Source organism: Bombyx mori, chromosome 1, assembly GCF_030269925.1.
Source record: "Bombyx mori chromosome 1, ASM3026992v2".
Taxonomy (NCBI): domain Eukaryota; kingdom Metazoa; phylum Arthropoda; class Insecta; order Lepidoptera; family Bombycidae; genus Bombyx; species Bombyx mori.
The window spans coordinates 2,773,863-2,912,997 of NC_085107.1; the positions used below are offsets into that span (position 1 = coordinate 2,773,863).

At 36.5% G+C, this 139,135-nt stretch overlaps 1 protein-coding gene and 1 long non-coding RNA gene across 7 annotated transcripts; both read right to left on the minus strand.

Annotated features, from left to right (window-relative positions):
• Positions 1 to 920: 920 nt before the first annotated feature.
• On the minus strand, positions 921 to 5,346 carry LOC134201841 (uncharacterized). Its single transcript, XR_009977102.1, has 3 exons — positions 4,952 to 5,346; positions 4,158 to 4,230; positions 921 to 1,302 (listed from the first exon to the last, which is right to left on the minus strand). It is a non-coding gene; the product is annotated as an uncharacterized LOC134201841 (long non-coding RNA).
• Positions 5,347 to 11,667: 6,321 nt separating this feature from the next.
• On the minus strand, positions 11,668 to 102,677 carry LOC100750224 (abnormal chemosensory jump 6). Of its 6 annotated transcripts, none has more exons than XM_004932760.5 (4): positions 102,427 to 102,677; positions 63,031 to 63,087; positions 37,227 to 37,409; positions 11,668 to 13,305 (listed from the first exon to the last, which is right to left on the minus strand). In XM_004932760.5, exons 1-4 carry the CDS (start codon positions 102,547 to 102,549, stop codon positions 12,598 to 12,600), a joined length of 1,071 nt encoding a protein of 356 aa, XP_004932817.3. In that variant the 5' UTR covers positions 102,550 to 102,677; the 3' UTR covers positions 11,668 to 12,597. The 6 variants fall into 6 exon arrangements, with proteins under 6 accessions (XP_004932817.3, XP_004932816.3, XP_004932815.3 ...); XM_004932759.5 differs by having other exon boundaries at positions 11,668 to 13,320; XM_004932758.5 differs by having other exon boundaries at positions 11,668 to 13,323.
• Between the last annotated feature and the right edge of the window lie 36,458 nt (positions 102,678 to 139,135).

Here is a 139,135-nt window from a genome sequence, read left to right on the forward strand (position 1 = left end):
ACAATAATAAAATAAGACTACGCTATATTTATAAATATTAACAAAAGCGAACTGTTCCCTTCACACTCATAAGTTAGAGCATAAGCGCCGCGCGCTTATTCACAAACACTACACAAGCGCAACGTGTGAATGTGTTGAGCACGATCTACATGGTAGGCGGAGCGGGGGTGTTAGGTTTTATTTTCGTTACGGAATTTCTTGATTCGATTGCCGCGCTCAAAGCCCGCGACGAAAGCTATGCAATAGCTTAAAAACTACGATCCAAGAACTATAGGGTACGTGACGATTTTCAGGCTGCAGCAAATCCAACTGAAAAACAGCTATGCCTTTAAAATCGCTTAAAAATGTATTCAGCTTAAATATTGTCGGGTCAAAGGGTAGTTGGTTTATGCGAAATTTCTCTTAATACGCGACATTTATCTTTGAAATCACAAGTCCATTTTATTTGGCATTAGTATCAACAATTGGATGTTTTTAATTGAACTTCCTATATTTTTACCCCATTCAAACAGCTGAAGATGTTTTTTGTTATGATATTTTTTCTAAAATTTTAAACTTTAAATGAATCTCCTGTAAAGTTGCAAAAATGTCACTTAAATCAATCCTTTCACCCCTCGAGTACATTTTTACCCACATACACGCGATCGGGACCACATAGCCCGAGGCCAAATTGGTTGCCATTAGCAAACTCAATCAAATCAAACAATTGGTACATCCAATTAGAACACTGAGCTAACATCCAAGATTAGTCAAATATTGTTTGTGTGGTACAATGCAAGCCTCCGCATCCGATATTAGGGAGCCGATCGACCCCAACTTGTTTAAACAGTACCGGCTTTCGTCTAAGGAAGTATTTATACACGTTGTGTTTATGAAAAAAAAAACAATTTGAGTAAAGAGGTTTTAATTGAAAATTGAAATAGGTTTTATTGGCTTCTAATTTATTTATTAACCTTACATGGACAATTTTTATGATCTCATTTATTGTCTATGGCATAATCTGGATGTCAATCATATGAAAGGCAGAAGAATGCGTTAAGTAATTATCATTGGGAATATTAGCATTATTTGTGTGATTGAATCCATTTTTGTACCTTTAATTATATTTATTTCAGTAAGTTTTATAAGTGTATTAAACTTTACCACCAATAATTACGTAAATTATATTATTTGCTGATTTTCTTTTATTAGAACTAAGTAATAAAATTGTAGCATTGGCGTTCTGTGTTGATGTGTGCGCTAATTTTTCTACTTAATCTTGATGTCTTGAAGTTCTTCGAAACTATTGAAAGCGTGTTAAAACTGAAAAAGTAATTATACGGAGATGTTAATTAATATATCAAAATAATAATTAAATCACTTCATTAACAACATGTTTTTTTTTTTTCACGTCAAACTAAATGTTACATCCTATTTAATATATACTATTACATATAACCAAAACCTTGGTGACGCTCTACTATCGATAATTTTATAAACAAACTCCGATATCTGGAACTCCATAATAAGGAATAAAATATATCTCCTGTTAAATTATCTGGAAAGATTTGTTGCCAACTCTAACGTACGCATCCAAAGTTTTTGTACTGTTACGCTGGCGTTCAGAATAAATAAAGACTCTTCACCGAAATATGTACTAATGTATTTATTAGTATAATATTAGTACAATAGAGGATGACCGAGCTTTCCTCGTTTTTTTTTTTTGATAACGCCTTCTTGTTGTGTCTTTAAAGCGGTTAGTTGCCCTCAATTAAGAAAAATAGTATTATTATTCACTAATAGATGTCGGGAAGAGTTGATTATTGAAAACACGAATAAAACAACATTTTCTGAAACAAATCGTAGCTAGATCGATTTATCGCCCCCGAAATCCCCTGTATACTAAATTTTATGAAAATCACTGGAGCCGTTTCCGAGATTCAGATTATATATATATATATATATATATATATATATATATACAAGAATTGCTCGTTTAAAGGTATAAGATTAGTATTGTATAGATTACTGTATTATATTAATAGTTAAAACTAAATTTAATTATTACGACAATTAAGGTAGACTTCACTATCACAATTAGCTATTTCGTCTTACCAAGGAGATTCGTCCGTCACTTTGGTTTGAATAGAACTGGTTTCACATCACCTATGTCAGGCACAGTATTCCAGGATAGTCGAGAATGTTCTAGTTGTGTCGCTATCCGTTTTTGCTCCCGGACAACAAATGGAGTTATTGGGCCTTACCCGTCAAATAGAAACACAGGATTTCTTCACAGGAGGTGGTATGTGTCCATACGAAATTGGCTTCATAGACGTACTTTGATAGATTTCGGGTTTATATTAAATGACAATATCAAGAAGAAAATAATATATTATTGAACATGTCAAATCATTCAGTGTAACATTAGTGTATTAACAATGAGCATTAATATATTATAAAAAGGATAAAAATAGGTTTAAAATATTAACTATAATTTTAAAAGATGCTTTTGTTAATATTAGCTTTCATTATTAGTTCCAAGTGAAAATAAAAATAACGTGTTAATAAATATAAATCTTGTTATTTTACATTCGACATTGTATTAGGTGTAAAGTGATAGTTCTTGCAGCATAAGTCGGAATAAAACACAACCCTAGCATACTCGTGCAAACAATATTCTTTAGCTAACCATCCGGTCACCGTCCTCGTCGAACCCGTCGCTTGCGACGAAGGACTCGACGAGTGAATTAACCCATAACACAGCCCACTGAGTTTCACGCCGGATCTTCGCAGTGGGTCGCGTTTTCGATCCGGTGGTAGATTCAGCGACGCACTGCTCTTGCTAGGGTCAGTTTTAGCAACACTTCCGGTTTGAGCTCCGTGAGCTCACCTACATGTTACGGTGAAGCTGAAATAGCCTCTCAAGGCTCAAGCTAACCAAAATGTACACCGTCGTACTTTGAAAATGACATGCCGCGCGTCAACTGTTCTTAAAATTGAATTACATTGCGTGGATAGCGAAATACATTAAAATTTGCTAAATGTTATATACTATATGTTAAATTTCGGTGTACTTCTGTTCGGAATGCCCAGATGTAAAACTTATCAAGCGCATTAGACTAATTGGATGAGTCAATAATCATTTTTGAATCCGTTCTTTTTTTTTTTTAATGTAATTTTAATTGAGTATAAGCTCGGTTACAATCGATATGACATTGCGGATTTGTGTACAGTGCAACATTTGCTCGTGTACGATCAATATTTGCGTTGCCCTGTAGAATTAAGAGTGTACAAACACAAAAGTTAAACGCCGACGGCACTTACCCAATCGAATTTTAATACAAACAAAAGCAAATTAATTAGTTTCACATACGAATAGACTTTGATTGCGAAACTCGATCGTGTGTATATTAGAACAATATTTATATATTTACACACTGCATTGTATAGGTACGTTATTTTTAAACTGTAACTTCATGCAATTAGAATTGACATAAGCAAAAAAAAATGTTAAAAAAGTTAAGATACTTGTCTCTGATCGTTTGTTCTAGACGACCACGACAGAGTTTTTTTTTTGGCTCTATGGCACAGGGAACGTATATACAGCCAACTCACATTGAGGTCTAAGTTTTGTATCATACGAATAGAACGCGAATTAACCAAGGATACTTGTCTCTGATCGTTTGTTAATAGACGACCACGACAGAGGTTTTTTTTGGCTCTATAGCACAGGGAACTTAAATACAGCCACCTTGATGTGGTCTAAGTTTTGTATTATACGAATAGAACGCAAATTAACCAATCCACGTGGACCCACAGTTCGCTCTACCGTCAGTTTGAAAATCAATTAAAACACCCACTTCAAGTAGGTCCAATGGAATGGCTTCCACAAGTATTCGCGTGCATCGTGTCGTGCAGTCGGTTACCGGTCTGAGTTAGTGCCGCCTTGGACTATACGTCACACGTCTCCTGGGAAAATACTGACCTGTCCTTAGAACGTAACTTGTTCGGTTTCACAATATTCTATGTTCTCGTTTTGGTCACAGTTTTGTTAATTTCAAAGTTGATCAGTAGTTTATCTCAGTTTTTTACAAAATTTCTGCTGCCGGACGTTATTATTTTGTACGCTATAGATAATACACATAAATTAGTTATAGATAAGCAACTCAAGCACTCACCAAAAATGTTTACGGGCGTCGGCCACTAGATGGCTTCACTTCGATTAGTTTCTCATTGCTCCTGTAAACGGCACTGTAATTTTAATGAAGGATTTTGTAAATTTTCAAAAAACACAAATTGATAAAATTTAATCAATTTGTCTATAACAAATAAAGACTTGTATGGTTTATTATTTTTTTATTTTCTGTATTTAGATATACAATAATTAAATGCCTTAGCTTTAACAACACATATGTTTAGGGGCATCCGCTACAAGATGTTGCTAGTTTCTATACAAAAAAGATTTGTCTTAAAGTATCGCATATATATCGCATAGCCCTGTAATACGCGGTATAAATCTGTTGAATATTGTGACGGCAGTCCCAAATCTATGTTACGTATTCACTATTTAAGCTACAGTTAAAGAAAGCATTACAATCTTGAGAGTAACGAATTTCCTTCTAAAATCAACAAGTAAACTGCAAGTATATAGCCATACATTATCTTCTCTGCGTATTTAAGCGGCTGAAAATAAATTACAAGACAAGCAAATAACGTTGTAAGTCTGTGTTCGAGCGGTTACCGACTACACATTTTATTGTCGGACAGTCCCGGCTACCCAATTAAATTATCCCACTATCTATCTATTTAGAGACTTCGTACTCGAGAGATTCTTCATCTTACTTTGCTTGTGGAAAGGTCATTTTGTATTAAACATTAACTAGGGGATCTGACAGACGTTGTCTCCTGCACACAGCTCTTTTATCCAGATATAAATTACAAACTTTTTTAAATAAACTATAACAATACGTACCGTTTTGAAGAGCATTTTATTGAAATTTTTATTTATTATAATATCGCATCGTGTATCTAAAACATTGTCAGATTCTACTGGAGCACACACAAAAACTACATCAGTTCACTAGATCAGACCAGTTCACTTCACAGAGTTCACTATTAAACACTCCGACAAAAGAATTACAGTACCTACCCGACGATAAATACTGCACATCGACCGTGGTTGGCAGAGATGGCAAATTTTAGATTTAGACAAAAAAAACTTAATTTACTGCTGTAATTGATGACATTTAATGCAATGTCATCCACATCTCGAATTCTTTGGCACACATCTGATTATGGCTACCTATATAGCCGATTGCAGATAAATAGAGATAAAAAAATTATTTTTCTTTAAACTGTCGATACTGAAGTTATTGTTTCATCGGTCCATGAGCCGTGTGCAAATTTTTAAGTTTATCGGACGTCTTGAAGTGGGCGAAAATGACGTTCAATAATTCCGTGACACACAAACAAACGTATTGATCTGATAAAAGCGTCCCATTCGACTGCTTTGTAGGTCACCGGTGACCTACGTGGCGCAGTGAAGTAATTATGTATGTAGATTTCTCTTACTAACGCGTCTGGATTGTCTAACTTTGTCTTCTTAAACGGTTTTTTTTAATGTATGTAGAATAGGAATCGCAGTGCATAAAATAAAAAAAACATCCACTGTTCCAAATTCTTCTAATAAAATAATAATTAATAATTAACACTTTTATTACGTTTTTCTCAATTTTCAACCGTCTTCGCCATTTTCCTTTCCTCTGTCATTCTCTTCTCTCTTTCTTTCGGTTTTCTCTCACGCTCCGTTTCACACTCTTTTCATACGTTCCATTCTTACCAATCCACAAATGTTTTAGTCTTTTAGGTCTCTTAGAAATAGATTCATTCTCAGTATCTTCGAATTCGTTTTTTCCAGAGCCTACTAGATAGTCTAAAGTAATCGTAGCGCCTTAATAACAGAGATCGACATAATTACTTCAGTGCGCCACCGGGAGGCATCGGTGACCTACACAGCAGTCAAAGAGTTAAAAAAGAGATGAAACAGCTATAAAACATATTCACAATATAGAGTTTATCGAGTTGTTAAACACAATCTATAGTTTACCGATTTATTATTTACCCCGGCTTCGCTTAGGAAGTAGCGCATGCGATGTAAAGAATTTTAGGTAATTTTTTTACACATTGGGTTACATTATTGGAGTTTCAGTGAGGATCCCTAATTTTTTTGAAAATATAATAAATATAGCCTATGTCACCCGGAGATAGCGTAGCTTTTCAACAGTGAAAGAATTTTTCAATCGGTTCAGTAGTTTCGGAGCCTGTTCAATACAAACAAACAAACAAATCTTTCCTCTTTATAATATTAGTATAGATTACAAAGCTGTGTAAGCTGTCAAAGCAGAAATATTTAGATGACAGAGAACATTACTAAGACTGAATATAATAGATATGTGGACAAACTCAATTCTGAAGATGGCAGTAAAGTTTATTTACGTACCAAGTTTATTTGCTTTTAAGTCCAAACTTTAAACATCACGTATTTTATGTTTTTGTTTCATGAGTTGAAACTTGTCCCTTTTTATTTTCTATTCCCCATAAAGCCCAAAACAACTTAGTTAGGTACAGTGAATTTTATATTTCATAGGGAATAAAAAATTTTGAAGTCGTCGTGGCCTAAAGGATAAGACGTCCGGTGCATTCGTTGTTGCGATGCACCGGTGTTCGAATCCCGCAGGCGGGTACCAATTTTTCGAATGAAATACGTACTTAACAAATGTTCACGATTGACTTCCACGGTGAAGGAATAACATCGTGTAATAAAAATGAAACCCGCAAAATTATAATTTGCGTAATCACTGGTGGTAGGACCTATTGTGAGTCCGCACGGGGAGGTACCACCGCCCTGCCTATTTCTGCCGTGAAGCAGTAATGCGTTTCGGTTTGAAGGGTGGGGTAGCCGTTGTAACTATACTAAGACCTTAGAACTTATATCTCAAGGTGGGTGGCGCATTTACGTTGTAGATGTCTATGGGCTCCAGTAACCACTTAACACCAGGTCGGCTGTGAGCTCGTCCACCCATCTAAGCAATAAAAAAAAAAAAAAAAAAAAAAGGGAATTTTATGTTCTGTTGTATTCATATATACATATGTATCGTATTTAAACGAATGACGATATAAAATGTTTTTTTTTTTATAGAAATTTTGGACAAGCTGTTTTTTTATATTTTCGACATATTATCAAAATTGGAGTATTTAAAATGTAGTTTATTGCATAGGCATCGCTTTAGATCAACTACCCTTTTGCCATCGGAAATAAGGTTTAGGTGTAATCGTATGACAAAAAAGTTGACACGAATATGTTAATAAATGGAGAGGTCTTTGCCTATTTTGATTCGACTGACTTCTTTCCTTGATATAATTCTGGATTCTAAGTTGCGGTAAGGCCGTGATATTGTTCAATTAGCGAGTTAGAATCAGCTCTGGAGTGCGTCAAGTCAAAACGCAGACACGACACCTGAAGTGTGCTAGGCTAATGGCGTGGGCGTGTGAATAGCATTAGGTTAGGTTTTTACGTTACTAATATAGATTATAAGTAATACTTATTAATAAAATGTTATGGTTTATTTACTGATTTTTACTGGTGGTAGGACCTCTTGTGAGTCCGCGCGGGTGGGTACCACCACCCTGCCTGTTTCTGCCGTGAAGCAGTAATGCGTTTCGGTTTGAAGGGTGGGGCAGCCGTTGTAACCATACTTGAGACCTTAGAACTTATACCTCAAGGTGGGTGGCGCATTTACGTTGTGGATGTCTATGGGCTCCAGTAACCACTTAACACCAGGTGTGCTGTGAGCTCGTCCACCGATCTAAGCAATAAAAAAAAAACTGAAATAACGATACATAATAATAATAATAATAATAGCCCACGCCGTTATTGTATTTTCTTTCATATTAAGGATACGAAAGCTTATCTATGATTTAGGAAGTTTGATGAAAGATGTCTGTGCACAAGTAGCACTCTGTAGCCTGAAGCTCTGCGCCGCATTCCTGAAGTAGCATCAGCGGCATTACGGCAAGAGTAATCCCTCAATTATACGGACCAGGCAAACGAAGAATGGCCTGAATACTTGGCACTAAAATTATCTCGATAATACTAATAATTTAAATCTATACTTCTATACTAACATTATAAAGAGGAAAGATTTGTTTGTTTGTTTGTATTAAATAGGCTCCGAAACTACTGAACCGATTTGAAAAATTCGTTCACGGTTTGGAAGCTACACTAGTGACATAGGCTATAATACTTTTTTTTTTAATTACGGATTCTTACTAAAGCTCCAATAATGTTACGAAAATTAGAAAATTAATAATAATATAAAAATTATAAAAAAATAGATAAAAACAAATATTATTTAAATGAAAATAAAAGTTCATTAAAATTATAGTAATTATACAAACTACCTTTATAATTTTCTATTTTTAGAAACCTGACACAAATATAAGGGTTGATGCGTGGGTATTACAATTTTTTATTTTGTAATTTTTGTTAAAGACCCGAGCGAAGCCGGAGCGGGCCGCTAGTAATAAATAGTTCGAAATGAGGATAAGTTCATCGAGCATTGTATTTAGTTGAATTATTTGGCTGGATGGGAAATACAAGTATTTATCGCTTATCTACATGCTGTTTGTCTGTTGTATGTTTTTTTTATTGCCCTTGTAGGCAGACAAGTATACGGCCCACCTGATGGTGAGTGGCTACCGTCGCCCATGGACTTCAGCAATGCCAGGGGCAGAGCCAAGCCGCCGCCTACCGCTAAAATATATGTACAATAAAATACCGCGAGATCTAACCGTAAAATTAATCCTAATTAAACTCATCGAATAATAAGGGGATGATGGAATAAAACAATTATTCATTTTTACTAATATTTCTATTTTCAATTTCTTGTTTATTCATCTTCGAAATAAGATTCTTTCGTTTTCTTTATTACGATAATACAATTAATGAATATAAGTTGCCCGTAACTAAAGGCTACTGTAGAATTATCAACGTCTTAATACATTCGTACCAACGTAATGACTAGATCAGATTTTATTCTTCAATAAACATTGTTCTCGCTAGGAAAATTGCTTGGAATTGAAAATGTGTTCATAACAAATTCTTAAACATTTAAAAATCGTAATCATTTTTTGTAATTATTTTTAATTTAATATAACAAGGTATTAATGAAATTCAAACAAATGATTCAATGATTTCGTGTTGAAGAGCAATCTCCCGCAATGCAGCATCTATTTAAATACTACATTTTGGTACAATACACAAAAGTATAAACGAGATTCCAATTGAAGATGTATCATGATCAATTTATTTATTGTTTACTTCTTTTACAATACATATAAATATCCGATTTTGCTATATTGTATGTATCTTAATGTATATTAAACATATGCGTAATTACGCAATCGGAGAAAAAAGTTATGTAATTAACCTATTTACCTGTGTAAATAAATGCAAAAAATTGGAATGCTTTAAATTCTCTGTGTGCTATCATTTCATGAGATTAGATAAATTAATCAAATTCTTATTCTATTTAAGCTGTATTTAAATAAATAAAATGTTCATTTACTAACAGAACAGAGAAAATATTCTAAATTATTCGAATATTATGAAACAGTTATCTATAGAAAATAATTAAATTTCATAACGTTCTGATGATGATTCTAAACTCTAATTATTGCTTCATTCTTATTCTCTTATTATCATCTCAGAAGTTACGAAATACGAAAAAATCATAACACATCTTTTAACGTAAAATAAAGGTAAAAAACATTTAAATAATACTAGAGATGACTAGATTTCATTAGTGTTGACCATCCTGCCTAACTTCTATATGCAGTGTCTATTAGATTGCTTTGGTTGTATATGAATACAGCGAACGTTTTCACGATCAGGCTCACAACGATAAGCTAAAAATAATGTGAAACGTTGCAGACACGCAATGATGCGCTCCCGATATCATCTACATACTTATCACGGCTTAGTTGAAATATAGATAAATGACCTTTAGTGTGTATGGTGCTGAAAATGTCAGTCCAATTAATGGATGTCCAGAGTGGAACTTTGGAGGGTGAGGAGCACAATCTTACATACAGGGCCGGATTTAAACTTAATGCCGCTCCTGGGCACCGGAAAAAAATCCGCCACAATACTGGAATTTTACCTAAACTTATATTTTATAAATTTTATTTTTCAAAATTATATTAACTAATATATTGCGGAAACTTTATCATATGTGATATATTCCAAAAACATAAATAAATACATATGTGTTTTTTTTTTCCAACAATTATGAATTTAATTAAAAAAATATTTTTATTTATTTATTACAATTAATTAATTTTATTGAGCAATCTTGATAAGACTAACAAAAATTGTAAGCGGGGTGAGGTGTTACTTACTTGAGACCTTAGAACTTATATCTCAAGGTGGGTGGCGCATTTACGTTGTGGATGTCTATGGGCTCCAGTAACCACTTAACACCAGGTGGGCTGTGAGCTCGTCCACCCAACTAAGCAATAAATATATATATATATATATATATATATATATATATATATATATAATGACTTTTGGCTTTTTTTTTTGACGCCATTTGCTACGGTGGTGTCACCTAATAGGTCATTTTTCTCTTTCTCTAACCTCTCTAAGCTGGAATTCTTTACAATGTTAATTGTAGACAAAGTGCTTAAAACGGAACATATAACTACACGGACTTTATGTTTCTAAACCACCTAAATTCAGATAGGAATCATTATTACAAGAACACCGTTTAGAAATCATTTTTAATATTAACAAAAACTAAGCAACAAGTTCTAAGTACATACAGGCTTAACGCTTACGATAGCCTTTTTTTTTTCATACAAGAACATGTACAGTCATATTTTTATCTATTAGCATTCTTAGGTTTGTTTGGTAACGCTATTGAGTGTCTGCTGATAGTTTTAAATTGTCAAATCAATATTGTAATCGATTTTACAGTTAGACAAAATGGCCGCCGTTTCAATTTCGTTTGACAGTTACTTAACGTTAGTAAAATATTTAATACTAAAATTATCGATGTCTAGATTGCACTTGTTTTTAAACTAATTTTTTTTCCGTTAAATTTATATTTACAAAATATCTTTTAAAAATATTATTTATAAAATTCGCAAAGTTCTTGCTTTTCGTTTTTTTTTTTTAATTTTCGTTATCTCTTAAGCTGTGGCGTGCACCACATTCATGGATTCATGCAATAAACAGCCAAGTTAATAAAATACTTATTTATTTCATTTAAATTTCAAAACAATTTTAAACTTGGCAATGATCTTCTAGAAACTTTTTGGCATCAATGAATCTACGAAATTAAAAGCTACAAGCATTTTATGTCTTAATAAAGAATACGTGCTTGTTATCAATACGGTAAAAAGAGCATGAATCCTTCGGCGTTGTACTAATTCCTTTCGATTTAGTAACTATACGTATTTTTAAACCTAGATCCTAAATTTAAAACGAAATGTGTTATATTTACAAATGAGTTTTAAAATACTATTTTAGCTAAATGTCACTAATGACCTTATTAGACTAAAGTTGTGCCATTTTGTAGGTTATGTTAAAATTTTCAAATAAACAGTGTGTAGATTCAACGGTCTTAAAAAAAAAAACATTTAATTTTATATACATCATAACAAACATAAAAGATACACTTACGATTATTTTGTACAGTTTCAATTGAATAATATCAGAACATAACGTCTAACAATAATGTCATCGAACACAATGTAAACATTGCGCAATCGGGACGAGTGTCATGCGTACAGAAACGTTTTTATTTTTATTAGAATTTAACGAAACACGAAGAGAAATAAGAGCGTGGCTCTGTTCCGCATGACACTATTGCGGGCACGCACAGTGCAACCAGTGTGCTAAGTGCGAGTTTTTTAACGTTCTCGATAGCGTAAAAGTTATCTCAATGGAATGGGATCGTTTGCGTACGTTTGCCGCTAGGGGCGCTGTTCCAACTGCATACAAAATTGGGTTAACTATTACACTATCGAGAACGTTAAGAAACTCGCACTAAGCACACTGTAGTCGGAAATATGTGAGGTGTCGAACAGAACCGGGGGCACACCTAATCCGTCCGGTCCGGCTCTTGCGACTCGCAGCGACCGAGTTTCTAACATTAAACACAGAATATTGATTATTTGCAAGGCACATTCTCTTAAAAATCCTGAATTTCAATTTTCATGTACACATATAATTTAAATGCTCCGAAACGTGAAACACGGCGAGTACGAACTAAACGATGTATGAGAAAGCGACGTCTATCAATCTGTAATGATATGTATATAATCGATATTACGTACCCTGTGTCTCGAAAAACATATGAGAAGTTACAGAACGAGTACAAACAAACGTATGCGTCGTCGTATGGGTCGCGGTGAACAGTTTCTACACTAAGGACTAGTTGCGCTTCGACTCGCAGTCGGGAGGATCGAGCGTCGAGGAGAGCAGTCGCAGCCGGCGTCTCAGTACCCGTACCCGGCGCCGGGGTACAGCAGCGCCGCGCTGCCGCCCGCCGGTCAGTGTTGCGCCGCGAACTTCATCCGCTTCTGTTTCTGTCGTTGGTTACAGAACCAAACCCTCACGACGTTCTTTTTGAGGTCCAGCTTCTCTGCGATTGCGGTTATCTTCTCGCCGGAAGGCCTCGGCTGGACTGCAAAGTACGCTTCTAGACTTCGTTTCTCCGGTGCCGCTATGGATGTCCTCTTGCGTTTCTTTTCGCCAGCCGGCAGGACGCTTGGCGCGTCCGGGTCCCGTCTCTTGTTCTTGGCCTGCGCTTCCGCTTCCTCGAGCCACGCCTGCAGTATGGGTTTGAGAGCAATCATATTATTGTGACTGAGCGTTAGACTTTCGAAGCGACAGATCGTGCTCTGCGAGAGCGCCCCCACTCCTGGCAGTTTCAAATTCGCAAGCGCTTTGCCGACGTCCGCTTGTGTGACGCCGAGTTTGATCCGTCTCTGTTTGAATCGTTCAGCGAAGGCTTCGAGTTCTCGAGGATCTGTGTCAGTATCGGGATGTAGTGCAGCAGCGGGGTGTCCTAGGTGCGCGGGAGGTGCGTGTCCGAGCCCGCCGGGGTGGTGGTGATGGTTCATAACGTGGTTCATTGCGCCATAGCCGTGGAGCTGGTGATGTGGTGGTGCGCCTTCGCCCATCGGCGCCAGTGTGGTCATAGAGGACGAAGTCAGCGGATCGAGCATGTCGATCCCTTCCATTCCGTGGTGACCCATCTGAGGAAAGAAAGGCTTCTTGTAATTCGTTTTAATCTTACTGTCAATACTTCAATCATTGAGGATTACGATAGGGTGTCGCCCCGCTCATTATAACCGTGCGCCGAATTAACTCGTGCATTGATGTTAAATCGCTCGTTTCGCGAATAGGGGCGCGACAATAGCGCTGACGATACGAAAACATAAACAATGATCTTTTTACAGATTTGCAGGCATTCTTTATGAGAGCAAACACTTGTGTGCTTCAATAGCGGGGGGAGAGTTTTTGTTGCGCCGTTGATTGGGAGCGAGTGTTCTACCAATATGCTTAACATGTTGACCGGCTTTGTAACGAAAATGAATATTTGAAGTGGCCGACCCGCGCCCATATGGGTGCATTACAAATATTTTGATATATTCCGTCGAGAATTACTTTTGTTACGATTTAACAATGAAAAAATGACGCTCACGCAAATTTATTTCTGTAATAATATTGATAATTTATATTAATAAGCGCCTTACATTGTTTAGCGCCTTTTATTTCTTTCGAATTTATTCTGTATGTTAATGGACTTTGGATGTAATATCAGGTGTCCGTCAGCTGACCTGCTTACATAGCAGCAATAAATATATAATGTAAGTGTAAAATTAAATTGAATAGTCGATATTCATATTTTATGAATATTGTTTTGAATTCGTCGTGACCCAAAGGATAAGACGTCCGGTGCATTCGTATCTAGCGATACAACAGTGTTCGAATCCCGCACGTGGGTACCAATTTTTCTAATGAAATACGTGCTTAGCAAATGTTCACGATTGACTTTCACGGTGAAGGAATAACATCGTGTAATGAAATTCAAACCCGCAAAATTATAATTTGCGTAATTACTGATGGTAGGACCTCTTGTGAGTCCACACGGGTAGGTACCACCACCCCGCCTATTTCTACCGTGAAGCAGCCATGCGTTTCGGTTTGAAGTACGGGGCAGCCGTTGTAACTATACTGAGACCTTAGAACTTATATCTCAAGGTGTGTGGCGCATTTACGTTGTAGATGTCTATGGGCTCCAGTGGCCACTTAACACTTAACACCAGGTGGGCTGTGAGATCGTCCACACATCTAGGCAATAAAAAAAAATTTTTTTTTTTTTTTAAATAGTTAAATAGTTAGATCCGTTATTTTTTAAACTAGACTCTCGCTGATCGATGAACAGAATTATTTGCCTGAAGTTTCAACAGCGTTTGTAAATTTAAAGGCAATCGAATGAACAACGTGCGATCGCATAAAATACAAACCAACAAACAAAGCCACAAGCATTCAGTTTCGAATATTAGATACCTTTGTTTTAACTATTTATTTTGTCCGACGATAAAACGGATAAGCTCGTGTCGTGTGGCGCTCGGAACGCTGCGTGACGTCAGCTAATTGTGATATACAACTCTCAAGGGAAGTCAGGCATATGGCCACCGCGACAGTCCTGTTTTCTTGCAAAACTTAATATGTCTTATAGAATAAATGCAATTTCAAATGAACCAATGAAGAGTATCTCACTACGCTGTGGGTATTTCAAACGTCGAATAGGTACCTTTCATAAATAAAACATAAATGCTTAACCGATATCTTCTCGTCCTAAAAAACCTTTCTTGTCTTTTGTTTTCTTGATTATCTATATACTAATATATAAATCTACGGTGGGTTTTACGGATGTTCCGTTATAACTACTAAACCATGCATCCGATTGACTTGAAACTTGGTATCCATGTAGAAAATACATGTACTTAATGGATAGGCTAATATTTATATGAATGTTGGACTCCCTAATAATAATGACAATAAATAATAATGTTAATTTTAAATGCCCAGCGAAGCGGGCGAGTACGGCTAGTCTCTAATAAGCTTAATCGATCCGCGCAGATTTATTCCGAGAAGAATACCTTATAGAAGAAGCGAAAAATAAGTTAGGTACGTATTGTATAATAAATGTCGCGGCGCCTGACGCGTTTAGCATAGCAAGCTAGCCAAAACATTTACTACTACCGGCACCGCGCGCTGACAGCATGCAACAACATTCTGAAGATACCTCCCAATAATCATTGACACAAGACCTTCCTTTTCGAGAAAGGTCACATTCCAAGATTCATCGACGAACAATCACAACCAAACCATTGTATAATAATAATTAAAGCAAGTAGCAAGAGTGCCATTGGTTTTATTAATGAAACAATAAGGCCACAGTGTCTCGCGTAGACATACTTTTTTTTTTTTTTTGGCGACCGTGACAGGACACGCGTTCCGCCTCATTCGACGTGCCAAGTCATCATTAAGATAACGGCGTCGCATCAGCAATCTCCGCCAAAAGGAAGGAAAAAGGAACGCAGTACTGGACAATCGCTGGATCCGGCAGCGAAGCAGCAGCAGACACGCGTTCCGCCTCATTCGACGTGCCAAGTCATCATTAAGATAACGGCGTCGCATCAGCAATCTCCGCCAAAAGGAAGGAAAAAGGAACGCAGTACTGGACAATCGCTGGATCCGGCAGCGAAGCAGCAGCAGACACGCGTTCCGCCTCATTCGACGTGCCAAGTCATCATTAAGATAACGGCGTCGCATCAGCAATCTAAAAGGAAGGAAAAGGGAACGCCGTACTGGACAATCGCTGGATCCGGCAGCGAAGCAGCAGCAGTAAGACTTCGCCACGACCGCGTTGTCGTTCATCAAACAAGATAAGTGTCTTTCCTTCAACATTCCCAATCCCTTAATATCAAATCAATAATTATTGCCTTCACAGTGTATCAGAAGTTTCGTACATTTGTGCAAAGGATAATTAACATAATTTTACGTAAATCATCCAAGTGTTCAACCAAAGATACCAAGTGCATTGTTATGCAATCTTGCTACCATTGCTTTAAAATACAATAAAACAATCAAACCTTCATTTCAAAAACGTTTTTTCGGTTAAGAAGCTGCCTATCCACGCATTTCGTAAAAATTCTATACAATTTTACGCGTCATTCTGCGATCTACCTACACATTATAATTATTCAATCATTGTTTAATCTTAAATCATTAGAATTCATTGTTTTAAAATATATTAATATACAGTAAAAGTCATAAAATTCATTAAACAAGTTTAACATTAGCCAATTCAATTGTCACTGTTTACGAAACAGCACGTTAGTAATTATATATTATTTCTTTCCGCTCATTCGTTCGGCCGACGTTTCCAGGCTCGCCCCGCGATCGATCGCGCCGCTTCCGAACGTACAGCACTACATGTAATAAGCCGTGCTTCGAGACCTCGAAGACTGCCATCGAAGGGAGGAGAGTGAGTCGGTACCCGAATGAAACAACCGTTGCAGCTAAGTCAGAACGAGTGTTTTTTCATTATTTAAAAAATAATTTTCTAACTTTTCCATTGTTTAAAACAGTAACGATATTCTAAAAACTCAAGTAAAAGAAAATATTTAAAAATACAACAATGGCTACTGGGTCTGATAAATCCATCAGTAAATACAAAGAACTGATTCTAAGGCGTAGTTCTATTAAAGGTCAAATAACAAAGTTTAAAAATTATTTAGCTTTATTTGAATCATCACCGTTATCCAGTATTGAGGTAGCTGAGCTATCAGTAAGATTAAACAGATTTGAAAATTTATCCACAAAATTTGATAGCCTTCAATCAGATATTGAAGTGCTCAATCACGATAGTCTAGAGAGGGAAATCGATGAGAGGGATGGTATTGAGCGCGACATCATTTCATGCATTGCTACGGCAAACAGTTTGATATCAGAAACAAACATTCAACTAGAGGCGCGCCGAAAGTCTGTCGCGCCACCGGAGCCTCAATGCCATCACCACCACGATGACCCTGGGGTTAAGCTGCCACAGATTCAGATTTCTAGATTTGACGGAGCTTATTTCCGCTGGCTCGAGTTCCGTGATACCTTTGAAACATTAGTACATAATAATTCGCGTATTACCGATATTCATAAATTTCATTACTTAATTTCCTATCTCGAAGGAGACGCAGCTAGAATCATCTCCAACCTCGAAGTATCTTCTTCTAATTACAGAGACGCCTGGTCATTGCTTTGTGAGCGGTACAATAACAAAAGACTTCTTATCAATTACCACTTGTCTGCTTTAGTCAATGTACAACCGATCGCACGCGAATCAGAAAGGTCATTAAGATTTTTAGTTGACCATGTTACGAAGAACTTGCGTGCACTTTCTAGCTTGGGACTACCCACAGACAAGTGGGATATCTTGTTAATATTTTTACTTTCATCCAAATTAGATAATGTCACTCTGATTAAATGGGAAGAACTGCGTAATACTTTTGATAGTGTCCCAGAACTGAACCAGTTTCACAAGTTCTTAATTGACAGAGCTGATGTTTTGGAAGCCTTGAAACGTAGTAAGCACAATAATAATTTTAGTACGCCACAAGCTACGTCTCAAAGAAGTCAGGGTATTCACAATAACAATAGGCTTCCTCAAGTTTACAAGAAACAATATGAAACAAATTATGTACACACTACTACAACTGGTCAACTATATAAAACCAAACCCACTTGTATCCTTTGCCATGATGATCATACAATTTACAATTGCCCTACTTTTAAGGCCAAAAACGTTAACGAGAAAATAAGTTGGTTAAAAAATACAATTTGTGCTTAAACTGCTTGAGGCAAGGTCATCAAAAACACGAATGTAAATTGGGACCATGCAGAGAGTGTAAAAAACGACATAACACATTATTGCATAACCCTGAAGATTCAATATCTGATGAGAACAAAGATTCAAATTCGGTAACTGCTTTCAACCAAAGATCTTCAACCTGATACAATCAAAACTGATGCTATAAATATAGTTGTAATAGGCAATAATTCATCAAATAGAGTAGTTGAAGCCTGCAAGGCAAATATAAAATCAATCGATAATTCATACAAAATTACAATACTTTATCCTGTTTGGTGCTTAATGAACTAACAGGAGAGCTCCCAAAGGCTCCGATAAATATGCAAAATATCAAATTACCTAATCATATACAACTAGCTGATCCTAGTTTCAATTTGTCTAAATGAATAGACATCATTCTTAGAGTAAACATAAAATGGGATATTGTGGGTACTCAACAAGTCATTGGGATTAAACGCTCCAAGCTTGATCAGCTCTAAACTTGGTTGGCTGGTAGCCGGACCTATTCATGTTATTTCTTCAAAGTACGTTGAACGTATCCAGTTTGCTCTTTTTGCTTCTTGCAAGCCAGAGAGCTCACGACGAGTATAGTAACGGTTTCAGAATCGATTATAATCAATATTAATTACTACTCTAAACTATCAATGTTGCAAAGATCATTCGCCTACGTAAGGCGATTCATTTTCAATTTAAAAAATCCTTTAAACAAACGCCTAGGTTTCGTAACAGCTGAAGAGTTAAAGGATTCCTTTGAACATTTATGTGCCATGGCTCAAAGACAAACTTTTCCATTAGAATACAAATTGCTAAAGCAACACAAGAAACTAAAGACTAAATCTAAAATTTTGTCACTTTCTCCATTCATAGACTCGCGAAATATAATTAGAGTTGGAGGTAGGATTCAGGCATCAAACTGTCCCTTTGAGAAAAAGCATCCCATACTGCTTGACGCTGCCCATCATTTAACGAAATTAATTTTCGAGCGCGAGCACCTTCGACTCATGCATGCCGGTCCGCAATTACTATTGGCTTCGGTAAGAGATACAGTGTGGCCTATAAATGGGCGACGTCTCGCTCGCCAAACAGTGCATAACTGTGGAACATGCAGAAGGTTTAATGGTAAAACATTCATACCAAAAATGGGAAACTTACCGGCACAACGTATTACGCCTGACTTCCCTTTTATATCGGTTGGCCTAGATTTTGCGGGTCCGTTCCTAATCCTTAACCGAAAGGGAAGTGGATCGAGACTAATTAAATGTTATTTATGCATTTTTATTTGCATGCGATATAAATGCATTCATTTAGAAGCAGTGAGCGGCTTATCGAAAAATGATTTTATTCTGACACTGCGCCGGTTCATATCGCGGCGCGGTAAGCCGGCGGAAATATTCTCCGACAACGGTCGAAATTTCGTGGGGGCAGCTAAAGAACTAGGTACATACTTAAGAACTAACAATGCCTCTCTTTCTGACTTTGCTGCTCAAGAAGGAATCAAATTTCATTTCATTCCCGCTTACTCTCCTCACTTCGGGGGTCTTTGGGAATCGGGTATAAAATCCGCTAAACACCACATCAAGCGTGTGATAGGCAATAGCCATCTAACCTTTGAGGAACTACAAACTTTATTTGCACAAGTGGAGGCAATACTTAACAGCCGTCCCTTGGGTCCTTTATCCTCCAGTCCTGACGACCTTTTACCTTTGTCCCCAGGACACTTCCTCATTGGACGACCACTAACATCGTTTCCATCCCCTGATGTTCAAAATTTGAACTCAAACAAGCTGCAACGCTATCAACGTCTTGAACAAATGCGACAACATTTCTGGACAAGGTGGCAAAGAGAATATATCTCCGAATTACAACAACGGCAAAGATGGACCCAAGAAACTGCAAATGTCAAAATTGGTGATCTTGTTTTAATAAAAGAAGATAACACGCCACCATTATGCTGGCGCCTTGGAAGGGTTTCGCAGACATTCCCAGGACCTGATGGCATAACCAGCGTGGCGGAAATTCGTACTGCGACGGGGAGCATACGGCGGTCACTCATTCGTCTATGTCCTCTATTCAATGGCCAAGAAACCTAGGAGTGTTGAAAGAAGACTCTTTCAACGGGGGGGAGTATGTCGCGGCGCCTGACGCGTTTAGCATAGCAAGCTAGCCAAAACATTTACTACTACCGGCACCGCGCGCTGACAGCATGCAACAACAGTCTGAAGATACCTCCCAATAATCATTATTGACACAAGACCTTCCTTTTTTCGAGAAAGGTCACATTCCAAGATTCATCGACGAACAATCACAACCAAACCATTGTATAATAATAATTAAAGCAAGTAGCAAGAATGCAATTGGTTTTATTAAAGAAAGAATAAAGCCACAGTGTCTCGCGTAGACATACTTTTTTTTTTGGCGACCGTGACAGGACCCGCGTTCCGCCTCATTCGACGTGCCAAGTCATCATTAAGATAACGGCGTCGCATTGGCAATCTCCGCCAAAAGGAAGGAAAAGGGAACGCAGTACTCGACAATCGCAGGATCCGGCAGCGAAGCAGCAGCAGTAAGACTTCGCCACGACCGCGTTGTCGTTCATCAAATAAGACATACTTTTTTTTTTTTGGCGACCGTGACAGGACACGCGTTCCGCCACATTCGACGTGCCAAGTCATCATTAAGATAACGGCGTCGCATCAGCAATCTCCGCCAAAAGGAAGGAAAAAGGAACGCAGTACTGGACAATCGCTGGATCCGGCAGCGAAGCAGCAGCAGACACGCGTTCCGCCTCATTCGACGTGCCAAGTCATCATTAAGATAACGGCGTCGCATCAGCAATCTAAAAGGAAGGAAAAGGGAACGCAGTACTGGACAATCGCTGGATCCGGCAGCGAAGCAGCAGCAGTAAGACTTCGCCACGACCGCGTTGTCGTTCATCAAACAAGATAAGTGTCTTTCCTTCAACATTCCCAATCCCTTAATATCAAATCAATAATTATTGCCTTCACAGTGTATCAGAAGTTTCGTACATTTGTGCAAAGGATAATTAACATAATTTTACGTAAATCATCCAAGTGTTCAACCAAAGATACCAAGTGCATTGTTATGCAATCTTGCTACCATTGCTTTAAAATACAATAAAACAATCAAACCTTCATTTCAAAAACGTTTTTTCGGTTAAGAAGCTGCCTATCCACGCATTTCGTAAAAATTCTATACAATTTTACGCGTCATTCTGCGATCTACCTACACATTATAATTATTCAATCATTGTTTAATCTTAAATCATTAGAATTCATTGTTTTAAAATATATTAATATACAGTAAAAGTCATAAAATTCATTAAACAAGTTTAACATTAGCCAATTCAATTGTCACTGTTTACGAAACAGCACGTTAGTAATTATATATTATTTCTTTCCGCTCATTCGTTCGGCCGACGTTTCCAGGCTCGCCCCGCGATCGATCGCGCCGCTTCCGAACGTACAGCACTACATGTAATAAGCCGTGCTTCGAGACCTCGAAGACTGCCATCGAAGGGAGGAGAGTGAGTCGGTACCCGAATGAAACAACCGTTGCAGCTAAGTCAGAACGAGTGTTTTTTCATTATTTAAAAAATCATTTTCTAACTTTTCCATTCTTTAAAACAAGTAACGATATTCTAAGAACTCAAGTAAATTAAATTTAAAAATACAACAATGGCTACTGGGTCTGATAAATCCATCAGTAAATACAAAGAACTGATTCTAAGGCGTAGTTCTATTAAAGGTCAAATAACAAAGTTTAAAAATTATTTAGCTTTATTTGAATCATCACCGTTATCCAGTATTGAGGTAGCTGAGCTATCAGTAAGATTAAACAGATTTGAAAATTTATCCACAAAATTTGATAGCCTTCAATCAGATATTGAAGTGCTCAATCACGATAGTCTAGAGAGGGAAATCGATGAGAGGGATGGTATTGAGCGCGACATCATTTCATGCATTGCTACGGCAAACAGTTTGATATCAGAAACAAACATTCAACTAGAGGCGCGCCGAAATCTGTCGCGCCACCGGAGCCTCAATGCCATCACCACCACGATGACCCTGGGGTTAAGCTGCCACAGATTCAGATTTCTAGATTTGACGGAGCTTATTTCCGCTGGCTCGAGTTCCGTGATACCTTTGAAACATTAGTACATAATAATTCGCGTATTACCGATATTCATAAATTTCATTACTTAATTTCCTATCTCGAAGGAGACGCAGCTAGAATCATCTCCAACCTCGAAGTATCTTCTTCTAATTACAGAGACGCCTGGTCATTGCTTTGTGAGCGGTACAATAACAAAAGACTTCTTATCAATTACCACTTGTCTGCTTTAGTCAATGTACAACCGATCGCACGCGAATCAGAAAGGTCATTAAGATTTTTAGTTGACCATGTTACGAAGAACTTGCGTGCACTTTCTAGCTTGGGACTACCCACAGACAAGTGGGATATCTTGTTAATATTTTTACTTTCATCCAAATTAGATAATGTCACTCTGATTAAATGGGAAGAACTGCGTAATACTTTTGATAGTGTCCCAGAACTGAACCAGTTTCACAAGTTCTTAATTGACAGAGCTGATATTTTGGAAGCCTTGAAACGTAGTGAACACAATAATAATTTTAGTACGCCACAAGCTACGTCTCAAAGAAGTCAGGGTATTCACAATAACAATAGGCTTCCTCAAGTTTATAAAAAACAATATGAAACAAATTATGCACATGCTACTACAACTGGTCAACTATATAAAACCAAACCCACTTGTATCTTTTGCCATGATGATCATACAATTTACAATTGCCCTACTTTTAAGGCCAAAAACGTTAACGAGAAAATAAGTTTGGTTAAAAAATACAATTTGTGCTTAAACTGCTTGAGGCAAGGTCATCAAAAACACGAATGTAAATTGGGACCATGCAGAGAGTGTAAAAAACGACACAACACATTATTGCATAACCCTGAAGATTCAATATCTGATGAGAACAAAGATTCAAATTCGGTAACTGCTTTCAACCAAAGATCTTCAACCTGATACAATCAAAACTGATGCTATAAATATAGTTGTAATAGGCAATAATTCATCAAATAGAGTAGTTGAAGCCTGCAAGGCAAATATAAAATCAATCGATAATTCATACAAAATTATAATACTTTATCCTGTTTGGTGCTTAATGAACTAACAGGAGAGCTCCCAAAGGCTCCGATAAATATGCAAAATATCAAATTACCTAATCATATACAACTAGCTGATCCTAGTTTCAATTTGCCTAAATGAATAGACATCATTCTTGGAGTAAACATAAAATGGGATATTGTGGGTACTCAACAACAGTCATTGGGATTAAACGCTCCAAGCTTGATCAGCTCTAAACTTGGTTGGCTGGTAGCCGGACCTATTCATGTTATTTCTTCAAAGTACGTTGAACGTATCCAGTCTGCTCTTTTTGCTTCTTGCAAGCCAGAGAGCTCACGACGAGTATAGTAACGGTTTCAGAATCGATTATAATCAATATTAATTACTACTCTAAACTATCAATGTTGCAAAGATCATTCGCCTACGTAAGGAGATTCATTTTTAATTTTAAAAACCCTTTAAACAAACGCCTAGGTTTCGTAACAGCTGAAGAGTTAAAGGATTCTTTTGAACACTTATATGTCATGGCTCAAAGATAAACTTTTCTATTATAATACAAATTGCTAACACAACACAAGAAACTAAACACTAAATCTAAAATTTTGTCACTTTCACGCCGATTTATATCGCGTCGCGGCAAGCCGGCGGAAATATTCTCCGACAATGGTCGAGATTTCGTGGGGACAGCTAAAGAACTAGGTACATACTTAAGAACTAACAATGTGTCTCTTTCTGACTTTGCTGCTCAAGAAGGAATCAAATTTCATTTCATTCCCGCTTACTCTCCTCACTTCGGTGGTCTTTGGGAATCGGGTATAAAATCCGCTAAACACCACATCAAGCGTGTGATAGGCAATAGCCATCTAACCTTTGAGGAACTACAAACTTTATTTGCACAAGTGGAGGCAATACTTAACAGCCGTCCCTTGGGTCCTTTATCCTCCAGTCCTGACGATCTTTTACCTTTGTCCCCAGGACACTTCCTCATTGGACGACCACTAACATCGTTTCCATCCCCTGATGTTCAAAATTTGAACTCAAACAAGCTGCAACGCTATCAACGTCTTGAACAAATGCGACAACATTTCTAGACAAGGTGGCAAAGAGAATATATCTCCGAATTACAACAACGGCAAAGATGGACCCAAGATACTGCAAATGTCAAAATTGGTGATCTTGTTTTAATAAAAGAAGATAACACGCCACCATTATGCTGGCGCCTTGGAAGGGTTTCGCAGACATTCCCAGGACCTGATGGCATAACCAGCGTGGCGGAAATTCGTACTGCGACGGGGAGCATACGGCGGTCACTCATTCGTCTATGTCCTCTATTCAATGGCCAAGAAACCTAGGAGTGTTGAAAGAAGACTCTTTCAACGGGGGGGAGTATGTCGCGGCGCCTGACGCGTTTAGCATAGCAAGCTAGCCAAAACATTTACTACTACCGGCACCGCGCGCTGACAGCATGCAACAACATTCTGAAGATACCTCCCAATAATCATTGACACAAGACCTTCCTTTTCGAGAAAGGTCACATTCCAAGATTCATCGACGAACAATCACAACCAAACCATTGTATAATAATAATTAAAGCAAGTAGCAAGAGTGCCATTGGTTTTATTAATGAAACAATAAGGCCACAGTGTCTCGCGTAGACAATAAAAATTGCTGAAAGTATCTAATATTTATAATGTTGTAAAAATAGCGAATCAATAAAACAAACAAGGGATGGGTTAGTAAATTAACGTTTGAAGAATTTTTATATGATTATAAATAAATTTATACAATTTGGAGTATAGGTTAATTTTTTTTATGTTTAAAAATATATTTTTTACAGTATCAATATATAATTTTAATCTGTATTATTAATGGTTTCGTTCTTATATAATTAACAATTAATATTAGCGAATAAATAAACAAAGGTTCAAATTACAAATTTAACTACCTACGATTTTAATGTCCCAAATTATTTAAGCGTCGACTTTGCCGCTTAAAAAAATCTAGTCTTTTTAAAAAAATTTTATATCTTTTCTTTCAAATGATATTTATTTTTATTACAGACTTGTGATCAGAATTCATAATCGCTGAATATTTAATTCCGGTTTTCTTCGCGACTTCAAAATTTACAACGTATAAAAGAAATATTGATTTTTAATGATAAAAATAATACATGATTTCAATCTATTATAGCCTTACATGTGTTAATGAGCTCTTAATATTTATAAACAGATATCAATTAATTATGTTGTCTGGCGATTATGGATGACGATTTCCAAAATAATTCACTATAATTTTGTGGCACACGCACTAGATCTGCTCTGTTAGCAAATCGCACCCCTCCTGTCCGAGCCTTTGGTCGCCCACCTGTGCTGGTGAAACTGGAATGGCCACTAAGACACCAGCAATACCTCATTCATAAAAAAAAAAACTAGATCTACCCTGAATCGGGACTGGAAGCTCTTTTTTTTATTGTTTAGATGGGTGGACGATTTCACAGCCCACCTGGTGTTAAGTGGTTACTGGAGCCCATAGACATCTACAACGTAAATGCGCCACCCACCTTGAGATATAAGTTCTAAGGTCTCAAGTATAGCTACAACGGCTGCCCTACCCTTTAAACCGAAATGCATTACTGCTTCACGGCAGAAATAGGCAGGGTGGCGGTTCCTACCCACCAGTAATCACGCAAATTATAATTTTGCGGGTTTGGTTTTTATTACACGATGTTATTCTTTCACCATGGAGGTCAATCGTGAGCATTTGTTGAGTACGTACTTCATTAGAAAAATTGGTACCCGCCTGAGATTCGAACATCGGTGTATCTTATCCTTTAGGCCACGACAACTTAGAAGCTCGTTCAGAAATCTCCAGCTGTCCGAATTGAATATTACCTAAACTCGTCGGAACTAACAATTCTATAAATACATAATTACAGGTACGGAACTGCCGACCGCAGTGGCCCCGCAGGTGCGCCAACAATTTGTTCAGCCGCGTTGCTCCCGCCTGTGGGGTGCGTGCGACGTAGGGCCACTACTACCCTTCGCCGCGTCGTTCTAAGAATAGTTACGTAATAATATCGATGTCGATCATGCATCTTTTAATAAATGACGTATGCAGTTTGAAAAAAAAAATACTCCGTTAATTTCACCGTTTTTATTATCCCTTTGATACTGGTTAGGATATTGGCACGAATTTATAAAACTATTGGATTGTCGAAACAATTTTTCAGTTACCGCGTCGTTCTAAGAATAGTTACGTAAGAATATCGATGTAGATTATGCATCTTTTAATAAATGATGACGTATGCAGTTTAAAAAAAAGCACGCACACGTACACTCGCCCAAACAGCCAATCGAAATAACGATAATTAATTTTATCGTTTTTTTATCCCTTTGATACTGGTTAGGATATTGGTGCGAATTTATAAAACTATTGGATTGTCAAAAGTGTACAAATTTTCCAGTCAATCGGACGTCTCAAAGTCGGTGATAACGGCCTTAAAAATATCGTAAATTTGGTAACACACAAAAAAAGAATACCTACACATCAAAAGCTAATGAAGGCATGATAAAAATATTTGTGTATACATATGTACATGTAGATGCGGTGATAACTCTACCTAGTGTAATGCTATCATAACAGAAGACTATGTCTGCTGTTTTATCATTAAAACTTGAGACCTTAAATATAGAAATCGCCAGGAATTACATATCTTGTGTGTTGACAATAAATTAAGAACGGTTAGCTGGTAGATAACTCAATTGTTGAGTTAAGCTCGACATGTTATAACTTTTCGCAATTATTGTATTGTATAAACTGTGTGTACAATAAAGGATAAAGAAGAAGAATAAGTACATTTCATCACCAGTTTCATTCATTGATGCAATTCGAATTCCGTAACTCGAAGGAAGTTGAACTTGGTTCTTATGTGACTGCGAATAAATCGTGTTGTCTATATCCGGTGTGATAGGATTAAATTAGTTAACGATCTACATATAAAAGAGAATATGTGTGTGTGTATAATGTTCACGAAAAATTATTAGCTTTGTGAATCGTCTTGAGGATTTTATGTTTTAATATAGAATTGCATTTTGTTGCGGGCGAAGCTGCAGACGCAGCCAGTATAATTTCATATAGCAAGTTCACTCGTTAATTATGGAGCTAAGTACAATTTTCTTTATGTTGGACATCTGATTTTCTTTTTTTGTTTGGTACCCATTCGCTTGTCTTGATTGATTTCAGGGTATAAAATGCTCTCCGAGTAGCTGATGACAGGTTGGGATAGTCCAACATCGTGAGGAAGAAAATAATGGATGGATTTGATCCCGACCCTCAGAAATGAAGAGCTCGTGCTCTTGTTGGAAGTATCTAATAGACGAGGAGTTATCAGTTCTTTTTTTTAATATATATTTTTTTATTGCTTTTCAATACCAACATTTTTGAAAAGAAAATTTATCACACAAAGCTCTCTCCAGGCATTATTTCCGTTTTAGAAACGTCACCTAACGCCAGTAGCTACAAGAAATCGATGTTTTTCATACAATTAATTATCTTTAGTAACAGCGAAACGAATAGGTCTTACTCGTAGTTAATAAAAATCAATTTATTGATCCACCATAGTCCAGTTAAATTGCAAATGTAAAAATGTGAAGATTACATTTAATACGATTATTTAGTAAGTAATATACATTACATTTTATTTAGTAAAAACATTATAGTTCTAAATAGTTAGGTTTTTTTTTTATCGATAATTTTAATTGCATTACATCACTGCGTGCACCGACAATGCGATTGCAAGTGGATGTTAAACAAATTATATTCTTTTAATAGTGATTTGTATCACAACGTTATGATTTGGACAAGTGGCTGAATTTATTCGGGGCGCGAGTACAATGAAACGTGGGCCATAGAAAGTGCGAGATACTTGCGTAATTGCGCTCGGCGACAGCTATTAATTAGATATATTTTGTTTTGTTATTTATATATATATATTATATTATGTAACATTATATAATATTATAATTTATATATTATGTAATGTAGAAAAGTATTAATGAAACAAATTTCCGAAGTTTAGGTATTTGCTTTCTGTTTTTGACACATTTGCGACGAATCGAATTGTTAATAGATTAAAGCCAATGGAAGTTTATAGCTTAATTATTAAAAAATAAAGCGCAGATATATTGATGAATTGCCAAACATTCACAACTGAAAGATATAATACATAATTATAAATATATGAATTAATGTTAGCCGGTACAAGTAACGCCATCTGTGATTAAACAGCAGAAATATATATCAAAACAACTAGTACTATCGGGAACGTTTATTAATCTATTATTGAATAGCGAAAACGAACAATACAATAATTTTGTAACTTTACTCTAATATTCCAACCCGTATCAACAGGATAAAAAAAATTAACTTAATTGTTGTACCCATTATTTTAAAAACGTTCTCCAAGTGAGGTCTTTAATTAGATTTAGATTTAAGGTACCCACTATTTTAAAAACCTTCTCTCAGTCAGGTCTTTATTTAGATTTAGTTATTTAATAATGTAGGCATGTAGTACTAACATAAGCATCAGTATACACCAAGACAACTGCTTAATGACACACCCAGTCAATAAACAATTTGAAAGTCTATACCTCTTATCTCGTAGCCACACACCTATTTCGCCCTCGAATGTGTATATGACATATGAATATCGGGTTATACTATACGCTTGTGAGTGCAATTTGATGGGTCGGCTGCTAGCTCCATCAACAAACGATTTTGCCCTCTAAGCACAAAAGCTAAAGCGTATATTCGTATGGCATTTGGCGTGGAATGAATTACGAGTACTGTATTGCAGTATGATCGGTCCACCGTGAGCTTTCGAGCTATTTCGTGTAAGGCTTTGTTGCCGAATCTATTTTAGGTATAGTACCCATGCTTGTTTTTACGCCGGCGGCGCCAATTAACCTTAACAATTAACAATTAAGTAATCACCTCACTATATATGTTGGTACAATTGTACTGTAATAAACATCTCTTACATTACAAAATTACAGAGCGAAAAAAAAAGCAAAAGTCGTCGTGGCCTAACGGATAAGACGTCCGGTGCATTCGTGTTGAAGCGATGCACCGGTGTTCGAATCCCGCAGGCGGGTACCAATTTTTGTAATGAAATACGTACTCAACAAATGTTCACGATTGACTTCCACGGTGAAGGAATAACATCGTGTAATAAAAATTAAACCCGCAAAATTATAATTTGCGTAATTACTGGTGGTAGGACCTCTTGTGAGTCCGCACGGGTAGGTACCACCGCCCCGCCTATTTCTGCCGTGAAGCAGTAATGCGTTTCGGTTTGAAGGGTGGGGCAGCCGTTGTGACTATACTGAGACCTTAGAACTATATCTCAAGGTGTGTGGCGCATTTACGTTGTAGATGTCTATGGGCTCCAGTAACCACCTTAACATCAGGTGGGCTGTGAGCTCGTCCACACATCTAAGCAATAAAAAAAAAAAAAAAAAAAAATCTTACGGAATGCAACGTCATAGCGTGTGATAATCAAATAAATGATAAGCTTACATAGATATCAATCAATGGAGATTAACCACATATGACATCATACACGGTGATTGATGTTTGGCTTGACGTTAATAGTGTTGTAATTATTAGATTTTAATTTAGACTATTAGCTTAATGTTTCTCGTATACAGTCTATGAACGATTGCATCATTTATGATTTCTTAGAATCACTTTTTATGTTTAATTTCCTGTTAAATCCATATCACGTACATTTGAGCGCTGTGGGCGCATATAGGAAATTCAATATTACAAAATCGGTGATATATAAGCTAGCTTGAGTGTTAATTAATTACAACTATTGTATCTTACATTCTATTTCAGGATCAGACTGGTATTTACTCTCGTAAACTTATAATTAATAGAACTTTTTTGGCAATTATGAGATGTAGCTTACATTGCCAAATACTGCAATAAAACACATTGCCCAAGATGTAGCTTTATGGCAAGGCCTATTTCACAGGCCGTGCCAAATTCAGCCATGAAGCTGTAATGCGTTTCGTTTTAAAAGGTGAGGCAGTCGCTAGTGCAAAAAACGGAGACTTAGAACTCATGTCTCAAGATCGGTGACGCCATTTACGTTGTAGATGTCCATGGGCTTCTGTAACCAATTAACACCGTGTGAGCCGTGAGCTCGTCCACCCATCTTAGCGATAAAAATAAGAACGAATGTTGTAGCTTATAGAAAATTCAAAGTCGCCATGGCCTATTTGGATACCGCCGACTGTGCCGATATTCAAATCCTGCAGACCGGTACGTTTTACTAACGAAATGCGTACTTGGGTGACATTGGTGAATCATGATGAAATAATAACATCGGGTAGTAACAATATAATCCGCAAACTTGCGTAATTACAATACAGCTGAAACGTAGCTCTCAAGCAAGATCTCAAGGCTATTCAACACTAGGTGGATCATCAGTCATCGGCCCGTTCGCCAATGTCCTCCTCCTCCTTCAGTCGATCGCTCATTGCTGAGTAACGGGATGCGCCCGCCTGTGACCTTTTTTTGTAATTTGTAGCCACTTATGTCGATCAGTGGCACAGTGAAGTGCTGAATGTCTGGACATGAGACTGAGCCATGTCCAGATCGTCTTTCATCCACTTTACCCGTCACTGTGAGTTCGCCGGTGTAAGCATTAAAAATCGTAGGGTGTGCGTGTGTGTGTGTGTGTTTGTGAATCCACACACACAGATTTCACTGTTCTGCAAAACGATCAAAATCAACATCAACATCCAGGTCTTTAAGCAGCGTCATAAGTTGAACTACATTATCAATAACGGCTCATAGAGATGATGCTACAAATTGAAAAAAATATATATCCGAAAACCTCGACACTAAAAAACACTTTAAAGAGTACTTGTGTTGCGAGCTACAACAGCGATTGCCATGTTCGAATTTAGCTTTTATTTTTCCAAAAGCTTCACGTACTTATAGTTACGAATACACAAACTGTAAACTAGGAAAAGGGGCAAACAAAAACTCCTACCCCTGGGAATGGAAACGTTTCTGCCCCTGCAATTGTCGCCGTGGTCGCAGGGGATGGTCATACGATTTTATGGCACGAGCCTTTTGTATAATTCAATTTTCTTTTTTTTTTCTTTTTTTGTAACTTCGTCATTTGTTTTTACTCGAACTCTTTGTACGTAAGTTCGAAGACATCGGAACAAATGTAATTATATAAGTAAGAGCTTAATGTACCTGCGGGAGCGTTCTTTAATTGATATGTCAGAAATAACTTTAAATATCTTTATATACTAGTGGTCCCCCGGCAGTCGAAATTCGACTATAATTTATTGAAATTATAAGTTTGAACATTAATATGGTTTTATTGTTAAATACTATTGTACTTCTATAATCACAGATTTCGCCAAGACTACACTTTAGACAAATATTAATAGAGACAAATAATAAATAAATAGTATGCATGCGTGTGTGTGTGTGTGTCAAACACACGGTAGTGTGTGTAATGTTTTTATTTAGTGATTTAATAAACTTCTCAAGAATAATTAAAAAAAAAATTGCATTGTGCACTGCTTCTCTATATTCTCTATAAGTGTGGAAAATTTCATACTCCTTCGTCCGCACAATTGTCGTAAAAAGGGGTACAAAGTTTTTGTTTCACGTATTAATATATAGATATAAGTATATTTCTTTTGTGCGTGTGTGTGTCACTGAACACCTCCTAAACGGCTGGACCGATTTTAATGAAATGTTCTGTGTACCTTCAGGTAGATTCGAGAATCGTTCAGATTTACAAATCAGCCCGCAGATGGCGCTGCAGTCGGTATCTAGGTTATTTATCTTTCCTAGAAATAATTTATATGGCAAAACAACGTTTTCCGGGCCTGCTAGTATAATAGTATACTAATATAAATAAAATAAATAAATAAATTCTATAAAATAAACCAGTGTAAAAGTTGACATGAAATTTCTTCCCGCTGTGAGCTCACATTACTACTAATTTATAGCTTTATAAGTTTGAGTTGCAAAATTTAATAATATTAAAATAAGCTAAGTTATTAGGGTAGATCGAATTTCAGTTGTTTTATTTTTTCTTTGTCTACATACAAAAACGTTTAAGTTAGAACTAAGAGAGCTTCCTAGCTATTATTCTTTTTTAATTTTGAGCACAAATCTATTGAATTATTATAAGTTTAACATTGTAATGAATCTTCAAACCTATATTACACAAGAATTGAATTCAATGAAAAATTACACGATTTATATTAAAGGTTTTTAAGTGTCGCCACCCCCGATATACTGACCGTAAGGGTGCACAACTATATTTACAGATTAGAGAACAGGCAACCCCAAATGAGGTATCCCGGTTCGTGGGCCATAAAGTAGGCATTAAGGAACCTAGCCGAACCCTCTGTGTTAGGGGACTAACATTTTTTGAAGAAAAAATAAATAATCCAAGTAAATTAGATTTGACGTATCTCTCGTCTATGATAGTCTTATACTCTATAGTGATATAATGAAATACTTTTTATAGGATTTTATATTATATTGCACATACAGAGCTGTCACTTATGCGATTCTTGTTAAAACTGAACTGAGTTTGAGAAAATCCATTTTTTAATAGTTATTAGTGAGATGTTTTGCTTTTACTGATTCTCTTCCCCCTAAAGCTCTTCCCCCAACCTATACAATAAAAATAAAAATAATTTAGACGAGAAGAACTATAAGATGTTGATTTTTCAAATTCTTCACCTGAAAAATTACATAATTTGCATAAGTGACGTTATAGTTACTGCATGTGCGATATTTTGAAACGATAACGACTTCAGTTAGCATTTTGTTGATATTGTTCGTAAAGACTTGAAAAAAAAAATGGAGGCATCATCTCAAAATGACCGAATTGTTGTTTTAAATAAAAGCTGATTTATCGTGACAATTTCATAATTCAATTTCGGAATACAGACATTTCCAAACGAAAGCAACATTAAAATGTATTGACATAAATAGAAAAAAAAACAAAAAAACTATGATATTAAACATGCAAATGCGACATTTTCAAATCGATTCTAATACGAACGAAATTATAGTGTTGTCCACTTAAATAAATAAATACTTTAACATTCGATGTAAAAGACTAAGATGTGAATTGAATATGCGGACAACGTTTAACCGAACGCAAAGCCCATTTATATTTAAAAACTATTTTTGAACGAGCCGACTGTGTTATAAATTATTTATGAATTAAGATCTCCTCACTGTTACATTTTTTTTTTTTTTTCGTTTGCCCGTCCTTGTGTAAATACGACAAGGAAACTTTAAAAGGTGTGGGTTGCCAGCTACGAAGGTTCCCTTTGCTATTTTGTTTTAAAGATATATTTTTTTATCTGTTTGAAAAATATCCGCGTTCTATTTTCGATTTTTTGTGTAAAATAACTTTTCATAACTACTGTAATGCGCTAATGTAGCGTTTTTTGTGGTCAATATTGAAGGATTACGTACGTAGGCAACGTGATTTTCAATTGAATGTCTTATGTTTAAGGAGTTTTGAATTTTTTCCAAACGAGACACTAAGGGTACCTAGTGATAGTTCTATAAAATACGTATATATTTATTTTTAGTTAACTTCGTCCTTTTTCGTCTAAATTGGAGAACAATTAAAACCAGTTAACACCACTTCAGGAGTAAGAGAAAACGTACACCAGCTATTGTGAGTTTATATTGAGGATTTATTGCTTAGATTTAGTTTTTAGTTATTTTAGTTAAATACTTTACTTAGATTTAGTACTTTTATTGCTTAAATTACAAGCTCACGTTTCACATAGTGTAATGTAGTTACTGGAACCCAAAAACATCTCGATTTTCTCTTGTGGAAAAAAAAAGCCTGAATGCCGTCACTGATGCAAGAGCTTGAAATCGAATCTGCTATTTTGCACAGGCTGACCCACCCTTCAACCCGAAACGAATTACTGTTTCGCGGCAGAAATAGGCAGGGTGGTGGTACATTACCCGCGCGGGCTTACGAGACACCCAAGTATGCTAAATTAAATTTTGCGTGTTTGATTTTCATTACACGATATTATTCCGTCATCGTAGGAGTCAATGCTGCGAACGTGTGAAGTACGAATGTTCTTAAAAAAAAAAAAAAACAATTGTTTTATCTCCACGCCGTGAACACTTCAAATTGGTTCACAGTCTTGAACATATGAGGCTACTAAAATAAGCATTTATGCTTAATGTACAATTACCTCAAAAAAATGATAAGTGTTTTTGTTAGAGTTTTGGCTTCTCGAACTAATTCTTTGTACGCTGCACTCGTCTGAAGATTTTTAGTTTATTAAGTAACATAGTTAACGTACCTCGCGACTGTCTAGAATTTGGGTGTAAAGTACCATCGATTTCTGGAGAGATTTGCAGAGGAGACACGAAAATATTAGCAACCCAGGTCTAACGCCACTAGTATTGGCAAAAATAGCTCCAAAACACAATGAAAAAATGTGTCTACGCGTTTGTAATTGTGTCCAAAACGGTTCGACAGAGTACTTTGCCGTGTTAAATCGCCTACTATGCTCTGAATAATCAAGGAAAATCTGCGAAATTATTGGTTGGTCGAAGATTCTCCGTGATTTTTTAAATATTTGTTTGATGATGAAATGATTTGTTTTCAAAGCCAACTAATTTATAATTACCATATTTCGATTCGTTTTCAAATAACATATAATTTCGTAAACATGCCTAATGTTTGACTTAACTAAGTCGGTACAGAGCACTTGGACTGATTGAGTAATAATGAATATGTAATTTTAAAACCATTAACAGCACACAACTTCACACAATCTATTCACAAATGAAACAGTTTTAATACGACAAAAATAAAAAATAAATACAACAGCAAACAAAACACGAGTGATACAATCGTTCACATTACGTCGGATAGTGCATAAAATTACCCAATTTTTATAGCACAAAGAACATATTTCCTATATGTAAGAGGTCGGGCCCCTCCGGGCGTGTCCCCTGAGACTCAGCCCTCCTCGCTACCGATACTACACCTAAAGATTTCCTCTACAACGATATGGGGAATATAGATGCATTTATTATTATTATTTATGCGCGCACAGAGGCGCGGACCGGTTGAATTTCTCAACATTTTACGACTCCGCCTTATTTTTATCGATGTTAAATTCGATACAAATGATTGGTATGGATTCCGTATGATGTAAAGGGTCCGCCGGATAGAGCCTCGCGAAATCGTAACTCGAATCTCGAATCTTGTTAAGTTAATGTATGATCTGTTGATTTGCATGCTTTCATGTTTCATTTTATTATGATTATATCTTTAAGGAAATATTTTCTCGCAGGTTTTTGGGGAGTTTTGTATTTTATAGCTTACATTTTGCATAGATTAGTCACAAGCTTACATAGATAAGGTTAGTTAGCATCTTTATCTTATAGGTGATTTCAATAATTAGTTAAGGCGGTATTTTTAAACGTCACCATAAAATATATCCATAAAGTAGCTAAAGCCCAACCATATTTTATCTAGTTTTGATGAGTGGAACACATAATTAAAACTAGTTTTGCAGTTAATATCAAGATTTAGAAAATGTGATAAATAAATTGAATGCTAATCATAGCTTGTGAGTTCATTTTACAACTCTAATGATTTGTTAATGTTGCATAATAAAAATAGCTATTGTCTGTTTATTGAAAACTCAGTTCTAAGCAAATTTGCGAAGTAGCTCCCCCTTAATGACGCAGTTAAGTTTTGACTTCTAAAACGAACAAGTTTTGTCTTACCGGATCGTTTAGTAGGTACTAAACTCTCACTAATTAACTATTATCTAAACATCTATTACTAAACTCTCAACTCAACTGACTAAGCTCTGGATTTTTTTATTGCCCTTGTAGACAGACGGGCATACGGCACCCCTGATGGTGAGTGGTCACCGTCGCTCATGGACTTCAGCAATGCCAGGGGCAGAGCCAAGCCGCTGCCTACCGCTTAATACTCTCCAGAAGCCTCGTTTGAAGAAGGACATGTCACAGCGCTCGGGAAACAACGTGGAAGGGAGCTCATTCTATAGCCGGATGGTACATGACAAAAAATACCTCTGGAAACGCACTGTGGATGATCGTAGTGGCTCCACGTCAATTAAACTTTAGTCAACCTCTTCCGACAAGGCAATCGTGTTTTACTTCTATAAAACCATCATGACGCAGATCTATTGATTATCTTTCGTCACTTCCCGCATTCAAACCGAATTACGGACGCTAGAGAAATAAGTTAAAAACTAAAATAGTTACTTATTAAAAAAATTTAGAAAAATAACGCATCATTTTTCTAATTAAGCTCTTTGTTAGTACTTAACATTGAGACGAGATAACGAATGACAAATAGGTAATAAAAGAATGATTTAATTAATACAGATACATGAGAAGATTATTGATTTTTTCATGTGACATTAATAGAGCACTCTAAAATATGACGGCTAATTTCAACATTCACCTTAATTTTTGGATAATTTGGGCAGTCACGAGATTCCTGATTAACCTATTTTCAGGGAACTCTGAAATAAAAGTGGGAACGCAGGCGGGTGAGGATAGTCACAAAATGGCTTATTTATTTATTGCTTAGATGGGTGGACGAGCTCATACGAGCCTGGTGTTCAATAGTTACCGTAGCCCATAGACATGTACAACGTAAATGGCGCCACCCACCTTGAGACATGCGTTCTAAGGTCTCAGTATAGTTACAACGGCTGCCCCACCCTTCAAACCGAAACGCATTACTGATTCACGGCAGATATGGGCAGGGTTGTGGTACCTACCCGTGCGGACTCACAAGAGGTCCTACCGCCAGTAAAAAGGTTAGAGGGGCGTGCGAAAAAAAAGGTCCGTCAACTCTTCGACTTCTCATATGATGCGGACGTTCTGGCCGCAGTAATTCTTTAATTCTTGGCCTTCTATACAAATTTATAAAATCTAGGTTTGTGAAGTATCGCACGTCACGCGGATGTCTTAACCAAAAGCCACACTACCTGATGCGGCCTCGCGTTGTGAGGGGGCGGTCCTCCGACCCCATGATGATAGACCATGTCGTGCTTCAGCTGTGGTAATGGTGGGCCTGGTTGCGGTCCCGATTGGTGCTTCCCGATGTCCACTGCAGCTAAAGCCTCCGCTCTGCTAAGAAGACCGTCGTTTAGGCCACCGAAGATATCACCCTGTTTGTCAAACAAAAGAAAACTGTTAGGCTATTGAAATATGGTCTTCTCATTCATTTAAACACTCTGTGGTGCGACAAATCTAAAACTATTTGATATTAACATAGTCGTTACCTTTAGTATAACTTCTGAAAAAGTGATATATTTCCTATTTACACTTCACTTGATGAGTATTTTAATCTTATAGATTTCCATACCCGATATAAAAAAAACCAAAATCTTACTTCAACTTCAATGTATGTTGTCTGTCTGCCCGAATGTCATAGCTATTTTCCTTGTAAACAGTAGATTCTACCAAAAACACACTTTGGAATGTATGCGTATTCTATTAATTGCTAAATATAATATGCTGATGTTAAGAATAATACCTTTATTACTGGTATTATTCGAGTGTAGTATTACAGAAATGTAAATTCATCATATAAGAGCATCACCCACATAAGAGGATTAAGATATTTTTGAAAATAATGCTTCTGAAATTCTGAAAACGGAGTCAATTATAAATATAAATTAAGTGATTTAAAGATTTTAAATTCGTAAAATAGAAGTTCGATTTCAGGGTGTAACGAAATGAATTTTACAAAAGTTTATTAAGCACGCAAAAATTCTAAATGAATAAAAAAGTTGAACACTTTATTTTTTTAATTAATTGTAAATTTCGGATAAAATGCAGCTTTTAATTACCTAAATTTATTTTTTTAATCATTATGAATTTGTCAATTTTGATCGTGAGAGCTTATCCCGACTTCAGAACCCTTCAATGTAGTACCTACGTACCAATGTGTAGTATCGTACGTACCTACGTACGATACGATATGAATACGATACTATAATGTACGATATGAATATATTCAAAGACAGTGTCAGAACGCTTCTTTCAAAAAGCAGCTTGTCTCGATAACCCTCTTATCGTGGTCGTCTGACGGGACAAAACATAAACACCGTCGCCCTAAGCATGTCTTCTCGGATCCAAAGAATCCACTATCGGCTTTTAGGCTCTCCAAGCACCGGTCATCGTTCGACGTGTAACCTAGCCCATAGACTCAGTAAAAAACTTAACAGTGAGAGCGCTGAGGATCCTCTCAATAGGTCACGATTCTGATTCGTCGATAGATTCAGCGGAACACTGCTAGTGCTCTTGCTAGTGTTAGCAAAATTGCCTCAGGTCGACCCCGCGAGTTCATGTATCCGTCCGAGAGTAGCTGGAATAGCCCATTAGGCTAGCGTTGAGGAGGAAAAAAGTTGATATAATAACATCAACTGATCTGTTTTCACTAATCCGTAGACACAGCCCACTGAGTTTCTCGTCGGATCTTCTCAGTGGGTCGAGTTTCCGATCCGGTGGTAGATTCTGCGAAGCACGGCTCTTGCTAGGGCTAGTGTTAGCAACGACCACAAGTTAGAGCCCCGTGAGCTCACCTACTCGCCCGGTGAATCTAGTATGACCCCTTGAGGTCACTAGAATAGGTAGGATTAATTTTTTTTATCTAATTTCAAATATAAAAAAATGTGAAATTTTATTTTTTAAATTCGTTTATTTATTAGTGTTTTGTTTTCACTACATTTTTATTATTTTCATTAGAATTTACGTAGTTCTGTTGTGGTAGCAATTTTCATAACTAGACAAAGAGTGTCAAAGACGCGAGTCTGTTCAATAAATTAATAAGCGTTTGTTTGTACCGACTTTGAATATTGATAGACATAAAAATTAATAGCTAATGCTTACACATCTTTTATTGGTCATTTTTTTGTATATCTTCGGTGGTTTCTGAACCATTTATCTGATTTTTGTCTGATCTACGATAGAGTTTGTGTAGTTGACATCATAATCCCTTGCCGTAATTTTGGGTAACTGTTTCAATACATCCTTTAAGTGTATAAATACATACAGGGTGTATTTTTCACTATGTCTACAGATTTTATTAAACACGACATCAGTCAACTATAAATCGCATCACAATGACGACTACGAGTATTATGCATATCAAACGTGTATGCGGAATTGTTTCATTGCAGTAATCGGTGGGGGGAACTTACCCCCGCGGGGCCACAGATGCGTCTAGACTCGAACCTGTACGAACTCGTCTAAGTGGTGTTATTAAGCCGGTGCATAAAAACTAAACGTGAGCTAAGAAAATGCGGATATACTTAGAATTTATTGCAATATTGATAGTTTGCGGGATTCGAAGGAAATTGAAAGGTGAATCAATGATCATAGAGTATACTTTGAGTTCGAATACGTAATACGATCCATACTCTTTTAATGTGAACGTTGATATAGTTGGTTGTTTGTTATTTAATCGCGCGAAATCAGCTTAACGGATTTGGATGAATATCCGCACTAATATATTGTACAGTCTGTATTAATATGTACTTTTTAATCATTTTATCATGGCAAGCAAAATGATCTTGTCAACGCAAAGTACATGCTGTAATAAATACGACGGTGGATTCGTGATTTTGGCCGTCAATTGATCTAAGATTGACTAGTATTAGTTATGGATGAGAGAGTGATACAAACAATTCAGGGAAAATATAACGTGTCTAATTGTTTTTGAAATTTAAATTTGACGCGGACGAATCCGCGGGGCACTATTTGTATTAAACTAAGAATAATATTATTATAATCGTCTCGTTCATTTCGTGGTGCTTAGTTCTGTATAATTACATTTCTAGTATATATGTATATTGCAGATCTTCGGAATTAGAGATCTGGTTGTATATGTTCATGTTTGTGTCTATCTGTCACTTATCACACCTGGATAAAGCAACATGGCCGCCGTTTTGGAACATTCGGTTTTAGTTATACTATAGTTTAATTCAATTATGGGTTTATAATTTAAAACCAAGATGGCCATGTTCTCGTACGATTACGTACGCCAAAAATAAACAATTTTATGAAATAAATAAGATCAATGTGGAAATTCATAATTCCAAAGCCGGAAAATTATAATCTGATTTCCTCTTAGCGACACATTAACACGAAATGTCTAATACCATTTCTTGTAATTCATCGTAATGTTGCTAGATGTAGAAATTTCTAGATTTTTTTTAAATACATTGCGAATAAAAATTTACGTAAATTGTTTTTTTTAAATTATGTTTCTGTTCTAAGGTTCTTCTTTTAAGATGAATTTTAGTTGTATTCATTCATTCATTCATTCATTCATAAACAGCCCACAGTCGTCCACTGCTGGACATAGGCCTCTCCCAATCTACACCACTGAGCCCGGTCTGCGGCTCTCCTCATCCACTTCTTGCCGGCCACCGTGCGGAGGTCCTCGCACCACCTAGCCAAGGGCGTCCCATGTTACGTCTACTACCAGCGATCGTCAGTCCTACGGCATATATGGCCAGCCCACTGCCACTTCAGCTTGCTGACTCTTTGAGCTATGTCGATGACTTTAGTTGTATATCACAAAATAATATATTTGCCCAAAAGTTTTAAAAAAAGACTTGAACCAAAACAATTATTTTATTTAAATTTATTTATTTAGACTTTCAAGAATGGAATTTAAATAATCTTAAGGGTTGAATAATAACATGACATGTTAATTTAAAAATATTTTAATATTACATTTCATATGTTCTTTTGTACGTTTCACAAGACACAATATTTTGAGTTCTTTTCGGTAACACAAAAATATGAAGTCTACAATAAATGAACATGAGAAGTAATCGATGTCATTTGTAAATTAGCACTTGATCAGGATCGTGCCTTTAAATTTTTTCCAAGTAGGACCCGAGATTTCAGTGCGGTATAGAAGTACCATAAAACTATAGGCTAAGCTTTGAGACTTGTCAAACAACCGAGATAGCTCCCCAAGATCTCAAGCTTGTCTTTATAATATATACTAGAAGATGTCGAATATTTTTGTATATTTATTTAAATTCTAGAATATCGATAAAATCCGGTAATAATTCTGTAGTCAAATGATGCATCTAATAAAATTTCTGCGTGTCCAAAATAAAAGGTTTTTTTTTTCTTTAACACATTTAACACACGGCAACACCGTTTCAAAGACGCAATTCGTCGGCAACATCAAAAAGTCATGACTCGGAACCCACGGTCGAGGACAGTTTTTCCTGTATTAGTTTAAATTATTTATGAGCTGGTTTGACCCTGGTTACTGGGAGAAGATCTACGGATCTAAAGAATTAAAAAAAACCGTGTTAAAGTGAATATCTATTTTTGATAATTCAAATATTTTGTTGGCCTATGTTTTTTTTTTATTGCTTAGATGGGTGGACGAGCTCACAGCCCACCTGGTGTTAAGTGGTTACTGGAGCCCATAGACATCTACAACGTAAATGCGCCACCCACCTTGAGATATAAGTTCTAAGGTCTCAGTATAGTTACAACGGCTACCCCACCCTTCGAACCGAAACTCATTACTGTTCACGGCGGAAATAGGTGGGGTGGTGGTACCTACCCATGCGGACTCCCAAGAGGTCCTACCATTAGTGAAACCACCAGTATGTAAATCAATCGCTCGAAAACTAAACGATTAGGGTGATTTTTTCGTTGCATTCATAATTGTCAGGACAGGGTGAGAATGAAGATTTTTTTTGGAAAATTATCATTCTGTCAGCAATAGGTAGTCCAAATTAGAGAATTATTATTAGACAAAATTAGCTCGACGTTACTTCCCGTAACCACTTTACACCAAGTTGGCTTTAGACTAGTTCATCCACCTACGTAATAAATAAAAACACGGAATCAGAATTTTGAATTCAACTATGAAGTGGTAGGAGAGTCGCCATTGCTATTTTGCGGGTTTAATTTTATGGATTCGTGATGTTCCATTTTGGAAGCCCAAAAACGATGCTCGATATATAATTTCTTAATTTAAAAATATAAAACTTACTCGAACTTTTACAATAACATCGAAAGTCTTACCGATTGGCATTTGAAAATATTTTCTATTAAAAAAAAACAGTAACGGGCAAATTAATATATCCAATGTTTTAAAGGATTGTCCCAAGTTGAATTAGTTCGACTGTGACGCGTCACGTCGGTCAAACTTTACATTTTTAAAGTGAAATAAAAGCTTTTTGATTAATTGCCCCTGTCCGTTTTCATTCAATTGTTTTCTCTTTTCGAGATTCCTATCCGAAAGTTTTTATTGAACCGAAACTTTTAAGCTTTCGTAATAATATACCATTATGACTCAATGATTCACCTGGTATTTGGTAATAGCTCCGCATATAAATATGAAGTCAATTAACCCATTTGAATAAAGTTTTAAGAAGTAAACATGGAGACAACTGCCATGAATTAAATCAGTAGGCTTTATAAAATCGTATTGAAACGAACCGTAAATTCAGAAGAAAATTAATTTAAATTTAAATTTGTATAACTATTTAACTTTTACTAGAAACCGTTTATATGAAAAATTCTTTTGTTTTGAATACACAATATCGCTACGGTTTTTTAAGTTAACTTTAAGGCAACCGTAATCGTATCAAATGTTCAGTACAAGCCATTGGCAAGACGCCCCTAGCCTGCCGTGTGGGTAGACTAACAAGCAGGCCGTAGGGATGCTACCTTATACCGAATTTTTTGACTCATTTTCTTTAAATACGAAATACGTCAATGCGTGATTGCAAACACGTCCCCGAAATTAATCTCCTTTAAATATTTCCGAGCGAAATTACAATTCTCAGATTCAGGGGCAAATATAAGTAGCTTGATATATGTGAATTAAAAAGCAACAGCGAACGAATCTAATAGGAATATCTGTATCAAAACAAAAGCTCAGTTAATTATTAAATACTAAGTAAATACTAAGCAAAGTGAATGCTTAATTAGAATTGAGTCTGCTTACTACATATTCCATTAGTCTGCCTCGCAGTAGCTATGCGAATCATGCATGCTATTTGACAGATCTATCTTCAATTTTCTGCATAAAATCCCAAAGTGACCGATGGGAAAGGTTTTTAATGAAACGTGCGCTCGTAGCGTTGGTGTAACAGGCGAACGTTCCACGTTACCAAATAGGTACATAATATGAACAAAAAATGGTCTTACTAAAAACAGTATGTATACCAACATTGATAGTGGTGTAACAGCCCTAGTAGGCGGTTTTATGGCGGCGGTCGGTTTAAAGCGATAGTTTCTCTTTTCGATTTGCCACCGGCTCGTTTCATTCGACCGCCCCTTTCTCGGAGCCCGAGCTGAATTCAGATACAGGATTTTATATCCAGTGCCTATTGAATGATTGGTTTTTTTTTCTTCTTTTTATTAACTTGACAAAAAAAATCTTGGTATTTTTCGATTTTAGTTATGCGAGGACTTCAGTTATTCAGTTTAAGGGATATGATACGTTTTTTTTTTTATATTGCTTATATGGGTGGATGATCTCACAGTCCACCTGGTGTTAAGTTGTTACTGGAACCCATAGACATCTACAACGTAAATGCGCCACCCACCTTGAGATAGAAGTTCTAAGGTCTCAGTATAGTTATAACGGCTGCCCCGCTCTTCAAACCGACACGCATTACTGCTTCACGGCAGAAATAGGCAGGGTGGTGGTACCTACCCGTGCTGACTCACAAGAGGTCCTACCACGAGTAAATGTTTTGCTTTTATATTTATTTTACACTGAATGCAATCCAATGATGGAATGTACTTAATTTAAATGTAATTCGTCATAGAGAATGCTAAGAGACATGGTAATGTTTGCAAAACACGAATATAGTTCTTGCCCAAATTAAATTTAAAACTAAATTCGTTCAACTGTACAACTATGGGTCTTAAAGTTCTTTGGTGACATCTCCAGAAAAGAGGACTTTGGAAAGACTGGAGGTCCAAGGCCGGGTGTGGAAGACGAGAGATCACGCCACTGATCACTAACTAACTCGATGGACTGATCAAATAAAGAAGGTAACTGAGTCCACCACGGTCCGATACACTCGAAACCGTCAATTCTGATGGTAGGACTGACGGTTTAAAGCGTCTGGTGGTAGAACCTCTTGAGAGTCCGCGCGGGTAGGTACCACCACCCTGCCTATTTCTGCCGTGAAGCAGTAATGCGTTTCGGTTGAAGGGTGGGGCAGCCGTTGTTACTATACTTGAGACCTTAAAACTTATATCTCAAGGTAGGTGGCACATTTACGTTGTAGATGTCTATGGGTTCCAGTAACCACTTAACACCAGGTGGACTGTGAGCTCGTCCACTCATCCTAGCAATAAGAAAAATAAAAAAAAGTTCTGGAAGCGAATCGCCAGGAGGGCAATCCTCAAGAACGTGGGCGACTTAACAAATACTCTTGCATTTACATCGTCAGCGCAACGACGACAACTCTGATAAAAGTGTCCGACTAAGAAGAAGACATTCAGTAACTAAAGTAGGCCCGGACAGTGACTCTCATTAGTTCGTATGTCGTGGGCCAGCAATGAAACGCGAACATATATAATAGCCCATTCGTTCTTTCAACACCCAGGTATCCGAGCATCAGTTGATTTTTTATGTATCATACATTACGTGCTATTCAAAAATATTTGGTACGTATTTTTGTATTCTTGAGTGGAGACCCGAATTGGCAAACACAGTGCAGGACGCACTCAAGCTCGGTGGAGTGATGATCTGTGTAGGGTGGCTGGCAGGAACTGGATGAGAGAAACCGAGGATCGTGGTCAGTGACACGCAATTGGATAGGCCTATGTCCAGCACTGGACTGCTATATGATGATGATTGTTGTATACGAATGTATTTACTACACCCGACGCATTGACAAAACTGTTCAACATAGGCATCTATAAAATCAAAACTAATCGAAGTGTTTTTATTCAAGTAGGTCTTTATAGGTACTCCCAAACTGCAATGATAATAGCCATCGATTCCGAATACTTCACCGGAGCTTGTTCTTTTCCAATATAGACGTCCATCGCTACAAAAATTTACTATATGCATTTATCTATGTAAAATAAGTACGGCCAGAACTAGAACAGATCTACGTTACTGGCCCTTGACTAGTAGGTAGGTACATTAGTAGAAGGTACTGCGAGCATATCTTATTTGGTCACGGAGCGTCGCATTTTTCTGGCCAGCCATTAATTATACTGTTCAGCTCAGACATTGATTTTGTGTCAAGCATTCTGCGTTGACGTTGTGACATCTACGGAATCCAATAACCACTTATTACCAAGGGAACGTGACCTTAATAATTCGTCAAAAAATAATTCTGTACAAACTGTGTTTTGAGTTTGCATTCACTCTAAATTAATCAAAAAAACTGCAAAAAGACACCCTCAACTTTACGACAATTAAATTCATTACGCATAAAAGAAGACACATTCAAAAATTAGACCCTTTTTAAATATAATGTAGTCAATCCCTAGTAACTCGAAACGTAATGCGCTAAGTGTGAATTACTGTTAAACTTGTGCTACCCTAATGCGAAGTCGGTTAAGGGCGGGTGCAGCTGCGCTCTGAGGGACCCGTACTAATTAAAATTACTCGAGACACTTTGTGAATTTATTTTTCTGGACTTTGTTTCCCCTCGTGTTCAAGGTAAGTAAGCTGTTTAAATGAGGCCATCGTGTTTTTGGCAAAGATGCAAAGTTAACCATAGAAACAAATGAAGCGTGGAATTTTTTCTAAGCCATAACCCACTTAAGAATCACTTCGAAAATATCGTCACTAACTAGGAGATAAAGTGAAAGTTTTAATTATATAACAGCTATTAATAGTGTAAAAACATCATACAACATGTGGTTAATCGTTTTTATAAGTTAAGTAATTTGACCCCAAGTGACGTCACAAGTAATACTACTCACGTACAATAGAGGTAGATCATGCTTGGAAAATTAAATTACCAGATTTCATATTGCCATTTTTCGGTAGCAATATCACTTTCATCCATTGTACTGATAGATACGTTTGACTATGTTCACCTAAATCTACGCTTATTTTACAAACGTGTAAGTCTATTACTGAATCACGTAAAAACTGCTAAAAGAATTTTGATTTAAGCCGCACACAACTATAGTTCATAGCCTGGATTAATACATATATATGACCATTAGGTATCTTTTTTAAAAACAAATACCACGATTTGGGCAACGCCGTGTATTACTGCAAAAATAAAAATACAACAGTTCGTTAGCCGGACTGTAATTTTACGTATCTCTAAATCGACTGGTAGTTTATGGACCGGATAGTGACGAATAATCTTTTATTCCGCGAAAATGCAACGTGTTTCATTCTCTGTGAATAACAATTTGTATGTAATATGTATTTCAATATTGCAATAATTGTTAGGTTTTCTTTGTTATTGCCTATGTGTGTGGACGAGCTCACAGCCCGCCTGGTGTTAAGTGGTTACTGGAACCCTACAACGTAAATGCGCCACACACCTTGAGATATAAGTTCTAAGGTCTCAGTATAGTTACAACGGCTGCCCCACCCTTCAAACCGAAAAGCATTACTGCTTCACGTTATAATTCATCTTGTAAAAATTAATATTTAAAAAAAAAGACATGCCCGCTGAGTTTCTTGCCAGTTCCTCTCAGGACGGAGGCTAATTTTTGAAGTGAAACTTCTTTATCGGCGTTGGAAAAAAATTTACCGTCACATTTTTCGGTTACGCGTCACATTTTTCCGTTACGCGCCATCTTTTTCTTCACCATTCATTGTTGCCGTACACAAGTGAAGGTGCCTCTTTACTCGGTAACAATAATTATAAAATACCGATGATTTTAAGTGGAGATTTTAATGTAAATTTTGCATCGGAAAATTCTTTGAAGCTAGTTGAATTTCTGAAAGATAAATTGAATTTATCCATGAAAAACAGTCCTCAAACGTCAACAACAAGATCTGGCACTACAATTGATGGAGTTTTTACTCGGTCACTAAATTTCGTGGAATGTAAACCATATATTTCATATTTCAGTTACCATAAGCCATTAATTACAAAAATATATAATGACAATGACAATGATAGTAATAATTCTATTACAATTAATGAAATGCTGTAATAATCTTAGTAGCAAAAAGGTAAAGTGAAATAATTGTATTATTTGTATTCATGTCTATGATAATAAAATCCTTTTGTTTAAACTTTATCTAATTTAACTTTATTTAACCAATTTCTAGAAAGTTGCATGTAGATCATTTTTCGAAAAATAAGGCCATAAACAAGTTTCACTTCTTACGTGTGTACACTAGTACACGCACACATTTTTTTTTGTGCATTGGCAGTAGTTCTTTTTGACGTTCAACAAGGGTGTACTTTCATTTATGTTGAATATTTTTTTTTATTTGATTTAATTACAAACGAAATCGCGCGTCACGTCTGTTAGACATTAAACTTTGACTGACGCAGTAATAAAACATATAAATACGAGTTATACGTACACGTATAACAAGTTAAAAAGTTTCGTAGTATCGAATCTAATAGAAATAATCTTAAATGTAACTTATTACCTACGCGTTAGAATTTATTATTGAATTCTAAATGAATGCCAGTAATGTGTTAGATCTCACTATTTTAGTCAATAGTACCTTTTATAAGTAATTCTAGAGGTTCTCTTTCATAACACATATTTTTAAAAGTATTGTTTTTTAAAAAATTTTTCATATAAATGTAGACAGACATACTAAATATTACGCATAGGTATTTACAATCCAGATTTATAATTTTTATTCAATTTACGTGATATTTGTCAAGGGTTGATGCAACTCTCCACTCTCTACTGTTACTAACACGACTAGACTTTTTGTCGCACAATTAGATTTTCAACCTGGTATCTTGACACATTTCACATTTCAAAGCACATTTTCCATCTTATTGACGTCATTGCAAAATAAACAGCATGCAATGCGCTATTTATAGATAACGTTAGAATAACTTCACAATTCAGAAATACTGATATTTTTGATACCGTATCTAATGGCCTAGAGCTTAACCCGATAGTTTTACTATTGGATACGATAATTGAATCTGAATTTTACTCTTGTCTCGGGGAAAAAGTAGCTTCACTCCGCTTTCGGTCAAAGAAACTGTAGGTTTGCTTTTGGAAACATAATATATTTTTCGTCAATTGCGAAAATAACGTGAAATACTACCGACTTGTTTTATAAGAAAGGGCTAAACCTAATTTTCTATTAAAAATACTACCTAATCTTATTTGAAGAATATGATGAGACTGGTCCCTAAAAAAGGGGACAAATTGAACGTGGGAACGAACCGCTGCCCTACGACTCATTACCACCCGGCTATTAGCTATTGTAATCGTTAAACTTATACAATTGTCGAACTTGTAACGATTACTGAACTTTTGAAGGTCGGTTAATAAAATTGTCTATTATTTTACATCCAGTTGTTGTATATAGTAAGTATCTGTTAGTCTTCCGTCGAAGACAAATCGGCAGAGTTTCAAGTCGTTCAAGAGCATACTGCTACATTTTGGACACAGTCTTTCGGGGTCATCGGTAGAGGTCATTTGATTCAACTGCGGTTGAGAACTTTTTTTTATGATTGAGAGATTACTGGTGGCCCGAAGGCCTTTCCAGTTTCACCAGGACAGGTGGGCAAGCAAAGGCTCAGCCAGGAGGGGTGGGATTTGCTAACAACTGCCCGAGCGACTCCGAAGGAGACCTAACAACTCAAGAGCAATTGCTTCGCGAATGAATCTACTACCGGATCGGAACCGCGACTCGCTGAGATACGGCGAGAAACTCAGCGGGCTGGTGCATGGGTTAGGTTGCATATCGACCTCTTTTCGACGAGTACGGTTACCTGTTCAGTTATTTCTCTGGATTTATAACGACTTATGATGACAGGGCTTTTTAAATTGTATCGAACCTTTTGTATAAAATCTAATGCTTCAACTTCCTGGTAATGTATAAGCCGCTGTGGGAACATCGCAAATGCACTATTTGCTAAAGGCGAGCATTGAATACCCCTTCACGTTTCGTTAATAATACGATGAAATCCAAAAACCAGTGGAACGAATCGAATTACGGATTTGCAGCTTCCTATATGAGATACAGACAGCACATAGCTTTTATAGCTTTTATGTTTAAGTCTGTACAGTACAGTACTGAAGTACCAGAAAAAAACTTTATAGTTCCAAAATTAAATCATTAGAGATATCATCTTTTCGCATTAAAAGTGTACAATTTCCTAAAATATTCAAAATTGAGTTAATATGCGGAATCATTTGATATCACTAGTATTTTTCTCATAAAAGAGCGTAGTTTCGTTTTAGTTTACCTATGTTTTGACAACTATTAACAAAATTAATACATAATTTTATCTTACTTTAATAGACAGATAATGTAATTGTAAAAAATAAAAAAGTAAATGTTGCAAAGGTGATTAATATTAAAAATATCACGTATGTTAAGCCTTTAAAAGACTCTTCTGTAAAATTAGTAAGTTTTGAGTAGTTTTTTTAGTAAGTTATACAGTTTTAATGCGAGAAGACGATAATTATACTGTATTCATACAAAAATACTTCTAAAAAAAATCCGGTAGTATTTGTTCTTAAGTAGCTACTCATCAGTTTGTTTCATGTTATATTAAAATTCTGATTTAAAAATCTTATTAAAATAGTATTCATTTTGTTGAAATTGCCTTTGCAATGTACTACTCTTTTAATGATTATTATTGATGGTAGGGCGCCTTGTGAGCCTGCACGAGTTGGTACCACCATCCTGCTTATTCCTGTCGTGAAACCGTGGTACTGTAAAAACTGAGATTTAGAACTCATGTCGTAAGGTGTGTGGCAGCATTTAAATTATTAATGTTTATGAGCCCCGGCGAACAGTTAACATCAGGTGTACCGTGAGCCTGGGTCCAAAAAAAAAATACAAAAAAAAAGAAAGTTAAACTAGATTTTGAACATTCCGTTCTCCTCATTCTTTTGCAGAAAGTTACTTTATACCAGAGTATAAACTTATGGCTAACCTAAAATAATACATTAGTAAAAACAGTTTCCACTCCACTGATGGCTGTCTTCGAGATATTCAAAAAACCTCATCGACCTTACACTTCAAGTTGAGAAGTGCTTATGATCTCCTACTCAACACTAGATGAGTCGTTATTTCGATTATCCATCCGACGTAATACAAAAAAAAAATACTTCTAAAAACTCAACCCTTTAATTCGCTCCATCAAATACACGAAATCGCCGAGATTAAATTACAAAATTAATCGCATCAAAACCGTAAATGATTGATGACTGTCTCGGAAACTGAAAGCAGTTACGGATGATTTAATTTTTGCCGTGAAGCATCATAAATATTAATATCGTGTCGACTTCTCGAGAGATTCATGATCAAGAGTTTAACACTCGTCTTGAACTTTACTCTCGCATTGTTGATGCGTTGGTGGCTTACCTTTTTTTTAATTGCCTTTGTAGGCAGACGAGCATACGGCCCACCTGATGGTGATTAGTTACCATCGCCCATGGACTTCAGCAATGCCAGGGGCAGAGCCAAGCCGCTGCCTACCGCCAACCCAAAGATTACTAACTTTTAAGGCTGTTCTACGTTATAAACACATCACGCGGTTTGCGCCTGAAATAGGCAGATGTTGTGGTATACTTGTATAATAAGAATATTTATTGTTATTGTATTTCATATTTACTTTTAACTGTGATGGTATTGTTGTGATAGCGTTTATTTCAATTTCCTTGAGTTTTTTAAACATTGTATGGATCTTTTGTAACAAATAACTGTCTGCTTATTTATGTCCCAAATATTCTCATGAGATTCGGAATGATTTTTTAACAAAACTAAGACCGAATAAAACTTTTATTTCTTTTATTAAACTATTCACGTGTTGACTGCTACGTAAATCACCGGTGCCTTACGTGGCGCACTGAATTAATTATCTAATATAGATTTCTGTTACTAAGCGTCTGGATTGCCTAAATTTGCTTTCTTTGTGTTTGTTAATGTACTTTTAGTCCTTTAGGTCTCTTAGAAATAGATCGGCCTTCATGTAACAACTTAACACAATTCTGGCTGTGAGTTCATCTACCCTTTCAAAGCAATAAAAAAAACAAAAAACCTAGACGGTCTAATTCAAAAACACACAATCCCTTAACAACTTTAGAAGCAAAAAATCAATTCTAAATCTATTAAATCTCCCCTTTTATTGCTTCAATCTTGTAATCAAATAAACAGACTGATACAAATTATCATTGTGATTCTTATGGAGATACAATTGACTTGAGTGGAGGGCTGGCCCGACGTTACGGAGGCAGCAGACTGCGTAATCGGACCCCCTGCTTCTCTTACAAATGATTTAGGTTTTACATTAAACGTTGTTAATTATTTCATGTGTGACACTGGTTTTTTTTAATTGTTTTATTGGCTTGTTAGACAATAGCTTACAGTCCATTTGACGATTAGACGGCCCGGATATTTCTAATTCACGGTCCTTATTAATAGACTAGCTTTTGCCCGCGACTTCGTCCGCGTGTAATAGTTCACAAATAATGCTTTTAGAACAAATTTGGTTAGCATAAAAAACGTTATAGTGAACCAACCTTAACATATAGATATGTGTTGAAGCGAACTTTTTTTTAGATCTTTTAAAGGGGAACAATTCTGTCATACATTATTTTAGCGAAACTTTAACCGTTACTGCAGCGCACGCAGCGGAAGCTCTCAAAATGTAAAATAACCTCGATTTTGAAACATTCTTTATTGGTGCTCTGCTTGTATTAGTCTTAGCGTGATATTCGATAGCCTATATGTAGCCTTCCTCGATAAATGGGCTATCTAACACTGAAATAATTTTTCAAATTCGACCTTAGTTCCTGAGATTAGCGCGTTCAAACAAAAAAACTCTTCAGCTTTATAATATTAGTATAGATTAGTTTAATGTCGTTTCGCGGTAATAACGCGATAACTTGTTGGAATCAACCGCCATCTGTTTTACGATTATTGAGTCCTGGTGACTGCCACATCAAGCTTGCAATCTTTTGGGTTATATCGGTTGTTATGCTTCTCCAGCGAGTCTCTTCAAACTTTACCCGAACTCGCAGGGAAGCTTCAAGCGTAGATAACCATCTCTACTGATCTTTGGATAATGTTGAGCCTTCTCAAGAATATCTGAGCGACCACAACAAACTATCCTATGTGATCGTTGTGGTATTTATAAATTAATATTCAATAATATTTAACTGAATTGATATATCTAATACAGGATAAACGGGTGTTCTGAACTACTTCTTCTTCTCTATATATAAAAATGAATTGCTGTTCGTTAGTCTCGCTAAAACTCGAGAACGGCTAGATAAATATGAAAATGCTCGGAATTAAATAAAATAACAATTTTGTTTTCCCTTTGTTTTGTCCCCCGTCGGACGGATTCCTTATGTTTGTTTTAAGTTTATTTTATACAAAGGTTTAGGTCTTTTATTTATCTATTGAGACACTACTAAGTTTGCCGGGTCAGCGCAGTATAAGAATAAATACCTGTACAATGAAAGGCGGTGCATGCTCGAACCATTATTATAAAATACATGTAATGAAATTATTTTCATTTACAAGTGAACGTTATAAATGAAATAAAAAAAGGATAATAATTCGTGGGAAAATCGTAAATAATTCAGTTTATCCTTTACTTAGTTGATTGTATGTGCTTTATCAAAAACAATAAACTGTTTACATAGCTTTTAAATAAATAACTATCAATAAAATTTTCCAAAAAAGTGAATATTTATAATACTTCATTCAACTTCTGCCCAACGATTAATCCCGTAGGTGAATATAAAATGTACAACTTCGACCTTTGTAGAATAATTGGCTTGTAATTAAATGTTCTATTAGGAGTTCAAACGGAAATGGCCAGCACATCCCAACGGCTAGTCAGAGCGGAACCACTGCGCTCGGGAGTTATGAATCCAATTTAACATTACTTTCAAGTTTGCCTAAAATTCTCCATGAATACAGTATTGGAGCATTTGCACCGGGTTTCTCCGAATTGCGGACATAATTAAATCTATATTTAAGATTTATGTGGTCACCGACAAAAAAAACAATAATAGTAAAGTATTTTTGATACATCAGAATTAATAGAATGACAATGGAAAAAACGCGAGATCAAAACACTAATACCTATTCACAAACGCCATTTTACCAATGCTTATACCTACCCAGTTTTGTCACTTCATTTCATTTTCGAAGCGGACTCGTTGCAAGCGGCGTCGTGGCCAGTGTAACAATGCAACAAAAATAAACATTTATTTGTTTGATAAACAAGTTTCCAAAACGTCAATGGCAGCGAGACCCCACCTGACGAATGTATCTTCCTAGTCGGTATCGATTTTGAATGGGTGGTCGTGGTCATCACTTGGTGGGAAGCTTCACAACAGGTCGCCATTTGTCTCTGACGGCTGCCCTCCTCGTGCGTCGTGGTGATGAGCCATTTACTGTCACTTGTTTCTGGTTAAGCCACGTCATAGGCGATCTTCCTTATGGCCTAGTATTCATGCTCAAATGCATAGACGAGCGATATCATCCGTCCGTGTTCAATGTACTACATCTAATTACGTAAAGTGCCTTCACGTTTACAACTGATGATGCTGGAAATCTTTTAGCAATTAATTTACACTAAATGATGACCGAGCTTTGATCAGTTTTTTTTTTTGATAACGCCATCTTTTTATGTCTTTAAAGCGGTTAGTTGCCCTCAATTAAGAAAAATATTATTATTATTCGCCAATAGATGTCGGGAAGAGTTGATTATTGAAAACACAAATATAACAACATTTTCTGAAAATAAATCGAAGCTAGATCGATTTATCGCCCCCGAAATCCCCTGTATACTAAATTTTATGAAAATCGTTGCATAGTTAATACTCATTTTACGGTTTGAATCTCACGTTTTTATTTACCATTATATTATTACCGACGTTTCATTTTAAAATTGAATATTGCGCTGACTACTGCCCATTTTTATATTTTAATTCAATTATGTTTAAATTTCAGTTCCTAAATTAACTAAAGATATATAATATCTTTGAATTAAATTTAGAGAACAGTTTCAAAATTAACGCTTCGAAACTCATTTACCGGGTATTAGAATAAACACACCGCTTAATGTTAAGTAAAATGTGAATAAACATATAAAAGTTTACAACCCCTGTACTTTGACACGCGACATTACTATTTAGCACGCATACAACTAACCAAACAGATGCTTTCAACATTTTTAATATATTGTGAGTAATTTTTAGTAATAGAAATTGTTTGAAGATCTCTACATCTCCGTGAGTCTTTTCCCGGGCGAGATTTACCTATATGACAGGGTTAAATTGAAAAAATGCTTTGGCTCAAACAACGTAGATATTCTATCATAGCTTATCATTCTCGAATATGATTAGAACATGGAAATGAATAGAGTAAAACAATACTACTAATTAATATATATTTTACCTTATAGCTCGAATACAGTATTGTCTTTTTCATTGGCGCCTAAATTGAAGCGTGATTGAAAGAGACAAAAAATGGTTTGAACTAAGCTTATACAAAACGATCTCTAAATATACGATATTAGGTATCTAATGTATTTTATATTTATTAGGATATCCATGACTAGCGCTTGTCAAATTTAACATTCTAAATTTTATATGGTTCTTGTATTATAAATACGTGTGGGATCAGTTTTTTTGTATTATTTATTAGCAATAGAATAAAAATATGTAGTGTTTTTATTTATATTGTAAACTAAATCCAATCTTATGTTGTTTGTTACTCGTATTTTTTTATTGCTTAGATGGGTGGACAAGCTCACAGCCCACCTGGTGTTAGGTGGTTACTGGAGCCCATAGACATCTACAACGACAATGCGCCACCCACCTTGAGATATAAATTCTAAGGTCTCAGCATAGTTACAACGGCTGCCCCACCCTTAAAACCGAAACGCATTACTGCTTCACGGCAGAAATAAGCAGGGTGGTGGTATCTACTCGCGCGGATTCACAAGAGGACCTACCATCAGTAATTACGCAAATTATTATTTTGCGGGTTTGATTTTTATTACACGATTTTATTCCTTCTCCGTAAAGTACGAAGGATTTAAAACGGTCATTCTGACAATATCCAGTGCAGTGCTCTATCAAAAAGATTGAACACAAAGACGCTGTGCGAATTTTACGTCTCATTAATCCATTACTATTATGGGCCGTGTTTTAGGGTTAACTAGGGCTATCCCCAGCGCGTCGGGCGCATCTCTTCGGTATCAAATGTCACAGTGACTAAAAGCGAGGGCGTGAGGGAGCTTTGCGCGCGATTACACTGTAGTGCCTCTGTACAGACGAAACTAAAACGCATCTCCGAAGACTTTCGTGTTGTGATTATTATTATTTTTTAAATCTAACTGTTCAATTTTCTTTTTAATCTATACTAATATATAAAACTACAGTGGTTTTTTACGGATGTTCCGTTATAACTACCGAACCAGGCATCCGATTGACTTGGAACTTGGTATTCATGTAGAAAATACATGAACTTAATGGACAGGCTAATATTTATATGAGTGTTGGACTCCCTAATAATAATGACAATAAATAATAATGCTAATTTGCCCAGCGAAGCGGGCCAGTACGGCTAGTACATTATAAAAGTAAGAATAATTCGTGAAAATACCAGATCGATCTGAATATGAATAGCGAATTTATTTTAACACTGAACATACCACAACGAGTCAAATGACCCATCTTGAACGTTTGCATTAAAAATGCACGTATCACATCATATTGCTTTTGCAGATTTGACTCCATGACTTTTTCTTAAAAAATAATCTATCATCAGTTACATATATCAGTTATTATACTTTTCTTGTTTTTTTTTTTTTTTGAGTAATACTTGTCGTATACCGATATCTACGCGCTGTGATAGAAATAGATACCAGTAAGTTTTGGTATGATTAGTGTTAAGTCGAGATTTCTATTAATCAGTGAAACGCTATTATCGCATCAATATTTCTTTAAGCTTTGAGTTTGTAAGAATTAATTACTAGTGTAGGGATTGTTGACGACAAGTCGATCAAATTTACAATGACAGAGTAAACAAAATTTAAGTACGTATTTATAGTGAAAGTCACAGAAATCAAAATGTAATAACAATTCTTAGTTATCCAAGAGCTATTCTAGATCGTGTCAAAAATATAAAAGAGTACCAGACAGCTATTAATTAAATATATATTTTAAATAAATTTTTGATCGAATCTTTTCGTTAGAAGTTATGTTATCGTCTGTACCGCTGATGCCGGGATTATGCGTAGCGCACTTAGCAGTTACGATTATGTGCCGGCGCTGGGGGGAGGCAGAGACCTACGAATAATTAATTACTTTTGTTTTTGATCGTAGGAAATTACCAAATATAAATTTATGTAAGACTTTATTTATTTACATATACATAATATATAAAGGCAACGTGAATGCGTTCAGTAACTCTGACACTAATTGAATATGCAATTTCGAAAAGGGCACATGTCGCATATTTTGTCAAATACGTTTTTTCATATACACGTAGTTTTGAGGCTTATCTACACCCATCTTATAATAATTTAAGTAATTTTCAATTGCTAATTAACACTAAAATATATCTCAAAAGTTAATATTTCAAATTTTATACTGTTTTAGAAAATAATCAGTTCTTTTTTAATTTTCTGAACATTTTACATTTTCAGAGATGTGCCCTTTTCGAAATTGCATATTGAATTGTAACGATGATAAATGGAACGAATTCGTTAATATGAAGTATCTGGTTGTAATTATAGTCCGATTTTTTTTTTTTTAATATTCGATTACATTGTCTAAGGTGTGAAATTTCAAGCCTGACGTAACGAGAAAACAATGTCAAATAAAAGATTAAGAAAAAATATTAAGAAGCCCAACTAAATATCCCAATTATAATTAACTATTATTGTGTATTCCAAACTTTTATATATTCACGAAATTCATACACATTTAAAAATAATCTAATCACGAACCATATTAATCAAATCAAATCTGAATTAACTATTAATCGGTGTAAATTCTACGCAGTAACTGAACCATAAACAATAGCGGGTCGCGAATTATAAATACATTAGATATGTAGTTATTTCCGTAGTCATATTATTTTCAATTCGATTTCGTGTACCACAAAAAGTTCATTGGAGTTACGATTTGACATATCACGGAACGAACGGCCCACGTTCATTATATTTTCCATGCATTTTTCGTTCGTAGCTGTTCCGACTTTAGAAATGCCATCGGACGCTGTCAAATTGCCACCCCACTCAGTTACGGTTCCATTATTCCTAGTGCACATTGCAAGTCAGGGCTTGCCGAATAAGTTCGCACTCTACTTAAGAATTTTGCGTAGTATATTTATAATGTATTATTTTATTTACATCAAAACACAGTCAAAACACACACATCTTAGTAAAACTATAGCACAAATTGAGTTGCTCTTATAAAGAGAAACAACATTTAGAGCTATCGCTTCACCACTATTTTAATATTTTTTTATATTTCAATATTTCAAAATGCTTTTATATTTTTTATGTTCTTGTTAATCTTTCAATAGACAAATTTTTTTGAAGTGAAAACTTCTTTAGAATCGTTGTGATTTCAAACCGGATGCAACGGAAAAAACGACAGGTAAGAGACACAAATACAAAAATGTGTAGGATGAAGCCAGCAAAGAATGAGACAGAAATATACATACTATTTAATACAGCGCCATCTGTGAGATTTTTTAATACTAACGTGTGTATGAAAGCTCTTGTAGTGAATTTTAATTTAGGATTATACGTGAAATTAAAATATCAATTCACAGAGGGCGCTACCTTACAATTATTTACTAATGACAAAATTTTACATATACTTAAGACGTTTAGGATAATTGTATTTTAATTTTGGAAGGTTTCACTTCTACCACGTGTGAATTGCACACATTTTGTTTTTTTTATTTCGTCTTTATAACAAATTAACCTCTTTTAAGATAATTCGTATAGAGGTTACATAAATATGATTGAAATCAATTTTATGGTTCGGCACCGAACTTGACCTCACGTCGCCTAAAAAATAATGATTACATGACACACAAAAATTATCTACTGCTTATCTATATGTTTTATTTTATTATGTAAAAATGAATTGCTGTTGGTTAGTCTCGCTAAAACTCGAGAGCGGCTGGATCGATTTGGCTAATTTTGGTCTTGAATTATTTGTGAAAGTCTAGAGAAGGTTTAAAAGGAAGAGAAATATGAAAATGCTCGGAGTTAAATAAAAATAACAATTTTGTTTTTCCTTTGATGCGGCCCCCGTCGGACGGATTCCTTTTGTTTGTTTTAAGTTTATTTTATACAAAAGTTTAGGTATTTTATTTATCGAATGAGGCACTACAAAGCCTGCCGAGTCAGCTAGTATTAAATAATAATTAAAAACTGAAATTTTTGCAAATTAAAAAAGAGTGTGAAAGTTCTTGTTAGTCTTAGACCACCTGCAGAGGTCGTCATTAATGACCTTCTTTTTTCGCGCTTCACCTCCCCTTAGCCTAAACGAAGAGATAAGGGGATGACTGAAGGGTTCCATTTTTATTTATTTATTAATCCGACGTTATGAATACTCCACAGCTGTCGCAATCACGGAAGAGACAACGTTTCTTCAATTCTAAGAATTAATGCTATTCACTGATGTTTCAGTGCTTAAAACGAATGCAGTGAGCAAGTTGGTGTTGGTGAATGCTGACACCGAATTCGAGGCTAAAATAGGCAGTTTGGTAATATTACTGTTACGCGCTGGGGTACGCGCGTAACGTTACCAAACCTTATAGTCCGTACATACCACCGTCTCCATCTTATCGTGACTGTTTCATTTTTAATACGTAATTTGCAATAATTTTTTATTATTAAAATATATTTTTTATTATTTTCGTGAATTTTTTGATAAATTGTAAATTTCGATTTACGAAATTTTGATACGTTTTCATGAATTATTATTTAATGCTTATTTCATACAATACAATTAAGATTCTTAGTTGCATTAATTTGTATTAATTGTTGTCACTTGAGCACCCCACAATTTTTTATTACGAGTCATATGGTTAAAATTGCATTTTATTAATTGTAAAGTAAGCAACTATTATTATTATATAATAATTATTGTTAATACAGTAATTACGGAAACATCCACGTTGAGTATTTGCGTAAAATTAATTAATTGCGCAGGGACTCGATCCCAGTTATGTATATTCACATCGCTAATACATAACCACTAGGCTAGGGTGTTTCGAAACAGGAAGACAATGAAACATTACAAACGTCTTTAGTCGGACAGAGCGAAGCCCCTGTTAATTGGTAACAAGGTATCTATTAATACGTGAAGCAAAAACTTTGTATCCCTTTTTACGAAAATTGCGCGGACGGAGGAGTATGAAATTTTCCACACTTATAGAGAGTATAGAGAAGAAGTGCACAATGCTAATATTTTTTTTAAATAATGCATAAAAGATACATAAAATCAATAAAGAAAACATTACACACACTACATACCATGTATTTGACGCACACACGCATGCATACTACTTATTGTCAAACTTTTGTTCTTGACGTTTGTTGTCAAATTGAGAATAGATTAAATATTGTTTGTCTTTGTTAATATTTTTTATAGTGTAGTCTTGGCGAAATTTGAGATTATACAAGTATAAAATACAATCATAATAGTGTACAAACTTACAATTCCAATTAATTATAGTCGAATTTCGACTTCTGCCGGACCTCTAGTACTTATAATTAGGTATTACGTCAAATTGCTATATACGAACCGAAAATCTGTAGTAATCTGTACAATCAAAAGGCATATACAGCGCGTGCCATTATTGAGAACAGCTCGATTGAACAACACATGAATACATCCAGAGCGTATTAGTAACGTTACCCTAAACGAAGACAGATGTTATGGTACTTTTTTTATGATTGAAGTTATACTGGTGGCCCGGAGGCCTTTCCAGTTTCACCAGGACAGGTGGGCGAGCAAAGGCTCAGCCAGAAGGGGTGGGATTTGCTAACGGCTGCCCGAGCGCCTCCGAAGGAGACTTAACAACTCAAGAGAAACTGCTTCGCGAATGAATCTACTACCGCATCGGAATCGCGACCCGCTGAGAAGATCCGGCGAGAAACTGAGCGAGCTGATGCATGGTTTAGGTTGCACGTCGACCTCTTTGTCGAGTTCGACGAGTACGGTTACCGGGGTTCCTCAGCCTGCTCCTTGTGTTAGAGCTGAAGGTATCTAATGCCAGGCATGTTATGATACATGATTGTATTTAAAAATTATTGTGCGATATTTATAAGGGTTTAACCAAACAATTTAGTACAAATTAAAGAGAAACTGATGCGCGAATTCCACTATCTAGGTGAAGCGTGCGGGACGGCTTTGTACGGACTCAAACAATCTTACTGAAATTACAAGATAAACAGTGTTTTCCGTTTAGGTGCTTTAGACAATTCTAGAACACAATTCTGATTCTATTTAAACAATTAAATGCTTGATTTTAATATTATGATTGCAAAAAAAGGAGCACGTTCTGTAGTTAAACATTGAAGCGACACGAAAATTTAAAAAGATTTGAGGTTTTTTTTCCTACCTAAGCTGAGAGCCTTGAGAGGCTATTTCAGCGTAACCTTAACTAGTAGGTGAGCTCACGGGGCTGAAACCTGATGGAGTTGCTAACACGAACCCTAGCAAGAGCCGTGCTTCGCAGAATCTACCACCGGATCGGAAACGCGACCCACTGAGAAGATCCGGCGAGAAACTTAGTGGACTGTGTCTAAGGGTTTTTGAGATTAGGTATGTAAAAATTACATATATTCAGAAAACATGCTCAATACAAATGAAGTTCATATATTCAATAAAATCAATTCTGGTATTTCGTAAATCGAATCGATAAATTCAAAATGCTTTAGCTACATTAAAACGAATCTGCCAATACTCGTCGACGATTTGGCTTATGATCGACTGAATATTTGATTAGGCTCCGTGATATAGTGGTTCATTCCGTAAATACGTTTGATAAAAACTTTATTGTGTACCTGCGTCAAATTTAATTGAATAGTATATAAATCACTGGTGGTAGGACCTCTTGGGAGTCCGCACGGGTAGGTACCACCGCCCTGCCTATTTGTGCCGTGAAGCAGTAATGCGTTTCGGTTTGAAGGGTGGGGCAGCCGTTGTAACTATACTGAGACCTTAGAACTTATATCTCAAGGTGGGTGGCGCATTTACGTTCTAGATGTCTATGGGCTCCAGTAACCACTTAACACCAGGTGGGCTGTGAGCTCGTCCATCCATCTAAGCAATAAAAAAAAAAAAAAAAAAAATCGTGAGCTGTTTACAAGAAAATATATCGGAATGTACTGCTATGTCCTTACTGTGGCTGCCATAAGGGCGGGGGGGGGGGGGGGGGGGGGGTTATGCCGTAATCACCACGCTTGGCGGGTTGGCGATCGCAGTACTCGGTGCCTTGCACCGGTAATGCTGCTACCCGTTACCGACCAGGGGATTTCCGCACCAAGAGGTTTTTGAGAGACAGTGTAGTGTTAATTTGCCTTATTACTAGATCGGGTTCAGTGGCGCGCTTTGGGGGAGGCCTACGTCCTGCAGTGGACTGTCGCAGGCTAATGATGATCCTGACTGTGTGAGTTTTTTTAATAATAAAGACTGAAAATCGTTTACTCAGTACTTTGCGACTTACGATTATAAAACCCAGACGGCGTTACGAGTCACGGATCGATCCTAATTTGTCTCAATTCGAACTTCATGTAACTATTTGTTTCTAAATTTCCAATAATGTGTATAAGAGTCCTTTTTTCAACAGATAATTTCGAGATCCCGTATAACAAACAAACAGTAGGTACGTACGGACGTAGCCTGAAAAGGTATTTGAAGTTCAACGCTTAAGATACGGCTTAAGCGCCAGTTAGAACGTGAGCTATTCCATCAATGTGCAGTTTTGAAGCAGTCATAGCATTAATTTTTTAACGAGGCTCTGCCGAATCAATCTTCGCTACTTCAAATAAAAAAAAAACTATTTATTCTTCATCGATTCTTTTGAATGAAAAAAAAAGATAGGTTTATGCCTATCCCAATATACCTCTGAAAACGAAATCCTCATTATGACGGTTATCACACAAACATACAGGCAAACAGACAAAGACTTCTTAATTATATAATTGTTCAGTTATAAGAGAAACACATGAAAATAGCTTTATTAACCTCCATAGTTTTTAAAACAGTTTACTTTACCTGCGTCATTAACAACGTCGTTACATGATGAAGAGGTGGACCTACAGAAGTCCTAGAAAGCGTGTTTAGAATTAGCAAATAATAACAGAGATCGCAGAGCAAATTACAAAAAAATTGACTGATTTAAATCTTAATACCGAATTGTTGTCGTGTATCTTTGGCCAAAGATCGCAAGCAGATATTCGCTGTGCCATTTATGCCTTCATATTTCCATAAAACCAATCAATCCAGCTGAAATAGATTTGCTCTTCAAAAAAAAATCCAGAATTGTGTTTGATTAAATATAAAATAATAAAAAAATGATTTTCCTGAAAAGACGGTAGTTTACGGAAATATGTCACGCGATGTCATTGAACTTACATTGTGTCTCGGTGACCAGGAGTTGCACATCAGCGACGCATCCTCCAATATCCGACTCTGCAAACAAAAAACTCATATCGTTTATTAAATTACATTATTTTTATTGAAATGTTTGTGAATTGTGCACGTTAGTTTCGGCAATTCCGATATTAACTTAAAATCGGAATATAGTATGTCATTGTTTAATTTTTTAGCTCTTTTTGAATTCACTTTCGGAACTAGGGTTCACGTGCGTGCGTGTTCCACATTCTTGTTTATGAATTAATTATTAATTTTACAAAGGAGTCTATGTCGATAACAACGTTTTAAGTCATGGTCTTCAATTCTAAAAACTACCATTTTGTAGTTTTTTAGATTTCCGATTACCAATTGTCGTTTTTCAAGACTGAAAATATATTTTGCATTTTTTTTGTTTAGATCAAGCTGTCAGATTCTATCTAATACTAACACGCTTTCCCCAAAATCGCATTTCGCACATTATTACCGAATATATTTTTTATTTATTTAGCAGTAATATTATTGATGATGTTTCGATAATTTTAGCTTTCCACGTGGTAGGTGCGTAACTAACTACACGTCTCTACATCGAATAGAGTAACAAAACGAACAAACACCCGGACGTTTTGTAGTGTAATTATTTAAAATTTCATGAAACAAGGGGGCGTTAGCTTTGCAACGTTGTTTATAACTGTCGACCTTTAGCCGTTCAACACAATAAAGGAAAATGGTGCGAAGTGAAAAGAATTATCGAAGTTAATGTTAAAAAAAAAATGTTACTTTCCTAAGCAAAATGGTCTAGTACAAGTTATTTCACTTAAACAGTAACGAGATAAACTTGTTACCTTTATTCTTCGAAAATAAAAGTTATTAATAAACTAGGACAACAGTATCGACATTTCTTGAAACGATTCCCCCGTCACTAGCCAGACATTAAAGTGACAGTGGGGAAAAGTGGGATAGTTACTTTAAAATAAATTTTAGATATGTCCCGTGGAGCTATAACGTGGTCCTGCGCGCCGTAAGTGTTAGAGTTGTAAGCGCATCCGTAGAATGTGTCACGTGAAAATTAATAAAAAAAAATGATGTCACTTAATTGACTTTAAGTACCCACAGTTGCATAACAATTGAATCGTGAAAAAAAACATTTGTTAACTTCTTATTGACAACCCTAACTCATTGGTCTCTCGATTAAGAAGATCGATAGTCTTATTCGTTCGAAGAATTGAAAGTATGGAGTATGATTGATTTCGAAACGTTCTGTAAACATTACGGTAACAAACCTATTACAACGCGTTTGACGGCAATTCAAACGATCTAGAATGATCCTTCGGTAGGGGGCGTAACAACACACTTTGTCATACTTCTGCTGTGAAATAGTCAAAGGATTAATTAATAATCTGTAAATTGATAGTTAGTTCGTTTGTTTTTCATTTGATAATTGAACGATCTCACGACCAATATGGTTTTGAGCGGATACCGATAAGAAATACTCTTACTGTCCTGTGTGATATTTTAAATTCGAACCGCTTAGGCTGTCCGTTTAAGCCTCAGAGTAGTCGAATCAAAATGTTTTATTTAGTTTCATTTAGTAAACTTAGCCTGTACAGTCAAGTATGTATTTTAAAAAATGTTTTCATGGGCAACACAAATCAAAAGGTTCACTTGAAAAAAACAGGTTATTAAAGTTTAGATATTTTCCACCAGATATAGCTTTAAATGCGGCATTTTGTTTTTAACTGGAATATAACTCTATAAAATGCGATCTATAGTCCATTGAGTTTCTCGCCGGATCTTCTCAGTGGGTCGCCTTTCCGATCCGGTGGTAGATTCTGCGGAGCACGGCTCTTGCTAGAGTTCGTGTTAGCAACGACGTCAGGTTTGAGCCCCGTGAGCTCACCTACTAGTTAAGGTTACGCTGAAATAACCTCTCAAAGCTATCAGCTTAGGTAGGAAATTAAAAAAAGAAAGCGATGTACAACAGCATTTACACGATTAATGTTCTCAATAGGTCGCGATTCCGATCCGGTGGAAGATGCTACGAAGCACAACTCCTGCTAGGGCTAGTGTTAACAAATTCTTTAAGGTTGAGCCCGTGAGCTCACCTATCCGTCCGGGTGTACCTGGAATAGCCCCTTAGGCTACCCGCGAATTTGTAGGAGAAAAAAGAAATTATACGATTACGTAATTTACGTATTTGATAGGACCTCTTGTGAGTTCACACGGGTAGGTACCCCTACCCCGCCTATTTCTGCCGTGAAGCAGTAATGCGTTTCGGCTTGAAGGGTGGGGCAGCCGTTGTAACTATACTGAGACCTTAGAAGTTATATCTCAAGGCGGGTGGCGCATTTACGTTGTAGATGTCCATGGGCTCCAGTAACCACTTAAGACCAGGTGGGCTGTGAGCTCGTCCACCCATGTCAGCAATAAAAAAAACCTAATTTTTTTCCCTAGAATATTAGTTTAGAAAGTTGCTTTCCTCATTACATAAAGATATCTAAATAATATCAGTATTACATTATAATTTAGAAATGAATATTAATGAACTTATAAAATGACTATCCCTTTACGAAGTCTCACATTGACCGGTGGCTCCGTTTCCGGATAAAAAAATAAACCAACAAACCCACTTTCGTAATTGTAATACTGCTCCAATTATTAATAGAATTGGATACATTCGTGATCAAGCAACTCGATTTTAAACATCAAAATATTGGGAGTATTATGTATTTGTTGTCTCTATGGGATATTTTTCAAGAAATAAGAAACGGTGTCCGTGCGTTTTTTTTTTCTTGCTTAAATGGGTGGACGTGCTCACAGCCCACCTGATGCTAAGTGGTTACTGGAGCCCATAGATATCTACAACGTTAATCCGCCACCCACCTTGAGATATAAGTTCTAAGGTCTCAGTATAGTTACAACAGCTGCCCCACCCTTCAAACCGAAACGCATTACTGCTTCACGGCAGAAATAGGCAGGGTGGTGGTACCCACCCGCGCGGACTCACAAGAGGTCCTACCACCAATTTGGCTATTTGAGCGGGTTAAATACATATTCACTAGAATTAGGTATCGTGTTTTATATTCGAGTCATTGTACGTATCAGATATAAATAAACGGCAACTTTACAACGCTTACTTTAAACTGCACTACTGCGTTTTATCTATACTAATACTAATACTAATATACTAATACTAATAATATTATAAAGAGGAAAGATTTGTTTGTTTGTTTGTTTCGAATAGGCTCCGAAACTAATGGACCGATTTGAAAAATTCTTTTTCCATTAGAAGCCGACATTGTCCCTGATGAACATAGGCTACTTTTTTTTTATTTTATTTTTATTTTATTTTTTTGGTTTCATGTGTGTTTTAATGTTTCCGAAGCGAAGCGAGGGCGGGTCGCTAGTTATTCATAAAGTGAATTCTATAATTTTGTTTGAAGAATATATTTTTTCATGCGAATATTGATATTCGATGCGCTGTCTCTAACTATGTTGTTTGTCACATGTATATAATGCTTTAAGTCTGACGTTTATTAACCCATAGACACAGCCCACTGAGTTTCTCGCCGGATTTTCTCAGTGGGTCGCGTTTCTGATCCGATGGTAGATTCTGCGAAGCACTGCTCTTGCTAGGGCCAATGTTAGCAACACTCCCGGCTTGAGCCCCGTGAGCTCACCTACACGTCAAGGAGAAGCTGAAATAGCCTCACAAGGCTATCAGCATAGGTAGGAAAAAAATCTGAGATTTAAGAAAACCATTCACGAGAGAGATCCAATATTTAAAATTTATATCTTTACATATAAATCATATTTTTTTTGGTATCTTCCGTTTTTTGGTCTTATTTTAAAGAACAATTTGAGTTTTACGGTTGAAAGTCAAAACTTCAAGCTAATTAATACTATGTAAAATAAAGATTCTAAAATCAAATCTTCAACAGAAAGTCGGAAGCTCAACAAAGCACGCAACAATGAGGCGAGCTCGGCTTTTGTGAGGCGAGCTTGCGGCGAACCTCTCGGAGGGCTAACAGAGTTTCCTCTTTGGAACACAGTTAGTTCGTGACGGCCTTATATTTCCTGTCAACCGAGCTTATGCTTCGGCTTCAATGGTTTGCTTTAAAATTCATGTAACGTCTGTGTAGCGGGTACCGTGAACTACAAGGGCACTTGAGAAATTAAAAACATGGTTTTCTCGTCGGTGTCTGCCAGACGTTAAATATTCACAAACGCCCACACTAGACCCATATTTTATTTATTATTGTTTCGAATACAAATACATATGTTTTAATATTCGTCTGTGACGGACTATACAATACTTAAAAAATAAATACCAATATTTCCTGTCGCCAAAATTAACGACTTTTTTAATGTCGCAAACTAAGCTACGAATTGCTTATTAAGTTTCTAATTTCCAAAATAATTCACAGATTAATTTCATTCTCAGTCTTGCTTCAATTTGAAAATACTTCATCACCATCCAGCGTAATCGTAAGTAAGTACTCTGCCTTTGTAGAGTGCATATAATAGCCATTTATGTTCAAGATATTTCATGGCCTAATAAATAAACACAACAATTCTATGGTACTTACACGTTGCTTCAAACGAATCCGTCTCACTGTACGCGTAATTAAAGAAACGATTGGAATTGTGAGAAATTCTGACGTATTTAATAAGGCTTACGAAATAGCTCCTCACATTACACTCATGACTGAGCAGACACGTATAGTGACTGGTGTAAACTAACCTCTGGAGACTTTAAAATTAATACTCCAAGTGATGCAATAATGATAGGTGTATTATTACAGCGCCATGTCTACACTAGAATGTGGTACAAAACATTAAATCTTTTTCATTAGACAAGCCTCTATGAGGACTGTGTATCTGTATTTCACAAAGACTTTCTGAGCCATCAAATAGAAGTGGAATAGAGCTTCTTAGCGAGAAAAATAAGTAAGGCCACATTTATTCTGGATTCTCCAAATATTATTTAGTTTTAATTCATAATTATAATAATATGTGATGGAATTTTGATAAGTCTATTAGACAACATACTTTTGGTTGTTTGCGAATATATCAGTAATGGATTTGTGCAGTATTAACATGTCAGTTAGCTTGAAATGTTAAAAGAAGAGAGCTTAGCCATTTCACAACGTTTACTCACATTTTCGTAATAAATACCCCGGTATATTTACGTAAAACCTTACGATCGAAACTACAGTCGCAACGAAAACTGAAATGTTTACTAAAATAATAAAAACTAATGCTATGTTCTACAGTTCCATGTTACGATTTACGTCTTTGTTACGGGTTCTTAGAATATGAGAACGGAAATAGTCGAACCCCAAATGCCATACCATTCCGAATATGTTTTCGAGTCTGACCTGAGCGGAGTAGTCAAGGTCAATAATCAATGTACCAACGAAGACAGGGTAAAATTTAAAGTCATCTTCCACATAACGAGACCGGTATATATTTATTAGCTGTTTCTGCCGCCAAGCAATAATGTATTGAAGAGTAAGACAGTCGTTTCCAGTATTAATTATACTAATATCAATTATTGACGCTTTTCAAAGTTTTGACATTTGTCAAAATAGACATGTGTCAATTTGTCAACGGGAAGACGGCAGTGCAAAACTGCCCTACTTCCGTCCCAGCTATTCGAACAAGCAAGAAGCCCGTATTATTCCTTTTGAGTTGAAAATCGATAAAATTGCCTTCATTCGTATTTAATATTCTAACCGCAAACGGTCTAGTATTCTATGTTTGCAGTTCGATTAGGGTCATTATTGCTTGTAGTACGGTTGTTTGCGTCTTTAATGCAAGCGTTTACCGTGTTATTTTTGAGTTGAATTTCGCGTTATACTTTCTAGAAACATGCCTGTGTAAACGTTTCATAGTTACGCGGGCGAATTGTTTATGAACTCTCGTGCCTAATGAATCCTGATGTTTTCGTATTACGTATATAAGACTTTTTCTATTTAATTTACTTAGGAATTGTAAATAGGAATCGTAAGTTGAAATAAACATGGCGTTGCTCCGAAAACAAAGGTTTTATTATTTTAATAACTTAAAACGTAGACAAGAGTAACAAACAGTACAACCACATTGCAAACCTATTATAGGTATCTCACCTGAAAACAAAGAAACGACATTCAAAGTCCACCACTCTGAACTCCTTAAAATAATTATCCAATTTAATTTAGTAACAATTATCCGGAATATGGCAGATGTCATCTTCTTCAATATCAATGCATGTCACCATTATCGACAGCGCCATCTTTTTTTTTTTGTATTGCTTAGATGGGTGGACGAGCTCACAGCCCACCTGGTGTTAAGTGGTTACTGGAGCCCATAGACATCCACAACGTAAATGCGCCACCCACCTTGAGATATAAGTTCTAAGGTCTCAAGTATAGTCACAACGGCTGCCCCACCCTTCAAACCGAAACGCATTACTGCTTCACGGCAGAAATAGGCAGGGTGGTGGTACCCACCCGCGCGGACTCACAAGAGGTCCTACCACCAGTAAATTATGATTATATAGGAGCTATAGAGCGCCGTACAAATGTATACTATAAAGAAATATAGTTTCTTTATACGTATATACCTACACGGACCCACCTAAACCCTAGTTTAACTATCTAGATAAAGTATAAAGTCAAGTAAAAATACATTCTTATATTAGTTGTACTATTGACATTGACTATGATATTGACTATTAATTTCTAGAATCTATCTTATATTATCACTTTAAATTTTTTCACGTTGGCTTACAGCCTGTTTAAAATTAATTTATTATTTACAAAGTATACATTTATGAACATATAAAAAAAAACAACACGAAAGAATTTCTGTAAAGTTTGTCGATTGTCTATTACTTTCTTGTTTCCTGCCTTTTTTGCTACCATTAAAGGAAGATGAAGCTTGTCTAACTTATCTTAGCTTATCATCGTTATCGCCACTGTTAATAGGAGAAGTACAGGCAAGACGCTGTATTTTTGACTACCTAGTATTCTACTAGTCTTATCGACTACAGAATTGATTTGCGCAACAAAATTAAAACAACTCTTTTATATTCGAGCCGAGAGATATTTTTCTATTGAATGCAGACTTATCTCCGTGCTATATTAGTATTGGAAAGTTTTTTTGAAATTGTTATCATAAATTATTTTTTTGTTCCACAATTTCGTTGCGAGATTCAGTTCCTAAGCAAGTTGAGGTATAAGCTATTTTTTACAGTTGTCTTGAAGCTGTGGCCGCGGTCGTGCTTAGGACGTCTTCATGTTTACCCCGTGAATGTTTAATATAAAGAGAGAGAGAGAATTACACTTTATTGCACACCAAAACACAATTAACATTAAAAAAACAATCAAAAAAGCAGATACATTTGTACAATAGGCGGTCTTATCGCTAAAAGCGATCTCTTCCAGACAACCTTTTAATTTACAGAAATTCTGGAAAATATAAAAATATAGCAGGTATGTTGCGGTGTACTATAGATAATACAATATTATAGAAAATATATACATACAATAAACAAAATATATACTGCTTACATAATATAATATGAAATATAAGACCTTTGCAGCGCTTGTCAAATTACCTGACTAAATAAAGATGGCGCGATCTACGGTCACGGGGTATTGATGCAGAAAATTATGCATATTAGCTGAATTACAATCTAATTTGTTTTATTGGAAATTTGGTTTATTTGTGTGATCGAATAACAAAAAAAATCGATTTCGTTCAAGCTTACTCTATGTTAATATGTTTTTTTAGACCTATTTTCTAGATTGTTTTTTTAATTTTATATTTAAACTTTTTGTACCCGGAATTTATTATACTTTTCTAAAAATCCGAATTCAGTAATAATATAGATATGATAGAAATACAATTATACAATTATATAATATAAAAAAACCTAATTATGAAAAGAAATATTTACAATATAATAATATAAATAAAATAATAATAGCTATTTTAAAATAAATTAGGACAATCGAGATCAGAAGTAATATGAGATCTTAACGAAACCAAAATTTGTTTCTTGTCAATTATCCACAAATGCGAATAAAACTTATTCAATTGTTTCGCGATATTTATGTGATTCGTTAAAAAAAAAAGCAATATACATATTCTGCGGATTCATATTTTTATCATATAATCACAGTGTCATGTGGCCGTCAGATATGTCAGACTAAAGTGGCCTAGATTTTATTCGAACAAGTACCTAACCAGCCGACTTTGACTATTAACTAACTGTGTACGACAATTTGATTGTCATACAGAAATATCAAAATTACTGAAACGTTTATGTCTATTTCTCTGTTTATATGTAGCACGAGTAGCCATACTCGCCCACTTCGCTGGGCATTTAAAATTAAATAATGTTAATTTATGGTCATTATTAGGGAGTCCAACACTCATATAAATATTAGCCTACCCATTAAGTACATGTATTTTCTACATTGATACCAAGTTTCAAGTCAATCGGATGCATGGTTCAGTAGTTATGACGGAACATCCGTAAAAACCACTGTAGATTTATTTATTAGTGTAGATTAATTTTGGTAGCTTATCAACATATCGACGGTTCCTACATATAAAGAGTCATGTCCAAAATGACATTTTATTATTATTTCATAATCATTTTTATTTTATAAGCAATATTTCAAAGGAAAAATAAACGTATAAGACGTCAACTTTTATAACAAAAATACTTTATTAATAGATACCGTCATCTTTACATGAACTTTTCTACGGTCTTAAAAATTATTATTATTTAAATGATTTCATAGTTGTGGTAAACACAGTCATCTAACTACTTTTCAGGGAAAATCGAGGATATTATAAATAATTATTATACCATTACAACCAGCCTAAATGAAATACTTGAAATCAATACTAAAGGATAGAATTTACTTTTATGATTTAATTATACATAAGATTGAAACTTTAAAACGTTCTCCTGTAAACCACTAATTTGACATAACGCTTTGAACGTAGGGGCTGTCCATAAGTATATTATGTAAGATAAATATTTTAAATTTAACCCATAGATACAGCCCACTGAGTTTCTCGCCGGATCTTCTCAGTGGGTCGCGTTTCCGATCCGCTGGTAGATTCTGCGAAGCACTGTTTTTGCTAGGGTCAGTGTTAGCAACACTCCGGTTTGAGCTCCGTGAGCTCACCTACACACATTAGAGTGAAGCTGAAATAGCCTCTCAAGGCTATCAGCACAGGCAAGAAAATAATAATAATTAAATTGCGTATTTAGTGTTCGCACTGCTCGTGAACGAATTAATACATTTTTGGTTCCGTACTGTGAATCCTTTCTTCCTTCAATCGATCGACTACAAAACCACTCGGTCACCGAACCGCTAATTAAAACCGCAATGATTAAATCGATCATTATGGTTCATTATGAATTGATTCGCTGCCAACTAAAAAAGTATTCCGACCCTTATTATTTCACCAACAAAATTATAATATACGCGTTTCCTTAACACCATCTGTATGGATTCCCACGATGGATATTAAAAGTAAAAAAAAAAATACACAACTCTTGTATTCGCGTAATTACATTGCCTTAATTCTCGATCTCGGAACGCGAGACGATCATCATGGAATGGGCTTTAAATTCACCGACATGCTTAATGTTCAGCGAAAGAGACGGCAGACGTTACAATCCGAAAGAATTACAACGCGCACGAGCGGGACAAACATATTGAGATTATGGTAATAAAGGCGAATGAGGGAGACGATGTTTAAGAACAATTTAAAGATATTGTATTTAATGTTTTACGGAGCATTTTCGTTGGGGATGCAGTGGGTGGCTGTGGAGTGGCGCGGGATTTTGTGAATTGATAATTGGGGTGCACTTTGTGGGCGGTGAGGGGGCGCTGACAGCCCGCCTGTCACTGGTTAATAACCTTTTCTCCTTTTTTCTGTCACTTTCGAAAAACAATTAATGGGAGCGTGTAACTTTCGGTGGCAGGACCTCTTGTGAGTCCGCGCGGATAGGTACCACCGCCCTGCCTATTTCTGCCGTGAAACAGTAATGCGTTTCGGTTTGAAGGGTGGGGGCAGCCGTCGGAACTATACTGAGACCTTAGAATTTATATCTCAAGATGGGTGGCGCATTTACGTTGTAGATGTCTATGGGCTCCAGTAACCACATAACACCAGGTGGGCTGTGAGCTCGTCCACCCATCTAAGCAATAAAAAAAGAGCGTGTAGCTTTTGCGATACTCAAAGAAAAAAAATCGATCGTTTTGGAAACATTTCTAATCAGACATTATTTTGCTTGTTTTTAAAGTATACATAGATAACAGGATTTCTTAGTTTCATTATTCTCGATTCTTACCAAAACAATAAAATAGCCACTATTTATTGCGTTCTCATAGAAATTATAGTTTCGTTTCAAATATAAAAATGGAACTTAAGTTGTATAAGGCTTAAGGTTCAAATTTCGGTATTAATCAAATTTATTTGACAGTTCTATTGCTGCCCGACCCCGTATTTTCCCCAAGATAAAACCTCCCCCGTTCGCTATATAGAAACACATTCACATGAAGCCAATCCATTCTAACACAACCGAAACAATCCCGTTACATTCCACATCCGGCTCACCCGGCACATATCCGTATTGCCCGGTTGTACAGACCCGGATAATTAGCGGGGAAACCATAATAATAACCGTTAATGAGTTTCCGTTGTAGTTCCCGTTCACGATATCCGGTTTTACTGTTATTTCGTTTTATTAGTCAACATTGGCAGGCTTTGTTCTAAGTGGTTTGCCATAATTGTTATAGTACACTGTAGGTAGGTACATGGAAAATTATTGTCGCAGATTAATGTCACAGCCTCCCCTTTTGCTCTCGTTGCCTGCTAATTGATTAATTATTAATAAAGTTATTTTAAGTACATAGGTAGTTATTTAATTAAAACGACCAAAATTTTATCTATAGTTTTAACGGTAGGCAGCGGCTTGGCATTGCTGAAGTCCATGGGCGACGGTTACCACTTACCATCAGGTGAGCCATATGCTCGTCCGCCTACAACGTCAATAAAAACATTCTTATATCCTATTATCATCATCATCATATATATCATTTCAAAGTCTTAGTCTACAAAAAATAAAAAAAAACGGATTGCATTGGAGTTTGCAACATATACAATGGCTTTCATAATAGCTTTAGGAGACATCACAATATATACTGAAAGCTATACTTGGCAGTCATAAATACTTTTTAAATTTTTAGGAAGTTTTTTATTGTCTGCCTTGATAGCAAAAACCTTCACCAAAATCAATCACAATCTGTTCCGATAGCCCTTGCTGCGACAATCAGAGCTTACACAGATAGCACTATGAGCTTACTGAATCGCTGTCATTACATTATATCGTTTAAATTAAAAATAGATTCCCAAGCGACTGTTGCTAATAGAAGATGAAAGCAATATTACAGTTGTAGTCTTGATGAGTCCTAAATAAATATATATTAGGGTAAACTTGTTCACCGAATCTCGTTCCGTGAACTAAACTCGGTCCTCAGAATCGTTCACTAGTTCGGTTCGAAGTGAATTTCATTGAAATTAAAATTTTCCCCCATACTTCTTTCTGGTTTAAAATCGATAAAAATAAATTTAAGAGAATCACATATATAATTGAGAATCACTTTAAGTGTTAAAAAGAATATACAATAGTTATTTTTCCTCTTTAGATATTTTTAAGGATCAGTATTTTTTTTTGTTTTTTTTTTTTTTATATGGGTGACGGAGGAACTGGTGCTATCCGAAATCAGAGTCCATAAAAATCACAACGTGATAGTCTGCATATTTTTTGTTTGTTTGTGATATTTTTAGAACAAATCAGATATAAAGGTTCTAGGTGCGGAATGTACAGATGCTGATTAAGATAAACCTCCAGACCGTGAACCGTCTCTGCCGCAAAAAGAAAATAAACGTCTGTATTATTGTGTAAAAAACAAAACGGAGGTATTGCTTAAAATAAACAGTCACATCTCTGAGTCACACATTACTTATTTAGTTAAATTCTTAATTTCATGAAATAACAAACAGTTCAATAAAAAACGCTGCGAATTTCAAACTAAACTAAAATGAAGCTGCGTTGAATTAAAAAAAAAGCTTATATATATTTTACTTCTCTAATCAAGGTGTTATATTTGAATTTAATGATGTCTCGTTGTGTGTGAGCACTCAAGTCCGATCCCAACTTTATTTTACGTCCACGACCCGCTATATAACGTTGTAACGTTAGTGAAAATAACGCTTTGCATTAGCGTTGGGAAATAGCAGTAACCGTAAACGTTAATTGTTATCGGTTCGGTTCGTTGCAGGCATTTTAGTGGTCGAACTTTGCGGTACTTAAAGTACGTCTTAAGAAGGCGGTACTTAAAGTACGTCTGAAGAAGGCGGTACTCAAAGTACGTCTTAACTACGGATTGTATGGATATTCGGTTAGTGAAGGTGAATTTAATGATTGTGTGTTTCACGAAACTTACTTAACGTTTCTTTAAAATCGCGTTCTGATGTGCTTAGTGCGAGTTTTTTAACGTTCTCGATAGCGTAAAAGTTAACCTAACTTTGTATGCAGTTGGAACAGCGCCCCTAGCGGCAAACGTAGGTAAACGATTCCATTCCATACAAATATGAGCTAACTTTTACGCTATCGAGAACGTTAAAAAACTCGCACTAAGCACACTGATATGAGAGTGTTAATCGAAAGAAATCTCAACAGGTCTGTGAGTAGCAGTCGGAAACAGCTATAAAATAGCAGTTAATTGTTAATTGTTATTGGTATTCGAAGTCGTCGTGGCCTAACGGATAAGACGTCCGGTGCATTCGTGTTGAGCGATGCACCGATGTGCGAATCTCAGGCGAGTACCAATTTTTCTAATGAAATACGTACTCAACAAATGTTCACATCGTGTAATAAAAATGAAACCCGCAAAATTATAATTTGCGTAATTACTGGTGGTAGGACCTCTTGTGAGTCCGCGCGGGTGGGTACCACCACCCTGCCTATTTCTGCCGTGAAGCAGTAATGCGTTTCGGTTTGAAGGGTGGGACAGCCGTTGTAACTACACGTGAGACCTTAGAACTTATATCTCAAGGTGGGTGGACCACTTAACACCAGGTGGGCTGTGAGCTCGTCCACCCATATAAGCAATAAAAAAAAAAAGTTAGGAATGTCTTGTGTGCGTTGTATTTTAGCGCTCCTTCTGTTTACTTAGGGGCTGCCCTGCAGGTATCGATTAAGGATTTGCTTTACTTCAGTATGTATGTATTTTCGTGTAGATACATAAGCATATGTGGGTAAAGCTTTTTTATCTATAACGATTGTTATAACGTTGCTTCTTTCCAAGAGTTTGGCGCTTTTACAAGCTTTTTAATTAACGTTCTTAGAATGTTTTTTTTTATTTATTTATATAACGTTACGGTAATATATGTAGATGATCTGAAAACGTGCCAAATTTTTTTATATTAATAAAGAAAATATTACTTATCAATATGAATAATAAGCTTTTTTAATTTTTTTACTAAATGTGATTTCTGATAAAACATAAGTAATTTATATGTAAGAAATCATCCTAAAGTACACATTTAAACATTAAATTGCTAAAAGATTCGTTACTTAGAATTTACTAGTTAAGAGATTAGCTTTATATGCACAATTATGATAGTTTCACCCGTGACGTTTATTTTCATATTATCCAAGCAATTGTAATTCAAATAAAATGTAAACTAAAATTACCGAAAATTACAAACATTCAATAAAGTGTTAGGTACTCGACCTTCAAACGTTTCATTACCAAATTGACCTCCGCCTCAATTATTCAAGAACTAAAGGCCAATAACCCGTTTGCATTTGATACAACAAAAAATAATAATTAGACAATAAAAAAATGTGATACTTTAAAAACGATTTATCCGCGTACATCTACATCGTAATAAACGCTAAATTGAATTAGAGTTGCAATAAATTTAAATTAAAAATAGTATAAGAAAAATAATTTTATTGTAAAAAAGCGTGGGGTGCTTTTCAGGATATTATCAAAATAACCCTACTACTCATGAACCTGTTCATAAAATATTTATAACTACTGATATCATGCACCCCACGCTTTTTTTTACAATAAAATATTTTTTTCTTACACTATTTTAAATTCCAATGTATTAAAATTTATTTTCTATTTTTTAGTTGGATTTTCTATAAAAGCGTAATTTGTTAGTTTTTTTAAACTATTTTTTTTTTAAATATTGATTTGTCATCGGTCCTTAATAAGTATACCAAATTTCGAATAATAATCCGACGTTTTGAAGGGCATCAAAATCATGTTCAAAGATTCCGTTACAAACATACATACGTCTGAAGCTAATAAAAGCGTTTTAATTTTTTTTTTTTTTTTTGTTTACGCATAAGCATCGACAGCGGAGAGGGCCTGAACTGAGTTCGAACGCCGGCGGTTCAGTGAAGTTCCACGTTCGCCACGCGGCGCATTGGGGCGGCGCCAATCGATAGTAGGCGTGACCGGGCGCTGCGTGCCATTTCTGCGCTACACTATGCGACCGGCCTAATTGATTGACACGACAGACTGACGTGCAGGGGCACAGCGTACACCGCGCCGAACATTACGCTCGAGGGCATGATGTCTTCAACCGTTTCTCTATGTGTGTGTTTATTAACTTTTATCATATTTCCTTTAATTGAATACTGAATAACAATTAATGTAATATGGACACTGACTGTGTGGTATCACTACGCTCTTCCCTGCAATTTTTGTGGGTTTTTGTCTTCGTTTTTTAGGTAGACGGTCAGATTTGATGCGGTTGACGAATGATAACATTATAAATATATATAAATAGACAATATGATTGGGTTTAATGGCCTCTAATAATGAGATGCGATTCGGTTTAATAATTCGGTTTAAGATATTAAGTTGAATGGTACTTATTGAAGGACATTTTTTTATTATTATTTACATCTAAATTAAGAGGCAAAAACGTAGTATTATTATATAAAACGAATTAAATATGGCTCATTCGTAGCATTTCTACCATTAAATAATATTTCATATGCGATATAAGAGTTTTATAGTTTTTTAAATTATTTTTATTCCGGACTTTTTGTTAAAAATGCCTAATTGAGTAACATTCAAGTCGTTATGTATCCTCATCAATCTGCACTATACAAAAAACAATCCCTAATTAGATAACACGGTATAAACCGGCTCACCTAATGTTAAGTGGTTACCGGAGTGAATGCTGACATACCTGGAGACCTGAGTTCGAAATCTCATGGCATGACAAAGCTGCGCTACCTTGGCTTTGTTTGTTCAGACTGCTGGTAGGAACTCTTGTGAGACCACGCGGGTAGGTACCACCACCCTACCTATTTCTGCCGTGAAGCAGTAATGCGTTTCGGTTTGAAGAGTGGGGCAGCCGTTGTAACGATACTGAGATCTTAGAACTTATATCTCAAGGTGGTGGTGCATACGTTGTAGATGTCTATGGCCTCCATTAAGCACTTAACACCAGGTGGGCTGTAAGCTCGTCCACCCATCTAAGCAATAAAAAAGAAAAACAGGTAACTAGTTAAGAATCAATCTTCTTTGTCTGTGTTCGTTGCTATTTAAAAAATCATTACTCTAGCTAATGTGTCCCGCGGATCCACCCGCCCTTAATATTGAATTTGCAATTAAACACGCTACTTTATCGTTGGATAAGGCTTGCTCTGTAGTGTATGATATACCAATCGATTTGTACGTAAAATCACGAACCAGTATACTTTATGCAGTAGATATTGGTTACAGAGACTTATGGCGAGCGAGTCATGTCATTTGCCATCCTAAAAGGAATCTATGTGTTAATTCTAGACACTAAATAAACTATTTATAAATTATTTTTGTGGTAAATTTCGTCCAAACCTGTTCTAACATTATTGCGTGATTGATTAGCGAACACAAAAACTTAACTTTTAGTTAAGTGAGAATTATTTTTATTAATCCTAATTCCGATGTTTACAAAAGCAACCATTTTAGGTGCTAATTAAAAAAAAAAGATTCTCAAATTGGAAATTGGCGTAAATATATTAATTTGCATTCGATTTAATTATAAATATATTTAAAATAAAACCACATTCTCGTCTCGTTTTTCGAATCAGGCATCATAATTATCAACATTACGTTTTTTATTTTATTCAGCGTATTTTGTATTTAAGAATCTGGGTCGCTTTTTAGCCGGTTCTTTAACTTAACTGGCGATTAAAACTGACTCATCCTGCTCGAATAAATGCATTGTCATTTATTATTTAAAGACACACTAATTAGGTCGAATAGTATTTAGAATCTATATAAGTTCGACCACGGTTCGTCATTATCGGGAGCATTCTGTCGGTCGAAAATGAATCGTGATACGTGATCAGGAATAAGCATTATTAGGCTAATTGAAACAGAGTGAACGAGCGCACTAGTCCTAATATGCGCCTATTTTTGATCGCTTTTCAGAAGCTCACGAGCTTTTTTTAGCATGGGAAGAAAGAATAATTTTTTTTCAATAACGTTTATCACTTGTGTTTGGGATTTGCGTTTTTTTTTAATTCTTCTAAATCTTATGTTAAAGACGAAAACGATTTGCTCTGGTTGAGCCTTTGCTCGCCCGTCTGCCCCGGTGAAACTGGAAAAGCCTCCGGGGCACCAGTAATCCCTCATTCATAAAAATAAATTGCGTTATATTTCTAGACATATTCCTAATTTACTTAAAATTGATTTTTGTAAACATGACAAGTACAGTGCAATTGAAATTTGTCAATTGCTAAATGTCTGTCATAATACGTAATAAAATAGCATTCTTATTACGTATTAGCTTAGAGTACCAAACCTATACACCCAATACAAATGCTTAAGAATACGTTGAAGAATAAAAAAGAGTGATTCCGAATCGCGGTTCAACGACCCTTAATGTCTATGTCCCTAAATCCGTCACAGTCAATACGCGCTAGTAACGTAAACACATGATTACGGCTTCAATAATATACATTTATTTATTAAAGCGATCTCTTTTTTTTTACCTATGCTGATAGCCTTGAGAGGCTATTTCAGCGTAACCTTAACTAGTAGGTGAGCTCACGAGGCTCAAGCCTGACGACGTTGCTAACACGAATCCTAGCAAGAGCAGTGCTTCGTAGAATCTACCAGTGGATCAGAAACGATATCAACTAAGAAGATCCGGCGAGAAACTCAGTGGACAGTGTCTGTGGGCTAATTTAACCGTCGTGTCTTTAGCCGCAAGCGACGGGTTCGGCTAGGACGGTGACCGGTGCTTGAGGTACCTAAAGGATCCGTAATGACCTGCATTTTTCATACAACATAGTGGAGACTATATAAAAAAATAAAAAAATATTAGTATTTGACGCCAACATGATCTTTTTGAAATATATCGATATTGAAAAGGATAATGTTGAATCTTTACGTATCGAAACTAAGCTACCATTGTGTTTCTGTTTTTTTTTTGTATGTTAGTTTTGAAATCTATGGTAACTTTATAATCTTGATTTATATTAATCTGTAATGTACCAGTCATGGCTATTTTTCTTTTACTGTTAATATAATAATTGTCTAATCTTACTACTGGTCTCCTTTTATTGAAATCTCACCACGTCAACAGTTATAAATATCTAAAACAAAAGGTTTCGTGTTTTTTTCATTAATTACAGACCGGGATAAGCATATATGTACATATCAATCAATTGCCGAATATAATATCGGGGTAATTTTTTGAAGACGACTCAACGAATTTGGTTGGTTCTTGTTGTCAGGACAATTAGAAAACGCAATTAATAAGAGTCAGACACAGAATATGATCGGACTTCAATAATAGAACTATGATAATATGTAAGTTTTAGGTGTGTGCAGACGTGTTCACGGCCTTTTACGGTAATGAATGACTCCTGGACTTAATAGATCTCACATGTGTGCACACATTGTCCTTGCTGTGATGGTGAAACTGAGGCCTTAGAAAGCCACCAGTAATCCTTCAATCATAAAAAAAACACATTTTCACCATCATCATATTAACCAGCCTGTAGCAGTTCACTGCTGGACACAGGTCTGTCCAATTAAACGCCACCAAGTACGACCTTCGGTACCTCTCATCCAAATCTTGCCAGCCGCCCTGCGTAGATTTTACTCCACTGAGGCTGAGAGCGTCCTGTGTGCTTAGTGGAGTTGGAAAGCTTGCCTACGTTTGCCGCTAAGGACGCTGTTCCAATATCACACAAATTTGAGTTAACTTTTACGCTATCGACAACGTTAAAAAACTCGCACTAAGCACACTGCACTACATCCAAATCGGGGTCTCTACTCAAGAACGTGTTTACCTCAACGGTTAGCGGATCTCTGGCTAATATGACCCGCCCATTCCCACTTCAGCTGACTAATCCGCTGTGTTAAATCGATAGCTGTAGTTATTGTACCATACCATCTTGTACCATGAAATTGAGGTCTTAATGCTATAGTAATACGGCTGTTTTCAGGTAGAAGGTACCAGCAAAAAAAGCCAACTATTTTTGTGGATTTGATGGTAATACACGATTTTATTCCTTCATTTGCAATCGCGATCTCAAGATCGTTTGTTTTAATTTCGAACGCATTGAAACAATAAGCCAGATAGGCAGTAATACCAACTTCTAATACGCAGATTTTTTATAGCGGATCAATCATGACGAAATCTTTCGAATCAAGAAATTATTAAGCCGATTTCACAACGACAAATTGAGTACGATACGATAACAGAAAACATTTTCGTTAACTCCACAGGAAGCTCGCTTAAACATAACAAATATCAATGAGCAATCATAACAGATGCGCGGCCGTAACGCGGCACTCGTAAAAACATTAGGGGCTGCGGTTTATTTCTGATAATTATCTAACTACCCGAAATGCACTTGACAGTGTTTGTCGAGCGGCGCCGGAAGTCGGGGTGAATCCGCGGTCACGTGAACGCGTGCGACGGCCATCTTGTTTAACTACGCACTTCCGGTTAGGGAAACAGGGCTCGTCAATCATTTGCGAATTAGATTGTTTTATTTAATTCCGTGTGATATTGTCATTTTAATGTATTTGTTTATTTGTATGATCGAATTAATATGAGTTTCTAAATAATTAAATAAAACTATATTTGTAATGTATACCTTATAAGCAATAGTTACAAGTGCACGATACCTAATAATAGGATTTATCTAAGAAATTACCGTTTAATAATACTGGCCATTTCAAACGTAATTTATATATGGCTAACAGTAAATTTTAAATTTAAAAACAACAATTAAAAATATGGAATTCTATTTTCAATTTCAGGATCTAGGCAATGCCCCAAACGAAAACTTACCCATATAAAAGTCACGGTTACTATTCGGTTGTCAAGTTGCGGTATAATTCACCATAGCTTCTTACCAAATAGCACCAGCATTACTTTGGATATGTACTATGAGGAAATGCACATAACAATGAAGAAGCTCGCGAATCTCCAACTAGACTTGGTTAATTGCTCGTCTCGGCTGCTCCTACACGACAACTCTTGACCTCATAAGCAGATAGATGGTTTCAAAGCTACAAAGGCTATAGTTGAAAGTTTTGGGTCATCCAATGTAATAACCAGACCTTGCGGCGACAGACTTTTGCTTTTGCAGTTTGGACAACTCCTTGGCAGGAAGAAAATTCAGTACCCAAGAAGCAATAAAAAATGCCTTTGAAAGTTTTGTTGGCTCCTATACACCTTACTAACGTCTGGAAGGGCATTGAACTATTACCTCCGCACTGGCAAAGATCGATTTGATGGATAGAAATGAAAAAAATGTTTATAAAAAATATGACTCTCAACTTTTTGTATACTAAACAGCAAATAAGTATCAGTTGAATGGAATATTTGAGGTATATTGAACTGACAATTATTTTCAGTAAATATATCTTTTTTATTTGACTGGTTTTGTTAATTGTAAATAGGATGTTTCTATGATAATATACCTATACACATATGGACCTGTTGTTGTTGTATGTAATAAAATAAAACATTCATGCATCAAACGCCTTGGTAAAGACCTAATATAAGCAAATGTAAACAAAACAAAAACTAAAGTCAATATTCGCGTAACGAATGATCTGAAATCTCCGTAACACCTCGCACTCACTTTGGCCCGCATCGAGCCGCACATAACCGGATGAAGTCGGATTTATAAGCCAAATCTCTTGACCGGATCGATCCTCGACAGTTATGAAAAGGTCGCATCCGTGAGGCAGGAAAAAAAAACTAAATCCAGATAAGCCGCGACCGGGGAGCCTCGGCGTTTTTCAAAGGAAAACATTTCTCCTGTCACAAGACTTACTCGCCGAACAAACTTAGTAGCTGCGAGTACGTTGCGCTGCGGGAAACCGTATTTTAAGATTTCAAGTTTGTGTTTGCTTCGAGTTTTGTTGGCTGCGTCGCCCCCGCCGCGTTGTAATGTACGCCAAGTCACTTCTGTCAGCGACTATCAATATTGTCTGTAGACTGATTTATGGGGTGGCAGAGGTCCCCTTAAATCGATATGTTGTGTTCAATACGTACAATACTTAAGAAAGTTGCGAGCAGTTTATTGGCTTTATTGACATCCTGTCGATAGCAGTTAGCGCCGGTGCGGCCAACCAGGAATCCTGTTACACGGATTGCGTAAATCTCACCCAAACATTTATTATTGTAATAATATTCTCATTTCAATTCAATTGTAGCCTGTTTTTCGGTCGTATGTACCTTACTGGCGTCGCGTGTTCTCATTTATAACTTTAGTAATATAGATATATATGTTATTTTACAATGTATTCTGATTTTTAATGTTTAATTATATAGTTAATCGTAATTCAACAAACATTATTAATAGTGTATCGAAGATTTATTGTAATGGATTTAACTTGATTTATTTGTTACCGTTGCTCTCAATTTTATTAGATTTTTATTCTGGAATTGAGCAAAGAATGTGGACAAAGATGAAAATAATCGAATCTACTATTTAAATTAGATAGTCTATTACTAATATACTTATTAATATTTAGGTGAAATGAATGAATTAAAATAATTCAAATTTATTCTTGGACCTATTCGTTTTTGTTCGGTCTTTCCTGTCCCTGTAGCATAAAATTAAACAGAAGGCTTAAATACAGCCACCGGGTATATTATTAATTAATTAATCGCTATTAACAAATTGTAGAAAAATTAAGACTTATGAAGTGCCGTGTCTAACTTGCAAACTCTGAACGCGCTAGGTCGCGTGTGGATATTGTATCCAATCTGAATCTAAGAGTATTTTTTTTATATTACAATACATTGAGGAAGAAATTTCATTAATCATAAATATTTGTATCTTAATAGATCTTTACAAACATTGGCTTTATAAAATTCCAATAAAATTTTCACTTATGCAACAATGTTTTTTTTTTAACGTTGATAGACTTACAACATAGATTACAGAATTAAAGAAGAAAAAAACGGTTAATTACGTACTCGTTTGCCTATATTAGCTAAGACAAAAAATAACAGCAAGAAGCACCTAACCATAAACTATATAAAAAGGTTTTTTTTTACTATTTTTTTATTGCTTAGATGGGTGGACGAGCTCATACCCCACCTGGTGCTAAGTGGTTACTGGAGCCCATAGACATCTACAACGTAAATGCCCCACCCGCCTTGAGATATAAGTTCTAAGATCTCAGTATAGTTACAACGGCTGCCCCACCCTTCAAACCGAAACGCATTACTGCTTCACGGCAGAAATAGGCGGGCGGTGATACCTACCCGTGCGGACTCACAAGAGGTCCTACCACCAGTAAAAAGGTGTGTTTTATAAAGCATCAAACAGTATTAACAAGACATTTCGGATCCTCTCGATCCACTAACAGTGCTTTTAGGTATCTTAAGCATCAGTCATCGTTCTCGTCGAACCCGTCGCTTGCAACGAAGGGCTCGACGTACAAATTAACCCACAGAGACACTCCACTGAGTTTTTCGCCGGATCTTCTCAGTGGGTAGCGTTTCCGGCCCGGCACTAGATTCTGCGAAGCACTGCTCTTGCTAGGTAGGGTTAGTGTTAGCAACGTCGTCAGGTTTGAGCCCCGTGTGTTCACGCTGACATAGCCTCTCAGGGCAAGGCTATATATATTTAGGCAGGAACAAAAACCAAAAATAATATAGCTGCCTAAAAATCACCTAACATCAGATAGAACGCGAGATCGTTCGACAAACAGCAAACGTTCTTCGTTGTAAATATTTTAGTTGACTTAAACTATTCCGATTACTCATATTTTAAAGGAAACAAAATACACAGACAAATGTTGTAAACCCCAATCGGCGAGGTAGGTCTGCTTGCGTGTTCCGGAAGCGTCATTAACGACCACGATTCATTCACGAGTGGACACTACCACAGGACACGTGCTGTTAATTACCGAGCCTTATTTTCCGATTGCGATCCTGCTTTTAACAGCTACATTGATTTGCATTATACCGAATGTTCGAGATTTAAGAGCGCTCCATAACCACATATATAACGTCGATGTCAAACCAAAATCTGCTATGTGCACTTTTTGAGATTTTTACTTTTTGACCTTTTGGTATAGTTCACAGCCCTATCTACTGTATAAAAAAACTGTTATGTGTCTACAGCTTTCATATTTATCTATAGTTCTTAAAAATTCACTTTCATACAAAATTTTATACGAAAATGTTTTTACTCGTCAATTCAAAATAGAGTTTTTGCACATAGCAGATTTTGATTTGACAGCGACGATAATCCATAGGTATAGGTAAGCTCAGCGATTTTTCGTTTATTGTATGCGATTAAAACAGTGTTTGAATATTGTTTTTTTATATCTATTTAACAGCAATGACAATTAGTTACGTATAAAAATAGTATCTCCGTAAATAACAAATTTTTAAATGAACCGAAATCCAAAAGAATGAAACCGTGTTAACTTGAAATTTTGTTCTAACTATACCCGAAGTCTTCGTGAATACTGTTCAGTTATAACAATAGAAGACTGATATTTCATTTTACTACAGAAGTTGTTGCGATCTTTATATGTGTGTTTACACAAACTTGCAATGCGGTCGAATTTTTTCTCTTATAATATTATAATATATTCTTACTTAACACAATATGACCGTTTATCTGCAAACGTAAGTTTGTAAATCGAACAAAAGTCTTATTTTGTGTCACATAAAAATATACTATTTTCTGCCTTTCTCTTTACTTATGCCTTAAGATAAGCTTTGCCTCTTGCTAAGCGTCACGTCACTGTATCAAGGGAACTTTTTCAAAACTGGATCCCTAAATAAGGTGACTGTAAAATGCTTGACTTACATTTTGATTGGTGTTAATTAATTTTGAATTTGCGGGATTAATAAAACCTAATTTTAAAAATAGAAATGGTTCACATCTAGATGTTTCTAGTCTAGTATTCAACTAGATGATATGTCCAGAAGAATACGAAATAATGTAGACAAAACGTTGTTAATTGGATCTGAATCTGATTTTTAATTGACTGAACCTGAACCAATACATAATGGTCTGGTAAGGATCGCAAACAATAATTTCTAATCGTTGACTTTCCATTTATAGTATGAACATTATTATTCACGTTATAAATTCAACGGGCAACACTAAATTTGAATTTCCTTAAACGGTATTAACCGGCAGTGTCCAACTTAGATTGATCGAGTCGTCAGCTCTCCAATTACTTTGTTGTCGAAATAAAACTCCTCGATTACAAACAATGGTGTCACAATTATTATTTTTCACATAACACCTTCTTCCTATTCGTTAATACTTTTTTTTTCTGTTTCTCTCAGTCTATGCGCTTATGTTTTTTCTAAATCGATCAATACTTAATTAACTGATACAGTCGAGCCCATAGACATCTACAACGTAAATGCGCCACACACCTCGAGATATAAGTTCTAAGGTCTCAGTATAGTTACAACGGCTGCCCCACCCTTCAAACCGAAACGCATTACTGCTTCACGGCAGAAATAGGCGGGGCGGTGGTACCTACCCGTGCGGACTCACAAGTGGTCCTACCACGTGGTTTTATTTAGAGAATGCTTGAAACTTTTCGTAACGCCTTAACTAGTCGTCTAAGTTTAAGACGACGCCTGGTTACATTGTTGTACTAATGTTAACAATGCACTTTGTGCAGTTAGCCCACTGAGTTTCTCGCCGGATCTTCTCAGTGGGTCGCTTTTCCGACCCGGTGGTAGATTCTGCCAAGCACTGCTCTTGCTAGGGTCAGTGTTAGCAACTCTCCGGTTGAGCCCCGTGAGCTCACCTACAAACGTTAGGGTGAAGCTGAAATAGCCTCTGAAGGCAATCAGAATAAGTAGGAAAAAAAATATATATTTGTGCAATTCCGGCATCAACTTTAGGAGTATGCGCTCGAAATTAAAACAAAGGGTTCACGTTTGTATCGCAGTCGTGACCGCTCGTGGGACACACCGGGTGTTGAAACGTAAAGCAATAATTACAAGTACGTAGCCAACAATTTACCGCGGAACGGCGATTGTAATCGATAGCGTTAATACAAATCCCGTCTGACGTGGCGAATGGACATTCGACGAACACAATCCACATGTTTTTATTTACATCTGTAAAAGAATAGAAAATGCGTCGTATGTAAGTATAATTTGAGACAGGTATCGAATTATCTTTAATTAATATTATTTTCTTCGTTCATTCAAAGTTTTTTTTTTTTTTTACTTAGATGGATGGACGTCCTCATAGCCCACTTGGTGTTGATTGTGGGAGATTGTGGGACTAACCTGTACAGATTCGCAGTCCAGGCCACAACCACTATAACATTATTATAGTAGCTTTCGGGGTTCGATTTGTAATAAATTATGTTACTTGTTCATCCGTACCGCATAGTTTAACATTTTTTTGACAAGAAATTATACTATACACTGTATTGTTAGTAGTACACCGCAACATACCTGCTGTATCTTTATCTTTTCAGAATTTATGTAACTAAAACTGTTGCTTGGAAGAGATCGCTTTTAGCGATAAAACTGTCTATTGTACGACTGTCTGCTCTTTGACTGTTGTTTTTTTAAATGTTAATTGTGTTTTGGTGTGCAATAATGTATATTCTCTCTCTCTCTCTCTCTCTCTCCCTCTCTCTATCTCCCTCTCTCTCTCTCTCTTTCTTTCTCTCTCTCTGCACACTATACATAAATCCATGCACAACTTAAATAAGTGTAATAATAATGAATTATTATTAAAAAAACAACACATATCACGTAAAATACACATTTATTATTCACGTTTACTTTAAACTAATTTACTCTAAAACTAATTCATGATGAAATTTCTAGATAAACCGAACTTATAAATTCATTCAACGAAAATAACTCTAATCCTCCCTATTCGGAGACCAATCAACACTTACGCAGCTCCCTTGAATAGTTAATATGACAATTAACAAGTAATTAAGTTGAAATTGAAAACAAAAAGATACGTAACATTAGCCCGTTTGAAGAATAAGCCGATATAAATCGAAGCTTATTACTACTAAATTAATAAAAATCAACTTTAATTCGCTACTGGGAAAGAATATTTTTCTTTACATGTCTAAAGAAGAAGCTAACGTAAACGAAAATAAAGATTGTGTTCAACGTTTTTCACAAAATTTTAAGTGACTTTTCAGTTTATGAAGTTGTTTGTTGCATTCGAAGCTTGCAGTATTGGAATTAGTCAAGTACTTTTCTATTGGAGATTTAATGAAATAAAAACAGTTGACGTGCGGTGTGAGCGACCTCCAATAACGCGGTGGCTCGGAATCAATTAACTAGCTTCAGCGTTTAACACACATTAGAGGCTAAAGGTCGGTTCTAGTCTTCACTAAAATCACTCCGATAAGGATTCGTCTTGTTTTTATTTTTGACCAAGAGAACAGCTTTTTTTTCCTACCTATGCTGATAGCCTTGAGAAGCTATATCAGCTTCGTGTAGGTGAGCTCATGGGGCTCAAACCGGAGTGTTGCTAACACTGGCTCTAGTAAGAGCAGTGCTTCCCAGAATCTACCACCGGATCAGAAACGCGACCCACTGAGAAGATCCGCCGAGAAACTCAGTGGGCTGTGTCTGTGGGTTAATTCGCTCGTCGAGCCCTTCGTCGCAAGCGACGGGTTCGACGAGAACGGTGACCGGTGCTTGTGATAAATAGAGAATAGCAGAACGTACCGCAACGCTCAAAGAACACTGTGGGTACTATATTTGAGTGCCGGAGGGTAGGTAGAAAAAAATATAACCGGAAATTACTGTGGATGAACATAGCTTTCAAGATATAGAACTGATATATACTTTGGGAAGTACATTGGTAAAAAAGTAGACGACGGTATCACCGCAAATGATTTCTCGCAGGACTCCCCATGGAACAGTATAGAGTTATTCTGACTGAATCTTTGCTCGCCCACCTGTCCTTGTAAAACTGAAAAGGCCTCCGGGCCTCCAGTAAACACTCTACCATAAAAAAGTATATAGAGCTTCCCAAGTTTTCTCTGTATTAAAGCCACAGATTTTAGTTCATATAAAAATGTCGACAATCACAGCGTAGCATGGTATGCATTCACGACTGTATTACAAATACAAATATCCTTGATTTTGTAATCCAAGATCAAGTTGATCAAGAAAATTTTACAATTAATCATCAAATATGTATTCAGAATTGCAAAGCGAGAAACTTCATAATGCAGCAAGCCACTGTCATCCAGGTTAATGTAGCAAGAGTCATTAACTTGCGGAATGGGCGCCAAGTCGGTGCCTTAGAACAATGGCGTGTTCACAGTCGACCCCCGAGGGTTTCAACTCAATCTTAAGTTTACAAAGTGTGGAATACGTAAGCGAAGTTGAATCTCAAAGCGTTAGTGATTCAAGCTTCATCGAAGACTATGCTACACCACCGCGTCATGTGGCGTATAGATTCCATTTAATTGCATAATGGCAAAACTGTATATATAAGTATTTGCAACGTAGATGCAATGAATAAAAATACAATGCAATTAAAATTGAAAATATCTAGTCAAGTAGAAAAAGCATTTTTTATTGCTTAGGTGGATGGGCGAGCTCACGGCCCACCTGATGTTAAGTGGTTACCGGAGCCCATAGACATTTACAATCGTAGTAGTAGTAGTACGTAAATGCCGCCACCTACCTTGAGATATAAGTTCTAAGGTCTCAGTATAGTTACAATGGCTTCCCCACCCTTCAAACCGAAACGCATTACTGTTACACAGCAGAAATAGGCAGGGTAGTGGTACCTACCCGTGCGGACTCAAAAGAGGACCTACCACCTGTAATTACGCAAATAATAATTATGCAGGTTTGATTTTTATTACACGATGCTATTCCTTCATTGTGGAAGTCAATCGTGAACATTAGTTAAGTATATATTTCATTAGAAAAATTGGTATCCGCCTGCGGGATTCGAACAGCGTTACATCGTTAGATACGATTGCACCGGACGTCTTATCCTTTAGGTCACAGCGAATTCGATATTATAAGGAGCAGACAAATCTTTCCGCCCTCTTTCAAATCCTTCTTCTGTGCTACTGCTGAAACTCGATAACTTGTCCCATCACTATTATTAAAAAACACTTTAAAACACACATATTTACTAATCTAAATATAGACGACCCACTGAGTATTAAGTAGGTAACGGAGGTCATAGATATCAATCACAAAGTACATAGATGCCGCCACTCTGAAGTCTGAATTCTAATGCATCCTACTCGTCATAGGAAGTGGAATAGTGGTACGTCAGGCTTATAAGACGACCTAACACCAATAAGATTAACTACTTATTCGACTTACTAAAACGAGAAAGCATTATATTTAGCTCAGCAAATATGTATGTACTTAGATTTTGTATCAGATTTGGAAATGTTACGTTTTGCTGGTAATTTATTAGAATTAAAAAGAAGAACCAATAAAATTAACAAAGAAGTCTGCGCTAGAGTTTAGTTATGTGAGACTTTTTAAGCAATTTCTTTTTTTCTTTTGTCATATCACTCTTGTCAGAGCGGTCGTGGTCGTCATTTTTATTTTTTTTATTGCTTAGATGTGTGGACGAGCTCACAGCTCACCTGGTGTTGAATGGTTACCGGAGCCCATAGGCATATACAACGTAAATGCGCCACCCACCTTGAGATATAAGTTTTAAGGTCTCAGTATAGTTACAACGGCTGCTCCACCCTTCAAACCGAAACGCATTACTGCATCACGGCAGAAATAGGCAGGGTGGTGGTACCCACCCGCGCGGATTCACAACAGGTCCTACCACCAGTAAAATTCAGTCAGTGATTCAGTCAGTATCATTGCCGTGGGCAGATGTTATGCGCCTCACGGGCAATCGTGTCGTTCAGGGCAAAGTAGAAGACACCAGACCGCGTAGAAGGTTGCTCATGCGATGGACCGACTAAGCCAAGTCGACAGTTTTAAGTAATAAAAGTATTATAGGTGATAATTTAATTGCTAGCATTAAATATATTCAATGTATAGTTCCGTTACCGCAGCTTTGTATAGTTGACGTGTGGCTCCTATACAAGCGTGTCCTAATATTAATTATTCAGCAAATTCTCAGGTAATTGAACCGAAGTTTCAAACAGTAGTATGTGTTTAAATTTCTACGATATAATAGTTCATAGTAAATTTGCAAATCAACTGCGGCTCGCCTAGATAAAAACAGTTGTCAAAGTCCGCAGATAAAACATTCTTAATGTTTCAATAAGCAACTGTGAATATTATCTGCATTGTTGGGAAATATCTACGTGAACTCACTCACTCATCAGTCGAATTATCCCGGTAACCGTACTCGTCGAACTCGACAAAGAGTAACCTAACCTAAACATCAGCTCACTGAGTTTATCGCCAAATCCTCTCAGCGGGTCGAGATTCCGATCCGGTAATAATAATAATAATCCGATTCGCGAAACAGCTCGGATAGTTGTTAGTAGCTCCCACCTCTCCTGGCTGAGCCCTTGCTCGCCCACCTGCCCTGGTAAAACTGGAAAGCCCTCCGGGCCATCAGTAATCTCTCAAACGTAAAACGGTTTCGGCTTCGGTTATACAGCTTCGATTTATTTGTGTTCCTAACGAATAATAAAATCGTAATGTAAATTTATTAATTATTTAAAAAAAATTAAAATGTCATAGCCTCTTGGACCTTTTGTGAGCCCATACGGGTAGCGTGGTAGCCCTGCCTATTTTTGCAGTGAAGCAGTAATGCGTTTCGGCTTTAAGGGTGGGGCAGCCGTTGTAACTATTGTGAGACCTTATAACTCTTATCTCATGGTGGCGGCATTTACATTGTAGATGTCTATGGGCTCCAGTAACCACTTAACACCAAGTAAGTCCATCCATCTAAACAATAAAAAAAAGTTAAAGTACCTTCAGGTGTAGTTCGAAACTTTTCGCTATGGATCGCATTGACACAACTATCGTGGTAGTGATGGTTGAATGAACAGGCCGCAAGGTAGTTGTCTCGTTGGCCAGGTCTAAATATTTTATTAATCCTATGTTACATTCCTTATACATATCCTCCTTCACGAAATAAGGAATGAAAATTCACAGATTACATTATTACTTACTAGCTTTCGATCGTCCATTCACGCTCAGATATAAATACCTACATACATTATATACCTACATAGGATTGAACTTGAATAAATGTAAAAAGTTTAAGATGTTTGCCGAACTCTTCGACGAGTTCATTGACCTGAGTTATTTGTGCTGCTGGTGCTAGTACTAGAAGGGACTGATGGCACTGAGAGTGGATCAGATGTATCTATCAGTGATGACGTGTCTGGGACGATGACGGTGACTGGCTTTCAGCTCAGTGTTCTGATACTGTCTCTATACACTTTACAGAGACCTAGATCGTTGTGAATATTCATTTTCTGTCTCTCTCACTCCCTCTCTCGTTCTTTGCCACCTTCTCTCTCCCACAGGTAGCCATGATGGAATAATTGAGATTGTCAGCGCAAAAATGGCCTTACCCACAACTTTTTACTATCGTGCTTATATTGCAATTTATTCAAGCATGCTTAAATTATTATAACTATTCGTGTAATTTATTTAAAACATAATCAATTTTGATGCAAAACCTATCTCTAGTTTCACCCATAGATAACAGATGGCTTTGTAAATATTATTTTCGCGCGTATTGTTTTTGCCTACGAAGCAATGTAAAATTAAAATGAAACCTCATGATCTCCATAATAACTATGGTAAGCTTAGACCACTTTTGGGCTGACGGCCTCAATTATGTGAAACATAATATGTGTAAAATCAAAACAACAGTTTATATTGAATATAAGACTAGATGTGTTCTCTATACGAACACGATAATGTGACGTCTTCAAAGAAATGTTTTTAAGAAAAGCAGTGTCGTTATCTTTCTGAAAATCACGGTTTCATTCGTAAGGTTCAGTATCGCACTCACCGAGCTGCCGTTCGAAATGGAAGTTCAGAAGATCCGGAAGCCAAGACGCGAGCAAACTTAAACCTTATATACACAACGACAATTGCCCTAGCAGACAAAGGTCCTTTTGTTTGTCAAAACCGTTTGATATGACACACGAATTTCAGCTCTAACGTACTTAAGTTAAAGATCGTTATCGTGTTCTATCACCGTGTAATTCACTGGTAATGCACCGGTGGTGGGTTATTGAATTTTCAACTTTACACCGAGTCACTCAAAGTATAATTTTCCTCGAGCCAACGTCGAGGCGATGTAATATTTTTGCAAGCGCAGCTTCGAATGTATTATTCGAATTCTTATTTTAAGTTGAGCTTTACGTTTGCTCTTTGCACAATACGTTACGTAAGTAACGCGAGTAATGCAATATATACTAGCGCCATATAAAATCATAACAATGTAGTTTTATTTTGTTTGTCTTTTTTTTAACGTTGGTAATTGATTCTTGCCGTTTATAATGTGGCTCTCTCTCTCTTTAACGTGGGCATTAGAAAGGGAAAAGCGATATTCAAGTTTTGCAATAGACCGTGGTACAAAATAAATAAATTACTAAATTAGCCCACTAAGTTTCTCAGTGGGTCGCGTTTTCGATCCGGTGATAGATTCTGCGAAGTACTGCTCTTGTTAGGGCCAGTGTTAGCAACACTCCCAGCTCCAGCCCCGTGAGCTCACCTACACGTCAAGGAGAAGCTGAAAGAGCCTCTCAAAGCTATCAGAATAGGTAGGACAAAAAAAAACTATGCTATATGTATGTAAAATATAATGCGATTGGTTGTTCGTGGATGATGTACTCTTATGGAATGAAGTGACAATGACTCCCGAGCTAGTATCATTATACCGAATTAACACGTGCTTAAACTTCGTTCACGAAGTTTTTCCACGTTGATAATAAGATTACACATGTAATAAATGTGAAAAATTTATTACCACTGGTAAAACTTTATTGGATTGGTAGTAGGGCGTAATGTCAGTCCGCACGGGTAGATACTACGATTCTGCCTAATCCTGCCGCGACACAGTCAAGGCTTCCAGTTGAAAGGGTGAAGCATCCATTGTTCTATTAAACTGGGACTAAGAAGTCATATCTCAAGGTGTCCATATCTACGGGCTCTAGTAATCATGTACCTCTAACCAGCTCTAACTAACATAAGCAAAACTAAACTACCAGAAATCACTTTTGTAACACCCCCATAATTTTTCATCCTTCCAAAGTCCTCGGATGTCTGTGCCTTAAAAACAAAAACAAAAAAAACAAAATCATAAACATATGCGTGCCTAATACAGAAATTAGCAATAATCGTGTGACGTAGTTGTGCAAATGAAAAACCGAATTTTAAATAACGAATCCTTTGAATAGTTTCGAAGAGAGCCTTGTTTACGTTCAAAACGTATTCAATACGTTCGTTTTTATTGTCATTCTTTCTACACTGCTGACACTACATAAGCCGGACGACAATGGTCGACCAGTCGGCCCGACTGCTAAATCGAAGACGGTCCAGAGTAACGTTCTGTAACCCTCTCGCACTCGCAGTTTCGGCAATACACCTATCGCTGCAACGTTTCGCGGGCTCATGAATAAAATAAGATAACGCCGAGTTAAGCTAGCCGTCTCTGTTTGCCTAACGACATTCGGCACCGGTATAAGCGGGACGACGTTTTCTGTCAGTTGATCGCAATACAAAAACTGGACCCATAATTTCGGAGGTTGTTTGTTTAGGTTTTGAAATTCTATACGATTGTTAAATGCATTTTTTTTTTTTTGTAACTGACTGATCGAGTTATATGAGAAATATGAAACACGAAAATATAATGACGTGTGATTTGCTTAAATATACATTTTATTTGTTCGTTTATTATTTACTAGTTTTCCGGTAGCGACTTTGGCCGCGTTGCTTAAACTTTATAACGCGTAGTCGGAGATCCGTACTCAACCGTGGGATGAAAGACTAAATCATTCCCAACGATCCAAACTATTTCTATAATGAATTTCATAATATCGGTTGCGAGGTTTAGGCGCGAAAACAGACAATTCGATTCCTTTCCATATTGTTGTCTCGCTTTTGGTCTAATTCAGCTCCACGGGACTAGAGACTTCACTTTGCTCAAGATATCTGGTATTCGGAATCACGGACTAGGTATGGATGCTTTCATTATATTAACACAAAAGGAAATCCTTCCTATTATAACCTATCTGCGTAACTATTCTTAGGTTACATGATTATTGAGGAATCATAGCCACTAATCATAAACGCAAGGCAGCGTCTTTTCTTATTCTCAGCGAGTTTCAAGCACGAACGAAAGAGATTAAAAGAAGCATAGTCTATCCTTTGTTTGTTTTGCGTCTCCGAACCGTATTTAAAGCTGATTGACAGTGAAAAAGATAGAATAAACTCAGCTCCTGATTTATTAATAATAGGGTAAACGTTCCATTACGATCCAGAGTACGAATTTTTATTAAACATAAACTGGTCGTTCACCTAATATTTGCAAACGAAGTGGAAATGGATGTGTCAGTGCCTTATATTTTCAAGTACACCAATAAAATGTATTTACTAATATTTAACATAAAAACCATTAACAAACGATGTCAGAAGATAGCAGATCTATCTACCTAGTTGCGAAACAGTAATGCGATTTGAAGCTTAGAGTATGATTTGTTCACCTGATTTATTCAATAGAGGTTGCGACCTCTGGTCTAGAGGTGGCGGTGACATTCTAGTTATGTTGTCTATGGCCACCAATGAGCACTTGACTCAAGATGTTCTCAAGTAAGTACTTTGAAACGTTTATGGGATTAATATAAAAAAGCAACCCTATGCTCTAATTAATTCGCCGACGTCTACTCTTAGCCCATTAAACTCAATAATAAATTATAGAAACGTCCTGAACCGCCTATAGATGAATGCCTTGATGATAAAAGTCTTCTATGTCTTGATGGCCCACAGAGGAAGTAGCCTGTGGAAGATCTCCTAGCAAAGGCCATAATTTTTTTATTGCTTAGATCGGTGGATGAGCTCACAGCCCATCTGGTGTTAAGTGGTTACTGGAGGCCATAGACATCTACAACGTAAATGCCGCCACCTACCTTGATATATAAGTTCAAAAGTCTCAATAGTTACAACGGCTGCCCCACCTTTCAAACCGAAACGCATTACTGCTTCACGACAGAAATAGATGGGGTGGTGGTACCTACCCGAGCAGACTCACAAAAGGTCCTACTACTAGTAAAAAGGAGTCCCACAGCTCACCAAGATTCGGTGTTCTCGTAATGCCCAAAACATTGGGAAACCCCAACGCATAGTGGTGAAATCAGCTTAAGATCCACAGTCTGGAATGTAACCCGTATCCATTAAGAAACATTTTTTCCAATTCAGTTCCACACCGCACACCTTAATGTTAGTCAGACCACGTATTTGATTAAGCGTCATGTGATCTCTGAAGGATTAGGAAGGTTATTCTATAGCGTTGGTTTTTTATTATAGGTTAACGAGGATACGGTCTACCTGATCGCGAATGGTTACGGCGGCTCATGAATGTTAAGTACCTATGCTAGAGAAACAATCAAGCGACAACCACTGAGCTATTCTCAAGGTTCATTAAAGAACACGTTTTTATTGTTTTAACATTATGATGAAGATACAGAAAAACGAATAACACGTGATGTTTTTATATTTTTTGTTAATTATAAATTAAAGCTTCAGTGTTGTACTAAATGTTCATGTTAATAAAACGAAAATTATAGAAACTAAAACGGTTAAACTATAAGAAACACCGAAAGGAGAAACAGAAGAAGTTGACGTCAGACAAGGGAGCCGTTTTGAAACTCGTGCCAAATCCTGATGCGGCATGTTAAGAGGAGATGCTGCTTCAACCCCACTTAATCTGGGATAAGGACAAAAAAAAATCTTTTATCATTAACTGTGTTCATTTACAATGTTAAATAATATTTACTATCAATCACGCCACGTTAACTGATCCCGTGATAAGTTCGTAAAGAACTTGTGTTACAGGTACCAGATAACGGATATAAATGCAAGATTTTTATTATACACATACATATATTTAATATACATCCATAACCTTGGAAAAGACATTTATATTTATCATACAAATATCTTCCCTTGGCGGGATTCGAACCCGCGACCCCCTTGTGTAGTGACCATGTCACTTACCACTACACCAGACGGCCGTTAAACAAGAAGACGAACGGGAACGTGTCGTAACGCTCTACAAGAATCAGAAAGGAGAGCTCACTTACAAAGTCGTCCAGCTTATACTAAAAATTACTGGAAGCAGACCGTAAATGAGTCTTCAAACAACATATGAACTCTAATTCAGTGACTTCGTTGAGATTTTAAATAGAAAATTACGGAATCATCTCATAGCAATCCTTAATTCTAATTCTGTTGTCGCTTTGAGGTTACGTTTCTAAGTCTACCATATAAATCATAGTTTCAGCCAATTCATAAACTGCACACTGCCAGCTCGGCTACACTTGCGTCCTGTTATAAAATGTATGAAGCCCCAACTATATGTTTTGTATCGTAAACCAGTTCATAGAATCACCTTATGATTTATTCCGGAAACAAATGAATTGATACGTCCACTAGAGGCGAGCGGATACAATCTAAAATTAAAAACGATCCTTCAACCAATATTTTCGTGAAATATTAATGATTTCGATTTTAAATCTATATCAATTTTTATATTTTTTCGCGGTAACTGAAGCCCGTGACGTCACTTGTGGCTGTTATCGGCGTGGATTAATCTGTGATCGATGGCATCGATTCGTCGTATTTTTTTACCCCAAATGACGTCACAGACCATGACGAGTTGTCATGATGTTTAACCAAGTTAGCGCGTCCATTTTTAAAATGAAGTACTACCCTGTTCCTTAATACTCATATGTATCATTAGATTTTGTGTTTAAATGCATTACGATTATAATACATTTCAGTATAAACGTATTGTGAAGTTCACTTTGTTTCATATTCATCATATCAAATTTTCATATTTAATAATATGAAATTTTGTGCTTGCGAAACAAAGTTATAGTTCAATTAAGCATAGCTTCGAATTTGTTCATGAACAATGACGTTACACGTTATGACGTCATATACTTTATATCGCGCATAATTCACGCGGCACGACCATTTAATACGGTTCAACGTTTTAAAGTAAATTATTTTTGCAACAGACAACGACATTTGTAGATTTTTTATATGTTTTCGGTGTTCGTCGTTTGAATCTATTTCCACTATACGAGACGACACGGCACGACTATTTATTTTGTTCTAATCAAGTTTTAGTTTAAGAGCAATTTCGATCACCATTATATTTATTTTTGGAATCAATTTATAGACGAACTGAAGACCATGTAAACTTGGACGATCATTTCACCACGACGGACATTAATTGGCACTAAAATCAATTATTAATTCTGTCAATAAAAGAGCTGAAATGAAGGCAGGATTGTTTTTCTTTGTCATGTCCTTGAGTATCTCCTGTAAATAAAAAAGCATTAATACTGTAGTGAATCCGAAACAAAGATTCGTTCGTAGTACGTACAAAAACAATGTGACAGTGAAATTGTATTTTTTTATTTAAATTAAGTCCTTTTTCGCTAAAACAAAACTGGCTACTTAACATTGTGTTTTTTTTTAACTAGCTGACTCGGCAGACTTCATCGTGCCTCAATCGATAAATAAAAGACCTAAGCTTTTGTATAAAATAAACTTAAAACAAACAAAAGGAATCCGTCCAACGGGGGACACATCAAAGGAAAAAACAAAATTGTTATTTTTATTTAATTCCGAGCATTTTCATATTTATCTATTTAAAGTCACGATCCAATCGTGTTAGACATTGGCTGTTCGATACTTTAGACTGGAACGTGTGACTGTTTCGAGGAAGTGTACCATAAGCCAGGGTGGTGGAACCTATCCGTGCGCCCTTGGCTTATTCCCTAACACAAGTAACAACTCATATTTATATTTCATTTCGACAAGGTTTCACTTCGGCTTTATCACACCGGGTTTCAAATTATTAACATTATCTCCTATTTAAAACAACAAAATCCGTCTAGTTATTAAAGTTTTAAACAGTTAATAACTTCTAAATAAGCATTGTTAATTTCCCATCTGAGCATTTTGTTATGTATGTATTTCAATTATTGTTTCTTTATCGAACAGACATTGTGTTTCTAATGTATAATCGCAAAACTCGGAATTTAATAGTCACCAATTTTTTTTAAATTAATTACAATATTCATTTAGAGAAGTCGTTTCTGTATTTTTAAAGGCCCCTTTTAATGTTTTGTATTATTTAACAGATCATTATTTTCGTGGTCTAATAAAAGAAATACGTATATAAACATACATATCAAGATATTAATATAAATCAACCTAAACTAAATTTACTACAATCTTATTCACCACTAATTAGTACACGCTTGAAATTTAATATCCGACTTAACCTCCATATATTTTTAATTAGGACGCCGCTATCTAATTTGAAGAAAAACTAATTACTATTGTTTGAAGATTAAAATTATAAGGCAAAGTAAAATAAAACGCTACGTGAAATTCAAAATTTACTTTTCTAACAAGTGTATAGAATGGTTTTATTTTTATATCGTACCACAATGGCCTTTCAGAATGATCTAAAAGCAAAAGGAAAGTTCAAAAAACACTATGTTTATTTTTCTGAAATTACTGAGCAAAGTCGTAGCGGTTAATTTAGAATTACCGGTTGCAGTCGTAGCGGGTCTACGCAGTTTCCGCTACGCCGTCGGTCTCGGTGCGAAAAACGATAATTCCGATGTGAAAATTGACCCTTATTGAAATTATACGTTCGTTTGAATTCGTTTACGATCGATATTTGATTACTGTATTCGTTTATTGCGTATATCCAAAGTGCTGTTATACATTTATGCACTATCGCTGGACCCTCATTACTGTTATTTCAAACACACGGCAATGAATATTGAAATGAAAATTAACTTACGCGAAAAAAACAAAGATTGTTTGTATTTAATATTTTTTAAGGAGACAAACAAGTTTATTTAAATGCTGCCGTCGCTCACGTCACTAACAATACAAAATGATCAATGAAATGTTGAACGTGAGCTCTCGTGAACATACTTCACGTTAGACCTTATCGCGATGGGTCAAGAGCGTAAAATATGTTTGAAGTTAGCCTATGCTTTAAATTCCAGCTGACAAAACTTACGAACGAAAATTGAATTTAATTAATATTCACTTTGCAACCCTTTATGATATTTTTACTTTAAGAAAAATTACTTCATTCTTGATGATAATTTTATTAACTGTGTAGTGAATAGCATGCGTGTATGTATGGCAGGGCTCGTCGTAGTCCTGAAATCGCCGACGGCCGTCGGCATTTTATCGGCTTCTCCGCTGTCAACTAAAACCGAACCTCATATTTTAATATACTACGCGTACCTCGTCATTTTGAACAAATATAAATACAATTTGAATTAGAGCCTGATTTTTTTCTTTAAAGTTTTTTCGGTAATCACAAATTAATTCTATAATCTCATTAAAACGCACAATTAGTGTACCTAACAAGTATGTATGTAACGATTAATGTAAAGTAATTTATTGTTTTAATTGTAAATTTTATCTGAGAAGGATTTTCTAATTTATAGGTTATATTATAAAATCGTAGGTTAAGTGAGTCAGTTACTAGTAAATTAAAAGTAAATGCGATTCTAAATAATATTATATTTTAGCAATCACTTGACATATATCATTTTGAAACCAACTTTGAAGTGATATTAAAATATTTGGCGCCATTTGTAATTTAAAAAAAATTGTATCACATTTGCTGTGTACAACTTCGAGCACTATATTTTCTTCTAAAAAATTAACAAACAATATTGTGAATTGTTATTCAGCGGAAGTTTTTACGTTTTTCTATTTCACATAAATGAATGCAAATGAGGTTATGTTGATTCTACAATTGATTATGCAAACTAAAATCGCATGATATATATATATATATTTTGTGAAATAATTATTCAAACATTATATTTAATTGATATTCCATTTTGTGTCTTTAAAGTATAAAGATATTATTATGTCATGGTGACATGTATTTACTACTTATTTTAATTGACACGAACAAAATTGTGGAAATATTATTTAAAAAAAAAATTATTCATTCATATTGCTTATATTGACATTGAAAAATATTGAGTTATTCTCGATACGATTATACCGAACCAAAATTGTTACTATTTTACACAATAATTTGTTTACTTCCATAGGTACCTAAATAACTCTTGTGCAGAAATGCACTAAAACCATAGTGCATCATAGCTATAAGCCCCAGTCCAAAATCGTATAAAACCGACGTTTTTTTTCAAGGTTTTTTTTTCCTGCCCTTGTATGCAGACGAGCATACAGCCCACCTGGTTACGTTAATCAGTTGATTTAAAAATATATAAAATGATATATTGACATTGAGTTTGTACGTATTACGAACTATACGACCTCGACGCACGCGAAACCGAGCTGAAAAAGAAAACAAAACATCCCCCCATGGAGCTCCATGTAAATAAACTCGCGATAGCATTGGCTAGCTGTTAAATAATATATATAAGTTTATGTCAATATATAATATATAGTATATAAGTCGCGTAGCAAACACAAACACGAAGATGGCTCCAGTTAAGACTTGAAGTTCTCCTGAAAATGTTTGTTTCTATTGTCGGTGTGTTGTTTGTTTGTTGTTGTTTTGCACGCGGGAACGTACCGTGGGTGATGACAGTGTGTCGGAAGGCAACAGTGGTCGGTACTCACCGATGGATTAGGCACGCACCGGCGCGGGTCGGAGCTCCGGTACGTGGGGCTGTACCGTCCCGGAAAACAGCCGGGCGGAGCCATCAGACCCCCGCCGGACTTCATCTTATCCGGCGAGTACATGGCACATGACCCCCAAGGGTCGTCCTCCAACTTCAACACCTTGGAGGGGGAGTGGTACTGGCGGTCGAAAATCTTGGCGACTTGTCTCGTACTTTCGGGTATGAAAACGCGACGCGCCTCGGCGGCCGCAGTGTTCGCCGGGTGATGACCGACTGAAGGCAGCGCGGCGTGACGTCACGGGCCACGCCCTCGCCCCTCCAATGCCCTCGAGTGCTCGTCCTCCTCGAGCACCCCTGCCGCCTGCCCCTCCCTTCTCGTCTCACGCATGTTTACGTCGTCGCCGGCGGCTCTGCGAATTACTGAATTATTTAATTAGTCCATTCAGTTTCGCTGCTCTTACCTTTTCACGCTCTCTACTTGGAAAAGGTTGACGGATGGCCCGCGCTACAATTGCCACTCGCTAATTAAGACTGAATCGATAATTTTACAACTGTATACTCGTATATATATATATATAAATACACACGAGATACGGCGGCACGTCTTGTCGTCTTCGCGAGGGGAATCAGATGTAACTTGTTACTTATCACAAGGGTTAGCCTATGATTGACGTTAATCAGAGAGCTTGAGGATTATTCAAATTACCATTATTTTCCGTGTATTATACTGCCTTTGTTTACATCGTGCAATATGTATTTTTTGTTTATATGAAAAATTGTCAACGCTCTTACATTTACATGAGAAATTACTTAGGCGCTTTTAAGGGTTGCCAATTTCAAAAAAAAATACCTTTCGTGTAGCTTATTATTTTACCATATATGTATTAAAGGCCTAAGTATCTTGTAATATCTAAATGATAACGATAATATCTTAATGATGGTACATTTAATGAATTGTCTATTTATTTTAGTAACAAACTATAAAACACATATAACAACATATCCTCCATGTTATTAGTAGGTTGAGTAGTGTAATTGTTTAACTTTTATTGCATTATTTATAACATTGTGTACAAACTCAGCACATTTGTTTTGTTTAGTCGTGCGAACATACATGGCTAATGTTGCAAGCAAGATTTTGAGTGTTACGTTTTTGTATCTTTCTAGCATGTAGTGTATATTGTGTGCCTAATAAATCAATAAATTAATATAAAATACTTATCACATTTACAAGTAAGAAAATATGAGGTGGATATAAGAAAGCGAAAATGATTAAATATTCAAATATAATTAGTGTATTTATTTAAAATCCGATTCATTTGAAACATGAAACAGTTATTTTTGGCGTTTCATGAAATATTTTTTTGTTATTTATTATTGATGCTAAGAACGAGAAGTGACATGTGTCCGGTCATCGTTCTCGTCGAACCCGTCGCTTGTGACCAAGGGCTCAACGAGTAAATTAACCCATAGGCACAGCCCACTGAGTTTCTCGCCGGATCTTCTCAGTGGGTCGCGTTTCCGATCCGGTGGTAGATTCTGCGAAGCACGGCTCTTGTTAGAGTTCATGTCAGCAACGTCGTCAGGTTTGAGCCCCGTGAGCTCACTAGTTAAAATTACGCTGAAATAGCCTCTCAAAACTTATCAGCTTAGGTAGGGAAAAAAAAGACACGTGTAACTCACTCCTACACATAGCGTGGGTAACTAATCATTATAGTATACAAATATATTTTACTGTGTAACTTTAAATAATTTCAAAAAAGAAAATCAAGGTCACCACTGTTTTTGCCTTTGACATTACCAATTGAAACACACGGCGGGGCTCGATAAAATTACAGATGCCCATTGCAAACACGCGACTTAACGCGATCAATGTTCTATTTGAATCCAATTTAATTCAAAACAAAAAAAAACTTATTATATGTTGTTGATACAGATTGATTTCTAAATTGAATATAGTAATTATTCACTGCTAAGCATTTTAATGTTACATGCACTACGCAGCTGAATCATCCACCGGAAGAAGGATTTGTGTGGGATCCCACTTTCATCTTTACATTAGTGCTTCCCATTGTTTTATCCTTTAGACCACGACGACTTTAACTGTGCATTCTGAGGAATAATTTCGGTTTTATATACCTACTTTTTATTTCTTTTTATATACTTTTTACAACTACTTTCTTATATATATATAGTTATATATAGTTAAATAGCTGCCCGCTATGATTTTAGTTAAAGCAACGCGTGAGGCTCTCTTTTTTTGGTTTTACTTCTTTGAAGATTTACGTTCAATATCAGATAAGAGATAAATAGCAGATTTATTAAGTGTCAAAGCCTTAGACATAATAAAAACACTCAAAGAGTTAGTATACGCGTGTAACAGTATTTACAATAAATAATTAATTAAATTCCGAAATCTGAAAATTGAGTAAAAATATTTCGTCGCGCAATCTTTTTATTTAGTCTAGTGACTAAAATCTTATACTTCGTGTACGAAACTCTCACGAGACTATAGTTATATTAATTTAAAGATATATTGTCTGCTATGTAATCTATGATTAGGCATTTTAAGTTATTTTATTATTCATATTTCTTTATTGCCTACGTGTGAACGAGTTTGCGGCTCACCTGATGTTAAGTAGTTATCGGATCCCATGAACAACGTAACTGCCGCCATCCACCTTGAGACATGGTTTCTAAGTCTCAGTTCTATAGTATAATGGCTGATTCGCCCGTCAAACCGAAACGCGTTACTGCTTCACGTCAGAAATAGGTTAGTGGAACTTACCCGTGCAGGCTCACAAGACGATCTGCCACTACTAATTACACTTTTTTTTATACTGGCCTTGATTCATTCACCGCGAGAATAATTCGTGAATTATTATTAAGTATGTATTTCATTAATCCGCCGGTTGCAAGCAGCGCAGGACTTTGTGGCGAGGCTTGGGGGACGCCTACGATCAACAGTGGGCAACTGTGGGCTAATAGAATAAAAAAAATATATTTCATTTAAAAAAAATTGTACCTGTCTGCGGGATTCGAACTCCGGCAGAGTCGCATCGCTTGATAAGAATGCACCGGACGTCTTATCCTGTAAGCCACGACGACTTTACATTCGACGAATAATAGAATTACTTTTTAATATGTCTGATAGTTTAAGTGGATATTGAGAACCGCTTATTCGAAATACATTTGTCTGACACCCGTCTCAGATTGCAACTCAATCAGCTAATGTGTTTCTAAACATAGAAGCTAGTAGTAGGTATACCTACTGGAACTCAACGCATCACACGTCAGAGAAATACGTTCCTAGCCTAAGCCATTATAGCCATGTTGCTTCAGTTCACAGTAAATACTTTTCGACGATTTGCTACCAGAAGGTTCTTGGTTACTTTGGTCATATTGCTCGGTGGCCACCAGATAACCTTGAAAGATTTTTTTGTGGTGGGCAAGGTAGAAGGGAAAAGACCCGCCGGCCGGCCACCATACCGTTGGTCGGATCTGATAACTGCGCTCACTGGACTCTCTGTAGCACTGGACCACTGTAGACTTATAATTTATATTGGTATAGATAACAAGATATTTTTCAGTATTCTGAAAGACATACCTCAGATGTACGTCAGTGAAGTTTCCTTACAAGGGCTTATTGCAGACACAACCGACTGATTTTCTTGTCTGATCTTCTCGGTGGATTGCGATTCTGTGGCGGGGATAGATTCAGCGAAACATTACTCTTGTTATGCCTATTAGCCAGTACTCCCAGACTGAGCTTGGAGAATGGAACAAGCTTAAAAATATAAATTCACATTGAGACAATTAAAACACATTGAAATCGATAGAAGAATATTTAAAATCATCTAAAGTCGTATTTTCATATTTTTTTTATTATAAATTCACCGATCGTTGAAATTTTTTTTTCAAATATCCCGTATTGTAATAACTGTTAATTGCTGTAAGGAAAACACCACTTAACCTACTTCACCCTGAAGTACGACAATAAACAAAACGACCATAATTTGGTATTTCATTTAATAAAAGCGCTTTTTTTTGCTTTTCATTACGTAAACTTTCACGCTCGGAGCTTTTGACAGTCTACGGCGAAAGTCACCTAGACGACAACAAACAACTATCCTAAAATAAATGAAAAATAGTAGTTAGCGGTATTAACATATTCACTGGGTCAAGTACTATGAACGAACTAGCCGCTTGTGCGTATGGTGGTAGGACCTCTTGTGTGTCCGCGCGGGTAGGTACCACCACCCTGCCTATTTCTGCCGTGAAGCAGTAATGCTTTTCGGTTTGAACGGTGGGGCAGCTGTTGTAACTATACTTGAGAGATTAGAACTTATATCTCAAGGTGGGTGGCGCATTTACGTTGTAGATGTCTATGGGCTCCAGTAACCACTTAACATTATATATATTTAGGCGAACGCCTTACTTTCTATGCCTTTACCAACTTATGGAATGGTATTGCTGTTAGTTCGACAAAATGGCTCCGGGATAATATTCGGCTGTGTACTTTTACGTTAGAATTTAGATAATACGCGAATTTAACGTGACCAGATATTATCTGTTAAAGCTTAATATCTTCAATATGAAGTAAACTATCACATATCGAATGATTTTTTATTACACGTAAAAGAGAGGTTTAATAAAAATTTGGTGAAGAGCGAATAACACGCAAAATGTCTATTTAATAAATATTTCTATAATTGGAACATGATGCAAGGTATTTTGAAGGCAATAATGAAGTCACGTATATTAATTTGGATTTTTTTATATCTATCAATCATGATTGACAGTAAGATGTAACTATATTTATTTCATTTTACTTGCATGACTTCAAGCCGAAATTCGGTGTTCTATTTTGAAAAGCACTTGATTTTTATTTTATGAAATCCGTCTTACTGTCACTATCGCCAAGTAATGTCTGGAAAACACTAATACAATAAAAAAGAGTGGTGTAACACTCTTGATGGTAGTATAAACCACAAACCATTCTCAAAGTGCGAACAACAACTGTAACTTAATCGGGAAACGCGAATAAAAACAAATAAAGCAATGTATGACTAAAATATGATTTATTCAGAGCCCATATTAGCATTCTTATTCCTAATATCCCACGAGATGGTCGGACCAAATACGATCTTCTCTGAACATCAACTTCCACAATGCCCTTCATGAAGCTAAGGATCGCAGTAGATGGAGGTAAATCGTACGGGAGCAACTGATGCAGAGAGGGAGTCACGACCCTCAGTAATGAGGAAAACGACCCGAGGTTGAGGAGGATTCCTAATATGGCAACTTAATCAAGAAGCTGTTTCTTTCTTTACTCACTCCACAGATCTTTGTTGCACCGTATTTTCGGATTGAATGTTTTTTTTTTTATCGTAACGGCTCAAGAATGCATTCGTATTTCCAGGTTGACCTGTGTGCTTAGTGCGAGTTTCTTAACGTTCTCGATAGCGTAAAAGTTAACCCAAAATCTGTATGCAGTTGAAACAGCGCCCCTAGCGGCAAACGTACGCAAACGATCCCATTCCATACAAATATGAGCTAACTTTTACGCTATCGAGAACGTTAAAAAACTCGCACTAAGCACACAGTAGTAAAATTTTTTTTTATTGCTTAGTTGGGTGGACGAGCTCACAGCCCACCTGATGTTAAGTGGTTACTGGAGCCCATAGACATCTACAACGTAGACGCGCCACCCACCTTGAGATACAAGTTCTAAAGTCTCAGTATAGTTACAGCGGCTGCCCCACCCTTCAAACCGAAACGCATTACTGCTTCACGGCAGAAATAAGCAGGGCGGTGGACCTATCCGCGCGGACTCACAAGTGGTCCTACCACCAGTAATTACGCAAATTATAATTTTGCGGGTTTGATTTTTATTACACGATGTTATTCCTTCACCGTGGAAGTGAATCGTGAATATTTGTTGAGTACGTATTTCATTAGAAAAATTGGTACCCGCCTGCGGGATTCGAACACCGGTGCATCGCTTCAACACGAATGCACCGGACGTCTTATCCTTTAGGCCACGACGACTTCTCAAACCCAATTTTGTATGCAGTTGGAACAGCGCCCCTAGCGGCAAACGTACGCAAACGATTCCATTCCATACAAATATGGGCTAACTTTTAGGCTATCGATAACGTTAAAAAACTCGCACTAAGCACACAGTAGTCTATTTCTACCACACACGTCGTCAGCGTTTCTGCCCGTTGCAGCAACGAAAACGCCGAGCTTTCTTCTCGTCAGGTCGAAAATACAAATGAGATGAAGTTAAAATCGGTGTGAAAGATAAATTGACGGTCCAAAGGCATCGGCATACGATACGGCGCGAGTAATTAGCAGCGATCATGGTCGGGAACGCGCCCCGTAATTACGCGCTCGGCTGGCAGATGGCGCGAGTTTTAATTTTTCGATTTCGGACCCGCGTACATTATGCATGACGCTTTTATCGCTCGCTGTGGTTCCTTCGGGACCTGCACGGAGACTGACTAGGTTAGAAGCGGGAGAGAGTAACGTTTTGTTAAATGATAAACGGATAAGGATTGATGTTGTTTTTCTTCGGATTCACGTGTCGTTTTTCGATTTAATCTCGCTTTTTTTATTGTCGTTGTAATTATTTTTACCGACACTTCGAAAATTTTACAATTTCGTGCTCATGGACGACTAAGGGGTTATTCGTCTAGATTGAATATTGTTCTAACTGCCGTCTATTTTTTTAAGAAAAAAAGACTATTCTATAAGTCTAGAAATAATTTTCGAAACTTCGGTAATACATAATAATATAACGACAAGAAGAATGCGAGATTAAATCGTAAAACTGTATTTTATTGTGATGTTTCTGTTTTGATGCTGCTTATTGTCAATATACGATGAGCATACAGTCCAACTGATGGTAAGTGGTCACCGCCGTTCTTCGGCGTTAGAGCTGCTAAAGTTATGATTATCGAAAAAAAATCAGCATAATTCGATTATTTTTGAACAGAACCTAACCCTAAGAATATCGTGATGCTAACTGTTCCGTTTCATGGAACCAACCCTAGTGCTAGCTCAAACAAAACACTAATGTTGGTATAATTGAAGGCATATTTAGAAAAAAAAAACTTTTCATTAGGTACACTTATCTATAATTGATTTTGAAATACCTGCCAGATTCTATGATACAATTTTATAATACAATGTAGCAAAAAAAATCATTCGCTTCTATCTTCATCGCATGCGTGATAATTTTACATAGAAATGGATAGAATTTTGAACAACGAAGATAAAACTACTTTAAACCTTACCCTTTAAAAAAAAGATCAAACAGTAATAAGCTCATGAATAATATGAGTTATTATCTGCCGTTTGCATCAGAGCGCCACGAGTATTTAATTGCTCATAAAAAGTCGCGCAGAAACTTGTTTAGTGAACCGAAAGTTGACCTCTACTGTACCATTTTGTTTTGAGAATTTCTCAGCAGCTTGACCCTTAGACTACGGCATTATTTTTTTTGGTAAGCGAACTAACTAAAGTTTAATCTGGCAAAACACTCAGAACGTACCGTTTGTTTCGTTGTTAAAAAACTAATGTATTGTTTAATGTTTAAATTGCACTGATGGCTATTTCGCCATAATGCGCAAAAAGTAGGTAGGTATCCATTATACGTAGAGTAGGGGGATGAACCTTCTTGAGGGTAATAGCAGAAAGGCTGGATGGACCGACCTTGGGCAACATGTAGAACATGCAACTTGATGAAGTTGCTAGGGACGGATTTGATTTATTTGATTTAATTTTTTTTTACATCATTTTAATAAGTTATTTGTTATATCAACACACTATGAGTCTATGATGTTTCGAAAATAAAAGATTCTATTTATTTACTTTTTTATATAAAAATATTCTCTTTTAACTTAGACCGCACAACAGTCGCGTACCCTTTTTAGGGCCCGCGTATAGCTACGGAACCACGGTCGGTCGACAATGCGCTCATCTTTGCCAGAGAATGCATTAAACTCCGAATCACAGGCGCAATCATTCGGACAACTCTCCATAGAGATACCCGCTGAACCCATTAAGGGATAAACGCAGTTGCTTTTGTGATGCGTATTCATTACATTTTTTTTTTATTCATACACGTAAAATTATCATTTTAATAATAATGGATGATAGGGGACGTATCGAGCGCTGTGTTGATTTAATAAATGTGTACTCTAATGGTAGGTGGTAGGACCTTTTGTGAGTCCGCACGGGTAGGTACCACCACCCCGTCTATTTCTGCCGTGAAGCTGTATTGCGTTTCTGTTTGAAGGGGGGGGCAGCCGTTGTAGCTATACTTAAACTCATATCTCAAGGTGGATTACTCTAAATTTACGTTGTAGACGTCTATGGGCTCCAGTAATCACTTAACACCACACCCAACTAAGCAATAAAAACCAAACAAACAACTTACATCTAAAAGGCAAAACAATCAGAAGAAAATCAAATAAGTCTTCGTCGTTTGCTCATTAAAAATTTGGGAATCGAAGCCACGATCCTAGGTCAAGTAGTCAGTGGCGTTAACATCTCTGCCGGGATAGTCTGGCATATAACATAATATTGAGACCTCAAACTCATGTCTTGAGGCACGTGGTAGAGATAACGCTGTGTAATGATCAACTGTCAGCTCATTTCCACTTTACGAAATAATCAAGTAATCTTTTACACAATTTGGAAACAACCAAGCTTATAAAGATTATTTGTATATAGCTGTCTGTTAGGATTTAGTGTTGATATACAATCGATACTTCAACTTTATATCTCGATACGGGTGATGTCACATATTTTAAGGTTATTTTTTTAGGATTGAAGGATTATTGGTGACTCGAAAGTGGCCCGGAGGCCTTTCCAGTTTCACCAGAACAGGTGGGTGAGCAAAGGCTCAGCCAGGAGGATTGGAATTTGCTAACAGCTGCCCGAGCGACTCCGAAGGAGACCTAACAACTCAGGACCAGCTGCTTCGCGAAAATTCTAAGGTTCTCGGAGTACGTTAAGCGCTATATAAATAAAAATGTGATAAATGGCTTATGGACACCCACTTGGAACGAAGCTCCTTTTTCCGTATCCTTTTTTTGTGTGTTGTCTTAAGTAATCATTAAATAAAAGATAAAGAGTAAATATAAACTAATTAAACGAATCATAAAATATGAATGAATACGTATATAACAAATATATGTAATTTTTCAATGTCTTATTATACTAGCCGTACTCGCCCGCTTTGCTGGGCATTTAAAATTAAAATTATTATTTATTGTCATATTATTATTATTAGGGAGTCCAACACTCATATAAATATATTAGCCTATCCATTAAGTACATGTATTTTCTACATGGATACCAAGTTTCAAGTCAATCGGATGCATGGTTCAGTAGTTATAACGGAACATCCGTAAAAACCACTGTAGATTTATGTATTAGTATAAATAAAATGATGCAATTATTGCATACTAAAGGTCCCGCAGTAGTCGAAATTCGACTATAATTAATTGTAATTGTAAGCTTGTACACTATTATTATTGTTTTTCATACTTTTATAATCACAAATTTCGCCAAGACTACACTATAAAAAATATTAACAAACAATATTTAATCTATTTTCAATTTGACCACATACGTCAAGAACAAAAGTTTGACAATAAATAGTACCATAAATACAATAAATAGTAGTATGTGTAATGTTTTCTTTATTGATTTAATGTATCTTTTATGCATTATTTAAAAAAAAAATTAGCAGTGTGCACTTCTTCTCTATTCTCTATAAGTGTGGAAAATTTCATACTCCTCCGTCCACGCAATTTTCGTAGAAAGGGATACAAAGTTTTTACTTCACGTATTAATATATAAATAAAATGATGCAATTATTGCATATTCTCAAATTTGACGACAAGCTGGATCTAAAGTTTCAGTTTGGTTTCGGAAATGTCTTAAAAATCATTTCAATACCATATGTCGATTTTTGGTGTCGTTTTTCATTGTTAGACTTCTTTGTTCAGTCTTGGCTTCTTGACCCGCAACAAAACTTGCGATAAGGAACATCGTTACGAAAATAAGTGACCCTGTTAGTCTTTCGTGGAACACAGATTGTCTACGCGAGACACTGTGGCTTTATTGCTTCTATAATAAAACCAATTAAATTCTTGCTACTTGCTTTAATTACAATTTACAATGATTTTGTTTTGATTGCACGTCGATGAATGTAATGAATGTGACCTTTCTCGAAAAGGAAGAATCTTGTGCCAATAATGATTATTGTGAGGTATCTTAAGAATGTTGTTGAATGCTGTCAGCGCGCGGTGCCAGTAGTAGTAAATGTTCTGGTACGACGTTTTGGCTAGCTTGCTGTGCTAAACGAGTCAGGCGCGGCGACACAGATATTGACTTGAATTCGCGTACCAAATTACTTCACTCCTCTGAAACGAAAAGATGAAGCAATGGTTTATTTTACAAAAATGTAGTGTATTTAAATCATGAAATACGGCGCTCGCGTCCTCGAACATCAAATTACTCACAATTAATCTTATTAACAACAACAGACCGTGTTGATTTTCAGAAAAATACCAAATAAGTTTGACATCTTCTCAACTGGATAAGTTCACAGCTAATCTCGCTTATAAACGAGAGACAGGCCTTCGTGAAATTCGTCAAACGTGGAATTCAAATGAAAAGTTCTAAAAGAATTTAACAAAAACATTTTACAGAAATAAAATACGGAACGGTATAGTAAATGTTCCGAGCGCCAGGAAGACAATAGGCGGGCGTGGAGGCGGATTGCTGCTTCCGCCGGATGTGGTTCGGCCCCCGCCGCCCGCCGCCGGAAGGTACCGACTATATATAATAACATCAACAAAAAAGAAAAACGAATTGAATAAATACTAACTAAAGGCAAAAAAAAATATTTACTCAATTCCTTGCTTTAAATTGCTTTAAATTTGGCAACAATAATAATTTCACAATCCAACAACTACAAGCTTTTCTGAATATTTAATATTAGATTCATTGGTCTCTAGATGAAAAATGATGTAGACTATTATAATAGGTACAAAAAAACTTCCATGATGATCTAGACTTACAGATCAGCCTTATATGCTGTAACCACGCCTCTTATTACATGCGAACACTGACACACATTGCAGACACTCAGGACTCACTTGTTATATTGCAATATGCACTTTCAATTGTGATTGATTACTCATATTATGAATTAATAATATTTCACTTTTGTAATGATAATTGTTTTGAATATTATGTAACTGATGTATTCATTGTACGCGTGCATCGCTACAATGCAGTATTGGTGTTGTATCAATATTGCTGTAAAATATAATGCATTTAGTTGTCGTGGCCTAAAGGATAAGACGTCCGGTGCATTCGTTGTTGCGATGCACCGGTGTTCGAATCCCGCAGGCGGGTACCAATTTTTCGAATGAAATACGTACTTAACAAATGTTCACGATTGAATTCCACGGTGAAGGAATAACATCGTGTAATAAAAATCAAACCCGCAAAATTATAATTTGCGTAATCACTGGTGGTAGGACCTATAGTGAGTCCGCACGGGTAGGTACCACCGCCCTGCCTATTTCTGCCGTGAAGCAGTAATGCGTTTCGGTTTGAAAGGTGGGGTAGCCGTTGTAACTATACTGAGACCTTAGAACTTATATCTCAAGGTGGGTGGCGCATTTACGTTGTAGATGTCTATGGGATCCAGTAACCACTTAACACCAGGTGGGCTGTGAGCTCGTCTACCCATCTAAGCAATAAAAAAAATAAAAAAATAAAATCACGATTTTACCCTTTTTTTTGCTACCTTTGAACCTTTGTTACCTTTTTTGTTGCCTATTCTGAATATTATTTTGGATTTAAACAATTTAACTTCATTACAAAAAATGTATTCATTTTTTAATAAAATAAAAAAAAACATTTCGAATTATTTTGCGGACCGTACTTCGCGTATAGAAGCACGGGGCGGCTCCCAGAACCACGCCAACGTGAAAACTCGTTATCCGCGCAGCCCCAATTAAAATCATAATTAACGCGATATTAAAACCAAGCGCTAATCTCAATTACATAGACGCTCTTATTTGTGTTTACGTCATGTGCTACATAAATTCTAAGAGATTTGGTTTTAAAAAAAACTACATAAGGCGCGGTGCGTTTTCAGAGATCTTTTTTGTCCTGTACCATCCGGCTTTGGAATGACGGTATTTCCCGAGCGCTATGACATGCTCAAACGAGGTTTGTGGAGAGTATTAATGGTAGGTAGCGGCTTGACTCTGCTCCTGGCATTGCTGACGTCCAGGGGCGACGGTAACCACTCACCATCATGTGGACCGTATGCTGCTCGTCTGCCTACAAGAGCAATAAAAGAAAAAATAATAATAATAATTCTTGAGTGTAGACTACTGTCCGCAGATGCCTTTCCCCACAAATAACAACTGAAAATTTCATCATAGTTCAATATTAAAACAAACACTTAAGCTGTACCGCATAAGTTCTCAAATCATTTGCCTAGGTCGATCCTTCAAGATTTTTTATTGTCCTGTCAATAACGAATTAAGTGAGTAGGTTAACTTTTCGATTAAATCAAATCTCACGAGGCGATGATCGAGTGCGCTGGTCCGATGGTCAGATCAGCATCGCATTGGACGCAGTTTGCCGCGGGGACAATGTTGCGACATCAAAAGATACTTGAAATGTGACGATCCTGGCAACCCTAACAAACAACCAATGCGATTTAAGGAGAATTTTATAGAATTCTATAAGATTTTCTTAAACTTATTTTACAAATTTATCTCCCAGCGAAGAATAGACATTGGATAAATAGATTTTTTTTAAAAGTAGCTGTATATTATCTTTTGTTTTGTGATTTTATTAGCTTCTATCTGGTTGTGTGGTGTCCGAAATAGTACCACGCCGTCTCACACTGCGAGCGTCGTAAAACTCAACTAATGGATTCATCTAAGAATGGGCCACATCGTTATCTCAGTATTTTATCAGCTAGGATGGCATTTTCTGGAGGTATAGTGTATTGAAAGCCCGCACGGAGCTATAGGTGTCGTCAATTAGGACCTTGTAGCGTGAGCGATCGGAATTCCCGAATGTGCGTGTCAGGTGTCACTAGATGTCAGTCGACAAGATTTGCGTGCCGATTTAAAGTTTAACTTAAAAATAATATATTCATAATATAACATAATTAGTATCACCTAGTCCCTAGCTTCTTTTTCTCCGTTTACTATTAATATTATAATATTGTACACATCCAAAACATTATAAGTGTTCATAAAATTGTGTGTTCGACTTCTTTATTTTGAGTACAAACTTCCTGCTAATAATAGAGAGTAGATAACAAACCACAACCTCATGTTTCAATGCGCATGGTAATATTTGTATTATGATGTCTATGAACTCCGATAACGACAGAAGAGTTTCAAGTTTATCAAAATAAAATAAAATAAAAACTAACAAAAATAATGAAAGAATGTATACAGTGCTCTGTAATAAATACCCACGATTTCAGTTGAGAGTTTTGGCGTTTTCCCGTACCTACATCCGGTCCGGCACGTGCTGGGTACGCATGCCGACACCGCAGAAGGACGGAAGTATTCTATTTTAATGCGCATTCCATTAAATATAAATAATATTATGACAGTAAATTTGCCGGTGTTTTTGTATTGTTCACCGAGTTAGAAATTTCTTTTCAAAAAACGTTGCTGTATTTTTTTTCTAACTCTAAATACTAGTACTATTTCTAGATCATTCGACCATGTTAAGAGAATTTTTTTAGATATTTTAATAATTAAAACACAGATATTTAAAATTAATCCTATTAATTCTGCTAATTTTCAAGAAGCTTATTTTTGTAAAAATAGACAAATATCTATCTAGATGTTTCTGACTAAGCGGTAATAGTCTACCATACCTACATGATGTATGACTGTATAATGGAGAATTTTTTTCTAGAATTTGGTAATTAATGCACTTCCTAACCTGATTTTCAAGCGCCTCCTAGTAGAAAGAAAGAAGCAAATTTAAAATAATAATAATTTCTTAGCAAAAAGTAAAACTTCAATTACGCGGTAAGAATTATTATTGTTACCTAGTTAAAAGTGAAAACAAGTCTATATTATATTCAGCTACATCCGAGGCTGGCCTTTAATAAATTACTTCATGTTTAATTACTTAGGTAGAAGATAAAAATGGTCCAAATTTTCATTCATCTTGAAATTCGCGAGCGCCATTTTCTTTTTAGCACCAAATTCGCGCGTAATTTGAATTAGCATAACCTCAAAAATATAGAATAGCTATAAAACATAATACAACAATTCTTTAATGCTACTTTTAATCAAGCACAATCCATTGCTTAAGCAATTCAAAAATTTTTCACCCTCACCGCGCTAAAACAACATCGAATAACGATTGAAAATCGATTTCGACGGCATCGGTATCCTACAATCCGTATCGATGCGTGTCGCTGTCAAATTAAAACGGTCGCCATTACTGCAATTATATTTTTATCTTGCGGGTGTAGCATGTCTCAATTTGTATGATTGCCGGGCGCGTGCCGGACACGGGCCGGGCACGGTTCGGCGCACCGCACCAACTTTTATTGAATTACATCGTGTAATTTATGTTTGAGTGTCGGTATTGATGTTTATACAGAACTTCGATTATAGATTTGTTTTTGAGCAATAAGATTTTTGTGAAATTGTCTACATATTGATTATAAATTGTCGTCTACAAATCGCAGCGCTGCAGTCACGACGGGTTAGGTACATCGTAAATCTTTTATTGTTTGTTGTTTTTTTCAGTAATTTCTTCAAAATTCTATAACAAATTTCAAAATCAAAATCAAAGTCGAAATAGCTTCAGCAGGTTGAGTTGAGCTTGAATACGTAACAGACAGAGTTACTTTCGTATATTATTGTTATTTGCTTCCTATTGGATCCTCCCGGTCCACTCTCAGTGCTTTTAGGCACTCCAAGAACCGGCTCTTGAACTCTTCGACGAGAGCTGGTACCACAACCCTGCTTATTTCTGCCGTGAAGCAGTAATGCGTTTCGGTTTGAAGGGTGGGGCAGCCGCTGTAACTATACTGAGACCTTAGAACTCTTATCTCAATATGGGTGGCGGCATTTACGTTGTAGATGTCTATGGGCTCCGGTAACCACTTATCATCAGGTGGGCCGTGAGTTCGTCCAACAATCTAAGCAATAAAAATAAAACGCGAGTCGACGTGCGAACTAACTCATAGACACAAGCCACTGCATTTCTCGTCGGATCTTCTCAGTGTGTCGCGATTCCGATCCGGTGGTAGATTTATCAGAACGCTGCTCTTGCTATACCTAGTATTAGCCAGTAACAGTATAAAAGTGAATTTCAAAAAATGAAACGAATCCATCTAGGCTGTACCAGTTTTCCAAATTGAGCACTGTCTACCTGTAAGAGCTACGTGAAAGCCATTTAGTTGTTTCAGAGATGTGTATACGAATTAACAAACAAACAAACAGAAAGTTGTATTGAAATTGATATTACAACTTCATTGTGAAAATCATTCGTAATTACGTGTGAAGTACTTACTACGCATTACTTTCTAAAATTGTTATGTGTCTGCGGGATCTAACACTTGCATAGTCACATCTTGTACATCAGAATCATACTTCAGTGATCAGAATCTATATATTAATACGTGAAGCAAAAACTTTGTATCCCTTTTTACGAAAATTACACTTATAGAGAGTATAGAGAAGAAGTGCACAATGCTAATATTTTTTTAAAAATAATGCATAAAAGATACATTAAATCAATAAAGAAAACATTACACACACTACATAACATGTATTTGACGCACACACGCATGCATACCTACTATTTATTGTCAAACTTTTGTTCTTTACGTCTGTGGTCAAATTGACAATTTTAAATATTGTTTGTCTTTATTAATATTTTTCTATAGTGTAGCCTTGGCGAAATTTGTGATTATAGATTATAGTCTTTGAAACTAGAATCATAACAGTGTACAAAGTTATAATTTCAATTAATTAGAGTCGAATTCCGACTACTGTGGGACCACTAGTTTAAATAGTTACTTATAATACATATTTAAAAATTACAATAAATGTGAAATTTATACTTATTAAAAATGATTGTCCATTGACGTTTTTAAAACGATAGGAAATACTTTTTTTTAACTTTGAGGTTTTATTTTATTTATTATACGAGTACTTTATATTTATTTATATATTCCTATGTAGGTTTATTTTTTAAATGTATTTTTGAAGGCTTGATACTTATGATATACTTTTTTGTAGTACTGGTCTTTACTCTACCTAAATTACCTATTCTAATTACGGATCGTTGCCAAGGCTCTTTAGAGTTTCCTGAACATTTACAACGCTATCCATTCTTTAACCGCTTAAACTGCGATGCGTTAAAAAAGTCAAGATTAAATCGTAGAATTGTTTTAAATCAAACATGTAAACGGCTCGCACGCGCTCCCGTCTCGCGCACATGGATTGTTACTTAAATTCCGCTTTGCTTGCTGTATAACACTAACGGGTGTATATGATAAAGAAGGTTAGAGCACATGCATACTGTGGACAAACACACCGCGTTTATGCTTCCATATGACTCCCGAATGAGACTGATGTATTACAAACGTAATATGTCAAATTTTTTTGCACGTGCCTTTTCGTGGATTTGAACATACTAGTGGTCCCGCAGTAGTCGAAATTCGACTATAATTTCAATTGAAATTGTATGTTTAAACATTATTATGGTTCTATTGTTAAATACTTACATTTCTATAATACAATCACATATTTCGCTAAAACTTACAATATAGATAACATTAAAGACAAATAATATTAATCTATTCTGAATATGATAACAGACTTTAAACATTAAGAAAAGTCTGACAATTGACAATAAGCAAAGAGTATATAGGTATAAATGTATGTGTGTGTGTCAAATACATAGTAGGGTGTGAAATGTTTCTTTTTTAATTGATTTAATGTATTTTTTATGCATAATTTAAAAAGAAATTAGCATTCTGCACTCCTCTATATTCTCTCTAAGTGTGGGAAATTTCATACTGCTCCGTCCGCGCAATTTTCGTAAAAAGGGGTACAAAGGTTTTGCTTCACGTATTAATACATAGATTATTTCATTAAATTCAGTCGTAGATGCGACATAGGCTGTGTTATTTAGATGTGGTATCAGGGAATAAAAAAAACGAATAATTATTTCTCATAGTATTCTAGAAACCTATTTAGTAAAAAGAACAATAAACACGAAAATAAAAAAGAAAGAAAATGCTTGCCTATAAAACGGCCGCGTGTAAAGTCCCAGCATACGATCGCAGTAGCTAGTCACGGACTTATTTATACTTTGCATTCTTTCCAGTTCTCATTGGCGGGGCGCGGAGAACGAAGGCGGGTTTCTTCGCTTTTAAATTAAATAAATTATTCAAACAATTTGAGCGCAATAAACTGCCGAGGTATAGGTGTGTTGTGTAGTCTTTGCGCTGGAATTCTCGCGCGCGCCCGCTGGGAACAATAACCGCGGACGGAAGCTTTAAAATGACGCTTTTCTTACAAATACTTACTCTCGGTTTTCGTTATCTATATGAAAATCTAAAAATGAATTTCTGTTCGTTGTTAGTCTCGCTAAAACTCGAGAACGGCTGGACCGATTTGGCGAATTTTGGTCTAGAATTATTTGTGGAAGTCCAGAGAAGGTTTAAAAGGTAAATATGAAAATACTCGGAATTAAATAAAAATAACATTAAATAAAATTGTTAAAAAGCGTCGGACGGATTCCTTTTCTTTGTTTTAAGTTTATTTTCTATATAAATTATCTATTAGTATTTATTAAAAAAAAATGCAACAAAATCCGTTGCGTAGTTTTAAAGATTTAAGCATACATAGGGATATAGGGACAGAGAAAGCGACTTTGTTTTATACTATGTAGTGAAACACATTAAAACAATACTTAAACTTCAAGTTGGGGATGAGAGGCACAGACCAAAGCGTCATTTTAATACCTCGCCGGCCTCGCCGAAAGGTGTAGTTCACATCGGCGCGCACATTGTCATATTTCCCAAGTTTGAACAGCCTCCAGTGTGGCCACTGCCTTTGTAAGTTGTTTACAAGACGTAAATACTGGATACGGGGTCCGGTAAACAGGCTTAAAGGAAACTTTACTACGTCACGAATTACAAATACAGTTTTATCTGAAGATTTTTCCTTTTCACTTTGTTAGTATTGTGCCTTGACGTTCGTCTTCTTGAATGGTCCCCCTTCAGGGACTTCGAGTAATTCCTTAACCGAGATACGGTTAGCAAAGTAAACATTTAAGATATTCGTGACTTATAAATGATATACCACAATAATTGTGTGCGACCGAAATAAATTCATCAATCGCGATTTATATGTATTTATTTATATCTCATTTATTTGTTTTACAGTTCTTTATTACAATTCCAAATCATAGTGGTAATAAATCTTTATAGCAATTTTTTATGCGAAAATATTTTTTCCTTAGAATAAAACGGTTCTTCTTTTCTTATATAATATATTGTTATATTCTTATATAATAATGGCGAATATAATATTATGTCGTATGATCTTGTATGAATATAGTTCGCTCGGATTTCTTTTACTTTGTGAAGAGGCTTTTATTTTTGACAGCAGAACAAATCGTTGTACCGATATATTCAAAGTCATCCACGTTGAGGCGTCAATCTCTTCTTACCACTATTATAGAGTGTGAGCTACTTATTATAACCCAAAAAATATATTTAATTGGTGTACTGTGTTGTACTGGTACATTTGAACTGGTGGTAGGACCTCTGTGAGTCCGCGCGGGTAATGCGTTTCGGTTTGAAGGGTAGGGCAGCCGTTGTAACTATACTGAGATCTTAGAACTTATATCTCAAGGTGGGTGGCGTATTTGCGTTGTAAATGTCTATGGGCTCCAGGAACCACTTAACACCAGGTGGGCTGTGAGCTCGTCCACCCATCTAAGCAATAAAAAAAAAAAAAAAAAAAATCGGATTGCGTCAAATCTATTCCAAACAGATCACATTTGGTGTGACCAGATGACTCATAAATACATTAAAATAACATAAACTAGAATCGAGTTTTCGATTCATAACGCGACATCTGTACGTACGTGTCCAGAGAAATATTTCACAGTTTACATTCGTCATTGCGTGTTCGTTTCTATGAACGTTATGGTATAGCAAAAATTACAATACATTGCTGCTTGCTAATTCGAATGTAACCGAATCTATCTATATATTAATACGTGAAGCAAAAACTTTGTATCCTTTTTTACGAAAATTGCGCGGACGGAGTAGTATGAAATTTTATATACTTATAGAGTATATAGAGAAAAAGTGCACAATGCTAATTTTTTTTAAATAACGCATAAAAAATACATTAAACCGATAAAGAAAAGATTACACACACTAACATGTACATATTTGACACACACGCGCGTTCATACTATCTTATACCTTTAAACGAGCAATTCTTGTATATTAATATATATATAATCTGAATCTCGGAAACGGCTTCAACGTTTTTCATAAAATTTAGTATACAGGGGATTTCGGGGGCGATAAATCGATATAGCTACGATTTATTTTCAGAAAATTTTGTTTTATGCGTGTTTTCAATAACCAACTCTTCCCGACATCTATTGGCGAATAATAATACTATTTTTCTTAATTGAGGGCAACTAATCGCTTTAAAGACACAACAAGATGGCGTTATCAAAAAAAAAACGAGCAAAGCTCGGTCATCATCTAGTTTTGTTTATTGTTAAAGTCTGTGGTCAAGTTAGATTAATATTGATTTCTTTAAAATTATTTGTCTAAAGTGGAGCCTTAGCAAAATCTGTGATTATAGAAGTATAATATAATCATTCGACAATAGAACCATAATCATGTTCAACTTATAATTTAAATTAACAATTATAGTCCAATTTCGACTACCGGGCGACCACTAGTTGTAATAAAACCTCATTCCGTAGACTGCACGCCGGACCAACTTATCCATTCTAAAGGAGCTCGGTATTACCACAAGACTGTCCGCTTCCGGCTTCCAGCATATAACTCACGTACTTCGCTTCGTAGAGTCACATCGTCACATCGCTCGTACAGACCGAGAAGAGAAGCAGATGGTAGTTGGTCAGGTTGACGGGAGAAGATCACACGGATGCTCAGCTACCCGCTGGTCTGATCTGGTAAAGCCTCTGATTATTTTCATGAAGGAAATATGTTTAGAGGTTTTTAATGCACCCATTTTCTTTTAGTCATATGTGAGGTGTGAACTTCTAAGGACATTAAGAATTACTTATATTAGTACGTAAATGTAAGTTTGAAACGAATAATTATTCTAACAACAAATATTGAGCTGTATAAAATTGTTATCATTTTCTTTTTATACTCCCAGTTAAAATGTTTTTTGATCACTCATCAGACTTACATTAAAGTTGTACTCAAATACGCAAAATAAAAATTAGATGCAGCAGTTGGGTGCCTATTGTTCAGCAGTTATTGCAACGTGTTTGTTGACTGTGGTAGAAGCGGAACATGAGGATCACCGATAGAATATAACGAAAAGTGGACCACGTTTCCGATCCAGTGGTAGATTCTGCTAAAAAATTCTAATATTAAAAAAAAAAGACAATATGCCCGCTGAGTTTCTTGCCAGTTCTTCTCAGGACGGAGGCTAGTTTTAGTAAATTGGCGGTAGTTCTTTTTGACGTTCAACAAGTATGTACTTTCATTTATGTTGAATAAAAAAAAATTGATTTGATTTGATTTTGCGAAGTACTGCTCTTGCTAGGGCCAGTGTTAGCAACACTTCCGGCTTGAGCTTCGAGAGCTCACCTACACGCTAACGTGAAGCTGAAATAGCTTCTCAAGGCTATCAGCATAGGTAGGAAAAGAAAAGATAGAATATGTAGGAAACCAGTATTGCAGTCCATATTTCCTGAGGCGATAATGGGAGAATATTGAAGCAAAACAATCGCATTTGTCGTCAAAATGTTAATGTGAATAGTAATAAGCTCTGTTAAATCCCGCAATGTATCATAAACAGATTGTAAGCATGTTTGGAATCTAAAATCGCGAATTCCGACCACGTGCCGCCCGAAACTCTTCTCTAGATGACAAAATGTCGCATGAAATACTCCCGAAACGGTACTCTTGCATTTTTTATCCCTGTATCATTACTATTTGCTTAAATTTCACCTTAAAATTTATTTTCGACCAGCGACCCGTCCTCGCTTCGCTTCGGGAACATTAAATTTTATTATTGAAAGCTGAGTCCCGCGTTGTTACCAGCGGTTATTGCCGTACCGCGGGAGAAGCCGCGGGGCGAAGCTAGTCTAAAAAAAGTAGCCTAAGTTATTCCTTATATCATCAGCTATCTTACTCCTTACTCTTTAACGATGGTCGGACCAAATAGCGGAGGAACTGGGAATACCTATCAGCGACGCACTCCACCGGGCTGCAGGGCGGGATCGATGGAGACAGTTGGTTGACGAAATCGGACGGAGTCACGATCCTCAGCAGTGAGGAACCGATCGAAGAGAGAGAGAGAGATCTTACTCCTTATATCATACCTATCAGTGAAAGTCCCGTCAAAATCGGTCCAGCCGTTCCAGAGATTATCTGGAACAAACAGACAGACAGACAGACAGACAGACAAAAATTGTAAAAAATATTATTTCAGTGTATGCATGTAGTAAAAAGAGGCTATTTCAATATTACAAATAGACACTCCAATTTTATTCATATGTATAGATTGTAAGTCTTTTTACCATTTCATTAGTAGTCTTAATTGGGATATATTCGATTACTAATTAAATATACTAGATCTTAAATATACTAGATCTTATTTTCTGCAAGGGGCCAAGTCTAGCCACACCGACCACAAATAAAAAGTTTAAGCAATTGCTTTGCTTTACGAATTCTTTCACGTGAAATACCTTTGCATAATGTAACAGTTTATCTGCCACATGTTTAATTGGAACGAAATAAGAAGTCCTTTGCCGGGCACTAGATTCAATTTACTGCGACAACATCAAAATTGCTTGACAAATTTAGACTACAAACAGATAAAGTGAACTTTTTATATAAACTAGAGGTCCTGCAGTAGTCGAAATTCGACTATAATTAATTGGAATTGTAAGTTTGTACACTATTATGATTGTATTTTATACTTCTATAATCATAAATTTCGCCAAGGCTACACTATAAAAAATATTAACAAAGACAAACAATATTTAATCTATTCTCAATTTGACAACAGACGTCAAGAACAAAAGTTTGACAATAAATAGTATGCATGCATGTGTGCATCAAATACATGGTATGTAGTGTGTGTGTCTTTTTTTTTTATTTGGTCAGGAGGAAATCGCCGGACTTCCGCCCTTCACTGGGGATGGAGGGCGGAGCATGTCGGAGTCGAACTGACTAAAACCTCCTGTCGCTCAACAACCCGCGTCCGAACCTCGCATGAGACAGAACCCATGAAAAGGCAAAGGGGGGAAAGTGAAGCGTTTAGTGCGGAGCACATCTCTCCCATCACCCTCCCCCTCGGGACGCCGGACTGGCGGTCGTCGGCGCCACGACCACCAGCCCTCTCGGTCGGCAGGCTATCCGGAGCCCGCCTAGATGGCGCCGGTTAGAATGGGTTATCCTACTAAATACCCCGCTGGGTCAGAACCAGCGTGGGTCGAGGATAGCCGGCCTTCCATCACCCGGATGCTCTTGCGTAAAACGCGTGCAGAGCAGCTTGCACGTCGTCTTCTTAGGCCCCCTTCGCCGGTCCCCAGACCGACATGTGAAGGGGACCCGAAACCCTTAGAGGGCCAGGGCTTGGGCGAGATCCGCCTCCCTGGCCCCCGCCCGACGGCGGCGGGCTTGCGCGTCTCTCACGCGCCCCGCCGCCTCCTTCTGCGAGATGGTGCACTCGCAGAAGTCGAGCATCGCCTTCCACGACTCGTCGTCACCGAGCATCGATGCCACAACACTCGGCAACGACAAATCGTTTCCTATTTTTGCGACGAGGACACGGCGCCACCCCTCCCATGCGAGGCAGGCGACGAGCGTATGCTCTGCCGTGTCCAAGTCGCAACCACAATGGTGGCACTCTGCCGTCGGCTGAAACAACCATGCCCAGTGAGCACCTGCGTGAGCCGGAAAGTGAGGCGTCCTCTGTCACGATTCACCCAATCCACAAGGACCGGGCGAATCGCCTCGACGGTCCTACGACCAGCTGAAGGATCAGCCAACCGTCTGGACCATGACTCCAGCACGGATGTAGTGTGTGTAATGTTTTCTTTATTGATTTAATGTATCTTTTATGCATTATTGTAAAAAAATATTAGCATTGTGCACTTCTTCTCTATATTCTCTATAAGTGTGGAAAATTTCATACTCCTCCATCCGCGCCATTTTCGTAAAAAGGGGTACAAAGTTTTTGCTTCACGTATTAATATACAAATAGATTAGCTAGACCCAGCGCAGTTCTCCTGGGTTTTGTTTGATATTTATTTACTGATACTATAACTATTTGTTATTTATTACACAACTATAATAATATTTGAATCGGATTTGTTCAAAATTTAAACGATTTTATTTTTGTGCGGAAAATTATTTATTATTCTAAAATAAAAGTACCTATATAGGAATTGATCCTAATAGTTCTTTAATTTCGATGTTATGTTATGCCCCTCACACTAGTACCTAAGTCATATATGAATTCTTATAAGCACATAATCTACTGAAACTCTTAATTTTTAAGTTCTAAATCAAACAAGTACTTTAATTGTATTTATTTTTACTTAATTGTTGATAACGGCCTGTTTTGGTCCTCATCGTGCAATAAATACAGTGTAAATACTAATTAATAATGTATTATTAAAAATTATTATTAATAGTGACACTCTCGACATTCAAAAGAATAAATACTAAATTAAAAATAATAAAGAATCAATGAATGAATTTACATTAACAATGATTGAAAATAATGCAAGTTCATTAAAATATGTACCTATAACTTACGGGCTTACTTTTTTTGGCATTAACTAAACCGACGTATAACCCTCCTGTTACTATCAAAATCAAACCCGCAAAATTATAATTTGCGTAATCACTGGTGGTAGGACCTCTTGGGAGTCCACACGGGTAAGGTACCACCACCCCGCCTATTTCCGCCGTGAAGCAGTAATGCGTTTCGGTTCGAAGGGTGGGGTGGCCGTTGTAACTATACTGAGATCTTAGAACTTATATCTCGAGCTGGGGGGCGCATTTACGTTGTAGATGTCTATGGGCTCCAGTAACCACTTAACACCAGGTGGGCTGTGAGCTCGTCCATCCATTTTAGCAATAAAAAAAAAATGAATGAAAAATGAAAACGTAAAACAATTCCAACAGAACTGTCTCCACTGGTCATAGTGCGAGTTTTTTAACTTCTCAATCTCGTAAAAGTTAACTTAAATTTGTATGGAGTAGTAACAGCGCCCCTAGCGGCAAACGTAGGCAAACGTTCCAAGTCCATACAAATTTGAGTTAACTTTTACGCTTTCGAGAAGTTAAAACAACTCGCACTAAGTACACAGGTGCTTATCGACTAGCACTACGAAGGTTACCTTTTAGGGAAACTTCACAAAACGTTGACAGTCGAAGTGCCAGGCTCTCGTTTGTCAAGACACTCATTTATCCATAATTTGTCATCATCATTACCAACACACACACGTCCACTGCCGGACACAGGTCTCGCGCTGTTCGCATTCAACTGGATCCCATGATTCTCAGCGTCATCAGTCCACCTCACGGGAGACCTACCCCTGCTGCTATTGCCGGTGCCCGGCTGCCACTCGAGGTTATTTCGACTCCAGCGACCATTTTCGCAATCAACCTCCTAGACTATCCTTTGAGCTGTATCGGTTATCTTGTTTTTTCTGCAAATCTGATCATTCCTGATTCGATCTCACAGGTCAACTCCGAGCATAGTTCTCTTCATCAGCTCCTTGAATGATTTTAAGCCTTCTAATAGTGTATATTAAATACACAATATACAAACTAGAACCTTTTCTAATATTTATCATTCGACTTTCTTGATTTTTTATAAAGTAGCTTTGAACGAGCTTTTATCTTATTAATCAATAACTTTTGAGGAATTGAATCTTTACACTAAAAATGTCAAGAACAAAACCAAAATATAATTAAAATGAATCTAAATCTTGAGTCGTTGAAGTCGTCGTGGCCTAAGCGATAAGACATCCGGTGAATTCCGGTGTATTCGTGCTGAAGCGATGCACCGGTGTTCGAATCCCGCAGGCGGGTACCAATTTTTCTAATGAAATACGTACTCAGCAAATGTTCACGATTGACTTCCACGGTGAAGGAATAACATCGTGTAATAAAAATGAAACCCGCAAAATTATAATTTGCATAATTACTGGTGGTAGGACCTCTTGTGAGTCCGTGCGGGTGGGTACTACCACTCTGCCTATTTCTGCCGTGAAGCCTTTGTAACTATACCTGAGTCCTTAGAACTTATATCTCAATGTGGGTGGCGCATTTACGTTGTAGATGTCTATGGGCTCCAGTAACGACTTAACACCAGGTGGGCTGTGAGCTGGTCCACCCATCTAAGCAATAAAAAAAAAAAAAAATTATGAAGTCAAGAAAAATCCGTTAAAACTCATTTAAATAACATTGTGAACTGAAAACCTCAAATCGAATCTGTAATACTTAATTACACAAAATACATAATTAATAACACACGATTCATCCCAATAAAGACAGACTTGCGACAGCAAAATCTATTATTCATTGAAACGCTGACCAAAAACAAAATTACACATGTTACGTAACTCGCTAAATTAACAGCCAAAATAATATACTGTATTAATTCCCTCGGCACACCATTAACGGGGGTTCGGTTCGTATTAAAATGATAAATAGCGCCAATCATTGTTCCTTCGTCGCAAACGTAAATTGAACTCCGTGTCTCTTGAAATTGCTCCCAAATTTTTCCTTGACGTGTGTCTGGTTTTTTGGTCACGGCAACCCCGTCTTCTGTCAGACGGTCTATGAGTTAACTTAAACAAATTGCTGGATGTACGTTAGAGAAGCGCAACTCACTTGGTGCTTGTGGAAAGATGAATCGAGGTCTGACCCCCTGTTTTTTTTTTTGATGAGACTCATTTAAAGTTGCGGAGTTGTGACGATTGTTTTTGTTGAATTAAATTTACCATGAAATTAGTCAAAACGTTCCCTGGCTGAGGGTGTTGAGTGTTGCCAAAGACAAATAAATACCATTAAAAAGTTTAAAATTTTGGTCCATTTCTTAATATAGTGCCAATGATTAAAAAAATCAAGCAAACTGATAAATTGTTTTCGCCTTGTCTGGTATGTGACATTTGTACGTTATATAACTTTCGTATGCAAATTTCTCGATCCTATTGATTGAGTAAGGCAATTTGAAGCTATGCTTTTGATTACTATAGTGAATTTTTTTGTGAAAAACCTAACTATTCGGCCGCCATTTAAATCGGCCAGGCTTAACCACAGTGCCACGAAAGCTGACGAAGAGTGAAGGTTTGATGGTATACAACCTTAGTTGTCACAACTGAGCCTAAAGTAAATCCCGATACCGTCGCCATAGCCTAAGGATAGCTTCAAACCTATCCTATATTATTCCAATAAACCAACTTTGACGATCTGCTACCTATCGACAATACAATATACATATGACGTACCTATTTTATCTACGTTCCATATTTCAGAAACCACCAAACAAATAAGCCGACAGACCCCTCCCAAAGGGTTCTTATTATTAAAATTAAAATTAGATTACGCTTTTTAGCGTTTCTGGTGGTAATTAAGGGAAGGGGGCGTGGTGATTAACTGCGAATTCTAATTCGATACTTGTTCTAATATTCATAAGTGATCTCTCGTCTCGACGTAACAGTTTTTGGGTACGTTTTTGATTGCTCTTCGGTCCCGATGATAATTACTTTTGGGAAAGGGTTGCGAGGGCTCTACAGGATGTTGTTCTAGTTGACGTTGAACTCGTGAAGGTAGGTTACTTGTGTGCTATGCATTTCAATTTGTTATTAACTCGCATCGTTAATCCGGATGTTTTAATGGTAAATTTGAATAGGCAAAATTTAAACGCGTGGCTTTACTGCAGCACTGCTTCGAGGTGGGTGGTGATATTCACTTCTAAGGGCTTCAACCACTTAGCGTAACGTAGGTCATTGGATAGTGCTCTCGAAGGCCCCGATGATTCGATAAAATTTAAGTACCACATCCTTCTTAATTTGGCCGCTAAACCGTCCAGCGGTCCGTGGTCAGCGGCTTAAATGGTGGGACAGTCACTTGATTGTTCAATTCGGCCTCGTGTCTAAAAGTACTCACGATGTCATTTCCAAGAAAAAACCACTCATTCCAAAGCGAACTTAAGTCTAGCGTAGCATAGTATTAGCGTAGCGCAGTACCTATCACTTAGGATGTGCGCCCGTTAAGACCCAATATTTTAAATTTGTTGAGTTATGTGCATTAAGGCTAAACTCTATGCTAATACAGCAGGTTTCACCTACCTTACCACCTTTATTCTGGGGTCCAGTTCATACCCGTTGATACCGAGCCCAAAATCCATAAGATACATTTTATAGAACGAAGACCACCCTGTAGACATACCGAGGCTGTTATTGTTATTGTGATTAAAACAGCACGGGTTAAACACGAGGCGTGACACTCGCAAGTGCTGCATTAATTATACATGGGACTTCATGTACATTGCGACTTCCCGCTCTATCTGCTTTGTTTTGTGACAGTAGTATAACTTGTAGTGGTTTTACCATTACTAATATAAAAGAAAATCGCTACTTAATACGTAAGAAGCTCGGTGTGCTCCAACCAACGACCAACACTTATCGTGGGGCAGTCGGCTAGAGCGGTCGATATTGGACCATCGCGCGTTCCTATATACCTAGTCTTACCATAAATACTGATAAAAGGAAAAAAAATCTATTGCAAATAACATTTATTACTTTTACAGTGCGTTTACATCTAGGCCTTTTTCCTTCGATTAAATATAAAAAATTCAAATGTGTAACAAATTAAAAATAATAATATTAAACTTAAATAACATTTCAAAAATTGTGTAATCGCTTGTGATAGGACAAATAGATAGCCGCGGTATGTACCAGCATCCTGCGGATTTGTAGCGACGAACATTACGCGATCCGGAACGAAGGAGTTATACAATACGGTAAATGAGAGAGACTACAACTCAAAACAGATGGTCGGATTTAAGTCATTTTATCAATGGACTAACTACACCATATTATTACGACTATATATTGAAAAAAATCACGAAAATATCTTTGAAAATCTCTTAAGAAATTAGGACGTTAAGCCAACGTTATAAAATTGGATCAGTGCACTATCTGTTCCCCGCGGACTAGCTCGTCGCGGCCTCAGTGAAATCACATTACACTGTACGCGCCCGGGGCGTTCGAGGGCTTACATCGACATAGAACTAACTAGAAACGCCAGTTACAACTGTATCTGTATCTACTGAACTGAACTAGAACTGGAACTACTATACAAGTATCTGTAAACTAATGAAACATATCAAAAAGGGGAGGGAACGTCAGGAAATTATCAAATGATCTCATTGATGTCTAGATAGAACGCCGTTTGGATTCGAATTAGCGGCTGTTCTGAAAAAACCCTTTGTCCCAAAGGCCTTTCCTCTGAGTTTTACTGTACTTTATTTTTCTTTAGTTATCGAGAGTCGTTGACATAATTTAAACTTAATTTCATGTTTAGTTTCGCTTTTTTCATTGTCCGTCTCGACTGCTCTGGGGTAGACCGGTGTTTCAAATAAAAGAGTGGACTGTAATATTTATATTTAGTAAATTTATAAAAAGAGTAAAACAATTAAGTGTCGCGGGTGGCGTTGCTGCACGAAGTGTCGAAGCCGGTGTAAATCCGCGACCCCGCGCCGCTGTCCTCCTCTCGGCGCCCGCGCCGTGCGATCGTCCACGTCCGTGCATCGACATTGTCATTATACTAATATGTATTATTACTGACGTTTCGAATACGGTTTTCGTAGACACGGTCTGAACGTAACACTAGTTTAAGTTGTGGCTTTAAGTTTGTTCGAAAATATGGTAGTGGTTGGGACGGAATCGCTCTGCACCTCACAAGGGAAGGCAAGCATCTTTAAGTATTGCGCAACTACATCTTCATTAGTACCATCACATCATTTGTAACACCATTTCATCAATCCATCACAACATTCTTACCAGTAGAATCAACACCTGTACCAAGAAGGTAGGGAGATCCAGTCCTTGCAGAGGGGATCTTCTTGAGGCCCGAACCGTGCCCCCGGGAGGGGACACGAGAACCCAGAAGAATTCTAATATATCACGTAAACACAACGTATAGGTACTCGTAACGACAATAAAAGATGTTTTTTCCTTTTTAAGACTTTTTAACGTGCTCTTATTAGCACCGTGTAGCTCATTCAAAGGCAAAAATAAATCCTTTTAGAGTTCATAAATGATATAAAAAAGTTATAAAATATATATTTTTTTTAAACAAATAATATGTCTCCTCCAGAATCTGTAGTTCGAGTACACTTACCTTCTGCGGCGCGTTCCTGCAGATTAAAAATGTAATTAATTTTTTATTGCGTATTATATTGGCTCGTGCAAATGATGTTTTTGGACAAACATCCCAAGGGATCGAGCGCGGGATTAAAAAGTTTATTTTGTCTTACGGCTGTTTGCTCTATGCACTTGTCTCTCGATTGAGAAATTTGAAATTGGACTATTTTATCCTTACCAACATAACTTCTCGTCTTATTGATACATTTAAGTCTTACATTATTTTAAATTTACATTATAACTATATATCATCTAATTTAATAAAATTTATAATATTCAAAAATATGTTTGGTACATTAAATACAAGATCTCAACTTGTGCTAAATGAAGTATAAAATAGTACACAGTAACATCGATAAACAAAGTCGCGGGAATCCGCTGGATGTAATTTTTTTCCCTACCTAAGCTGATAGATAGCCTTGAGAGGCTATTTCAGCGTAACCTTAACTAGTAGGTGAGCTCACGGGGCTCAAACCGGAGTGATGCTAACACTGACCCTAGCAAGAGCAGTGCTTCGCAGAATCTACCACCGGATCGGGAGCGCTGGATGTAGACTGCGCAAAACCAGTTAAACATAGTAGCGAACCTTGGGGAAGGCCTATTGTCAGCAGTGGATGAGCGTGTACTGAAAAATAATAATTATAAATCATTGAAAGTTGAGCGTCTTATGAGCTCCACTGTTGATTACCATTTTTTTTTATCCAATGCGATCGCCAAGTAATTTAATTCAGGGGTTCTGTTGTTCGTGAAGTCATCGTAAGCGTTCAACCTTCGAGGCTAGTCGTTGATCGAGACACGCAAAAAAATTATGTCTTCAACACCCAATGCTTTAATAATGCTTTGGGAGACTCCTGACTCTTAAGATTTAGCGCAAGCATTATTCTGCAAATGTATTTTATACGCCATGGACGATAAGCCACTTTTGCGTGCTCACCGCCAGAAGTCGTGGCGTTAAATCTTGTTGGAATATTCCGTGTTCACTCTCGAACGTTGTTGCAGAAAAAGCCTTTGCAAAGCTTAAAGCCAATTTACACACATCTTTGTGAGCCGACAAGTTTATAACTAGAATAACTAATAACTCAATTTAAACGATCAATCTATATATTAATACATGAAGCAAAAACTTTGTATCCCTTTTTACGAAAATTGCACGGACGTAGGAGTGTTAAATTTTCCACACTTATAGAGAATATAGAGAAGTAGTGCACAATGCTATAATTTTTTTAAAAGAATGCATAAAAGATACATTAAATCAATAAAGAAAACATAACACACACTACATACCATGTATTTGACGCACACACGCATGCATACTATTTATTGTCAAACTTTTGTTCTTGACGTCTGTTCTGACTATTGTTTGTCATTGTTAATATTTTTTATAGTGTAGTCTTGGCGAAATTTGTGATTATAGAAGTATAAAATACAATCATAATAGTGTACAAACTTACAATTCCAAGTTCATTAATTATAGTCGAATTTCGACTACTGCGAGACCTCTAGTCTATACTAATATATAAATCTACGGTGGTTTTTACGGATGTTCCGTTATAGCTACTGAACCATCCATCCGATTGACTTGAAACGTGGTATCCATGTAGAAAATACATGTACTTAATGGATAGACTAATACTTATATGAGTTTTGGACCCCCTAATAATAATGACAATAAATAATAATGTTAATTTTAAATGTCCAGCGAAGCGGGCGAGTACGGCTAGCCTTAATAAAAAGTATTTCTTTCTTGTTCTACTGACATATAGTAATATTAAATCCATCCAAAGTTGATAAACGTTGGTGAAACGAAATATCATTACCAATAATGTACTCGAACGCACCATGACACATGCAAATAGGTTTCATTCGAACTAACGTAAGCCTTCAGCTGTTTTTTCATAAACAGGCACGCGATGACGTTAACAAATAAATTGCGATAAATATGAAAATTGACATTATTTTACCGTCTCATACTACATTTATTTAATTTTACAGTATTTGTTTAACAGCTTTTAGGTTAACACAACATATACTCAGCTTGACGTTAAACTACACACTTGTCACATATATCTTCAACAAATATAATGATTGTGCACTTAATATTTTTTAAAAAATGTATTTTTTTATTGCTTAGATGGGTGGACTCACAAGATGTCCTACCACCAGTAAAAAATACCTCTGCCTTAGAACAGGATAATCAAGTAGATTGTCATTCTAGATTTACGAATATAAGCGTAAGGTTTTTTTTTCTCTACCCACTCATTGCTAGCCCAAGGGGCTATTTCCGCCACGCCTGGTTTGATGAGCTCACTGGCTCAACCTGAGAGAATTTGCCACCAATATCCCCAGCAAAAACAGTACTGTTCAGAATATACCATCGGATCGAAATCGCGACCCACTGGGAAGATCCTCCGAGAAATTCAGTGGGCTGTGTCTATGGGATAGTTGTAATACTTAACTTGCTTAACATATTGAAATTTATAAAGCAGTATGGCCATTTTCTAAGTTGCAATTAATTCCCGCTGAATACGGCGTTTAGAAATATTAGTAATTTAATAAGATTATTGTTGTTTACGGCTTATTTTTTGCACATTAGTTGCGCCATATGTTCTTATTATGCTTATCAAACAACTGGTTACTCGAATCAAAGAAACTCGTCAAATCTTAAGTATGTTCTGCATATTTTTACTGAGTACATTATGAACGGTGAGACTTTGAATTCATCAATTTATGGATGTAAATATTAACAAGGGTGTTTGGCGAATTGATAATAGCTCGCTTTGTCCTGTCAAAAAGGTTATGGGTTTTCAGATATGACTCGATAATTACATAAGACCTCAACGTATACGAGGCGTTATTTTCTTTTCAGAACTATTTATGTGCTCTAATTACCGAGTCACTGGACTCACCCGCGCCCCGTAACATTATCCGGCACAAAATGTAAATTTTCAGCTAATTAATCCCTTCCATCTTTTCCGCCGTTTTCACTCCTCGCATCCGTTTCCGGTTCTGCTTAATTTATTCCACGTAAGCGGACCACGTGTGCGGGACCCGACAATATAACGCTCCAATGTTTTAGTCTACTTTAAATTCTATCTTCAAAGTGATATGTACATGGATATCTATTATTTCTTTTGTAAATTCTTAATTTAAAAAAACAAAAATCTGATTACTAGTATGTATTGTTATTTCTAATAAAAAATACCCTTTTGTGATGGTTTTTATTTTCTTCTGGCATGATCTCGCTGGTCCAGAGACCTTTCTTGTACGGATACTTGTATGAATGAGCGAACTCAAGGGCTCAGCCAGGAAAGGAAGGTTTACTAACGACTGCCCAATCACCCCAAAGTAGGCTTAACATTTCAAGGGCAACTGCTTTACGAATGCAAATACCACCGGATCGAAATGGCGACCTCTCAGAATAACCGGTGAGAAACTCAACGGACTGATCCTATGAACTATGCTTCGTGTCAATGCTATCAGTAGATTCCAACAGCACGGAGACTGGATGAGGTAGATTCTTAAGGACTTGTCTAGGACTCATAGCTATCGGGGGCCTAGATAAAATGGCTGTCAAGTAGAACTGCAATACCGAAATAGCGCTCCGATATTGTTTTCATAAATTATGGGATGAGTCTGTCTTCCAGGTGGAATCCAGTCCGACATGGAATCCTCTGAGTGTCTATGTACATCTGGGCCGCGTGATCTATCACCACGCTTGCATAGGTCATCATAGGTGTATCGCATAACAAAAAGTCACCTTATTACGAAGATACGGTGTTTCCCGAGCGCTATGACATGTCCTTCTTCAAACGAGCCTTGTAGAGAGTATTAAGTAAACGGAAGGCAGCGACTTGGCTCTGCCCCTGGCATTGCTGACGTCCATGAGCGACGGCAACCACTCACCATCAGGTGGGCCGTATGCTCGTCTGCCAATAGGGCAAGAAAAAAAAAAAAATAGTTTTTACTTCGCTCGAAGATCACGGGGTAAAGTTTGCCGGAAATTCTTGAAGAAGGAATATTACGGGTGTGACCAGGGTGACTACCGGACCTTTCTGGATCAGAGTAGTGATTGGCCAAAGATGATGTTGGGTGCAGGGCAACAAGATTTCTACACCTGGTGCGGGAGCGGAAATATTTTTGTAGTTTTGACCAATGCCATGAACACTTATGTGAACTGAAGTGAACGATCTGACGTGATCTAGCGTGAAGTGTTTACCGAAACTAGAGGTCCCGCAGTAGTTGAAATTCGACTATAATTAATTGGAATTGTAAGTTTGTACACTATTATGATTGTATTTTATACTTCTATAATCACAAATTTCGCCAAGACTACAGTATAAAAAATATTAACAAAGACAAACAATATTTAATCTATTCTCAATTTGACAACAGACGTCAAGAACAAAAGTTTGACAATAAATAGTATGCATGCGTGTGTGAGTCAAATACATGATATGTAGTGTGTGTAATGTTTTCTTTATTGATTTAATGTATCTTTTATGCATTATTTAAAATAAATATTAGCATTGTGCATTTCTTCTCTATATTCTCTATAAGTGTAGAAAATTTCATACTCCTCCGTCCGCACAATTTTCGTAAAAAGAGATACAAAGTTTTTGCTTCACGTATTAATATATAGATAAAAGCGAATATCATCAATGTACCCGAAGCCAGTTTACTATGCACAGCGTAAAATCTGTTAACCTAACATAAAATTCTTTTTTTACCCTTGTAGACAGACGAGTATACGGCCCACCTGATGGTGAGTGGTTACCGTCGCCCATGGACTTCAGCAATACCAGGGGCAGAGCCAAGCCGCTGCTTACCGCTTAATACTCTCCACATGCCTCGTTTGAAGAAGGACATATCATAGCGCTCGGGAAACACCAGGGAAGGAAACTCATTCCATAGCCGGATGGTACGTGGCAAAAAAGACCCTTGGAAACGCACCGTCGATGAACGCAACGGTTCCAGATAATATGGATGAACTCTGCCTCGATGGCGAGAGGTGCGATCATTAAAAGGAGATGAGGGGATCATCTCAAACAATTCCTTAGAGCACTGATGTAACTCACGAAAAAAATAGTCGAATTGAGACTCCTCCTCTTTTTATGAAGTCGGCTAAAACTCGTACCGCATCGCGCTTACTATCATAGTAAGTACCCTAGCTAGGCGACATAAAAAGGCAATACGCCGTGAGCGAACGTCATCCCGGTGCACCGAACGTAATCAGATCCAATACAAGTGGAAATTGAATTAGGGCCGATTTGACCCACAGGCTTCCCTACAGAATTCCCTTACGCGCAAATAGCTACTCTAACTATGACAGAACAGATCTTAAATTCGACTACTCACTTTTGAATGAAACACTTGAAGCCAAAATTATCTGTAACTGCAAGAAAATTAAGGTTGAGACTTGCTTGGCGGTTCGAATTGTTCGTCAAATTGGGGTGACCAGCGGATCAATTCTTATTTGTATCTAATAGCGAAAAAACAACAGATGTAGACATTTCACGGGTATAATAATATACTTAGCTGGATTTTTATGGGATCCCTTTGATCTGACGATGTAGGCGCTGATTGAAAATATTAGGGACCCTTTGAAGAGTTTGTAAAATTTAGAGTATAAAAGAAATTGTCCAAAATCTGGAATATAAAACACAATGATACTATGTGAAACACACTGAACCTTGATCTGTGAACCTTAAGCCTTAAGCCAGAGCAATCGCGATATGGGGCGAACATTACGGCTTTAATATATATCTGGACGTATTGACAATATTACAGCCTATCTGGTGTTAAATGGTTACCAGAGACTATAGACATCACGGCCTGAACGGTACTAGCTGCCTTGAAACATGGGGCTCTCCCACCCTCCATATTGGTACCGACGACCATAACAGTAGTAACAGAATAACTAACATAATTTAATTTATTATACTAATTTTAACTCAGTCGAAACTCATACAATCATATTAACAAATTAAATACCTATATGTGTGTTACTTTACACATAATTAAAGTATTAGTTTGGGAAGGCTTAAAGACACAGTAGTTTAAATAAATATAGTCACAGCGGCTGCGCTAGCTAGATTTTACTAATTGCCTATAAAGACAATCGGAACCAACATTTCCAAGTACCGAAATCAGACAGAACCCTAAACAAAACAAATTAATCAACCCTCAACTATTCGTTCGCCACCTTTCAAACGGGATCAGACCTGGACAAAGTATCTGTAATGAACTGTGACGTAACAGTTCTTATGCAAATCACTTTATCTGCGGTATAGGGGTCTACACTAGAGTTACGCTTGTCACTTTTCGTTTGTGTAACACGCATTGCAATAGATCAAATCAAACAACGACAGGTGAATTATTAAGACAGATACGCTGAGTTTACTTTGTCGGTTCTTCTCTGTAATTTTTTTGGCAGGTCGATATTGTTAAACTTCGGCAGAATTGCTGGGGCGGTTGAACGCGGTAAAGGTGAGAGAGTGCAATTAAAACTCCTACTAGTTAAAGATCGGTGTCCGAATCACGCTTGAGATAAAACTCGTTAGGTGAGAGAGTTCAATCAATTAAAAACTCCTTCTAGTCAAATACCGGTGTCCGAATCGCCCCGACGTAGGTGAGACAAAACCTTTATAGCGATGCCCATCCCTTTCCTTCACTTCACATCACTGGACTTCGTATCGCCGCCTACCGCCATCCTTCACGGTCTTGGGATAAAACTAATTGATTTTCAGTTTGTTTTTATGACATCGACAATGAAATATAGATTTGTTCGACATTACAATATTCATATGTATTTCGAACCTAGCACTCTGAAAATTTCGAGAGAAAGGGAATTTAGAGGTGATGTAGGGTATTTAGCAAAAACATATTTCATTTACTGGTGAAATTGATATAGGATGAACAAAAGCCCATTTGATATTAAATTACTTTTGATTTCATAGCCCAACTAAAGC

What these genes read in the sequence shown, in the direction of transcription:
- LOC100750224 (XM_004932758.5), bottom strand. Translation starts at nt 102,549, where the DNA reads ATGTACTCGCCGGATAAGATGAAGTCCGGCGGGGGTCTGATGGCTCCG. An exon ending in CCTGGTCACCGAGACACAAT is followed by an intron (nt 37,410 to 63,030) that starts GTAAGTTCAATG and finishes TTTGACAAACAG; the next exon opens with GGTGATATCTTCGGTGGCCT. An exon ending in ACAACGCGAGGCCGCATCAG is followed by an intron (nt 13,324 to 37,226) that starts GTAGTGTGGCTT and finishes ACGAATTACAAG; the next exon opens with AAGCCTTTCTTTCCTCAGAT.